This window comes from Muscardinus avellanarius, assembly GCF_963383645.1.
Source record: "Muscardinus avellanarius genome assembly, chromosome: 4".
Taxonomy (NCBI): domain Eukaryota; kingdom Metazoa; phylum Chordata; class Mammalia; order Rodentia; family Gliridae; genus Muscardinus; species Muscardinus avellanarius.
Genome location: NC_137789.1, coordinates 152,640,482 through 152,782,990, shown reverse-complemented (window position 1 = coordinate 152,782,990; position 142,509 = coordinate 152,640,482). Strand labels below are relative to the sequence as shown.

At 48.8% G+C, this 142,509-nt stretch overlaps 1 protein-coding gene across 5 annotated transcripts; it reads left to right on the top strand.

The window, feature by feature from the left end:
• Window positions 1-27,280: 27,280 nt before the first annotated feature.
• FGFR2 (fibroblast growth factor receptor 2) lies at window positions 27,281-132,744 on the top strand (the record flags this gene model as incomplete). Of its 5 annotated transcripts, none has more annotated exons than XM_080695412.1 (17): window positions 27,281-27,455; window positions 49,467-49,733; window positions 50,963-51,037; window positions 64,020-64,189; window positions 75,938-76,061; window positions 92,629-92,819; window positions 95,448-95,592; window positions 97,603-97,799; window positions 108,451-108,602; window positions 111,422-111,543; window positions 113,882-113,992; window positions 115,640-115,830; window positions 125,212-125,334; window positions 125,876-125,946; window positions 127,873-128,010; window positions 129,448-129,553; window positions 132,580-132,744. In XM_080695412.1, the coding sequence occupies 17 exons, from the start codon at window positions 27,281-27,283 to the stop codon at window positions 132,742-132,744; spliced, it is 2,523 nt and encodes an 840-aa protein (XP_080551538.1). The 5 variants fall into 5 exon arrangements, with proteins under 5 accessions (XP_080551538.1, XP_080551537.1, XP_080551540.1 ...); XM_080695411.1 differs by lacking the exon at window positions 95,448-95,592 and adding an exon at window positions 94,112-94,259; XM_080695413.1 differs by lacking the exon at window positions 49,467-49,733 and having other exon boundaries at window positions 27,338-27,455.
• Between the last annotated feature and the right edge of the window lie 9,765 nt (window positions 132,745-142,509).

Sequence of the window (142,509 nt, the reverse complement as noted above, 5' to 3'; positions counted from 1 at the left end):
AGCACTGGTGTTCAGACTCTTTCTGGGAGTCTTCGTATCTTGACAGGGAGAATGTCTGTTCTTGTTGGATCCTCTGCGATGTGACAGATGCTGCTCCATTTATGCTTGGCCACTTTTATCTGTGAGATTTAGAGAAAACCTTTTACTGGGCCAGGCGTAGTATCTCCCTCTAAAAGACACAGTCTCCAGCCGGAAATAGTGGTGCACGCCTATAATCCCAGGACTGGGGAGGCTGAGGCGGGAGGATTGCAGTTTCGAAGACAGCCTTAACAATGTAGTAAGACTCTCAGCAACCTAGTGAGACCCTGTTTCAAAATAAAAAGGGCTGGGGATAGAGTTCAGTATGCCCCTGAGTTCAATCCCCAGTAAACACACACACACACACACACACACACACACACACACACACACACGCCTCAGTCTCCAGAAGCAGGCATTATACTATGTAATTCTACTATGTCAGTAACACGTACTGGGAATATGAATTCTGAGTCAAATGTTGGCATCATGTACCAAGAACCAGGAGGAACCAACACACTCTGGAACCAACACGCTGAGCAAGGGGACCGTGAACCCAAATAATTCAGTTGTTGGTGCCACCAGCACGAGGAGGAAGCCGCCCGCCATAAGCATAAGCAGCCAGACGGTGACATCTCAGTGCAAGGTGCCCAGGCCTAAAGGAGAGGCACTGCTCTCGCAATTCCACTGACTGCCTCCGGCAAATCTTTTACCTTCTCTGAAGTTCATAATCCTCTTCTGTGAATTAGGATCTAGCAGAACCTCGGTGAAGGTGACAGCCCACCTTCTTGCAGATCCTCTGGCCACGTTCCTGGAGACAGCATCTGGGAACTTAGCACCCCAGGGGCGAGCCTGAGCCTGGGTCAGAAGCAGCATGACCCGCACCTCAAATCCACGGGTAGATGGTGGGCCTTTGGGCTGCTCTTCACCTGGCCAGGGCTCGCTGGCTTCATTTGTCAGGTGAATAGGTTGGATCTGATGATGTCCAAGGATGTCTTCCAGGAGAGAGCAATGGCAAGGGTGGCCACATGCCTGGCTCGCCAGCAGTGCTGGGTCTATCAGCGGCTCCAGTAGGATGGTTCTAGCGCCCTCTTCACTCTCCAAGGTGTCCCTGTGGGCGGTGGCGTGTGTCAACTCCGACAGCTAGCATTTTTGTTTGCTTCTTCCTTGCCAATTGGTGTGCTCTGTAAACATGAGTTCATGTAGTCTCATCAGCTTACGAGGGCGTATTTACACATACACACCCAGATCCCCTGCCAGGGCTGACACTCAGACCTGATCCTAGTGCCCTGAAGCCAGCTTCTTACCCCCAGCCACTAAGCTCCAGCACCTCCGCAAATATTTATAGAGTGTCTGCTCTTCAGTCCCGTGGTTCAGAAGAGGTTTCCAAAAACAAGTTCAAAACAGCTCGGCATATGAAGTTGGTTATTCTAATGATCTAGAAGTATCCTTAGGTCGTAGCACAATGGCACACACTGGAAGGTGTGTGTGTGTGTGTGTGTGTGTGTGTGTGTGCGCGCGCACGCCAAGGAGGCACTTCAGGCATCATGGAATACTTACAGGAAATGGGCCTCGCCTCCACCTTGCCTTCTGGGGAGGCTAGAACAGTCCGGAACAGCAGCTTAAGAAAAGCGCTACTTTAGTTGGTGTGCTGGGCGCAAGACATGTTTCAGCTTGATATCTGCTCTTTATCCTGTGCAGATGTGGGTCAGATTCCGAAGATGCCCAACCCTGATGCCAAAGAAAACTAGAGAGACCCACGAGGGGCTTAAAGAGACAGAGCTGCTTTTCTGGACTTTAAAGTGGAGTCAAAACAAAGGTCCCTTAGAGGGGGCACAGGTGGGAAAAAGGTGGGGTGGGGGGAGGTGCCGACATGTGAGGAGAGCCCTGTGTGTGCTAAACCCTGTTCCAGGCGCCAGCGCTGGGTGGTGCTCACACAAGCCTGCTTCCTCTGTGATCCTCATCAGGGCCCTTCCCTCTCCCTACTGCAGCTTTGCTGATGCTGTGCCCAAGCCCGAGGACAACAGGACTCTTAGTCAGCACCCTGCAAACTTGCAACCAAGGGTCCTGGCTCATGTATTTTGAGGCTGGGACACCTCCTCCAGGCTTCTAGGTCTGACTCTACTAACAGTGCCTTCGCCTCTTCTCTGGATATCGCATGGGAAGCAGGATGGGTGCTGCTGCAGGATGGGAAGCAGGATGGGTGATTGAGAGGGAGAGAGCTATGGCTTGTACTCTGGGGAGCTGAGGGCTGAGTGCAGCTCCCGGGGACTCAGGAATCAGGAGGTGTGTAAAAGGGCTGGAGGCAGAGACACATCTTGAGGCTTTGGGTCAAGGCTGTCTCATATCCAGCTTCCATGGGTCATAGAACCGTTCTGTCTCTGCCATACCATATACCCAGCTGGAAAAGATCTTTATTTAATGGCAGAGGCAGATTTGTTTAAGTTTCTTGGCATCCCTGGCAGCTGGTCAAGATACCTCTGAGCTCTCCTGCAGCTCCTGTGCTAGGGGGGCTGCTGAAGCTGCTTGGCTTAGAGGTGCTAAGCTGCCTATCAGCCTGGGCTTGCTTCTGCAATCCTGGGCACATCTGTGGGGCTTGGCAGGTCCCCTCTTCAGCTCCCCTCAGAAGCCATCCCTGGGGAGAGGGCCTATCATCTGAGCTCAGCAAGGAGCATTTCCTGTTCTGTAGATCCTTGTTACACAGAGCGTGGTCCCTGCACCAGCAGTAGCAGCACTTGGGAGCTGGACAGAGATGCAGAATCTCAGAACCCACAACCAGAACCACTGAGCCAGCACCTATATTCCTACGCAGTTCCCAGGCGCCCTGGGTACACTCTCAGGTGTGAGTGGACGCCTGCCTGAGGTCATGGCTGTCCACCTGCAGAAGGTTAGAATCAAGGTCAAAAAGGATGAAGCCCCTGTGGGTTCTCACCATCTCTTGCCTTACTTTCTTTTTTGCCCTTGTTGTCTGGTCTATCTCCAGGCATTATATTCTGGGTCTGGATCCCCCAGAATGTAAATTTTATGGGGACAAAGACATTATTTTATACGGTGCTGAATCGCTAGTGTTCCCATGTCCCCCAAGAACACTGTACAAGATAAGTGCTAAAAAAAATACCTGAATAGGTGTCTGATGGATAAATATTGATGAAGAAGTGGGGTAGGGGAAGGGTGTCTCAGTCAGGATTCTCACCGCTATAATCCAAGACAACTGACCCTACGGTGTAAGAAAGTTTATTTGCTCACAGTTTTTTGGGGATTCTGGGTTCAGTCTATGTGAAGCCAGCATCTTAGAATCTCAGAACAATGGTGGCAGGAAGCAAAGAGAGCAAAAGGGCTCTGCTCTCACCCGGTGGAGGCCAGAGAGCACGCAAAGGTATTCAGAGACACAGCACAGCCCCCGAGGCCACACCTCAGCAACCCACCTTCTCCAGCCACATCCCACCTGCCTAGGTGACCACCCAGTACATCCATCAAAATGGACTCATCTCCTGACGAGATTATAACCCTCAAGGCTTTATCGCACCAACTCTGAACACGAATGCCTGAGCTCTGCAGGGAACATTCTGTATCTATGAGCCGGCTGACAAGCTAGCCATTCTCTTCATGAGCCTCTTACAGGTGGCTCTTCTCTCTCGCTCCCCCTGCAAACTCCTTGTCCCAGGCCCAAGGCTGCCATTAGTGGAAATGTGCTTGGAGGGGCGTAGTTTGTGGGAGGAGTGCCCAGCACTGTGGTTGTCACATGTTGCTTAGCAGGGAAGCACTTTTGTATCTGGAGCATGATACAGTGACATGTTCAACAGGGTGTTTATCGCCCTAGGTTCTAGATCAGGGGACACTGACATGCCCAGCTCAGGGGCAGGACCTTCCTCCTGTGCCACTCTAGGAACCCGACCTGGGCGTCCCTTGGCCTTTATTCCTTTTGTTCCGACTCTGGCCTTCCTTAGGACACATGCTTAAATGTCCTTCTGCTTCTGCTCATTTGTGGTGGGGGTCAACGGCTCATCAGAGTGATCCCAGAGCCACCCATGCCCCTCTGACAAGGCTGGCCTTACAGCAGTGGGGAAGCAGCTCTGGAGTCTGGCAGCCCTGCCCAACCCACACAAGGTGAGCTTGTGATCCTGCTCAGCAGACAACAGCAGGAGAGTCCCTAGAAGAAACTGCTGTGTGGCTGGCACACCACAACCTGCTTCCCGGGAGGGCTCTGTATTTTCACTAAAAAAAAAAAAAAAAAAAAAAAAAAAAAAAAATGCTAGCCAGGCACAGTGGTGTGCATCTGAAATCCCAGTACTTGGAAGGTAAGACAGGAGAATCGCAAGTTCGAATCTAGTCTCAGCAACTTTGTGAGGCCCTCAGCAACTTAGATCCTGTTTCAAAATAAAAAATACAAAGCGCTGGAGGTGTAGCTCAGAGGTAGAATGCCCCTGGGTTCAACCCCTATACTAAACAACAAACAAAAATCAAACCCAAGTATATTGTTTTTTCCATAGGGCTTTGTTTACAGCTACAAAATAAAAATTGTTGGGATTTTATGGACACCAGGAAGGACATCACTGTTCACTTTTGCAGTAAGAAGCTGGTTCTCCTGGCGCATCAGGCCCTTCTCTTCCACACCCCTCAAACTGCGTTCACACCTGACCACACACTCCCAGGTGTCAGGGTGCACCTTGCTTGCTCCTGTGTGCCTCTGTCCCAGGTTGTTCTGGCATACCAGCTGCTCCATAAGTGTCGGTTGAATGAATAAATAAACAAGTCTACAACTCAGTAGGACTTGTCTGGAATTCCGTGATTATTCATTGCAGGTTCGTTTACTCAGTGTTTATTTATCAAGATCTCCCCGATGTGCCTGGGAATGGATACCGACCTTCTCTTTTGTTTCATTCTATTTGATTTCAAATTTTCTTTGAGGAAACCTTGCACGAGGAAGTAGAGACGTGTGTGGTAGCACCTGGCGGGCTCAGGTGGGGACAGGACCCACGTGAGCGCTGGCCGTCGCAGGCTGCTGAGCCGCAGGCAAGGCTTCCCAGTCACACACTGGGGATCACCTTGGGGTGAGAAACTGCTTTCTGGAAATCCAGTGTGGTTTTCACATAACTCAGTGTGGATGTACTTGGAGGTATTCTGACACCTCCCCACCCCTCGGTTGCCCAGATATGGACAGAACTGGCTTTTGGGGTTTGCAAGGAGTCTCCAGGCCCAGCTCAGAGATCCTTGCTGGGCTGGAGATGTGACATCTGCAATGTGCACACTGGGAGGCAGACGGGAATAGGTGAAATGAGTTAAAAAACAGAAGCATGCATGGTCTTCTCGAAATTTCCTGTGTGCGCTCAGGCTGTAACTTAGCACACACGCGTCGAGCCCCAGGATTAAGATCCACTTCATTTAGTCTGCAGTAACGTCACTTGTGGAAAACAGGTGTCGGAGTGTGTTTGGAGTTTGGAATTGAAAGGTGCAGAGAGGAAGCGGGATTCCTAGACTGATTTCACCAGCAGACCTCAAGTAGGGCTTTGCAATCAACGGAGGTTTCCTGTTTGCCTCAGGAAATTCAAAAAGAGAGAGGAAAAGCTGGTGTGGCGGTGTACGCCTGGAATGCCTGTACTTGGGAGACAGGAGGATCATGCGTTCGAGGCCAGTCTCAGCAACATAGGGAGGCCCTCAGCAACTTAGTGAGACTTAGTTTCAAGATAAAAAAAAGAAAGCTCAGAGGTAGAATGTCCCTGGGTTCAACTGCCAGTACTATAAAATGCAAGAGAGAGAGAGAGAGAAGAAAAGGTGGCTAGACCAGGTGGGAACCCAGCCAACATGCCCCACCTCGCACGTTGAATGGTGGAGATGTTCTGGGTTTCAATGAATACACACCTCTGCTGGTGGCTGACAGGTCCTTGTACACAGCCTGTTGTGAGCACAGACTGGGGTCTTTAGCACCATAGCAACACAGATCACGTGGAGAGAACGTTGCGCCATCCCACATCCGGGACCACCTGTGGGGGATGAAGGCTGCTCTCTACCATGACTTCGCCTCTCCTCAACTTGCTCTGCTCAGTCAAATACCACAAGGATGGAACTTCCTAGGCCAGACCTTAAGGGATCCGGAGCTTCTCACTGGCTTGGAAACACTCCTGCTGGGGACCCAGAGCCGTGCTGAGGGAGCCCAATCCTGCTGGAGATTCCAGCGGAGGGAAACTGAGCACGTCTGTTGACAACCAGCACGCACTGCCGGCCACGTGCATGAACCCAGAGGGATCACTTCTGGAGGTGCGCAGCCTCAGAGGCCACAGCCAAGGCATAGAGGAGACACCCCAGTGAGCCCAGTGAACCCACAAAATTGTGTGACGGTGGAAGGTCGCCGTTCTGGCCACAACATTTTAGATCATTTGTTATGCAACAGTGGATAACTGAGAAATCTTCAGATGGGTTTGCTAGCAAGAATTCTGAAGGCAGAGGACGTATTTCCCTCAGTTCTTCTGAACTGTGGTGGATGGCTAGGATGTGACTTTCCGGTGGAGAGTAGACCTGGTTGGTGACTTCTTCAATGTTAGCGCCAAAGGAGCCCTTGAAGAGTACCCTACGCACCTTTCACTTCACAGGAGGTAGGTGACCTACTTGTCACCAGGCCAAGAGTCACCAGGCCCGCTCTCTCCTCACTCTGGCCTCAAGAAGTTATTTCCTTGCGTTCTCAAGCAATTTTAGCAATTTTTCTAATATGGATTGCAAGGCCGGGGGTACAGCTTAGTAGAAGAGACTTTGCCTGGCATGTGCAAAGTCTTGAGTTCCATCCCCAACATTGAAGGGGAAAAAAAGTTTCACTGGGCGCAGTAGTGCACACTTATAATCTCAGTGCCTGAGAGACTGAGAGAGAAGGATCGTAGGTTCGAGGCTAGCATAAGCAATTTCACAAGATGCTGTTTCAAAGTAAACAATAAAAAGGGGTTGTAAGTGTAGCTCAGAGGCAGAATGCCTCTGGATTCAATCCCCAGTACAAAAACATAAAACAACAAAAAACTCCACGTTCCCCATGGATTGCAGGCTATCTGTGCATTTTCCCAACACTCACCACAGCCTACCACTATCAGCTGGATGCTCTTTAAGTTAATCCTGGCCCCAAGTCCACAAAGTTCTCCAAACTGTCATTCACCTTTGACAGAAAGGAGAGCCCGGGTACCAAGCCCCAGTGCTGCCTCCTGCTGCTGCTCGGAGCCTCTCATCCGGAGCACTATTTTAGTGATGTTGCAGATGTCTCCCCCAATTCTAGAGATGCCATGGCATTCTCCGGACTCAGTGTGGATGTTCATTTTATTTTGAACAAGCCTCGGGGCAGGTGGGGAGGCCCTAAGGGAAGAATAAGAAGCCCCGTGTGAGGCGGTGGGGGCACAGGAATCCCCGTCTATCATCCATCGCTGCTCCCAGCTGAGTCGCTCAGCAGCCTGCAGCTGGTTCCTGATAGCATCGAGGCAGGCCCGCAGCCTTTAGAAGGCCTCCCTCCCTCCCCTCTCCTTCTCTTCCTCCCCTCTCCTCTTCCTTCCCTCTCCCAGCATCAAACTCTGGCCTGTAAGCTAATGTGGGGCAGGATGCAACCCGCTGAATGGCAGAGACCCTCCATGTAGGACCCAGGCCCAGACTCTGGGTCGCTTTCTTCTGTTACCTACTATGTGAGGCCTCGGCCACACCTCCAAGATGTGTGTGTCTGGGTCTCTGGCAGCCTGGCCTTCTTGGGGCTGGACAAGAAGCTTCCAGCACGAAGCCACAGTCTTGCTCCCCCCTGCTCCAACACTGGGCACCAAGATGGGGCCCACTACCATGTGGATTCTCTGTGAATGAATGAATGGATGGATGGATTAGTGGCTACCTTACAGGGCTCCCAGTGGCCCCCAAAGAAAGCACCTTCTGGCAGGTGCCGCAGGAATGATGCCAAGGAAGTGGTAGGTTGTCCGGCACCTCCTTCCAGAAAGGCGAACTCCACAAACAAATCTCCTTCCTCTTCATCCTGCGTGTGCCCCACAAGGGAACAGAGGCGTGGGAGATGGCAGGGGCCCCTCGGAGGTGCCTCAGAGACCATAAAGTGGCCGTTCCAAAGGCTGGGCGTGGTGGTACACTCCTGTAATCCCAGGACTTTTGAGGCTGAGACAGGAGGATTGCAGGTTTAAGACCAGCCTCGGCAATTTAGCAAGACTCCCAGCAACCTAACAAGACTCTCAGCAACGTAGCAAGACCCTGCTTCAAAAAACAAAACAAGTGGCCGGGCGTGGTGGCGCACACTTGCAATCCCCGGGCTTGGGAGGGGGAGACAGGAGGATCGCGCAGGTTCGAAGCTAGCCGTGCTGGCTTAAGAGACCCTGTTTCCAAATAAAAAAGTATAATAATAGGTCTGGGAGTGGAGCCCGGAGGTAGAAGGGTTTCCAGGAACCCCAGTACCACCAAACAAACAAACAAACAAAAAGTTAAAAAGGGCAGTCCTGACAGATGTAGTGGCACCCACCTGTGATCCCAGTACTTGAGAGATGGAAACAGCAGGATCTCAGGTTCAAGGCCAATTTCAGCAACTTAGCAGACCCTCAGCAAATTAGTGAGACTCTGTATCAAAATAAAAAATTAAAAGGGCTGAGGGTGTAGCCTGCAGGTAAAATGTATCTGGGTTCAACCCCACTACCAAAAATGAGAAGGAAGGGAAAGAGGGAGGGAGGGAGGAAGGAAGGGGCAGTCCTGTTCCTCTTGAGAGGCTGAGCCACCTCCTGGATCCCTTAAAGGTCACCTGCCTGTATTTCGGGCCTGCCTGGACTCCGTGGCCCCCTGTACTAGAAGGACCTGTGCTCTCCCTCCCCCACAGCCCAACAGGGAGCATTTCCTCAGAACGGAACTTCCACACACTGGCCCTAGGAGGGAACCCATAAACGCGGTTTATTAGCCAGCTGAAAGGCAAGGAGCCCAGGACCAGGCCTGTGGTGCTAGGAAGATTCAGTCAAACATCACCCCATTTGTTTATTTTTTTTTTACGTTTCTGAGTGAATGTATATTTCTGCATGTTTAGAGATTGGCAGCCCTGGAAGATGAAGTTTATTTATCCACCAGAGACACATCACATAAACAGCTGCGCGGCTCCGCGCCCGTGTGACTGCAGCTCTCAGCGCTGATCCGCTGCAGCTGAGGGGCTGTGTTGTGTTGCACCCCCTGGCTTGGCCAGGCCTCGGGGTGAGCCTGTGGGTGGTGAACAGCCGGCTTCTGGCACTGGGTGGAGTGGAGACCAAGCCTCTCTCTGCGCTGGGGACAGCTTCCAGAATCCTCATGTCATTGATTTGTCCATTCAACAAACCATGGTTGAGTGAGATTCTGCGAGGATGCTCGGATGCTCGGATGATCAGCCTGGCCCTGGAGACCCTCTTCTCCCAGGGGGCAGCCCGGAGGAGCAGTGCGCTCCGGGGCCTGTCTGCCGTTTCCCAGCAGCCACAGCTGCCCCTCGTCATCCTCCAGCTCTGTTCCCCTGTGTGCCTGGTGAGTGAGCTTAAGGACTCTTCCGGAAATGAGGAGAGGTCAGGATGCGAAAGTGTTTGGAAGTCATTCTTCGCTCTCTGCTAGACCGCGGAGGCTGGGGACCGCTCTGCTTCTGCACGTGTTATAATTGATTAAATGCGGATGTCCTAAAAAAAAAATGCAGAGCCAGATCCCTGGGCTGCCAACGGGACGTATCAGACCTTTCCTCCTCTGTGTTCAAGGTGGACAGGGGAACAGAGAACGAACCAGGTGGGATCAGCCCCCACCCAGCATCTCACATGCAGATCCTAAAGACCTATGGCCCTGGAAGGCTAACTCGAGTGTTGGCCTTGAGTTAATGCTTAAGAGTGTCCTGTCCCAATGTTACTGTTTTTCTCTCCAGGAAAAGCACTGCAAGATGGGTGGTTGTGGGACCAGGCGAGGCAGAGGACGTAATTTCTTACCTGGAAATGACTCTTCTTCTGAACCTTGGAGCCTGACTCAGCGCCGTCCTTTATCTTCCTCCCCCCGGCATAGCCATGTCTCTGTTCTGTTTCCAATGGACAGGCTCTTTTTCCAGAATTCCAAGGACACATCAGCTCCCCTTCTTCTGTCTTTAATCTGTCTCCCCTGCCAGGGGGATGCAGTGCCCAGGGACAGGGCCATCCTCCCCCCAGAGTACAAGGACTTAAAGAACAGCCAAGACTTGCATTTGGATAGCCCAGGGGTGGGGAGAGCGTGAGGAGAGCTGGAGAAGCTGGGCTCAAGATGGGCAGGGATCAGCCAGGAAGGAAGCCATAGCAGACACCATCTCTGCAGCTCTGGTCACACACTCATTGGCTGTCCAGGTCTGTGCCCATGGTGACCCAGAGATGCTCCTGTGCATTAAGCCAGCCTGAGGTCGGGCCCCGCGCTAAGTGCTGATGCAGCATTGTCTGTATTTGGGTTGAATTGTGACCCTCAAAGATTGAGGTTGGAATCCTGTCCCTCAGTATCTAGGAATGTGACTCTATTTGCAAATAGGATCTTTGCAGCTAGAGTTTGTTAGGGCCAGTCCTAGTTCAGCGACTGTTGTTTCAGAGGAGTCAAGCTGGCTGTGTAGTCCCAGGAAGAGCACCCCGTGATGATGGATGGGGTGGCTTACTGCAGCAAGATCAGGAATGCCAAGGGTGGCCCAGGGTGGCTCAGGGTGGCTGGCAACCACAGAAGCCACAAGAGGAGAGACAGGAGACACAGATTCGGGGTTCCTGGTGCCCAGAGCTGTGTGCGGGACAATAAGTCCCCCTCCCTGTGGTTTCAAGCCACCTGGCTGTGTCACTAGGAAACAAATGTCCCTTGTTTCCCCTGCAACATCACCCCATTTGTGGTAGGCAGAACAGTGGTCTCCAAAGGCATCTCTGACTTAACCTCCAGAATTTGGCAAGGGAATTAGCATTCCCTTAAAATAGGGAGATGCTTTGGGTAGGTCGGAGACAGGGACACCATAGGAAAAAGGCACAGATGCTCTTCCGGGCCTTGGCTCGTGGTCTGACCACAGACCCCAGGAGGTTTGGTGTGAGCTACCCCCGGCCAGCGTCAGCCGTGCATCATGGAGGGCAGGGTGCCCTGCCTGTGTTCTTGGAACAGCTGGAGTGACTTACCTTCAGCACAGGGCAAAGGCTTGGGTTGAGTGCCCCTAAAGCCAACTGGGGTTCCCACCCCTGCAAGTATAAGAAAACTTCCTTTGCTTGGGGAGTGAGCCTGACATCTTCTTGTGGGAGCCATGAATCCCTAACATGAAGCCCCAGCAAAAGAACCTCCCTGCGCGTTCACTTGCCTGACTCCATTTCATTAACATTGTTACCTGGTCAAAAGATCCCTGTGTCTGGCACCAGCCTCATCAAATCACCTGAGCTCTTCGGAGCAGAGAGAGAGAGAACTTTCTCCTGCTAGAACAGAAGGCGCGAGGCAGAGCCATCAGATACCTGGCTTGCGAGAGGGACTCATGTGTCGTTGTTGGCTTTGAATGTTTTACCCCTCAGCTCCCCAAAGAATGGCAGAGGGGGTGAAGGAGACGCTTCTGCCTGGAGGGCTGCCGTCCCAGTCTCTGCCTTCAATCCTCTTAGGTCCCCACGCTAGCCCTGGCCAGGAAGGCAGAGACCAGTGCAAATGACGATACATCGTTCCTTGGGCACATGGTGTCTGGGCTCTGAGGATGCGCAGTTGCCAACCTTCCCTGAGAAAGCAGGTTCCAGAGAGCAGCTGCCAGGGACCTGCCGTGGGGACAGCTCTGCCTGCTTCCTGGTGACACCAGTGCCCTGAAGGGTTGGCGCTTCGTGGAGACCATTGTGGCAAGACCTCACCATAGCTGGGCACAACTTACAGGCACAATTGCCCAACAAACATCCCGTCCCCCCAAAAGAGTGCGGGCTCGGCGCTGGGGCTCAGCACTTTGTGAGCAAATGTAGGGTTTTAGCAGATGACTGTCTCTCACCAAATAGCCAAAGAGCTCTGTCAATAATGTAAATCAGTGACTCAGAAACAGGCCCAAGCTGCCAAACAGAGGTCCCCAAAGATGACCCCGAGAAAACACTGCAGAATGTCTGCTCGTGGCCTTCCCCTTCCCATCCAGACTTAAGGGGTGTCTGGCACTGGTTCAGGAGGCAGGTGAGGATGCTTAGTTCTCAGAGGTGGCTGGGAAGCAGGTCAGCCTCCCTTGGGCTTGGCCGGCACGGCTCCTCCCCAGCACAGGGACATTCAGCCTGAACGTCAGATATAGGCTGAATCGTGTTCTCATGTATGTATGGCCCAGATAATATTGCTCATGTAGTATTGGGGACATGTCTGTTCTAAAAACAATAATTCATTGTTTATCTAAAATTCAAATTTAACTGAGTGTCCTGTATTTTTACCAATTAAGTTTGGCAAGCACACCCTCAGGGTTCTGTGGTGTCTTATAGGGAGGAGAAGAAGCTAACAATTGTCTTTAGTCCTGTCTTGAAGCACAAAGGATTTTGGGAGTGGGGTATTGAACTCCAGAATTATACCCCTAGCCCTTCTTATTTTGCAGCAGAGTCTTGCTAAGTTGCTAAGGGTCTTGCTAAGTTGCTGAACCTGCAATCCTTCTGTCTCAGCCCACTTTTTAAAATTTTTGTTTCTTTGGTACTGGGGATTGAATCCAGGGTGCTGTAATGCTGAGCTACACTGTCAGTCAGTTTTATTTTACTTATTTTATTATTTTATGGTACTGGAGATTGAACCTAGGCACGTTCTATGTCCTAGTGACACCCCCAGCTCTATTTTATTTTATTTTTATTTTGAAACAAGTTCCCCTTGATGGGAGGGAGGCTGACCTCAAACTTGCAATCCTCCTGTCTCGGCTTCTCATGTACTGGGATTACAGGCCTGTACTGCTGTGCCTGGCTTACAAAGAGGATCTTTGCAAAGAAATTAAATGAATTCTTTCCTCACCCACAGGAAATTGGATAAATGCAAATTTAAGGGAAATGATACCTTAGTTAGATAAAATGAAGAGTCTGTTGACCATCAAGATGAGCTGACACCGGAATGACTTTCTGTGTGATGTCGAGGGACCTTTAGAAGAAATAACAACCACTCTGCCCTGGACAGCCTGGCTGCTACTGGAACCGCTGTGTTAAAAAGGTACACACATGCGTGTGTGTATACACATGCATTTTTTGGTGCGTAATGATTAGATATACTAGTGGGTTTCGCTCTTATATATTTTTACATGGACGCGCATCATTTGGTCAGTCCTGTTTCCTGGTACTTCCTCTTTCCTTCTCCTCCCTCCCTCTGTTCTGGTTCCATTCTAATTCCTTAAGATCCCACCCCCTTCTTCCCTTCCCTCCTCTCTGGCTTCCACAGAGGAGAGAAAACACATGACCCTTGGCTTTCCGAGTCTGGCGTATTTCTCTTAATATGATGCTCTCCAGTTCCCTCCATTTCCCTGCAAATGACATAATTTCATTTGTTATGGCTGAATAAAACTTCAGTGTGTATTTATACCACATTTTATTTATTCATTCATCTGTCAATGGGGACCTGGGCTTGTTCCATAATTTGGCTGTTGTGAATTGTGCTGCTATAGATATGGGTGTGCATGTATCCCTATAGCACGCTCACTTGAGTTCTTTTGAATAAACATTGAAGAATGGTACAGCTGGGCCATTTCGTGGTTCCATTCCTAGTCTTTCCAAAGTGTTTGCACTAATTTACAGTCCCACTAACAGTGTATAAAGGTTCCTTTTCCCCACATCCTCCACAGTATTTGTTATTATTTATATTCTCAGTGATTGCCATTCTAACGCATGAGATGAAATCTCAGTGCTGCTGTTTTGATTTGCGTCTCCCTGATGGGTAAAGATGTTGAGCATTTTTTCCCACATATTTGTTAGCCATTTGTATTTATTCTTTTGAGAAGTGTCTGTTTAATTTGTTTGTTGATAGGGTTTTGGTGTTAGGTTTTTTTTTTTAGTTCTTTATATATTCTGGATATTAATCTCTCTTAGAAAGAGTAACTGGCAAAAATTTTGTCTTATTCTGTAGGGTCTTTCTTCATGCTTTTAATTGTTTGCTTTAGTGTGCAGAAGCTATTTAATCCCAAACGCTTGATACTATTTCCTGAGCTCTAGGAGTCCCTATTGAGGAAGCGATCGCCTGTGCCTTTATGTTGGAGTGTTTGTTGACCTTACATTTTCTTCTACCAGTTGTGAAGTTTATTGTCTAATCTGGGTCTTTGGTCCATTTTGAGTTGACTTTTGTGCCAGGTGAGAGACAGGGCCTTAGTTTCACTCTTCTACATAGAGAGATACAATTTTCCCAGCACCATTTGTTGAAGAGCCTACCTTTTCTCCAGTGTATGTTTTTGGCAGCATTGTCACAGATCAGATGACTATGTGGGTTTGTCTCTGTATCTTCCATCCCATTTTTCTGTGTGTCTGTTTTTATGCCACTACCATGCTGTTTTTGTTATCATAGCCCTGTAGTGTGATTTAAAATTGGGTATCGTGATGCCTCCAGCATGGATTTTTTTTCTTTGTCTTCGTAAAATTGCTTTGGCTGTTCTGGGTCTTTTATTCTTCCAGATGAATTTTAGAACCGTGTTTTCTCTAGTTCTATGAAGAATGTCATTGATATTTCAAAGGGGACTGCACTGAATCTATAGATTGGTAGGGTGTCTTCTTCAATTTCATTACTCGGTGTTCTATAACTTACATTTGTAGAAGCCTTTCACCCCCTTGGTTAGATTTATTACTAGCTTTTTTGGGGGTTTTGTTTGAGTTATTGTGAATGAAATTGCTTCCCTGATTTCATTTTCAGTAGATTCATTATTGGTGAGTTGAAAAAATACATATATACATATAATGTGTGTGCATATGCACATATCTAAAAAGATACGTATGAAAAGCCAGGCACGGCGGTACACACTCAGAACCCCAGCATTTGGATTACAGAGTCATAGCATCTGCAAATAATGTTAACTTGACTCCTTTTCCCATTCATGTATTTTGGTGGCACTGGGATTGAACCCAGGGGTGCTCTGTCTCTGAGCTACACCACCGGCCTTTTTAATATTTTATTTCGAGACAGAGTCTCATTAAGTTGCCGAGGCTGGCCTCGAACTTGTGATCCTCCTTCTTCAGCTTCCAGGGTTGCTAGGATTATGGGTGTGCACCATGGTGCCCCTGTTGAGATAAATCTCGAAGATGGTTACATCTAATATTTGCAATCCCCAAATAAGAGAACACAGAGGCTCTGAAGGGCCAGACAGGTTGCCCAAGGTCACACAGCAGAGAAAAGTAGCTGAAAGTAAGGTCAAGCATAGGAGAGGGCTCCAACCAGGAAGGTCCGGGTGCCTCCAGTCTAATAACTTATATTAGACATCAATCACGAATCCAGAACATTCCTTGAAGTAGTCCATTCAGTCTGCCCAGACCCTATTAAATAGGCATTAATATTGCAGTCATCCCTTGGGATCTGTGAATGACTGGTTCTATATCAAAATCTGAGGATGCTCCATCAAGACCCTTATATAAAAATGACATAATATCTGCCTCCCATACACGGTAAATTATCTCCGGATTATTTATAATCCCTAATGCAAAGTAAACACGATGGCAAGAGTGGTTTTCCTGTATCGTTTAGGACGACTGACCCTGAGTGAGTGGTCTGCGTGGGAGGGGAGCTGCAGTCCCCCAGCCGGCCAGAACCGAGGCTGTTTTAAAGGGAAGCTGCAGAGGTCCTCCTCGCCCTGTTGATCCAGGTGAAAAGATGCTGGAGATAAGGCGTGGCCTCCCTGAGGGTGGGCTACTCTGTGGACCTACAGGAAGCCCGAGGCAGGCAGGGACAGGTCACTTCGAGGTCACCCATAGCCCCACAAGACCCTGAGGCCCAGCCATCAGAGCAGATATCCCTGTCGCAGCTATGCTTGGGTAAGCACAGGCAGGGATTCCTTCTGCAGACACTCCCGGGCATCCATCCCTCACCACCTGCACATCCCAGACCAGTGTGAGGCTGGTGGGGTCGCGGTGCTGAAGACCTGGGAGCCCCTCCTTTATCACGCCCCCACCTCGAGGCGTGGCACCCGGGCAAGGCCCTTCGCTCACACGGACACCGGCGGCCACACGGGGGCGCTGGCGCCCGACGCTCGCCTCCTGCTCAGAACCCCAAGAACAAAAGGACTGGGGGGCCTGGCCTGGCTCACCTGGAGCCACCTGCTTCCTGGGCCGCGGGGCCCAGCGCCAAGCCGGCATCCGGCCCCGCGAAGGAGTTCATTTTTGCTCAATTCTGCTCTTAGAAATCTGTTAAAGAAATCTCTCCTCCCCAACCCCGTGGCCTTTCTCCGCAGCCTGGGGACAAAATATAAGCGCTCCGGGACTCTAAAGGTTACTGGGCTTGTGCTTTTACGACGTGTCCTGCTCTGCGTTCTCCTCTCCTTCCCGAATTGACCAGGATCCTGGCTGCATCGCGTCTCTCCCTCTGGTTTATTAAAGTGAACTTCTTTTCGCGTTTGGACAAAGTAGACCTACACCCTGGGGGTATGAGTGTAATAAAAACATAGAAATCAACAGAAGAGAGGGAGGACTTTACCCGGTCCTTGCACGTGTGGCAAACCACCCCACATATCTTCACTGGCTTTGTATTAAAGCGCTTCTTACTCCCCAAACTCTAAATAGGCACCGTGGACTATGTGTAAAATCCTGCGCAAGCGTGCTTCCCGGGTGCCTCGGTTAGGAAACCAAGACAGGCTTTAGGGTGCAGTCCTCCCCAATCAACAAGGATCTCTGGAGGACCTGCCAGGTACCATCGCAGCTCACTCAACTGCTCCAACTGGCCCGGCAGGGCCAGGCCCTGGGAGCCCTCGATGGGAGAGGCAGGCGCAGCCTTTCTCCGTGTGATAATTTAGCTGTCCCCAACGGGCCCCTTCCCCCCAATTGTCCTCCAAGGTCAGCTTCTACTGGTCCTTTCCCAAGGGCATGTCCGTCTTACTTCCGCGGGCCTTTCTTGCTCAGGGATCCTTGCTGTGAGTTTCTGAGAATTTGAGGACACAGCCTTCTTGCCAGAGAGAAATTTCAGGTGTGTCAGATGTCCCTCTGGGACCAGGGACTGTGTCAAGGGGTCCCAGGGTTAGGAGCGGATGCTTGAGCCAATCATTTCTATTTGATCAAGAGGAAGCATCACGTTTATTGAGCAGAGTCCTGTCCTGTGGTCAATCCCAGAGTATTCTCATTCTGAGAAGCAGGGTCCTTGTCCTTAAACCCCGCTGGCCATGCACTGTGCCCATGCCCAAGCCCTGGGAGCAGCCGGGGTGGTGAGCATGGAGCCCTGCGGGAGGAGGTTGGGGCCATCATGACTTCTTGGAGGAAGCATGGGGAGCAGGGCGTGTCCCAGCCCTGGTGGGAATCTCCTCTCATGACTGCCCTGTCCAACACGGCTGCCCTCCTCCACACAGTAGCGGGGAACTTCAAGTGTGGCTCTTGCTATGGAGGAGCTCGTTTACATTTTACTTAATTCTAATTAATTTAACCAATCACACTGGCTGGCTCCTGTACTGGAAAGCGCAGCTCCAGTGATGTAGCTGGCAGAGGAGGGCCCCAGCCTAAATGGTCCCACACTAGCTAAGCCCATGTTGTAGTTTCCCTCCAGTCCGCTGGGGGGCGCTGCTGTGGTGAGAGATGTGGTCCTGATACGCGGAGGGTGTGGGTAATGGAAGGGCATGGGGTTCTGCAGCCAATAAGTGACATGCCATAAACTGTTCCTAATTGGCAATGGGTCCGGATTAGAGGATTTTTTCCGGTAGATACTACTGTTACCAGTAGGCAGGGGTCAACAGCAGTATTCCTAGACTGTGGTTTCAAAATACTTTTTTTTTTTTTTTTAAGTGCTGGGGATTGAACGCATGCTTGTGACTTTCCCAGGATCGCGTAGTTAGCCCTTCTGACAACATTGGGATGAAAACCCAGGTCTCCTGTGCCCTGGCCCAGTGCCGACTCTACCGTACGATGCTGCTTACGGAATGCCCTGAAGATTGGGGGCACTGGAGACATGGAGACAGAACATCTGGCTGGTTTGGCCAAGCAGTTAATTGGTCTGTTTTTCTTTAAATATTCAGGTTGGCAGATGCCAGGAGAGACTTGCCTTGGCTGCAGGGGGCACTGGCATGAGAGGGCAGCAGGAAGCCGGAGCCCATAATATCCCCCCCTGGCGTTTCCCCCGGTGTTTATGGTGAAATTATTCAGGCACTTGGAGAAGTTGAAAGGACATGGCGAGCCCTGTCTGCTGGACAGTGCGAGCTGCCATTTTGTCAGATCTGCTTCATCTCTGTGCTTGTGCCCTTTCTTCCTGAGCTGCTTGAAAGCACACTGCAGATGCCAAGACATTTAATCCTTATGCTTTGGCATGGATCCCCCAAGAACACAGATATTTTCCAACACCTCAAGCTGCCATAATCCTGAGTGTGTGTGTGTGTGTGTGTGTGTGTGTGTGTGTGGATACTGGGGTTTGAACCCAGGGGCATTCTATCCCTGAGCTACACCCCCAGCCCTATTTTGTATTCTTTATTTTGAAACAAGGTCTCCTTGAGTTGCAAAGAGCCTCACTATGTAGCTGAGGCTGGCCGAGCCACGATCCTCCTGTCTCAGCCTCCTAAATGCTGGGATTACAAGCAGGTGCCGCCAAGCCTGGCTTGCCATAATCTTGAGTAAATTCTCTGAATGATCCCATCTATCAGCAGTGACGTAGAAGCCATTATTTTTTCTCATTTTGCAGCAGAGAAGATCGAAGAACCAGAGAATTCACCAGGACTCTGTACCCAGGGAAGTGTTATCTTAGAGAACCAGGCCCAGTGCTAAGTTTAACACTTAAAATACTGATATTTTAATACCGATAATACTGATAATACACAGTAGGATCAATGATTTTGCTTCAGTTCCACAACTCCCAGAAGAGGGCGGAGCTGCCCAGGATGCGGCCCCTCCCTCAAGCCCAGGAGTAAATAGTGTTATCATCCTTCTGGACCGCTGGCTCTGTGTCCCTCCTCCTCTCTGTTGCTTCTTTTCTGCTGTGGACATTATTGAGATGTGGCTTATAGAATGAAATTCATGGTGTCCTGGGCATCGCAGACCCACCCTGGCCAGGCTCAGGAGCCCTTAAATGTCACCACCGCCTTTGTGGATCTAGCTTTTCACTAGGGTGAAGGAATCGCTACCCGTTACAAAACAAATTACTGAAAGGAAAATCCCAAGTCTCGGACAGGAGCGAGGGCCCCGTCCCTCCTGAACACCAGCGACCAGCAGTGCAGTCCCTTCCTTTGATGGGCGTCTGAGTTCAACTCTGCGCCTTTTTCTTCTTCCCCATTGATGGATCATTAGTAGAGTGAAAAAAAGAAGAAGAAGAAGAAGGAGAAGGGCGTCTCAAGAGCTTTTGAAAAAAAAAACAGGGGGTGACTACGCAAGACATTTTGTAAAGGGGGGAAAATTGGGAAGAAAAGGGGCCCCAGCGGGGGGTGCAGGGTGGTGAATGTGCGCTTCTGTGCAGCCGCTTTCAGCTGAGACCCGGTGCTGGTTTGTGGTTCAGTTCAAACTGTCACCTTTAGTTCTCCCTGGCTTTTTCTGCTCTCGCCCCAGAACCTCAGCAGATTGGGGCTTATTTACCTATTCACACTGGGCCTTGGAAGCTCATTAATAGGCTTATTAGCAACACCATTCACAGGAGGCTATTGACAAAAGGGGTTCCAGCCACTTGGGGAGGAGACAGAAAAAAAAAATGCACAGAGATTATTTTCTCATTCAGAAGCCTCGCTGGTGTGAAAGCTTTCCTGGACGGCCAAGGTCACTTGAAGTCTAAATATGATGCCAGGATCGTTAAAAAATTTTTTTAAAAAAATTCCAAGCATGCTTTTACACTTCTCCAAACCGAAGAGTTTGCTGATGTGGTCTTGTGGGTTTTGTGCACTTGAGAATGAGCGCTGTTAAGGACATCGGGGGCTATTGAGGGCTTGCTGTCTTTTTATCTCTATAAAGAATAAATCTGCACACTGCGTCTGGACATTAAAGTAGGTGTTCTTGTCATTTTCTGTGGAAGGCTTCCTTTCCATGCAGTGGAGAGAAAGCATTGATGTACGGAGACAGGGACGGCGGCTTCCTGCACCATTAATTTATGTGAGAACATGTCAGCAGTACTTCCAGTGGCTGGCGGAGCTCTCGCAGGATGGGAAAGTACCCTGTCCCCAGACACTTGTGCTCCCCATTGGTGGGAACTATAAAGATGTAAGTGCCAGCTCAGGCAGGCAGGCAGGCAGGCATTCAGCCACTTCCTTTGTGATTCCAGGTCTGAGAACTCGAAGCTGCTTTGGTATGATCAGAACACCCCGGAGGTGGTCAATGGCTTCTTGTCATCTACAAGAGGTGTCTGTCCCTTCATTAACAGCTTCAGGGACTGACCCAGGTTCGAGGACTCTAAACACACCCTTCCTGCGAAATACATCAGAAATTGACAATTTTGCTTGATAATCAGATTATTATTGTAGTTATTAGTATTTTGTGGTACTAAGGATTGAACCCATGGGCATTCTACCTCTGATCTACACCCGCAGCCTAATTTTATCTTTTATTTGGAAAGAGGGTCTCACGAAGTTGCTGATAGCCTTGCTAAACTGCTCAGGGTAGCTTCGAAGTTGGGGTCCTCCTGTCTCGGCCTCCCAGTTACTGAGAGTACAGGCAGGTACCCTCATACCCAGTTTAGACCATTACTTTTGTTGTCAAATTTTCAACTTCTAATTTCCTGGCTGTTTGCTTGAGGCATTTAAATAGATTTGTCCCTCTCAGCTTTCAAGTAACTTGCATAAAAGTTTTCCAGGTTGTATTGTAAATAAAAATGGGTTGTAAATCATGTGGAGAAAATACTCCTGTACATGCGGTAAAAAGCAGAATGCTGGAGACCCGGGTGGCAGCCCCAGTGGCAGAGGTGGGAAAGCTGATGTCCCAGCTTGGGTCTGTCCTCTGGTGTCTGTGTATCCTCAGGCCTCGGGAGGATTCTGAACCACTTCTGGGGCTCGTGATCCCCCCCTTTTCCTTGTGGTGCTGGTATTGAATCCAGGGGTGTTCTACCACAGGGCTACACCCCAACCCTATTTTATTTTCTATTTGGAAAAAGGTTCTCACCAAGTTGCTGAGGGCCTCTTTAAATTGCTGAGGCTAGCTTCAAATTTGGGGGTCCTCCTGTCTCAGCCTTCCAAGTAGTGGGATTACAGGTATGAGCCACAACACCTGGCTGTGACCTTTTTTAGAGAAAAGTAATTGTGGTTTTTATCTGTATGGTCTTTTTTTTGGGGGGGGTGGTACTGAGGAGCATACTACCTCCAAGCTACACCCTCATCCCGATTTTAGGTTGCAAAGGCTGGCCGTGAACCTGCAGTTCTCCTGTCTCAGCCTCCTCAGTACTGGTATTATAAGTGTGCGCCACCATGCCCAGCTGTATCTGTATGGCATTGATTAATCACTCCTGCTCAGGAGCTGAAGGCCTGAGGAGGGAGACTAAGTTTGGTTGTTTATTTATTATGGTACTGAGAATTGAACCAAGGAGCATTCTACCTCTGAGCCCTTTATATTTTTTATTTTGAAAAAAGTTTCCCTCAATTGCTGAGGCTGGCCTGGAACCTGTGATCCTCCTGTCTCAGCCTCCCAAGTACTGGGTTCACAGGCATGTCTACCAGACTGGCTAAGAATGTATATTTTAAGAAACAAATTATCTGGAAGATACAGCCTAGTGAAAAAGGCAAATGGAAAATAGGATCATGAGTCTGCTACAAGCCAGGTGTTTAATTGAAGAATCAGATTTTGCAGTGGGAGAATCTGAGGCTTAGAGAAGAACTGATTGGCTGGAGGTCATGCAGATGTTTATGGCACAGTTGGGTCTTTAGACCTCCTGTCCTTTCCTGTGGCTCCAACCCAGGACTTCACCCAACCCAGGTAAGCTCTAAAACACTTAACCACATCCCCAGCTCCTCTTCAGCCTTCCGGATTTCTTTCTTTCTCTCTTTCTTTCTTCCTTCCTTCCTATCTATCTATCTATCTATCTATCTATCTATCATCTATCTACCTATAATTACTAAACATCACGCTTCCTTTCTTTGAGGTACTGGGGATCAAACCCAGAGGCATTCTACACCCCCAGCACTATTTTATTTTGAAACGAGGTCTCATCACGTCGCGAGGGCCTCACAATTTTCTGAGGCTGGCTGGGAACTCGCGATCCTCAGGCCTCGGGAGGATTCTGAACCACTTCTGGGGCTCGTGATCCCCCCTCCTTTTACTTGTGGTGCTGGGACTGAATCCAGGGGTGTTCTACCTCAGAGCTACACCTCCAACCCTATTTTATTTTCTCTTTGGAAAAAGGTTCTCACCAAGTTGCCGAGGGCCTCTTTAAATTGCTGAGGCTAGCTTCAAATTTGGGGTCCTCCTGTCTCAGCCTCCACGTACTGGGATTACAACATCACACTTCTTTTTTGTTACAGACTATTTTACACAAAATCCGTTGATTCTGGCTTTTCCTAAGAGAGCCACATTCAAGCAGTATTCAGTTGTGTGCCCCGGGGCGAATTATATCACGTCTCTGGTCCTCTATCTGGATCAGAAACCCGAAGATCACCCCGCCTCTAACCGAGCAGAGTAAGTAGAACCAGCTATCCACCGAGCCCTCCCCGTGGAAGAGCCTTCAGAAGTCATCGTTTCCCTCTCACTTCTGCGGTTCAGGCGGACTGAAAAATGAACACCGTCCTGCCGACGCGCCGGGCGGCTTCCTCCCCTCGGAGGGGCTGCAGTCGCCGGGGCTGTCCCCCGCCAGGGCCCCGTAGAGGACCTGAGGTCTAGCCCTTGGCCCGGGAGCATCCTCTCCAGCATCTCCCACCTGGACCCCTAACCGCGGCGCTCGGCGGGCGGCCCGGCCGGGGCCCCGGCTCTTTGGGGGATGCTGGGCACCCCCGCGCCGCCCGGGGGCCGGGCGCGGGCCTCCCCGCGGGGTCCCGGGCGGCGCGGGCGCTGATTGGCGGGGCGGGCGCGGCGGTCCAGGAAGCGGCTCGGGTTTCAGCGGGGCGTGCCCGCGGGCCGGGGCGGACGGGCGCGGAGCGGCGAGCCAGAGGCGGCGCGGCGGCGGGCGAGCGCGGCCGCACGGAGCTCGGCCGCGGTGCCTGCGCTACCTGGCCGGCGCGGCGCCCCTCTGCGGGCTGGCGCGGGCGGCGAGCCCCGGGGCCCGAGGCCGCAGCCCCCCGCGCGCTCCGAGCGCTCGCAACTTGCGAGCCAAGTTTGGGGCGGGCGACCCCGAGCCCGAGCCCTTTCTTCCTCTCGCTGCCCGAGCCCGAGGGCGGCCGCGGCGACATGCCCGCGCCCCTCCGCAGCCTGGGCTGCGCCTGAGCCGGAGCCGCGCCGCCCGGACCCCGGGGTCGCCCTCCGGCCGGAGTTGCCCGGAGCTGGCCGCTGGCTGCAGCCCGACCCGCGCCGGGCTCCGCGGAGCGTTGCCATTCAAGGTAATCGGCGAGCCCGACGCCTCCCTCCGGGAGCCGCGCCAGCGGGACCGCGGGCGCCGGGGCTCGGGGGGCTCGGGGGGCCGGGGGGCCGGGAGGCGGGTGCGTGCGGGCGGCGGGCGCGGCGGATGCTGACATCTGCCTCCGCGGACACCCCCCGGGTCGCACCCTGCGCCCAGCCCGGGGCGCCCCGCGGGCTGCTGGCGATGGCACATCTTTGGGGAGCGCCTGCCCGGTCTTCTCAAGGCCTCCCTTCCCTCCAGGAGGGACCCTGTCCCGGGAGGGAGCTGGGGTGGGGCCGGCGCCGTCCCCCAGCGCCGGGATGGCCAGGCGCGGCGCTTTCCAGGAGGCGGCGGCCGGGGTCCGGGATTTCGTGCCCCCGGTGTGCAGCCGCCGCCGGCGCCGGAGGGAGCGCAGCGCGCCCGGGGCTAGGGGGCGAGCTGGACCGACTTTTTCTAGTTCGCCCGCCTGCTCCGCCCGCGGCTGCTGGGGAGATGTGGAAAGCGCAGGCGAGTCGGAACTTGCGCGCTCATTCCTTCGGCGCCGGGGAAGCCGCCGAGCCCCTGCGCGGCGCGGCCTCCATCCCGGGTCCCGGCGGCTGGAGGCCCGCGCTGGAGGCTGGCCGGGACGCGCCTCCGCCGCTCCGCCGAGCCCTTCTCCCTTCCCCTTCCCAGCTCAGTAAACCCCACCCTTCCAGGCAAACCTGCCCTCAGACTCAGGGCACCCATTAGTGTTTGGTGTGAAACGCTATCAACACTTAAAACTCCATTGTCCCTTTAGCCCCAAATCCCTGTAAACCTTCCACCAGCCTGGACTCATTTTCATTTGAAAGGAACTGTTTAGTTTGAATAGAAAAGCTATCAAGCATCTCTCTCTCTCTCTCTCTCTCTCTCTCTCTCTCTCTCTCTCGCTGGAATGTCAATTAAAATGCAGATTTCTCCGAGCTCTTTAGCGCCCCGTCAAGGAGGAGAAAATGGGATATTCCTGGCAGAGAAATGAAAGAAACCTTACATTGAAGGGGTGCCGGTGCGGCGGGGCTCACCCCGGGCTGCCGAGATGCTCCTTGGTGGCAGCTGGGGAAGGCTGTGGGCCTGGTCCGCGGGGACAGCTTGAGATGTCAGTTGTGTTGAGGAATTGTCCCTCCCTGGCCCTCCTTAGGAGGCCCTGAGCCCCGCGCCGCTGTGTGGGGACCCCTCCTCAGCGGGCTCTTTCGGCCTGCCCCCTTACCTGTCTTTGGGGGCAGGCTTGAGGTAGAAATAACTGGAGGGGCCGGTGGCCAAGAGCGGGAGGGTGACGACCCCTCCCTCCACAGGCAGTGCAGAGTTTCCTTTCAGGGGGGAAAATAACCACGCTGGGGTTTTCAGTGGGGCGCAGACTCCAGGGAGGATTATGGTATTGAAGGCAGGAAGCCGGGATTGTGGCCGCCAGCAGCATGCTGGGCATGTGTTCCCAACACCGGCCCTGGGGCCCTCATTATCCTGCCTAGGAGGCCCCACTACACTTTTGTCCACTCTGCTGAGGAGCTGTGCGGACCTGCCGCCTCTGTCTCCGCCTTTCAGAGGTTTGAGGAAGGGGCTGTTGGGGGGGGGGTCGGCTTGCACAAGGCTGAAATTCAAGTTTCCAGTGCGAGCTGGCAGGGCGAATGAATGGCTTGAAATTCAGTCCAGGGCACGGTCTACCTTTCTCTGCCCAGAGCAGAGACCAGGGACTCGGGACCTGGGTGAAGTGGCGGGTGAGCAGCCTGAGGCCAGACCTTCTGCGGGGCTCTGAGCCTGCTCTAGAAGTTACTAGAGACAAAAAATCCCCCCACCTTGTAGAAATGCTTAGTGAATGAATGAGGACGTTTGTATACTTACTCCCACAAGTATGTAGAAATAGATACAGTTATCTTTTGAGGCTCTTGACTTCAAGAGAAAGAGGAGTTCAAGGGAAAGAAAATTCTTCAAGCAGCCTGAAAACAGGGTGCGTGCAGACACACTTTTGCAGTCTGAAAAGAACAGTTTTTCCTATGTTTTGTTTCTTTTTTCTTCCTTTTTTTGTGTGTGGTTCTGGGAACTAAGGGACATTCTACCCCCAGCTACACTCCTGTCCCTGTTAGTTTGTTTATTTATTTATTTGGTTTTGAAACAGAACCTTGCTAGGTTTATGTGGTTAAGGCTGTCCTCGAACCTGCGATCCTCCTGTTCACACTCCTGAGGACTGGGATTCCGGGCATGCGCTACCATGTCCGGCCGCCTATGCTTGCTTTGAAGCGGAAGTTTCTATTATTTCTCCCTTGGAGATGGTGCATCCACTTTGCCTCCATTCAATTTAACCCTCAGTTAAGGCTAAAAGGAACAGTTTTTTTTTTTTGTTTTTTTTTTTAGCATGAAGTTTTTGGGAGGCCCTGGCAGTGCTGAAATCCTGTATCATGACTTGAAACATCGCGTTTGTGTGCAAGAAAGCTTGGATTTAGAGATTTTTGTTATAGGTTTCATGCCCCTCTCCCCAGTCTTATAAAATGTGGTTCACTTGTGTGGCTTACAGACTTGTGTGGCCGAGGTTGGTGTACTTTTTCTTGGGATTGCTTTATCTAAATTCTCCAAAGTTTGTGCGTTTTAACTCAATGCTTAGTGATGAATTTAAAGTTTTTCGGGCCATTTTAAGCTTTCTTGGAAAATTCTCTTTGCCTTGGATCGAGTGGGTGGACAGAATAGTAACTGAGTGCCCCCTTGTAACTGCTATTTGGAATCTGAGCCAACAGGGTAGCGTATTAAAAGTTACCGGGCCAATCACATACCGTGAAAACCGGCATGTCATCATTACTGATAACTCCTGCATTATTCATTGAGGTTTGCATCTGCTGTCTCTAAACCCCCTCGACACAGGTTGAAGATATTTAGGAGGCCCGCGCTACCCTGTAGTCAGGGGAAGGGAATCCGGGCTTTGAATGTCTTTGTGGATCAGCTGCTTTGAGCGTATTGCAGTTCTGTTCATGCTTTGTAAGTGGCTGTTTGGCGAAAGATTGAAATACACGTCTGCATTTGAAAATGAATCCTGACAAGTGTAAACGGGTGGGAATTTTTCGTAGCCTTCCTGAGATTCCTTTGATTTCGCCGGGCTCCTTTCTCCCAAGAGCTGCAGAGGGCGGACTCACCGCCCAGCTTCAGCCCAGCTGAAACCCAGGTCCACAAGCAGACGCCGCCACCGGCCAGCTTCCTAAAGCCTGGCTGAACTAAGAGACGTTAACGAGGCTGGTTCTGCCAACCAGAGCCTTTTTAACGTCTGTAGTTGCCCTTGAAACCAAGGGCACGGTGCTTCTATTTTGTGGGGGCCGTGGAGGTGGTGGTGCATCGGCAGGACGGCACACTTTACCTAACCAGAGTGACTGCACTTGTGGGTCTGGGTCTGTACAGCGGTTTTCTCTCTGTGTTTCTTTAAAGTATGCTTTAAAAAAAAAAAAAAAAGATTAGCTTAACGCGGCTTGGGGACCAATCTGGTTGAAGCACTGGGAATCCCAGGTGAGGAAGCCAGGCTTTGGAGATAATGAAAAAGAGCTTTGTTTGCACACACTGGAGAGGCTGAGAAACGGTCTTATCCCATTTGGGGTTAAGGGACCTGCGCTGGGAACGACAGCACTGATTCGCGGAATCTCTGACTTTCAGTGGGCAGTGGCCGTAGCAGCAGCAGCGGGTCCAGTAGCAGCCAGCCCAGCCGCAGCAGCAGCGCCCCGGTTCCTGAGCCCCCCGCGGGCTGAAGGCGTTGCAGGCAGTCCATGCTCCCGGAGGAAGTGTGCAGATGGGATTAACGTCCACATGGAGATATGGAAGAGGACCGGGGATTGGCACCGTGACCATGGTCAGCTGGGGGCGTTTCATCTTCATCGTCCTGGTCCTGGTCACCATGGCAACCTTGTCCCTGGCCCGGCCCTCCTTCAATTTAGTTGAGGATACCACCACGTTAGAGCCCGAAGGTAAGCTATCTCATTTCAGTTTCAGGGTACCAAGTTTGTTTGGGGGGGGTGGTCTGGGGAAAGTGGCACTTCATGGAAGGCCGGATTCAGAATCCCCCACCCCCTTTTTTTGGCTGCCAGGTAGTAGGTAGAATGGTAGAGTTTGGTGCTTTCTGCGTGCATCTGTCTGTGCCGGGCCAGGGAGGTCGCAGCAGCAACGCCCGGGGAAGTTGACTGTCATCTATAGCCTTGTGCAGTAGCTTTCTCGCTGGAGGGAGCTTTCTCCCTTGCAATGTACAGAGTTGCTATTTCTGGACAAAAGGCACCACGAAGGGGAATCACCAACATCTGAAATGCTGACGATTTCTTTTCATTGTTGAAGGAGAAAAGAAGCTTCTGAAGTTCAGCCCAGAGAGGCTCTGCATTGTGACTTTTACCGCCCTGGTAGTTCAGAATACTTCCATGGTGCGCCACAGAGTGGCCGATTCTGTTTTCGGGGGACTGGGAAGTGAGTCTACCACGGGGTCCCCGACCTCTGTGACGACTCAGTTTTCACGGGGCACCCTGAGGGTTTTCCTTTCTGGAGACTTAACTGCAGGGCCGGACGGGCAGCGGTGAGGGCCACGCCGGCTGAGCTGTCCAGCTGGGCAGATCTGGACCCTTTCTCCCCTCGCCGAGCCTCCGCTTGGTGCAGCGTTTTGGGATCTGTCATCAGGAGGGAATATTGGTAGCCGAGGTATTTTTCAGGCAGTAATCCGAGAGTAAAACGGCAGATTCCAGCACTCATCGCCACTTAATGAACCTGTTTGCTGAGAGCCCACCTGGAGCCTGGTTGGCTTGGGGAGCCCACCGGGTCCCCACTGGTGTCTGGAGTCAGCTGAGCTGTTGAGGAATGCAGAGACGCTTGGGGCAAATGAGCTGTACATCAGCCCGAGGGGCGGCGGGAGAGGCAGCGAGTCTGGCCTACGTAGCCCAAACAGGACTAGGCTGCCATTCCAGCTGAGACGGGTTCCCATAAGACCCCCTGCATAAAAGAGTAAGGACTGGGGCATCCGTGGCCTGAAGCCGAGGCTGGGAACCTCGGGTGACACAGAGGCGTGGTGGCTTTCTAATTACCAGGTGTGGTGACGTGTCTCCGGAACGGGAATCCGGTAGGAGTTCTGTCTGAGGCTCGCAGGCTCGGGAGGGAGCCGCCCCTTCGTGACTTGTGCGGTGACATCAGGGTGAACGTGGTTTGCAGCGCTTGTGTGTATTGAAGGCGCCACACGTGAGGGGAAAAGATCCTGGGTTCCGAGAGTCACGCCTGTGCTTCTTTAATTTTGCTAATAATTAAAGTGGATGTTTCCCCGACTGCCACTGTTCTCCCGAGGACGGTGCTGGCCACTCCTGCAGCCGCGCTGGGATTTCCTACAGCTCAGGCTGCAGGAGCGGCCCAGGGTAGGAAGAACTGTCATTTTCCATTTGGATTTTCAGGGCGCTGTTATTGTGCGTTTATTTCAACATAAAGTGTAAAATGGTCCTGGAGGATTTCGTGGGCCGCATTTAATTACTGTAGGAAGTTTCCAGTGCGTGCGTGTGTGTGTGGGGGGGACAGGTGAGGCAGAGGCGGGGAGCAGTGGGAAGGGTTGGAGCCTCCCGAATGGTTCTTTGTGTAAGAGTTTATATCCAACAATGTGAGCATTGTTGGGAGCAGCTCTTCCCGACCAGGGACCCGTGGAAGTGCGGAGGGTCACAGAGGGGGCCGCGAAGCCCCTGCAAACACTGACATGCTTTACCCGTGTCTTTCTGTGCATTTCTCTGGGTTCATACTTCTTAGGAGGTTTTCACCCAGAGTAGTGAGATTTACACTCGCCCACTCCCACGCCCCCAGAGGGCGCTTGGGAAAAGCCTAGAACCTCGGACCCATGTTACCTTCTCTGCCATCTGAAAGTCTAACGTTCAGTGAAGTTTTATTATTATTATTATTTTTAGGTGCTGGGGATTCAACTTGGGGGCATTCCAGCTCTGAGCTATACACACCCAGCCCTTTTGGTTTTGAAATAGGGTCTGGCTAAGTTGCTGAGGCTGACCTCAAACCTGTGATCCCCCTGTCCCAGCCTCCCCCAGGACTGGGATTACAGGCCTGTGCCACCGTGTCCCGCCCTCAGAAAGCATTGGCGAGTTTTAATTTGATTGGACATGAAGCACAGCTAGCACAGGGCCGGGCATCTCAGAAGCCCCTGGCGCGTGTCACTCTTGTTCCTGACTGTTGTTCCCAGCCAACTGGGAATGAAGGCCTTCCCAGCCGCCATGGCCGAGCCAGGGGCCAGTGTCATGAAGCAGACACGTGAGAAGGAACTTGCTTTTGATGGAGAAGGTAGCTGTGCGCACTCTGGAAGGTCTGTAAGATCCACAAGAAGTCCCTTGGCCCAATATTGTCATCTGATGAGAGAGAGAGAGAGAGAGAGAGAGAGAGTGTGTGTGTGTGTGTGTGTGTGTGTGTGTGTGTGTGTGTGTTACTGGAGATTGAACCCAGAGACATTCTGCTTCTGATCTACATACCCAGCCTTTTTATTTATTTATTTTTACTTACTTACTTAACTTAATTTTTTGTAGTGCTGGGGATGGAACCCAGGGGCATTCTACCTCCGAGCTACACCCCCAGCTCAATTTTTTATTCTTTATTTTGAAACAGGCTCTTGCTAAGTTGCAGAGGGCCTCACTAAATAGCTGAGGCTGGTCTCCAACTTGTCATCCTTCTGTCTCAGCCTCCCAAGCACTGGGATTACGAGTGTGCACCACCACACCTGGCTCCCCTTTTTATTTTTTACTTGGAAACCGTCTCACTAAGTTGCTGGGGCTGGTCTTGAACCTGCAATCCTCTTGTCTTAGCCCCCCAAGTACAGGGATTACAGGTGTGTGCCTGGCTTCTGTAGTGTTTTACTTTGGTGTTGGAGGTCATTAGAAGGTCCTTGGCCCCGCAGCTCCTGATTAGGCTCTGATGCTGCCAAATTGGAGTGAGCCAGTGTGTGTGTGCACACGCGTGTCCCTGTCTGCCCGCCATCTTTAGTGTAACTACAGCTTTGGTTAATAGCAGGCTCAGCTTTGACCTTCTAAGGTCTTATTTCCAAAACATTTTTGGTTTGCTAATTTGGAAGCTTGGTTTAGGCCATGTCTATTGGACCAGAGAAAAACGTGGCTAAGAGGTTCCTGAAGGAGCCTGGACGCCAGCACCACAGAACCTTTGTCTTTGGCCCCTTCAAGGGGAGCCCATGTCCTGCCATCCCAGCTTCATACACTATCATATCATGTCATATCATAGATGTTATCATATGTCATGCCCTGTCATGTATCTGTCTTCTGGTTCTGGACACTTTCGCAAGTGGTGATAGTGGGATCGGGCCCACTTTATTGATTTAAGAAGAAAATCTCGAGAAGATTTTTGTGGTTAATATTGCAGATGAAAAATGACTATTGGTTCATTGTTACAGGGGACAGCTGGATGGTGTGAATGCAGCTATTGATTCGAAGGGAGTGGTGGTTTGCAGGGCCAAGGACCGCTCTGTTGATTAATAGCCTGAATGTTTAGAGCCTGGTTATAGATTACAGAGAGGAGGGAACTCTTACTTTCAAATTCCTCCTGACATTGTCACCTACTCGGGTTAATTAAGTCATTGTTGACATTAAGGGAATCTTTGTTTATACCAGCCCAGCAGGAGCTAGAATACAAGGGCTTTTCCAGCCCCAAAGCCTTAATTACATTCCCACCCTCCGCGAAGCGTGATTCTGAAAAGCGCCAACCTGGGGGAAAAGTCATTCGCATGCTTTTTTTTTCCATACCAAGTTTTTGTCATTATGCTGTCCTGGACCAATTCGAGTTGGTCCAGAGTTCAGTAGCAGAGACAGTGGGTGTGGGATGAATGTGGCGACTCCCCCTAGTCAGATTTTTCCAGTGTGGCTTAAGGCTTTTGTCAGAAGTATTTAAATGCCAGGCTATCGGCCTTACGCATTTAATTGCAAGATAAAAGAAGAGAGAGAGAGAGAAAAAGAATATATCCGCATACCAAGAATGAATTATTTAAAATAATCTTCTGTTTTGTATTATCTGCACCTTTTTTTCCCTCAATATGAGTGTTAATATTTAAGAGTTGACTGTAACTTGATAGTTAGCTCAGGAACAAGGGTTTATTCTTGGTCAATTAAGGCAAATGCAGGCTTATGCAGTTAAACACACAATGAAGTACACATTCTTTATTAGTATATAAAGTATTTCACAATTCATAGACAAAGGACTGTGTTTAATATTACTTCTAGAGCAAAAATCTGGCAAGCCAGAGAATTGGTATTTGTATACATTTCTATTCTGGCTCCCTCTGATTCGAATTTGGAGAGAGAGAGAGAGAGAGAGAGAGAGAGAGAGAGAGAGAGGGAGAGAAGGAGAGAGAGAGCAAGCGAGAGGAGAGAGGAAGAATGAGTGTGTGTTTTACCTGTTTATTTTAACCAGTTAAAAGAATGAACATGAGCCCGTGTGATGGCGCACACTTGTAATCCCAGCATTTGGGAGGCTGAGATGGGAGGATCACGGTTTTTGGACAGCCTTTGCAACTCAGTGAGACCCTGTTTCAAAACAAAGAATAAAAAAAAATAGGGCTGGGGGTGTAGCTCAGAGGTAGAACGGCTCTGGGTACCATCCCCAGTACTGCAAAAAAAAAAAAAAAAACATTTACTTATGCAAAAAGCCTCCCCCCTCCCCCAGCTGTATCTGAAGACTTTTCAAGTCTTTCTGGCCAGTCCAGGGTGAGAATTCACATAACACGAGCGAGTGGGGATGAGATGCTGCTCATCTCAGACCTCATGAATAACGGCACGTGTATGAGGTAACGGGTGGTGTTTACGTGGGAAGAGCTGGCTGCGCGTTCCTATTCTGTGAAACGTGGCGCAGCGGCGCCTGTTTGGCTGTTTATTTAGCCAGGGTGATCTGAGGCCACCAACACCCCTACCTTCTTTCCCATCTCCACTTAACCTAACTGTGCCTTTGCAGGGAGACCTGGGGGGTGGGTGTGGGTGCAGGGGTCACCGGAGGCGGGAGCCCAGCTGGGTGGAGCTCCTGTGGCAAGGCTGGCTTCTTCGCAGAGAGAAGGGAAGTGGAGGAATGGCGTGGGGCGGTGGGGTTTGCAGGCTCCTCCTCACACATTAGGATCTGTTGGGAGGTGTGCAGCTGTGCAGAAATGTCTGCAGTCTTTATTTATTTATACTTTTCCTGGAGGGACGACTTTAGCCTGGCATTTTGGGTCTCTCTTATCTTTTTGCCGTATCCCAAGTGAGAGTTTGACAGGGTGCTACTTTTTGAGTGGTGCGAGCTCTCAGATGCGTGGTGGTGCGGAGCACACCACATCCTCACTGCATGGGGTTGCGCCATGGAGGTTACTCCCTGGGTTTGCTGTTTTTTTTTTTTTTGGTACTTAAGTTTGAACCCAGGGGCCCTCTACCTCCAAGCTTACACCCCAAGCGTCCCCCCACTCCCCTTTTTAGTTTGAAACAGAGTCTGCTCAATTGCTCAGGGTCTCGCCAAGTTGCTGAAGCTGGCCTTGAAACTGCGATCCTCCTGCCTCAGCCTCCTAAGTGCTGTGATTACCTGTGTGCACCTCTGCATGGGCCTCGGGGCTTGCCTTCTTAGTGTACTTTTCTTTAGCTGGTGTGGCCAGGTGTGGCTGCCTGGTGGGCCTCCTGTAAGGCCTGCAGCTCAGCCTTGTGCAGAGGTGGGCTTCTACGCAGCTGCGCGTCAGCTTCGTGAGGTCACGCTTTCCTTTGGAAATGAATGAAGGCCATAATTCTGACACGTGTTTTTCTCTCTTCCTCTGATTGTATACTATTTCTTTTTAGGGTTTGATAGAAAATCCAAGATGGCCACCCATCAGTGGTTGTCAGAGGCTATTTGTGGCTTCCATTTATGTAATTTCATAATTTTTACTTTTTGATATTTCTACAAAACTGTCCTTTACTCATTGGGACACGCCTTGATCATACTTGAAGATTGCATGTTAAGGTAGGCCGGCTTTAGAGCCTCATTCATCTTGGTTTTGGAAAACTTGTACCACGTGGAGTTTTGAAGAGTTGGGTATGCCAGGTCTGGTGGTGCAGGCCTGTAATCCCAGTACTTAGAAGGCTAAGATAGGAGGATTGCATATTTGCAGCCAGCCTCAGCAGCTTAGCAAGGCCCTCAGCAACTTAGTGACACTGTCTCAAAATAAAAAATAAAAATGATCTGGGGGAGGGGTGTAGCTCAGAGGTAGAATGCCCCTAGGTTCAATCCCCAGTAACACACACACACACACACACACACACACACACACACACACACACACGATGTTAGATATTTCATATTTCTTGAAGATACTAGATATTTCATTGGTTCTACTTTGGGTGTAATTACGCCCTATTGTAGAATTTTGCCACATCGTGCCAGGAAAATAAAATTCTGATTCTTTTCAACTGGACTGAATTGAGGAGCTAAGCGGTGGCCATTCTTTTCTTGAACCCCTTGTCCAACTAAAGAATTATAAATTCTGAAGCCAGGGCCTGGTGGGGCACACTTGTAATCCTTGTATTTGGGAGGCTGAGACAGGAAGATCGCAGGTTAGAGACCAGCCTCAGCAATTTAGCAAGGCCTTCTGAAACTTACTGAGAACCTATTTCAAACTAAAACATAAAATAGGGCTGAGGGTGTGGATCAGAGGCAGAATGCCCCTGGGTTCAATCCCCTCAGTACCATGAAAAACAAAAACAAAAACAAAAACAATTGTAACCGCCAGGTCAGTTCTGAGTGGTACACGTACATATGGGATTTCAGGTCATGGTGAACATGTTTTATGAGGAGGTTAAAAAGAGCTCATAAAGACGATGCTAATGGATTCAGGAATGACAACAGGCCGTATTTATTTGGATGATTTATGTAGCGCCTTTCCTTGGAACAACTCAATTCTCTGGCTCTCCGGTTAATAAGCTATGTAAACCGTCAGGATTATTTTCTAACCTTAGAACTCCTGGATTACCATATGTGACCTACTTTGACACATAACAATGGACTATTAATATTTTCCCACATGTGACCAACTGTAATGTTTAAAAGTATCCAGACATTGAAAATAGGCCGGCTGTGTGTGTGGGGGGTTGGTGGGGGGTGTTGGGTGTCATAAATTGAATCTTTGCGGAGGGAAAGTTTAGAGTTTAAATTCCTTTAGTGCCCCTCAAGTTTGGACTGTAAGTTACCCGTAGGATAGCCTTGGGCCACAGCTGCCTTCAAGGGGCCTCCTTCCTGACCTGCTAAGCCCCCTGGATTCCCACGAAGACCTGCTCGTATTCCCACCAAGCTGTAGTGGGCACACTATTGGACCTGCATCTAGGTGTTATTAACGTTTCAAGTTTTAAACTACTCATATCTTTATTTATTTATTTATTTATTTTATTTATTTTTTTGGTGGTACTGGGGTTCCTGGAAGCCCTTCTACCTCCGGGCTATACTCCCAGACCTATTGTTTACATTTTCATTTTGGAAACAGGGTCTCCTAAACCAGTGCGCGGCTGGCTTCGAACCTGCGCGATCCTCCTGTCTTTGCCTCCCAAGCGCGGGGATTTCAAGTGTGCACCACCATGCCCGGCTAAACTACTCATATCTTTAAAAGACCAAAACTCAGGTGTGGCTCAGAAGTAGAATGCACCTGGGTTTGATCCCCAGGACCACCAAACAAAAACAAAACAAAACAAAAAAAACTCTATACAATAAATGGCTGTGATGACTTTTTTTTTTTTTTAAGAGAAAGGAATTAGGTTGTTTTGAATGGTACATGATGTGCTTTCTGTAAGCACATTTATGGAGGGACTTGGCCTTGGGGGCTGGGATTGAATGCTTACACTATCTACTCATGTCTTGACCTTGGATAAGTTAGATAACCTCTGTGGGCTTCAAAGATAATATCTCTCTGCTGCTCAGAGCGTGCAGATTAAATGCAAATGGATGTAAAGTCCCGCAATGTTTGGCCCAGGTTAGATGCTAAGTAGCAGATGGTTTCCTCCCTACTCCACCCACTTCCTTGCCCAAGTAAACTTAAAACCAATATTTCATAGACTGATAAGATGTTTACCCTACCTTGTACAATGATAAGTTTTCTGGTGAGGGGAAGCTACATTAATTGAAATGGAAAAGGAGCTCCAGGTCTTGGGTTGGTCTCATCCTTTTTATTATCGTGGGCTTTTGCAAGCCCCGGGGGTTTTAGAAACACGACCCTCTTGCTGCTTGAAGTCCAAATGGTTCAGGGTTGACATTTTTTTTTTTTCTTCTCTTGCTGGAAAAAGTCAGCGACTGCTTTGCAGTGAAAAGTGGGCCACGTACACAAGATGCACAACATATTTTGAAAAAAGAAAAAGAGTTTCTGACTGAGGTTTCCAAAGAGTTGACCTAAGGCCCTGTGAAGAACAACAGAGAGGAGGTTGTGGGGCCGGTGGGGTGGGGGTGGCGCGCTGTGCTTTCAGCCAGGCCCCTGAGCGCAGCTCCCAGCACATCGCCGTCACGCTTGCCTCCTGGCTTCCTGCACGACTGCTGGGCGCTCCTGCATGCACAGGTTGGCTGGGCTTTCAGTCTGCAGGAATGGGAGCTCAGGAAGGTCCGTCTCTTAGGAGGGATGGTACTGGATAGGACCCGGCAGGGGATGGTGGTGTCCTGCATCTTCAGCCTGTTCTTGGGAGATGATGATTATCACGTGGGTGGATGAGGTCAGGCTCTTTAGCCCTTTTCCTAGAGATGATGATGATGATGAGGAGGAGGAGGAGGAGAATGGTCATGGTGGCATGGTGATGGTATACTTTGAGGTATTATCTCTGATTTTAATAATCTGGCAGATCCCCGGTACTCCTCTTCACATTTTATGGATAAGTTGAGACTCTTGGAGACAAGTGACTTCTCCGTGATGTCACAGACACTGAAATACGCCTAGGCCTTTGAGTGCATTTAGTGATGCAAGATAGATTTCACAGGTAACTCCTTTCTGAACAGGAGGGTTTTTTTTTTTTTGGTGGTACTGGGGATTGAACCCAAAGGCATTCTACCTCCAAGCCACACCCCCAAGCTCTATTTTATTTTTTATTTTGATTTTGAAATAGGGTTTTGCTAGGTTGATGGAAGCCTCACTACTTGCTGAAGTTGTCCTTGAATCTGCAGTCCTCCTGTCTCGGCCTCCCGAGTACTAGGATTACAGGTGGGCACCACTCTGCCCGGCCGAGGAGGATATTTTGTGGCACACTGCTGTGGCCATCTCAGTTTTTCCTAAATATTAAACTTGTCAGGGCATTTGAGGGTCGATTCTGTCTCTTCTTCACAGACCCACACCTACCCCAAAGTAACCTGAAGAAAAATCTCAGGTAGTAAAAAGATCTCAGCGGTTATCACTTTGGGATTCTTCTCGAATGACCCCTTAGTGGTAAGAAGCCAGTCCTGTCTGCCGCTCAGGGCCATCGGCGACAGGCTGCACTGGCCCCAGGGCTGAGCCAGGCCGAGGCCCATGGCAGGAGTTCCGGATAAGAAGGCCCGCTTGCTAGTGTCCACGGGCACATCGGTGCCTCAGTGAGCAGTCCACACCCATGCGCCTTCCCTGGCCCAGAGACCTCAGTGGTTTGTCCTGGCCCTCAGTACATTAGTCTTTTTGGTTACTACTTTGATATCATGTCAAGATTTTTTTCTCCTGCATTTCCAGTTTGCAACAGGAAGTCAAAACCACCTGTGCCTGGAACTCCTTACGACTTGTAGTTAAGGAAATGACAAGGACCAAGGACTTACTTGGTCTTTCCAATGTCACTTCCCTGCAGAAAAACATCTCCTCCTCCTGCACCAACCAACACCCTCCTCCTTCTCCTCTAAAAAAAAAAAAATCCAAGAGTGAAACACATACAGTTACCTCTTGCTTCTTCAGCCCTGCCCAGGAAGGGTGTCCCTAGGGGGAAAAATGACCAAGGAATAGAGCCTGTTTTATTTTTATTTTTTAATATTTTGCAGTACGAGGAATAGAACCCAAGGGGCATTCTACCTCAGAGCTACACCCCCAGCCCTGTTTTTTATTCTTTATTTTGAAACAGGGTCTCACTGAGTTGCAGAGGGCCTCACTAAGTAGCTGAGGCTGTCCACGAACCGCGATCTTCCAGGTCTCAGCCTCCCCAATGCTGGGATTACAAGCGTGCGCCACCACGCCCGGCTATGGGCCCATTTTTAAAGCAGGCAGAGCGTTCACTCTCATAGTCAAACACCACCAACAACAAAGCAAGTGGACTCTGATTGGCTCCGGTGGATGTGGAGTGGGTAGCGCTGCTTTAGCGGGCTGAACTCCGCGCCACTCCGTTGTGCAGTGGTTACGGATGCCCAGGGTCCCCGCGCTCAGAGAGAGGGCTGCGAGCTGGAGGGCAGGTGGGCTTCTTGGCAGAAGGAGCCAGGGCTCCCCTCTGAACCGGGCCGCCTGGGGGCTGCGCGTCCCAGAGCTTGGCAGAGACTCTTCCAGGCGCTGGGTCCTTGCTGTGGCTTGAGTTTGTTCATTCATCTGTTCCCCAGAGTATCTTTTGAGACCCTACTATGTGCTGGGTTCTGAGGGGATAGAATGACAAGCAGATACTAGACATGTGTGTGCGCACGTGCAGGCTTCTGTCAAATGAGGGGCTCGTGCTAACCCACAGTAAAGATGCTGTGAAGGACAAGCAGGTGTGCCCCAAAGGGATTCTGGGAGCGGCAAGAGCTCAGCATGCTGCCGTGGGATGGGGTCAGCAGGTCTGTGTAGCTGGTTTAGGATTGTGTGGGGGCTTGGACGCTGCAGCTTCTGTGGCAGATCTGCACCTTCAGGGGGTCGCCACCGGCTGGCTCTACTCACACAGCCATCTTGCCTGCAAGGTCGCCCTGTGCCGGCCAGGGAGTGCCCAGGCCTGGCCTCTCTGCTGTCTAGGGCTGGGGGAGGCTGAGTTGCTGTCTGAAGAAGGCATGCAGCTGGGCTCAGAGGCTGCGCTGCCTCCATTAAGGCAAGGTGGGGCTGGCCTTGGTGCTGGGGCTGGTGGGAGGCCGGGCGGCGTTTGAGCTGATCATTTCAGCCTGCTCCTTGACAGTCTCTTTTCTGGCTCCGCCTCCCTGCTTCCCTCTGATCAGAAGAGTTTCCTGCAAGACTGTTGTGGAGGAAGGGAGCCGGCGATGCCTGGGCGGGCAGGAGAGCCACCCGGGCCTGGGCAACCTGGGACGCCCTGTGCATTGGAATCTTGGTGTTGGGGTGACCAGCCCTTTGAGCATCCAGCGCTTTGAGGGTTTTAAAAAGGTTTCTGCAGAGAGGTAGGATGCTTTAGATTTGTTTTCTTACAGCTCTTACCTCTATGCAAATCTGCGGTATAGGGCAGGGGAGAAAAGTGAACCACGGTGGCGCCATCTTAATTTGGAATTTCCTGAACTAATAGGGCTTTTGGTCTTCCCCTCTGGGACAGCATCCCCAGAGGGGAAGTTTTGCTTTTCTCTACAAAACATCAGAGCAAAAGTGATCCTGTGGCTGGGACCTGCCTCTCCCGGGGTCTGTGGTGCAAAACCAGCTGGGACTGTGCTGTGCCCACCTTCGAGGCCCCTCCCTCCCAGGAATAACTTTGGGGAACCCCTCTGTGAGGTCAGTCATTCCTGTCCAGCTGCCTGCTGAGGACTACCGGGATAGAGCCGCTCTTCCAGCCACCACTCTGGCCAGGCCTGAGCTCGCTGAGGCCGAGGAGCCCAGGAGCGGTGTCCAGCCCATTCTAATGAGCGGGGCCATCTGTTTCCCAGTCTCCAGCTGCTGCCTCTTCACTTGTAGATGGCTGGGATGCTGCAGGGGGACCAGTCCAGGACACAGCTGCAGCCTCTGAACGGGTGTTGGAACTGGGGTCCCGCTGAGAGAAGAAAGGGCGAGCCCTTTAAGTAAACTTGCTGGGCAATATCCCCAAAGGTCCCCAGGTTGAAAAGCAGGAGGCCGCCCTGCCCGCCCAGAATAACTCATAACCTTCCTTCTCTTTCCTTTTGTAGCCAGGCCACTTAAAAAGCATTCTTTATTCAGAAAGTACTGAGAGAGAGAGAGAGAGAGAGAGAGAGAGAGAGAGAGAGAGAGAGAAAGAGAGAGAAAGAGAGAGAGCGGGCCTGTCCTGTGCCTGGGGAAAACGGCACATAGGATTTGGCCATCGATCTGTCGCTTAAGGGACTTTGAGGGCGCATGCCTCTCTGAGCACACATTGTTTTTGTTTACTGCAGTGTCAGAGAGGAGTGGTTTCCCCTCCAGAGCCACAGGTGACACTGAGCGTGGGAAGGTGACTATTCCTGAAAACTTGCTTGTGGCGTGCAGCGGGCTGCGGGCTGGGGTGGCTTTCTGGAGTGCGGGGCTGTGCAAGGCTGGTGGGAGGGCGGTGATACGCTTCTCAGCCCCGGAGCCTGCCTAGTCTCCGTGAGATGTTCCTGGGCCTCACGTATAACTCTCAGGTCCCCTCCGATCTGTTGGGTGGCTGAGCAGTGAGTGGTATTTTAATGAGCCGGAGGCCGCTTCCCTCAGTAAACCAATCAAGCAGGTCTCCTAGACGGGCATCCAGAACGACAGTCTCCCAAGGTCTCCAGATGTTTGTCCCCACCCAGGTAATGGGCAGAGATATACACTGATAGATTTGTTCACTTGAAAGGAAATCCTGTTTTGAAGTGAGAGGGATGCAAACTGAGGCTAGAGAAAGACATCTGCTGACCTGTTAGTATAGTCCTGACCTCTAAGAAGACGCAGGACTAAGATGGATCCCGGGATGGCCTCGGTCGTCCTTCTGCTGATGTTGGCCGGCAGCAGCCGACTTGGAGTGGCCCCTGTCCTGTCCCGCGAACTGTGACTAAGGATGGCTCCGCTATTGCTGCTGCAGGCCCTGCCCAGGTATCTTCTCTCATTTCTTATGGTTTCCAGTTCGCTGGGGAGAAAAAATGAAGGATTAGAAAAGCCAAGGGTCACGGGATTTTAAGTGGCAGAACCGGGATTCTCTCTGTTCAGAGTCTGCATTTTCAACATCCCTACCTGCATCCTGGCCTTCTCCAAAGGGATGGCAGCGAAGGACCAAGGAGAGGTGGAGCTGTGAAGCTGGTGCCACCCGGGGCGGGGGTCTGGCTGTGGAGCACAGCTGGTTATTACTACTTTGCAAGGTGCTGGGGCTACCTGGGCCGCCTGGCTCCAGTGCTGTCTTTGGGACTCAGGAACAAAGGTGTTGTTTGAAGTTTAGATTTCAGATCTGAAAATGCCAGGCATTTATCTTCCAGGGCGACAACTCTACAAGGCCACCCTGGCCCTTAAGATCATGCCACTCAAGGTTGGACACATCTGTCCACTCCTTTCCCTCCTGGGGACCCCGCGTCCCCTTCCTGCTGTTAGAGTGCCGAGCGCAGCCCTGGTCCTGCTCCCGAGCGAGGGCTGCAGGTGGCTACAGTCTGCAGGGCCAGCTTTTGGTGACAGTGTCCTGAGAAGCCCTGCAGACGGGAGGAGTGCCCGCTCACTCTGTGTGTTTTCAGGAGGAGGAGGTGGCTCAGGGCCGGCTGGCTGGGCGGCCATGGACAGAGTGCTCATTGTACGTTGGAGCTGGGGAGCGCAGGGCTGGCCATAACTTGTAATGCAAGTTTCTACTTCCTGGGCGCTATAGGGTCTCACGGCCCATCTCTTTGGGATGTGCTTTCTGAACAGAAAGCTCAGTTTTGCAGTTCTTGCTCAAGCAAAGCAGCCAATAGCTAGGGATTCCATGCGGAAGGTACCGACCTGGTACTGATTCTGTACACGTGTCTTGATGGCCCAATGGGCGTTTTGCTCTCGTGAATGTAAAAGCGGAATGCATGTATCACGGTGGGGAGCAGTTGGGGGGGTCTCTTTGCACCTCTCTTCCCATTTTGCGAACACTATCACTGGAAGCCTGAAACGTCAGGATGGGAGAGAGGAGATGCCAACGTTTCCACTTGGGTCCAAGTGTCAGGGGTCCGGTGGCCCCCTCCTCACCAAGCGCCTTCTTAGGCTTGTTGCTCCTCTGCATTTTTATTGTCTCATGGGCGCCAACATAATTTCTTTCAAATGTAGAGAGCTGTTCACCCTGTCTCTCATAGACCTAAATTGCGGGAGGGGTGTGCCTAAATATATCGTTTTTAATGGTTACCATATTGGAAACATTAGCCACTTTCCATCTGAGGAAGCAGGGAGTGAGCCAGCCCAGAGTTTCTAGAGCCGTCAAGCTACTGCTGCAGATGTAGGTATTAGTGGTTGTGGTGGTACCGGCGACACCGACGGAGGGCATTTCAAGGTCTGGCATGGGCCTTTAGGTTGTCGTGACAGTTGTTGGGAAAGAGGAAGGCTCACAGGGTTCGTAGCCTCCTCTCTTACCCACTGTTCACCGCGGTGACTTCTTTCTGAGCCCCGTTTCTGTGTGGGCAGTGTATCTTTTCGGTACTGGGGACTAAACACAGGGGCGTTCTACCTCTGAGCTACACCCCTGGCCCTCTTTTATTTTTTATTTTAAAATGGGGTCTTACTGCGTTGCTAAGGGTCTTGCTAAGTTCCGGAGGCCGGCTTTGAACTTGCAGTTTTCTGTCTCAGCCTCCCCAAGTACTGGGATTGCAGGCGTGCACCACCACGCCGGGCTGGCAGGGCTTCCTGAGGTTGAGCGCTTACATCTTTATGCCGCACAGAACAGCATTCCCTCTTCCCTCCCTTTACAAACAAGTAGTACCTACCTGTGCCTAGAAGGGCTCTTTTTGATGTCAGGATTTTTGTCTTCCTACAAGTTGGCTCTTGCAAAGGGAAGCTTTGAGGGGCCTGAGCTGGGGCAGCCAGCTCTGTGGACGCCGACTTGGTGTCTGTACCGAGTCCCCGTCATTAGAGGCAGTTCTTCCGACACCATCGCTGGACCCCTCCACCTCACTGCCACTCTGCCAAGTTCCTGTGCCCTTTGCACAGAGTATGTTATGGCAAACTGGGCACTGTGCTCTTCCAAAGGCCGGGTCTTGCTAAGCGTCACGGGTTTCCAAAAAGCCAGGCTGGATGCGCCAGGTGCCTTCCGACCAGTTTGCGCGCCCCAGCTCAGGGGTTGTAAATATGCGAGGTGTTCTGCACTCTCTTCCAGGAGGACAGCTCAAGCATCTTGCCGGGATCCCGGAGTGCCACTCCAGGACGTTCTAAAGGCCAGGAGGCGGGGAGAGCTCAAGGGCGGGTGCCTCCGCTGCCCTCACCTGCCAGGCACTCCCTGTGGGTGGCTTTGCAGTGACATTTGCAGCTTGATCCGCGTGTTTCTCTGTCAAGACTTTTGGCAGTCCCACATTTGTAATAAAAATACAAATGTTTATTTGTATTGTACTAGGTGGCAGAATGTCTGGGAGGAGAAACCCAGGCCATTTTATTATGCTTGCCCCAGATGCTCCCAGCTCGGTTCTGTGGGCCAAGCTGTGCCCTGGGGCAGCAGTGGGGGGGCTGGCAGCAGGGGGTGGGGGAGGTGGGTTTAGCTCCCAGCCTAGGCCTCCTCCCTCTGTCTCCTCCTCTTCCTCCTCTCCCTCCTCCTCCTCCTCCTCCTCCTCCTCCTCCTCCTCCTCCTCCCTTCCTATCTTTTCCCTCCCTGCCCCCTTTATTCTCTCTCCATTTTCCTTCTCTACTTTCTCGCCTCTCCCATCATTTTCCTCCTTTTCTTCCAGAGGAATCTGTTCACAGATTTTTTCCTTGGTCCTCTTTTAAGAGGATTGTGTTTAGAGTTTGAATACCCCTGGCTTTCTGAGAGGGAGAACCCTCAGGGGTATGTGTTCTGGGGCGACCCCGCTGCACCCTTGAAACTGGGACCATCTAGATTTTTGGAAAGGCAGCGTCCTGGGGACGCCCCAGAAGCCCCTTTCTCTGTGAAGGTGAAATGTGGCGTGGCTGGCTGTGCCATCGGCATTTTCCTTCCAGAAGGTTCGAGTCTGTCATGTATTCCCCTGGAGACGATTGGCCAGGGCGTGACTCGGGTTCCCATCTGCTCTCTGTTTGCATTTGGGCGCCATTTCAGAAACCACACGGGAAAGTTTATAGGCAAACATGATACAAAGTGACAGTCTGAAGTGCTGCTATCTTGGTTTGGCAACAAGAAGTGTTACCTGAAGTAGCTCACTGTTTCCAGACTCTAACTGTGCCCATCCAGACAGCCCTCCGATGGCGCTGGCGCTGGGGGAGGATTCAGCGGGCGTGCACCGGGGAGCCAGAGTCCCGGGTACTGACCAGCATGGGATTCTCTCTCCGAGGGCGGCAGGTGCAGAGCGGAGGATCCACCCCCTTCCTCCACTTGCAGGGAAGCAGACTCTTGTGGCTTGTCCAGGATGTCAAACCCATCTCCTGGGTGATGCCACACCCAGGGTTCACGACCTCTCCCTGGATCTGCTGAGGGACTTGAAGGGTCAGATCTTCCGGCCTCAGTTTCCCTCTCCCGGTTGCAGTCTCTTCTGTTCTGAATTTCCGTCTGCTCCAAGAGATACTGGCGGGAGGGAGTTCTGGGGAGCGAGTGGCTCGGTCAGGCAGGGGTCCCCCAGGCTGCAGTGGGTGACCCTGTGTTCTCACCGTTTACTTTATGACTAGCTGAAGGCGTGCCCCCTCTTTCATTTTCCCGAAAGGCAGAGGAGTCAGCTTACCGAGAAGCTGCCTCACGCACGCGAGCTGCCAGCACTTGTCTGTGTTGGAAGCTTTGGCGGGAGGCGCCAAGGCTGGCGCCGTGGGGCGCAGCAGGTGGACGCCAGCCCTCCCAGAAAGTAAACCCGTCACCTTGTTTGCTCAGCAGGCTTAGGCGACACGACAGACCGTCCAGCATGGGCGCCTTTGTTCCAACTTGCTGGCTTCTTCTCCAACTCCATTTTCTATTCTGAAAAATATGTGGGGACCTGCTTTCAGTGAGTGGAAACTTCTGGAAGAGCGTTTGGTGAGAGCAGAGTGTGTTTTAGCAGGAACGGGACCTGTGGGCTGTGTGCCCCGTGGAAAGGTGTACTGTAGCACCAGAAGCATCCAATCCAGGACCTGCGAATACGGCTATAAAAGGCATTGTTGAGATTTCCCAGGGAATTCCGTGCCCTGTGTCAACTGTCATATTTTACAGAGCAGGCCGCGCAGCTGGGTGGAGTCGGGGAGGGAGCACCCGTGTCGGCGGCGGCGGGAGGCTGTCCAAGCTGGGGGTGTGGGCGAGGTGGGTGGACGCAGCATCCCCGGCAGCAGATCGTCTTTGGCCAACCTCAGAACAGTGCGGGGCGAGTTTGGCTGGGAGATGTTCACCAAGGACTGTGAGAGCTGTGTTTGCAGGGCACAGACTCCCAGGTGACCCGGAGTATTCAATCGCCGGAGAGAAGCCAAAGTCCCTGAGAAAGCAAAGGGCGTGAACAGTGTCCGCGTGGCTAACACTGGGCCAGCTCGGGGGCTCTGGGCACGCTGGCCCAGAGCTGCCTGCGTTCAGTGACCTTTGAGCTGGGTCGTGGCGATGCTGGGTAACCTGGGAAGGGCTGGTGTGGCACTGTCCCTCGCACTGTGATCCCAGCCCCCTTCTGCCTCTCTGAATATCCCTTTCTTATTGACCCCGCCTTATTGTTTCAGCCTCTTCCTTCCCTTTTTTCTGCTTTTCTTCATCCACTGCCCTTTCTCCCCAGCATGTGCTTGAAGTCTTCCTAGGGCGCCTTGGGATGTGGCTGCATTGATCGCCACAGATACCACTGACCTGAGGGACCTTTTGTGAAACTGGCAGAGGAGGGAGGGAGGGCGGGCCAGGCTCTCTGGACCTATCAGGGCAGCAGTTACTGGACCGAGGCTTGGAAGTTGGGGTGGCTTGGTTTTCTGAATGAAGTCATTTATCTTCTGATCTATTTGGGGGAGATTTTTTTTTTTTTTTACCATCCTTGAGGCTTGTCATCTCAAGAGTGAACCGAGCGACAGTTTTGACCTGGTTTTACTGGAAACAGGTTCCATTTTTAGTCCGTCAAGACATCTTAACTGCCCATCGAGGTGGGAGCCCATCAGGAACATCGGTCGGTGTCTTGAGATGCAATGCAGATGTTCCCCGATCGTCCTCTGGACACGGAGGCACCCAGTCGTGGTGGGCATCTTCGCTTTGGGGAGCTGAGTGACAGTGGCTATCACTGGCTTCTTGGGTTGTAGCTGGACGATGAAATTCACATTCGGCAGCTCATTGGAGCCCCGCAGATAAAGGCAGGATATTTGGGAGTCCCTGCTCCTCCACAGTGGGGAGCCTGCGGCTGAGGTGTCAGGCGGGGTAGGAACCGCCGGAGCTCAGGGTGTCTAATTCATATCCAGGACAGCGCCCTCGTACCAAGCACCTCCGCGGTCTAGGCGCTAACCAGACTTGATCCCGCCCAGGAGCCGCCGCAGTCCCTGGCTCTTCTTTGTGCACTGACAGGCGTGTTTTGGTAACATTGCCCCAGCGACTCAGACACCCCAGGTTTCAGCAAGACTTGGTGGTTCACTGATTTCTTGTGAAGGAAGGGATTCTCAGTAAAAACACTTCTTTTAGAAACAGAGAAATCTGCCTTGTCAGGAGAGAGGCCTGCAGCCTTGTCACAGATGCCTTCTCCCCTTCGTCCCCGGGAGCCTGAGAGCCTGATGCGGGCAGGACAGGAGCCTGAGCTCCTGTGCCGGGCAGGACGGAAGCACATGGGCTCCGAGGGCCCCAGTCGCCTTCCCTTTCAGGGAGGGAAGTGTTGGAGCTTTGGTCAGCTGCTTCCCTATGTAGGAATGCTTGATGACAAATTCTGGCTCAGAGAAAAGCAGATTCCAGAACATTCTCCTCCTCCTCGTCCTCCTCCCAGACAGAGTTTCACTAAGTTATCCGGGCTGGCCTTGAATTTGTAATCCTCCCACCTCAGCCTCCCGGCATAGCTGGGATTACAGGTGTGCACCGCCGTACTGGGGCCCAGAACATTCGTGATGACGGGCTGGTCACACGATGTGGTCATAATCAGTACTGATTATTTTGTACCTCGGCTTATTCCATGTAATGCATTCTAATATTGGAATGGATTGGGGGTGCTGTTTCAGTAACTGTTGAAAACGTAGGGCCTAAATGACATTGAATCTTTGCTTCTAGCAGCTGGAAAAGGGGCTGGGCAGGGTAACCTTCGGGCACCATCACCTGTCATGAGGGTGGAGCCGGTCCGTGACTCCGGGGGTGCAGCAGCCGGTGGTCTGAGATGTGGGGCCACCCTGAGGCCCCTCCTTCGTGTGTTTCTCCTCTCCCTCTTCTGTCCAGGATGCTAGCTGTTCTCTCTTGGCCACTCGGTTCACTAGCCCAGGGCCCTGGTCTGAGAACCTTCCAGCCAAGTTCCTCTCATCTTTCCAACTTCCTTCCATCTTTTGCAGCTCAGCCCAAATGGCTGCTCTTGGGAGGCGCCTTCTCTGACCATCTCATATGGCCGGAGCCGGGACACTCCCTGTAAAGGCAAGGCCGTGATGAATGCTGGAGGCCTTGCTGGCCACAGGGTCTCTGTTGCAACCACTCCTCTCTGCCCCAGACAGCACAGCGACCAGGCAAGACAGCGGTGCCAAGGAAACTTTGTTTACAAAAGCCTGCCGGGGCTGGGCTGGCCCCTGGGCCATGTCTGGCCAGTTCCTGCTGGGATCCAACCTCGCCCCTGACTTCCTCGTAGCTGCTATCTCACGCTGCTCCTTTCTGCACACTTGAGACCACTGCTCACGATTATATTTGATGTAGATAGATTGTAGATAGATAGGTCCGTTGCCTCTGCGGGGGAAGCATCGCAAGGGCAGGTTGTCGTGTCTGTGTTCCTTTTGAGCGTCTAGACAAAGCTTGGCCTCTCTGGAGGATGTTCGGTAGATAGTTGTTGAGAGGTGGATTTGAAACATAACCTGCCTGCCACTTGGGGCTCTTCTGTTCTTGTTTTGGGGTGGGCTTGTCCATGTTCAGTTCTACCCCTTTCCTTTCTTTTGTGTGGTTATCTCTGTTCATGTCTGTTTAGCAGCTGGGCCCCCGTTGGCCTGTGTGGCTTACGATGGGCCCGGTCTGGAAGGCCTGGGACCTGTGTTGGCTGGTGGTGGTGGGATTTCCTGGACCCGATGCTCCTTGAATAGTGGGGTTACAGCGTTGAGTGGACTTGATTTCAATCACGTGCGAGATCTGTCATTTTGAGTGTGCTCTGGGCAGAGCATCTGTCTCGTGATGTGGCACAGCTCCACTGTGGTTCTTGAGCCTGGTGGGAAGGAAGTGATGCTTTTTTCTGGGCCAGGGACTCTGTGTACCATTCATAGCTCTCACTGTGGGGGTGAAAGCTTGCTTCACAGGTCCTTGTGGTTCTCCTTAAAGGCCAATGACTTGCTCCCAGGTGGAAGGAGAACTTTGGAGAAGTTGCGTGAGTAGATCCTCTTGGGTCCCAGCCTGCCCTGCATATTTGGGGACTGATGATATTTAGTGTGATGGTATTTCCCTGTGCATGCCAAATGTGCCCTGTGGTAGAGGTGGGAGGCCGTGAAGACCCATGAGCCCTGAACCCTGTCTCTGGGAGCCGGGTGCCTCTTGGGGGAGGCAGGACACCCTGATAGGGAATTGTGGGAGCTGGAGAAGCGGGTGGGTCTGTGATGGAGGCAAGAGGCTCGCTTCACGTCTGGGTGGGAGACTGATGCAGGCTGCTTGTCATGGAAGGAGCTTGGCGGTGCAGAATTTGGGCCTGGAAGGATAAGTTAGGTTGAGTGGGGAAGAGGAGAGAAAGGCACAGAGAGGAGAAAGGCACAGGACGTGGGGGAGGCGGAGGGCCTGGATGAACGTGATGGGGTTGGTAGGCTGGGAGGATCCAGCTTTGGAAGGAGGACTGGGGTGGGGGCAGATAGGGCTCAGCAGGGTCATGATTAGGAAGCACCTCTTGGCTCTGCAGCTAGTTTGCTCCTTTTGGTTTTAGTCTTTTTATTTATTTATCTTTCGGTACTGGAAATTGAACCCAGAGGCATTCTACCTTCAAGCTACACCTCCAGCCTGATTTTATTTTATTTTGAAGCAGGGTTTTGCTAAGTTCTGGAGGCTGGCCTTGAGCTTGCAATTCTCCTGCCTTAAGTAGTGGGATTACAGGTGTGCACCCTCATGCCTGATTTATTTTTGGTCAAAAGGTCTCTGGGCTTTTAATATCTGGAGAAAAACAGCATGTCCCAGCTGGGCCCAGCACAGAATTAAGCCTCCTGACCAGCAACGTCTGACTTGCATCTGAGAGCACACGGACGTCCTGTACGGCCGACTGTTTCGTAGAGGGGTCCATCAGTTTCTCTTGATTTTGAGGCATATCATTTTAAGAAACTTGGTTCTAGCTGGACATGGCTGTGTACAGCTGTAACCCCAGTGAGCTCGGGACACTGAGGCAGCAGGGTCACAAGTTTGAGGCCAGCCTCACCACCTTAGCCAGACCCTGTCTCAGAATTAAAAAAAATTTAAAAACAGGGGGCCTTGGGGGTATAGACCAGTGGTATGGCACTTCCGGGTTCCATCTCGAGTACCTAAAGAAAAAAACAACAAGCAAGCAAGAAACAAAGGAAAGAAACCTGGCTTTGTAACAGCCGGCCGACTGCATCACAAACGCATAAGTGAGCATGGTATGTGTGTGAAAGACACAGTCATGTGCAACAAACACATTTGTAAAAGCCAATGTTCTTACAATAAAAAGTAGTACCACAACCACACAATGCAGGCGCTGGATTGGTCCTTGACTTTCTGGAACGTTGTTCCACGCTGGGTTTTGGTTTGATTTTCGAGCCCTTCAGGATGTGGACACTGAAGCAGGACAGCTCTTCCTGGGTGCTTCCTCTGGTGGCGGTTTCCGATGCTCAGTCGGGTTCCCCAAGGGCCAGAGCGCTTTCCTGGGTTGCGGGGAGAGGGCGCCTCCTGGGGCCATTTGCAAAAGAAGAGCAGCTTCTCCTGGGTGTGAACGGGCCTCCACTGACCTTTGTTGGACATTGTCTCCTCTCTCTCCTTCCCATCTGTCTCTGTCTTCTTTCTCCCGCCTTTCTGCAGAGCCACCAACCAAATACCAAATCTCCCAACCAGAAGTTTACATGGCCGCGCCAGGGGAGTCGCTAGAGTTGCGATGCCTGTTGAAAGATGCCACCATGATCAGTTGGACTAAGGATGGGGTGCACTTGGGGCCCAACAATAGGACAGTACTTATTGGGGAATACTTGCAGATAAAAGGCGCCACGCCTAAAGATTCCGGCCTCTATGCTTGTACTGCCGCTAGGACTGTAGACAGTGAAACTTGGCACTTCCTGGTGAATATCACAGGTGAGTTGGACGGCGAGTGCTACGCTCTTTCTTCCCTGTAGCTGTTTTCTGGTTAGATTTTTTGGGGGGCCAAGTGAAATCCGAGTGAGATCTGCTAGTGGGCTGGCTGCTGGGCCCATAGCTTCAGAATGGGTTATTGATCTCTTTTGAAAATTGATGGCACACGCTTGTAATTCCAGTGCTTGGGAGGTTGAGACAGGAGAATCACGGGTTCAAAGGCAGCCTCAGCTGCTTAGTGAGACACTCTGCAACTTAGTGAGACGCTGTTTCAAAGTAAAGAGTAAAAAAATCGGGCTGGGGATGTAGCTCGGAGGTAGAATGCCTCTGGGTTCAATCCCCAGTACTGTAAAAGAAAAGAAAATCGATTTATTTACTTTTTAAGATGGGGTCTTGCTGTGTTGCCCAGGCTGGCTTTGAACTCCTGGGCTCCAGTCCTCCTGCCTCGGCCTCCTGAGTAGCTGGGACGTTAGGTGCACGCCGCCTCACCCAGCAGATCTGTCTTTGAAATTCTTCCATGGGACCCGGTGCCCCAGAGAGGTGGTCATTACGAATGACAGACATCTCTTGTGCCAAGTAAGGTTTTCTTCCTAAGGCAGCACACTCCCTATGTAAAAATTAGTTTTTGCCTTCATGCCACCGGCAACTTTGTCATTTAGAATATAGGACTGAAATTGGGAAGCTCCCGATTTCTGGTTCCTGTATTAAAATCTGAGTTTCTCCCCTTGACTTCCCTTCCAGGCCGTGAAGGGGACTGAACAGGACCCCTGCGCGGCCATGCTTAAAAGTTCTGCTCTCAGAATGTTAATGACCAGAAGGGCCGCACGAGGGGATGTTTTCTTAGAGGATACTTCCTTTCTTATGGTATAAAGTTTTGTGGGGAAGCAACAACAACAACAACAACAACAACAACTTGGGATATGACACAATCAGTATATTTGCTGGGGACTTGAATACCTTTTGCAGCTGAACACCCAGACCCAGTATCTCCATATCCGGTTTTATAGCATGTTTGAAGAGCGTCACAGCAGAAGACATGGAGAATCATAACAGAGACTAACTGTCTTCCTGGAGAGACAGTTTAAGCCATTAAAACCATCTTAACTAAACACGGCCTCGGCCTCTCCCGGCGGGCCCCCGGGTTGTTGAATTCTACCTAGAAACAGGCTCTAGCTAATCGCGGCCTTTGGCTTCACAGAAACACATGCTTGGATATGTTCTTTTGCATACAGATGGCATCTCATCCGGAGATGACGAGGACGACTCCGACGGCTCCGAAGACTTTGTCAGTGAGAACAGTAACAAGAGTAAGTAGCCGCCGTGTCCGAGGCCGAGAGAGGAGCGCGAGGGAGCCTGGCCGCCGCCTGTCTTCTTGACTCTCCTTGACTGCCTCGGCGCCCTGCCATGTTCTGTGGCCCCCTCTGTCCTCCTCGGTGTCTGCTGCCCCGACTTTCAAACCTGCGAATAAACCACTGTTGCCCTCCACCTGCGCATGACTCGTGCCTGTCCTTCCTCCTGTATCAGCAACTCTCCTTCGGAAGCAGCTCCTCCTCTCTTTCTCTCGGGTTCTCCTCTCTCTCTGGTGTCTCCTGTCCAAGCCACGAGCCCAGCAGCACCGTGTACTGCGTTGGTTTTCTTCACACCATGGATAGCGCTGGGCTCAAGCCCGTGATTCCTGGCCGGGAGTGCCGGGTCGCCTGTCCCCGCTCCCCCGGGACATTTGGTAATGTCCAGGAGTGGCAGTGGGGGACACGGTACTAGTGGTATCTCACGGCAGAGGCGGGGTGCCGCGGTAGGCATCTTACGGTGCGCCAATGAACCCCCATCACAGTTATCTGGACCCAGTTGTCAGGATGTGAAACGCGGCCGCGTGCGGAGCGGAGGGAGGGGCACACGCCTTACCTTTTAATGCGGTAGGAACCGGGGCCACGTGCCCATTGCTTTTCTGGAGGGGAGGACACTGGGGATTGAACCCAGGGGCATTCCACCTCCAAGCCACACCCCACGCCCTGTCTTATTTTTTATTTTGAAACAGGGTTTCACTGAGTTGCTGGGCGCCTCCCTCAGTTGCAGTCTGGCCACGCACCTGCTCAGCCTTTCAAGTGGTGGGGATTACAACCGTGTGTGCCACCCCGCCCGGCTTTGTTGTTTGCTTATTTTAAGGCAGTTAAAGTAAATCGCTGAGAAGTCGTTTACTTGGTGGACACGGATGCAGCTGGCCTCGGGGCTGGGCAGCCTGGAGTCCAGATTCCTTGCTTCTCAGTTGCTTGTTTAACATCTGCGCCTCAGTTTCTCCCACTGTGAAATGGGAATAATAATAATAATATGTTCTGGGTTGTTATGAGGCTTAAATAAGTTAGTTAGGTATACAGCACTCAGAAGAATGAGTGTTTAGGAATATTCATTTTCTGGAGAAAATAATATACAGCTTCAGTTGCATTCTACAATGACTGGCCGGCCCCCACAATGATGGTCATATATAGAATGTATATTCTATATCTATCTATCTATCTATCTATCTATCTTCTATATTTTCTCAAAAAGATTTTCATCAGTTAGGTCAATTTAAAAAGACCAGCAATAAAGGCAATTAGTTAATATAACAGACCTAACATTGAAAAAAAAAACAGACTTTTTTTTTTTAAGAGCAGTTTTAGGTTCATAGCAAAATCAAGAAAAGGGTGCAAGGATTCCCCATCTCATTCCTACCCTCAGGCAGGTGCAGCCTCTCCCGCTGCCAGCAGCCCACAGAGCAGAGCCTGGTACATTTGTTCCTGGCACCGAGGAGCCTGCATCACAATCCCCCAGAGTCCATCGTTTACATTAGGATCCGCTTTCAGTGTTGTGCATCTGGTCCAATGTATGATGATGTGTATCCGCTATCGGAGTGTCGTGCAGAGGAGTTTCGTTGTCCTAAACATCTCCTGTGCTCTGCTTCCTCCTCCCCTCTCCCTGACTCTCCTCTGGCGATCACTGGTCTTTTTACTGTCTCCATAGGCTATCCTCGGGTTGCAGCCATCCATGGTGTATAGCCTTCACAGGCTGGCTTCTTCTGCCTAGGAATATATATTTCAGTTTCTTCCTCGTCTTTCGCATGGTGATAGATAGCTCATTTCTTCTTGGCACTGAAGAGTGTTTTGTAGTTGATATGTGCCTCACTTTATCTTACCTCCCCAAGGGCATCTTGGTTGCTTCCAGGTTTGGGCAATTATGAATAAAGCTGGTACTAACATCTGTGTGCAGATTTTGTTTAGATGTAAGTTTTCAACTCTTTGGGGTAAATACCGGAGTGTGCTTCTTAGCTGCTTTGGTGAGAGTGTGTTTGCATTCATAGGAAGCCACCACACTGCCTTCCAAAGTGGCCGCCCCATTTTTCATTCCTGCCAGCCATGCTCCAGAGTTCCAGTTGCTCCACATCCTCGCCAGCATTTGACGTTGTCAGTTGATTTTGGCTTTTCCGGTAGGCGTGTGGGAGTGTCTCACGATTTGAATTTGCATTTCCCTCATGGCGCATGATGTAAAGCATCTCTTCTTATACGCTCAGTTGCCATCTGTGTACCTTTGGTGAGGTATCTGCTGAGGCCTTTGGCTCATTTTTTTAACAGGGTTGTTTGTTTTCTTGTTGTTGTGTTTTAAGAGTTCTTTGTGTTTTGGATAACAGTCTATTGTTCTTTGCGAATACTTTATCCCGTCTGTGTCTTGCCTCTACATTCTTTGACAGTGTTTTTCACAGAAAAAAGTTTAATTTGCATGAAATCCAGCGTATGGATTTCTTCGTGGATTATATTGTTAGCGTTGCATCTAAAGTCGCCAGTAGCGGGATCTGTAGCATGTGCCTGTAATCCTAGTACTTGGGAGACTGAGGCACGAGGATTGCGAGTTCGAGGCCAGCAGCTTGTGGTAACTTAGCTAGACCCTGTTTCAAGATAAAAAGTAAAAATGGCTGGGGGTATAGCTCAAAGGTAGAATGCCCCTGGGTTCAGGTCCCATTTACCCCCCCCCCACACACACAAAAGTCATTAGTAAATCCAAGGTCAGCACGAGGGATTTTATAGTTTCATGTTTTACATTTGGGTGACAATTAATTGTGATCTATTTTTAGGTTAATTTTATAGGGTCTGTGTTTAATTTCTTTGCCCATGTATGTTCAGTTGTTCCTTTATCATTTGTTGAAGGAAGAAGAGAAAGTAGATGTTGTTAGGTACCTGAGCTACACATGTTACTTAGGTGAAGCTTTGGATTTGTCCGGGTCTCCCAGTTCCATGGTCAAAAGGAGAAATATTTTGGTTTATGTAGTTTTTACTTTGGGGCAAGAGAAAAGTTAGGGTGGTGGTTCTTTGTTTTTTTTTTTTTCAGTACTCAGTATGGAACTCAAGGGCATTCTACCTCTGAGCTACACCCCCAGCTCAATTTCTTTATTCTTTATTTTGAAACAGGGTCTCACTGAGTTGCAGGGGGCCTCACTAAGTAGCTGAGGCTATCCGCGAACCGCCATCCTCCGGACTCAGCCTCCTGAACACAGTGGTGGTTTTTAAAGTCTTTGAGCCAGTGGCCTCGCCCTGGGGGAGCTTCTTAGAAATGCAGATTCTCAGGTACCGGCTCAGACTCCCTGGCGTAGACACTCGGGGTGTTTCTGTATGCACATTGAATTATGAGAACTTAGCGATCCACACAAGGATGAACAGCCTTGAACAAGAGTTTACCGTTCGCCACTTTGTTCTTAAAGCTGGGTAATAAGGGAGTGAGAACATCACCTGCTGTGATTTAGACCAGCCTTTACAGGAGCTAGTGTTATCATTTAATAGTAAAGCCCTGATACAGCGCAGCACATCACCTGCTTCTTCAGTTCTTTGGCTCTGGCGCAGAGCTGGAGGCAGAGAGTCGAGGGCCTGCTCTGGCAGGCTCCAGGCCGGCGCGGGCTCGGTCCACACCACCAGTCACCCGGTAAGATGGAGAGAGCCGTTATTCTTGCCTTAGTGATCTGAAGCTTGTGGGTCCGTGAGCAGAGGGCAGCGGCAGGCCTGTGGGCTGTGAGCACACCTGGGTCACTGACCGGGCGTGCGGTGGTCACAGCTCAGGAGTGAGACTGCGGGAAGGTGTCATTGCTATCGACCGGGACAGCAGATTCCATCGGCCTGGTTTTCCCGTCAAACCGTGTTACCCCAGGGGTCAAGTACCCTGCCGAATACAGGTCACCGTGAAGCCACGTGAAGTCATAAAATGCAGGCCTGGGGAGAGATTATGCAACTGCCAGGTTGGTTGGATGGCACCCAGGACCTCTGGGTTTTCATTGTGACCACCGGCCTGACTGCCGGGGTCCATGCAGAGGGACCAGGCCGTGGAACACTATTTAGTGAGTGGCAGCTAAGAGAGTGTTGGCCATGGGTTCACCCTGCAGCCAGGGGTTTCTGTAAGGAGCTCTCGAATGGCACCACTAGGCCCCTGCAGTGGGTGTTCGGCAGCGATTAGGGCAAGCGTTAGTTGTACCAGGGGAGATGCTGCTGCCAGAGGAGCCCATGAAACACGAGATGCTATTTAAAGTGATAGCAGTTCTTAGCTGGAGACTTGGCCTCTGTCATCTGTTTGTGTGATTAGGCTGGACTGATTCACAGGTGCAGCCTGGGGCAGCTGAGATTAAGCAGCTGTGGCCCGTGTGGACAGAGGAATGCAGTGGCCAGGGTAACTGGCAAGGCGGGAAAGGGGATGTTGCCATTAAAACAATTTTTTTGCCACCTCAAGTGTCAAATGCCTGACCTGATTAATGGGGAAAATTGCAGAAGCACCAGATTCTTTGCATTTTCAGCCACCTGGAAACACCCACGTGTCCACACCAATTCCTTCAGTGCCTTGTGACTGTCTGGAAATGCCACCGGGGTGGCTTGAAGGTTCCTCTTCAGGAAAGTGGACAGACGGTGCCCAGTGACCCTGTGCTAACAGAAACGTTTTAGGGCTTTCTCTATTTTTTAATTTTTGTTTTTGTTTTTATGGAACTGGAGATCAAACCCAGGGGCATTCTACCTTCGAGCTGTACTCTAGCTCAAATTTTTAGTTTTTATTCTGAAACAGGGTCTCACTACCTCACTACGTCATAGAGGGCCTCTTTAAGTCACTGAGGCTGGCTTAGAACCCGTGATCCTCCTGTCACAGCCTCCCAAGTACTGGGATTACAAGTGTATGCCACCACGCTCGTCTATATGTTTTATTCTTTTTAATTTAATTTTTTTGTGGTGCTGAGGATTGAGCCCAGTGGCATTCTAACTCTAGGCCTATTTTATTTTTCATTTTGAAACAGAGTCTCACTGAGTAGCTGACCCTTGCTAAATTGCTGAGGCTGGCTTCGAACTGGGATTATTACAGACGTGTACTACCATACCCGACCTCTTTTTAGATTAAAGCATTGCGTGTATTTAGTTCTCTATCTTCAAGATTGAAAAATAGGCTGTGAATTATTCCTTCTGCTGGTACTGTTCATTACTGTTTATCCAATTTTGGTGGTTAGATATAAGAAGACAAACTTATCTGCCTGGCAGAGGTCTTCTGGCAGATTTGCACAAAGCATGGTAGCCAAATACGTGTCAAAAAATAGCATTTAAATTAAGGCAAGACCCTGAGTTTGATCTTAGCACTGGAAAAAAAAACACAAAAGAAACTTAAAGTAAAATAATAAAAAGGAATTAAGGCAGGATTGCTGAATTTTGGCCACGAAACTGGTATCCATTATCATCAAAGCGATGTTTGATTTTAATAGAAATGTTCTGTTGAATTCAGGTTGCTTTTAACTTTTAACTTTATCCGACCCAGCCCAATGGTGGGCTTCTCTGTGGAGGATTTCCTGCTGATATCTGCAGGATAAGTGTCTTTTCTTGAGCATTCCTATGTTTTATTATTGTGGGTTTGTGTGTGTGTGTGTGTGTGTGTTACTGAAGATTGAACCCCGGGGCCTTCTACCTCCAAGCACACCCCTGGCCTTATTTATTTATTTATTTATTTATTTATTTATTTATTTAAATTTGCTCCTTTGAAACAATATCTTGTTATATTACCACACGCCGGCCTTGAACCTGTGAGCCTCCTGCCTTAGCCTCCCAAGTGCTAGGATTCCAGGCCTGCGCCTCTGCGCCTGGCTTATCTTACGGCACCGTGTGCGGTGTGGCCTGGCCTCCAAAGCCCACCGCAGACGGTTTGCCTCTTGAGGGCAGGAACCATCTTGGATGTTGAATGGGTATTTTGCGGGATTACAGGTCTCATGTGCATCTTTAGTGAATCACATTAAAAACAGAGCAATGTTTAGGCCTGAACTCTGCCCTAAGAAGGTAAGCCGGTGTTTCTCAATGCACGATCCTTGCAGCGCTGATTTTGAACCGCTCTCTGCCAGGAGTGAGCTGCATCTGGGAAGCACCGCGTGCTGTGGTGCCTTATGGAGGCGTCGTGTCCAGCAGCATACTACAAGCTCTGCAGTAAAACGTGACTTTCAGCTTCCAGGTTTTCCCAAGCTTGTTGACTAAAATATCTTAAAAAACAAAACAAAAAAACCCCCAAACCAATAACAGCATCTACTGGCTGGCTGTAGACTGCACACACATTGGAAAAACCGCAGGGGCTGATTTGGTGGGCCTGACCCCCTCCCCACGTCAAGTCCTCCCGCCACAGACGTGAAGCGCATTCTGCAGGCATATTCGAGCCTCCGAGTCATGACCTCATGCCTGGCCAGCTGGGTTTCCCGTGCAGCGCGGTCCCGTGACGTCATTAGGCGCTCGGCTGCCAGGAACGACTGCGGCCCTACATGCCCTCCGGTGAGCGCGTTTTCTCTGGACAGAAAGTTACAGCTTCCAGTGCTTGCTTTTGAAATTCATCCAGTCTGAGAGGTTCCGAATTTATGCTGGAGCATAGGAAAGTGTAACTTAACCAGTCCTTGCCTTCCCCAGGTCTGAGGTGTCTTAATGGTCTCTCTGGCAGCAAATAAGTCGGCATGTTGGCCTGTTTGTTCAGGGGATTTTCATGACCTCCAGCCTGTGTGTGAGTGATTAATGTTTCTGAAGAGCTTGAGGCTGGGCTCTTGGAAGCTCGTGATTGACAGCAGGTCGGGCTTGTTGCTTAAGTACAGGGATTTGGTGGCAAGATGGCGGGATGAGGCCCCCGCTCTAAAGTGATTCTTTCTATGGAGTGGAGAGGCAAGGTAATTTTCTATTTTGGTTTCACTCCTGTTGAGACCTGCAGATGCCCGTACCGCATGTCAGAGAGAAAGGTGATTTTTTCTTTCTTTCTTATTTTCTGGAAGTAATGAGGGGGGAAAAAAAGTAATGTGGCCCAAGATTCCAAACTCCCTTCGCTGATTAACCTGTGGAGAACGGTTCTGAGCCACCTTTGTTCTAATTGGGTTTTTTTGTTTTAACTTGGGAGAGATGGTATCTAAGTTGGTGAATGCAGCGCTCATGCCCCCCCCCCCCCCCCCGCGAGTTTCTGGCAATTCTTCATGATGAAAAACTCATTGGTAAGTGGCTTGGACTGGGTGTGGTGGCGCACACCCGTCATCCCAGTACTTGGGAGGCTGGGGCAAGAGGATCGCAGGTTCGAGGGCAGCCTCAGCAGTGTAGCAAGACTTTCAACAACTTAGTAAGACCCTGTCTCAAAATTAAAAGCTAAAATACAGTAAGGCTGGACGTGTAGTTTGAAGGCAGAAGGCCTCTGGGTTCAGACCCCAGTAACTAACACGCACACAGTTTGGACATTTTCCCCCCCGAAGCTAACGAGGTGTCCACAGAAGGGCGTCTCACGTCTGCCACAGGTTGTGCCTCGCAGGCTAGATGGCTCTGCTGTGAAGGCAGATCCTGGGAATTCTTGTAGGGTTACCGGCTTCCAGGGGACAGAGGTTTCGCTTGTGGTATTTTGCCTTGTTTTAAAAAAAATTCTGATCAAGTGCTCATTGTCTGGATGTGATCTGTCAAATGAAGCCACAGATCACACCCCCGCTCCATCTCCAAACTAGTTGGATTCAGTTTCTCTTAGTTTATGTCAAACTGAAAACAGATGAACCACAGTCTATTGCGAGGGTAGGAACATTTTTTTTTTTTCCCTCTTGTTAGGGGTCAAGGCATTCAAATGTCCTGATTAGTGATATTTTTAAAAGCCCTAATTATAGACTTAAGGCAGAGGCCTTACTGAGGCTTTAGGGAGTTTGTGATTTAATCTAGGAGCTGAAACAGGCTGTGTTTTTATCTTTTTTTTATTTTTACATCAATAAAAATACAGTTGGCAGCCCTCAGCATCCATGGCTCCCATAAATCTTGAACTTTTGACTTAATTGCCATGGGAGAGTTCACAGGGCAGTCTGGAGTGGGTGAAGGAGCACCGCTCCGGGAGCTGGGGACTCGGGGCTGGGCTCCGCGCAGCCTCCGGCTGTGTGACCTTGACCACATCACTTAACCTTTCTGGGTGACATGGATCACATCAGCCATCAGCCAGATGGTCACCGAGGTCTCTTTCAGCATAGCGTTGTAATATGACTCCGTGTTTTTCCTTTTAAACATTGGGCTGTGCTCTCTTTGGGGTTGTGGAGGGAGGGCAGATCATAAACCTCTGATGTCAGTATTGGGGTGTGTATGGGGCTTTGCAAGCAGGCTGGGCAGCCTATGATTTCTCATTAAGTTTAAATTGCATGGTCAATAAAACCCCTACCACCACCCCACTATTTGTTGACAGAATCAATATCTGCCTAGCATGTAGATGTCTGGAAAGAATGTCAGGCCTGGGAGGGACCTTATCAGAGCAACTCCCTCATTTTATAGCTAAGCTTACAACAGGCATCTGCTCGGCTGTCTGCTCGTCCATGCATCCATCCATCCATGCATCCATCCATCCATCCATGTATCCATCCATGCATCCATGCTTGAGTGACTATGCTATAGGCTGGGGATGCATGCAGGCCAGGCCTCCCTTTGGTGCTCCGCCCTGGTGGACACATCACAAGGATGCTGTGAAGGCACAGTAACGGAGAAGCGCCCAGGGAAGGGTGCGCCTCGACTGTGAAGTCGCACGGGTGCGGAAAGGCAGCTTCGAAGCACTTTGAGGGAAGTCTCTGTGGGGCTGTGAATCCACCTGGAACCAGCCGCATCTTAGGAGACTTCTACGGCATTCAAGTCAAATTCCACTTACTCAACATTTTCAGTATCCGGCAATGACTGTTTCAGGGCAGAAGCCGGTAATGAGTAGATACGCCATGCCTTAATGATGGAATTTTATTTATTCTTTGAGGCTGGGTCTTAGTGTTCTTTTACTTTCTTAGTTGTCATTATTTATTGATTGAGAGAACACTGTTCCTTTTTTTACAGGCTGGGTTGTCATTTTTTTTTTGTGTGTGTGTGTGTGTGGTACTGGGGATGGAACCCAGGGGCCTTCTACCTCCGGGCTATCCTCCCAGACCTGTTTTATATTTTATTTGGAAACAGGGTCTCACTGAGTTGCTGAGAGCCCAAGTAGCTGAGGCTGGTTTCACACCTGCGCGATCCTCCTGTCTCAGCCTCCCAAGCGCGAGGATTACAAGCGTGCGCCATCAGCCCGGCTTCATATTTTTCGAATATACTTTTATTGGTGCATTGTGGTCTCACATTATAATGAAGCTTAGCGGGATAGGAAGATCCGCACACGGCATTCCCTCTGGCTGCATGTGACATCACAAGGTCTCAGTGCTGAAGGGGCCACACCCACGGTCGAGGTCTGCTCCCTCTTTTCCCAGTGATTTAGTGCCATGTGTCTGGTATGCCTTTGGAGACTGTGGCCACAATTCTCCCTCGTTCCTTGACTTTACACCCACTCTTCATGCAGATCTGAACTTATGTCCAGGGTGGGTCTACACAGCAGATTCTCCGATGCTCGATATTATGATGTGTCCTAGGTTTGCAGAATCATCTAAGGTTGGTGGCCGAGTGTCTGGGCCGCCTACTGTGTCCCGGGGTCCTGACGTTGTTATGCCAGGGCCTCCAGATGAAGTTGTTAGAGCCCAGCCTGGTGTGGAAGAGGCCCTTGGCTTTGGGTCGGCCGGGGTGCCTGGCCCGCCGTGTTTTTCAGTACTGATGTTGTTTTGTGGGATGCAGGCGTGTCCTTGGGGTAGAAACACAGGAGCTGTTGAAGGGGAGAAGAGTGTGTGCAGGAAACGAGGCAGCCACAGCTGAGCAGTTCATGCGGCGGGCTCTCATTTCAATACTGGTCTTTTTTGAGTTTTTCCACGGCCATTGTAAAATAAAAACAATAAAATTATCTTTTTTTTTTTTTGTAATGGAGATTGAACCCAGGGGCATTCTACCTTCACCCCCTTCCCGGCTCTATTTTAATTTTTATTTGGAAACAGGGTCTCACTAAGTTGCTGAGGCTGACCTTGAATCTAGGATCCTCCTGTCTCAGCCTCTCAAGTACTAGGATTACAAGTGTGTTCCACTATGCCCAGCTAAAATAGTTTCTTTCAGGTGGTACATGCTTGTAATCCCAATACTTGGGAGGCTCAGATAGGAGGATCACAGGTTTGAGAGCAACCTCAGCAACTTAGTAAGACCCTGTTTTAAACTAAAAAGTAAGAAGGTCTGGGGACACAACTTGGAGGTTCAATCCCCAGTACAAAAAAAAAAAATATTTATAGGTATAGTTTTGATGATTGAAATTTCACCCCAGGGAAGTGGCTACCTGCCAGAAATTTCAGTAAGAGTTTTTTCAACCTAACCTTAAATCATTCCTTAGGCACCAGGAGAAAGGTCCTGGTTGCATTTTGCTGTGGCCAGGTTGGGGCTGTACAATGCACGTGGTCGGGGCCATCACAGCGCTGGGTGCAGCCCCGTGCATGGCTTAGCCCAGAGAGAGTGGAAAAGATCAACATTCCTCATTCTTTAAGCCCAAGCCCACTTTCTGACATTTTTAGGGGACATAAAAATCATGCCCAGTGGCATGTAAGCGTGTATCTGGTGCTTTCTTTTATGTAAGAAAGGCAGGCATTCCGAAGGCTCGGCTCAGCCGTAATTGATGCTAGCTACATTAATATTTAGCTAATTCCTGTGAATAGGCCATTGTGTTTACTTAAACAAATGGCATGAGCGCATTCACCTGACAGCGTGAGGGATGCTTTTCATTTAGGTCAGATTTGTGAAAGCCTTTGTGGAGCGACAAAGCTCATTATGTATTCTGTGCTCTCAATGGGCTCTTTTCAGTGGTGGTGGTTGTGGACGGATTTCCCCCCCCTAAGTAGAAGCTTTTAAAATGAAAGATGATTGAAATTGTTTCAGTGTCTGCCTGGCCCCATGGGTCTTGTGATAAACAGGGATCAAGAACTCCCTGGTAAACTCTCAAAAGAGTAGGCGCGCTTAGTGGCACCGGGTACCCAAAGCTAACTGGCTAGCCAGCTGCTTGCTCACTACGAACGCAGCTGGATCCTGCAGCCCGTCTCTTCTCCCTGGGCTCCCTACCTCTCCCTCGTCTTCCCTCTCTGTCTTCTCTCTGCCCTACATGGTGACCAACTAGAGCTTCTCTCTCTTTACGCTCTCTTGACATCACAGAGGTGCCACCCAAACCCCTCCACCTTGACTCTTGAGTGTGCACAAGGATGAGACGCTAGGTAGGCTGCCCCTGTTAAGACATCTCAGTCCCACCTTTACAGCAGGTTTCTAGAGCCAGCGTGTGGCAGATATAAGGTTTGGTGTCTTGGATGCGGGCATTTCTGTTCCTAAGTGTAATGTAGAAGGCAGCACAGTTACGAAACATCTTTCTAGAATGTTGAGGGTCCTGTTGATGGATCCTTTTTGGGGAAGGGAGCACAGGGATTTTGGTGACAGTTTGCTAAGGTGTACCTGTGAAAAGTTAAATTGCTGAGATTCCAGTGAAAGTTCTAGACTGTAGTAAAAGAAACCAGGCTGGCTGTCCTGGACTCTAGTCTTTTCTTGTTTTTTTTTTTTTTTTTTTTTTGTACTGGGGATTAAACCCAGGGACACTCTACCTCTGAGCTACACCCCCAGCCCTTTTTATTGTTTCTGTTTTTGAAACAGGTTCTCACTAGGTTGCTGAGGCTGTCCTTGAACGTCTGGTCTTTGTGTCTCAGCCTCCCAAGTACTGGGGTTACAGGCCTGCGCCACGCCCAGCTCAGACTCCAGTCTTAAATATCATACTGGTCAAAGACATGGATTCTAACCCTCCAGGGAAGCCAGTTCTTGTTAGCCACAGAGAATAGGCTGAAGACAGTGGGTTCTGGCACCACGCTGGTTTGGCTCAAGTCCTGGCCTACTTCTGAAAGCTTTGTGACTTTTGGCAGATTACTGAATGGCTCAGGGACTCAGTTTCCCTGTGGACAGGGATACAGTGGTGTCTGTCTCACTGGACTGTGGTGAGGGTCAATAACGTTAAACGTGTAAAAGCTCTTCAAGCAGTTCTAGGCAAATAAGAAGCCTTCTGTCAATAGCGGTTAGTGACCATAATTAACAGGCATGAAAAATATATAGTCTGTTCTGATATATGCTGTTTATGCAGTGTTACATCACTTGATGGCTGAAAAGTTTATCTTCTTTCTTGAGTTAAAAAAATTGCTTATATCTATGGCCGTGAGGACCATTAAGAGGGCATGACTCTCCATAACATTTATTAGTAGCTTTGTATTAAGTGATCGGCTTATGTGTGGCGGTAGGGTTACAGTGTTTATAAATGCCATTGGGGAAACAATTTTATTTAAAAAAATCAAAATATATTTTGGGAGGTGACATTTTGTTATGTTGTATACAGTGCTAGGAAGTTAATGAGTCTTCCCAGATTATTTTCCCATACTTGGATGATAATTTATGCTATGAATCCCCCTTTAAAGTAAAGCTGCCATGGATACGCTGACGGGGCTCTTGAGCTAGCTTTTCCCATTGTGTATGTATACTCATTTAATAGGCCCAAGATGATGTATTTTTGGAGGACTGATCTCGTGTTATTGCCTGTGTTGTTACTGTAAGTATAAAGTAGCATTTTCAAATAGGATTTGACATGAAATTATTTTCTGGCACCAAGAAAGAAAAAGAGAGAGAAGGTACCTCACATGTTCCCCTCCCACCCCCGATAATAGACATAAACCAATAAGCAGTCCCTCTAGGGGCCTTCTGCTAGGCCAGCTGGAAAAGACTTCTGAAAATATTGTCCTACCGTAAATATCATCCGAAGATTTAAAACATCAGACCTTTCTCGAGTGAAGCAAAATGAGCTTACCTATTTGGAATTTAACGTGGAGATGCAGCCGTCCCCTCTACATAGGTTGTAATAGGACGTTGTTTTCTAAATCAGGAGCCCCGTACTGGACCAACACGGAGAAGATGGAGAAGCGGCTTCACGCCGTCCCCGCAGCCAACACCGTCAAGTTCCGTTGTCCAGCTGGGGGGAATCCAACCCCGACCATGAGGTGGCTGAAGAACGGGAAGGAATTTAAGCAGGAGCACCGCATCGGAGGCTATAAGGTAGAATTAAACTTTCCAAATATTGCATTTCTTACATGTCTGTTTATTTTTCAAAGTCTTCTGAAGTTAGCAAGAGCTAGAGGGACTATTTTTGAGAAAAGTCAGTCATTATCATAATTGATCGTGTCAGTGTTTGATATTTTTAGCAAATCGCCCTGGACTTGCACGTATTTTTAAGCTACAATCCCCATTTGCATTGTTCTTTATATGAGGAGAATTTAATAACCGAAGGGTCGAAAGTTGAGGGTCTGTTTTCTATACACTTTATGATCTGTAAAACTTAAGCTGGTGCAGAATTTGAGAAGTTTCAGCACAGTTGCCTTGAGTGAGCTGGGCTGCATTAACAGTGAGTGGACCTGGAGTATAGACTCAGAGCGTGAAGAAATTCATTAGCAGAGAATGTTGGGAGGTACAGCCCAGCCTTCATCTTCAAGGATTCCCCAGAGCCCATCGCAGAATGACCTGGAATTTAGTCTTGAAGCTGGGGTGTGTAAATCAGATGGCATCTCTCCGGAGGTGCCTGTGAATGCTCTTCCTGGTCTTTGTTCCTCCATTCAGAAAATGTTGATTGAGTACCCCTGTGCTGGACACTGTCCTAGTCCCTGGGAAAACCCAAGAGACCAGGGCATGGCCCCATCTCAGAGGGGCCTGGTCAAGCAAGGCAGCAGCCATGAGAGCCAGCAGTGGGATGAGGGGAAGTCTGCTCAGAGGATGAAACCGCCAGAGTGTGGTTGTCAAGGAAGGGCGGTGCTAGCTCGTTGGGCAAATAAGAATAAGGAGATTAAGGAAGGGTTGGAGCTGCATTGGAAGTAAGGGTGTCTTGAGAAGAGAGAGATGGACTTTGTAAATTATCTGCCATGGAAATAGAGAGCTTTAAGAATTTAATAAATAAAGAGGACGTAAGGAAGCTTAACTATGAAATTCTTTGCATTTGCAACATGAGTGGGTGTACTGGTTACCTAGTGCTGTGTAACAAATTACCCCAAGGTGCAAAGGCTTTAAACAGCAGTTGTCATAAATCAGGGAACTAGGCCAGGCGTGGTGGCGCACACTTGTAATCCCCACGCTTGGGAGGCGGAGACAGGAGGATCTTGCAGGTTCGAAGCCAGCTGCGCTGGTTTAAGAGACCCTGTTTCCAAATAAAAATATAAAATAGGTCTGGGAGTGTAGCCCGGAGGTAGAAGAGCTTCCAGGAACCCCAGTACCACCACCCCCCAAAAAAAACTCCCCAAAAAACCAACAACAAAAACCAAACAAATCAGGGAGCTAGGTGCAGCCCAGTGGGTTCCTTGATCCCTAGGTCTCTCCCAGGACTGTAGTCAAGGTCTAGTTAGGACTGGGTCTCACCTGAAGGATTAACAGGGGAAGGAACAGGCATGTGGTTGTTGTCAGGATTCACCTGTAAGCGGGTTGGCTGCTGGCCGCCCATAGTTCCTTGCTACATACGTCTTTCTAGGGCAGCTGCCATGTTGTCTTCAGGGCAATCAAACAGGATTCAGAGAGAGGGAGAGGAGGAACCCAGATGCTACTGCCTTTCGCAACCCAATCATGGAAGTACCACCATTGGACTTGCGCTGTTTTCTATTATTAACAAGTTACCTGGGAGGAGATGGCCCCAGGGCATGAATGCCTGGATTGAGGGGGATCACAGGGCCCCTCTGAGAAACCCACACTCTGGGCAACATAGAAGATGCTCCCTCTCACACCCCACATCCTTAAAAGCCAGATGGGAGAGGCATTGGGAGAGGAGTTCTTGGTGGCAGTAGTGGATGTGTAGTTGTGTTTGACATTGCTAAATGGCACGCTGCCCCCCCCCCACATCACCCCTGCAGCGACCCGAGCCTCCTCCCACCAGAAGCACCCCAGAGGCCTTTTCTGAAAATTTGTATGCAGGTGTTCATCCTTGAAGGATTATTTCCTTCTGCAAAAGAGTGTATTTTCTTTCATTTTCTTTTCTTTTCTTTTTTTTTTTTTTTTGGTGGTACTGGGGTTCCTGGAAGCTTTTCTACCTCCAGGCTACACTCCCAGACCTATTTTATATTTTTATTTGGAAACAGGGTCTCTTAAGCCAGCGCAGCTGACTTCAAACCAGGGTGATCCTCCTGTCTCTGCCAAGCACAGGGGTTATAAGCGTGCTCCACCACGCCTGGCAAGAGTGTCCTTTTTGTTTCAACATTTTAAACTGACATCTAGAGCATCTAGAGACCAGAACCCAAAGGAAACACGGGGAAAGAAAGCCTCTCAGACCTTAAGAGCAGGGCAGGGGGCAGTTTTAGTGTGCGCGAAGTAGACGCGGAGCTGCTGGATGGCGTGTGCCTCAGAAGCTTGGATGCTGAAATACTGCGGTCCCTCGCTCTAAGACCCCCCCGCGGTGGAAGCAGGAGGATCGGCAAGTTTGTCCTTTTGATCTTAGTTCAGTCCATAGACCAAGTACAGTGAGCTTGGAAGGTTGGCCCCTTAAAACACACACACGCACATGCACACGCCCACACGCGTGCGCACACATGCGCACACGCCCACATGCATGCGCACACACGCAGCTACAACGCATTCGCATGCATGCTACTAACAAATACACGAAGATTGCATTTGGTGGTCTGCATTAAAAAGAAAGAGTTAAGCCACTGAAGAAATTGTGGCCCCTGGGATTGTTTTAACCACCAAGTGCTCACTGAAAAGTTACATAATTGATATATAGCTCCAATTTTATTTAGGTATAATTTTAAGCATAAGAATGGTGGTTAAAATCCTGGTGGTGAACGAATTCAGTCAATTAAACAGCTGCATAAATAAGTACAAAGAGAGCGTACAAGCCTCCAGAGATTCCTAGTCTCAAAATAAATAGGACCAGCATCGTTACGATGGGTGAGAAGCTTTTTTTTTTTAAAATCTGAATTAGTGATTACAGATAATGCTGAAGACGACAGGTTCTTAATTAGGAAATGCCGCTTGATTTTTTTTTAACAGGTGCAGTTCAGTTTTAATTACTTATGATCACGTTCTGCTGAGTGAAGTGTGCCTGAGTTCTAAAAGCAGAATGAGGAGACCTCTGCCCAGTGTCTCTCGCCTCCGGGGACACACGGGGCCGGGGTTTATTTGTTTTATATCTGAGCTGTTTCTACAGGGAAGGAGACATGAAATTCAGGTATTCAGGGACAGTAATCTCAGGTAGAGTGCGGGGTCTGTGGTGACCAGGACCAGTGTCTCGTCCTTCTGGACTCCTCTGGTGGAGAAAGAGGCTATGACACGGGTCAGGGTGGCCTGGGAGGTGAGCTGGTCCAATGCAAATGATTGTGTAAGAGGCTTGCACAACCGGATGTTCGTTCTGGGAATACTGAAAATTCAGAAATTCTGTCATGTCCCAGGCTGCTAGACCGGGCAAGGAAGACCAAGGCGCTCTCGCCTGCCCGGCTAGCACTTAACTAAGGTGGAATCTTTGCTCAGCATGTGTTAAGCAGCGCCAGGTGCTTAGGTCCCAGCATCCTGCATGGTCTCCCAGGTCAGTACCCACCTGTAGGCTGGGCCACCCTCCATGCAGGTCGGTCCTCCAGCTTGGCTGGCTCGGGCCTGCGTCTGGCTCACGGCCCTCACGGGGCCTCTGCAGGCAGTGTGTGGGGAACTTGGTCCCAGTGTGGGCTTTTCCCTCTGATATTTCCTTCATCGCCTACATAAACTTTTAAAGAAATGCGTGTCTGAAGATTTGACCTGCGGGAGCTATATTGTACAAGGTGCAGTGTTCATTCTTCAGTATTTCTTCAAAAGGAGAGATCCAGTCAAAATTCTGGAGGGCCTAATGCCAGTGTCCCACCCATCCATTTTGCTTGCTTGTGTGTGTGTGCGCATGTGCGTGTGAACCTATGGACATTCTACCTCTGAGTTACACACACACCCAGCCCTTTTTATCTTTTATTTTGAAATAGGGTTTAACTAGGTTGCCGAGAGTCTTGTTACACTGCTGAGGCTGTCCTTAAAACTGTGATCCTCCTGCCTCGGCCTCCCAAGAGCTAGGATTACAGATGTGCACCACCGTGCTCGGCTTTGCCACCTTACTTGATGGAGAAGCTGAGTGTCAAGCTTTCCAAAGTAGATTTTTCCAGAAAGCAAGGACCTGCAAGTTTCTGCAAACAAACATTTGCTATTTCTGTGCCTTTTCCCTTTCCTCCATAAATCTGCCCAACCCGCAAGCCCAGGACGGGCATAGGCGGCCCGGTGGCCCCTCCGCGGCCCTGCTACTCCACCATGGCCTCTTGTGGCGTGGTGTGCCCATGTGGCCGCAAAGGGAGATTAGAAAACAAAAACGCAAAAGAAAATCAAAGAGACTCGTGAGTTGGGACAGAAAGCTCATTTTAATAAAAGAGACCAGTAGAGCTCCCGGGTCTTCTGAGGCTCCTTGTGGCGTGTCAGAGACTCCCGCTGAGCCGTCTCCAGTGAGTAAGAGTCAAATGATTATTTTTTCTATGATGTGTGCAGAGGCCAGTTGAATGTTGTTAATGTGTAATTAATACAACAATGAAGCTTTGGCCCAAAGCATGACTCTTTCTCCCTAATTGTGCGTATTCCTGGGCTTTCTGTCAGTCTCCATCAGGGGGCAGTTGTTTGAGCTCTCTGTGCCCCACAGCCCCACCTTAAAACGAGAAGACTGAGTAGCGGGCATGTCTCTTCTCCCTCTAAGAACTATGAGTTAGTGCTGAACTGTGATGCGGAATCAGACATTATTTCATCTTAGATAAGGACACAGATTTTTTTTTCATAAAGATGTTGCTTTCATGGCTAGATATTTCACGGTGTCTTGAACAGTTATTGCAATGAAGATAAACCAAGATAATTAATGGGCCACCACAATCCTCACCTCACTCTTGCTAATGACTTAGCCAGACTATTTCAAAATAGAAAATAAAAGAGGGCTGGGGGCTGTAGTTCAGGGGAAGGAGAAGAGGAAGAGGAGGAAGAAGAGGAGGAGCATCCTATATGGCTTCCTTCAAATGTGGCCCCAGCTTTTATAAAATCACTGTTACTGCTAAATGAGAATCACAGCGGTGGAGGAACTGCTCCCCGAGAGCATGTCAGTACCATTAGCCCAGGGGATGCTGTTGAGAGCAAAGTTGGAGGTGGTGGCGATGCTGTTCTTCCAACTTCCATGACCCCTTTGGTAGTTAGGAGATTTTAATAAAAGATGGTGAAATGGTCCATAAATGAAAGTTACCATTTAAGATCATTTTAAAGTCCAGGAGGCATTAGTTACATTCATAGAGTTTATAATCATTACTATTTCCAGATCTCATCACCCAAATAGAATCTCTCTACTCATTAAACAGTAAACCCACTCACCCTCATTTCTACTTTTTGTCTGTGAATTACCTATTTATTCTAGGTACCTCGTATAAGTGGAATTATAGGATATTTGTCTCTTGGTGCCTGGCTTATTTTACTTAATATATAATGTGTCCAAGAGTCACCCAAGCTGTAGCATGACTCAAAACTTTCATTTTTATGGCTCTATAAGATTATTGGATAGATAGCCTGCATTTCATTTAAGCATTCATCTGTTGATGGACACTCAAGATTTCATATCTTTCTTTGATTATGAATAATGTTACAGTTACATAAGTATATGAGCCCTCCAGTTCCTTTGAGCGTGTACCTAGGAGTGGGATTGCTAGATCATATGGCAGTTCTCTGTTTAGGTTTTCGGGGAAGGTCATGAAACTTTTCAAGAGTTAAGTTTGAAAAGTGGTGGATGTTCTGCTGTCACCTGCACTGTGACGCCTTCCAGCAAAGGCATCTAAGAGAACAGCCTTGCGGTTTGTAACTCACTTCCCACCTCCTCTGGAGAGAGCCAGCGAGTAGAGGGAAGAGATCCCACTGCTGAACCTCGAGAGTCTGATGGCCGGCATCGATCTCCGGCCACCTCTGGGAAAGCAAACTTCTGCGATGCACAGTTTAAGCATTAACAGGTGTTTGCCTTCACATCTGTGCGATAAGCAGATGCAAGTGCCACAACCCTTGACATTTGTGAGATCAGTTTGTGCAGATACATTTGAAAGGGATGGTTTGGAAGTCGCCAGGGGCCTGCCAAAAATGAAATAGGATGGATGTGCGTGCGTGCACGTGAGGCACTAGGGATTAAACCCAGGAACATTCTACCCCTAAGCTACACCACCAGCCCTATATTATTTTATTTCATTTTGCTACTGGAATTTAAACCCAGGGGCCTTCTACCTCTTAGTGACAACCTAGCCCTCTTTATTTATTTTTTTTATTTTGAAGCAGGATCTATTTTGTGTGTGTGTGTGTGTGTGTGTGTGTGTGTGCTACTGGGGGTGGAACCCAGAGGTAGAAAACCTCTGAGAGTTATACTCCCAGACCTATTTTCTATTTTATTTGGAAACAGGGTCTCACTAAGTTGCTGAGAGCCTCACTAAGTAGCTGAGGCTGGCTTCAAACCTCTGCGATCCTCCTGTCTCAGCCTCCTAAGCGCGGCGATTACAAGCGTGCGCCACCACGCCCGGCGAAGCAGGGTCTAAGTTAACTTCTCTGAACTTGGCCCTGTGATCCTCCTGTCTCAGCCTCCCAAGTGCTAGGATTCTAGGGATTTATCGTGCCACCGTGCCCAGTGATTTTATGTATCTCAATAACCGTAGATGATGGGGAGGATTCCTAAGGAGCAGGTCACAGAGATTGCTGTCTTCCAGGGTGGATGAGACCCGGTTCCGATGAAGGGAAGTCATGGGAGTGTTTGCCATCACACGGGCATGACTTTGGGCCTGGCACACAGGACAGCTGTTGGATGTTTATTCTAGTGTTATCAAACCTCTGGGTATTTGGAAATGTTGATATTATTTTGCAATGTGGAAGCCACACATCCAGGTGGCCGGTAGGGTCTTTGACCTTTCACCTAACCATGTTGGTGTTATTCAAACTAAATCTACATTCCCAGTTGCCACCTGAAGGTAACTGGGGATTTACCAGGCACCTTAAGAGATTTGGGTAACAGGAGATTTCTGAAAAAACCTGTCTGGGCCACCTTCTGTCTTCGCCTTGACGCGGGTGTGGAATGTTTGTGGAATCCGCTTTTTGTTCTATAAGCAAGAGAATCCAGGTCCTTGGAGTCAGTCTGCTTTGTTTCAATATTGAAATGTTATTTTAAAGAGACTTTAGTGAACATAGTTTTGAAGCCCCGTGCTGCTGTCTAATTCTGTTACTTGGCAGATGGAAAAGAAAGATGAATTCCAAAAAATTTTGGCCATGGGCAGGAATGAAGGAAGTGTGTGTGTATGTGTCAGTGTGTGTATGTGCGTGCGTGCGTGCGTGTGTGTTGGTTGGCCCAGCATTTCTCTTCTCCCTGGCTTTTGTGTTTGGTTGGCCAGAGAATTGGAGATTCAGGACTTCTACCGTGTAGGATCCAGTCCCAAGTGGATGGTGCAGGAGCTGTTCTGTTTCGCATGTTGTTACATGGGAGAGATTTCTGTTGAAGTCTTAAAAGCGAAAAAAGTAAACAGCATTCATAATCTAACCACTTAATTCTATCAAGTGTATTGCTAACAACTTGGCATATTTTCTTTCTGATTTCAGCCATGTTTATAGAGTCATAGTGTCAGGTCTCTCTCCATGCCTCATGTTTGTATTTCTTTTCAAATTAAATCATGAATATAGTTTCTTATATTCAGCATCCTCTTTTCATTTATCAATTACTATATAATGCTATGTTCCCAAGTCTGAACATTAAAATATCCGTTCTTTGCTGGGTGTGGTGGCACATGCGTATAATCCTAGTACTTGGGAGGCTGAGATGGGAGGACCGCAGGCTTGAGGACTGTCTCAGCAACTAGCGACAGTCTCATCAATCTAGTGAGACCCTGTTTCCAAATAAAAATAAAATGGCTGAGGGTGTAGCTCAGAGGTAGAATGTCCCTGGATTCAGTCCCCAGTGCCACTGAGTATATCGATTCCTTTAGGGACTATGCACTTTTCTGTTGGAATGGACCTCTGTTAGTTCATGTAGTATGAACTATATATTATTAAGGACTCTTCTTGATGGATTCCAAATTTTGTTGCTATGGTGCTAAAAAAATGCACCTTGTGACAGGTTTGTTCATCTACCTTGAAGTAATCATGTAGTTTCTATGGATGAAATTCCTAGAAGGGTAGTTAACTAGGTAAAAAGAAAAAATGCATTGCTAATTTGAATAGCCACCACCAAATTATTTTACGAAATAGTTTTTTTCTAATTTATGTTCCCTTTCTTGACTTGAATCTGTTTCCCCCCAGGCTCACCAAGTACTGACTGACATGGATCTTTCTAATTGTTGTTAATCAGCTGGTGAATAACACTGCCTCGTAATTGTCTCAATTTGCATATCCCTGATTGTTAATGAGGTTAGACAGTTTTTCATGCTTATGGGGTATTTACAGTCTCTGCTCTGTGAAAGCAAAGATGGTGTGTGTTCACTTGGTCTACCTGGCAGGATGATCGTAGCGTTGACAATCCGAGGGGTTTAAAAAGATGCTGAGGGGCATTTCCTCCGTTTTTGTCGGAGGGGTGGCCTCTGTAGGTTTACACTGAAGCGCTGCATAAAAACGTAGCGATTTAGCAAAGCCCCAAACTGTGTGCCTTTGTTTCTGTTTCCACAGAGTTACTCTTGCAACTCTATTAAGCAAGCAGCCACTAATTGGCTGTGGGATATCCCCCACTGAAGTGTCAAAAGTGTCAGAAGTCCCACTGTTGGGACTTTCTAAGGGCAGCCATTTGGAAAATGCCACAGCTCATAAAATTTGGGATTGGAGGTATGTCAAGGAACCAAATACTGGATTTGTGGTACAAAAAAGTAAATATTAACAGCACCGCATGGGGCAATATTGATCTAGTCCCAAGGTTCTGGCCGGGTGGGAACATCCTGCTTGTTAAATGGTACTTATCTTGAGAGAATTCTAGTATTAACTTATTAATGTTTGTAGTGTATCCCCGGGAAGTAAATACTCAGGGAACCTGCTCCCTTGAAGAGGGATCTTGCATGGAATGCCAGGGCCCCATAAGAGACTTGAGCTGACCGTATGCCTTAGGGTTTAAAAAGAAAAAGTAGGCAGCTACCATGCAGAGCCCCGCATGCCAGGCTTTCACGCCTTGGGCTGGGGAGGCGGACGGACATGTCTCCTCCCCGCTCCATTCAGGTTCAGTTCCATTTGGAATACCCTATGGGCCAAATCTAGATCCAGGCACAAGAAAGACATTGACAGTTTGAATGGGGTCCAGAGACAGGCGCTGCTGTGATTAAGGGCTCATGGGCATGACATTTGAGCGGGGGCTCAAAGAACTGAATATTTACAGCAGGGCTAAATGCCGGATTACAAGGCTCGGTGGCGTAGGGGCCTGTGGCTCCATCCCTAGCTCACCTGCCAAGTGCCTGGTTCCTCAAGCAAGGAGAGTCATATCTATACCTCTGAGAGCTTGGGGTGAGGGAGGGTCTCTTTATGGGGCCACCTGCCTCAAGATAAGACGAGAGGTTCTGTCTCCGCTGCGCTCTTGGCCATACATCTCCACGTAGCACTCAGGTGCCGGGGGGTTGGGGTAGAGTTCATAGAACTGGAGTATCTACCATCCACGTTTCCTGCAGAACACCCGTCCACGTGGGGACCCTTCTCTCCTAAGGGAGACCTTACCCCTTGGTTTGGTTCTATGACAAGTTACAGCCAAGGCAAGAGCTCAAAGCTTGCCTTCCCCACGTCGGGAGCAGCCTTTTCCTCGTGTAGATGAGATGCATTGGTTCATTTTACGGCCAGATGCATCCCTGTGACAGGGAGGATCAGTTTCCCACCACCAGCGCCAGGATGCTGGGCTCTGAGATGCCTCCATGGAATTGGGTGAGCAGCAAGGTGACTGCCCGGGGCTCGTTCTTTATTCGCCTCTGCTGGAACAGCTGCATGGGGCCAGGGGATGGCGCGCAACGGTGGTCTCCTACCTGGGCTGTCGTGCCGCGCACTGGCTCGGTTAGCCACAGCGGACGGCTGTTCTGCCCTCCTGATTTTTATAACCGGGGTAGTTACAGGATGATTTTCTCTGTTCTCTGATTTAGTTCCTTAAATCACTTATGTGCCTGCAAAGGCTCTGCCCGTATTATGGGTTTTTATGTGATTAAGGCTGAAAACATTTGTGATGCCCAAGGCATCATTCAGAAGGTCAGTCAACGTTTCTGAAACCACCGTCAAGATTAGTAGGCACTGGCTTTTATTTTTTCTTTCCATTTCTCTGGAGGGCCTTGTTCTAAATCCTCAAGAGTGATTTGGATAGAAATATTAAAGCCTTATCTGAGAAGGGTGGCGCGTGCCTGTAATCCCAGTACTTGGGAGGCTGAGACAGGAGGATCACAGACCTGAGGACAGCCATAATAACTTAGCAAGTCCCTGTTTCAAAATTTAAAAAAAATAATAAACTAGGGTATAGCTCAGAGGTAGAACAATTCTGGGTTCAATCCCTAGTACCACTACCCCAAAGAAAGAACAGAGAGAGAAAAGAAATATTAATGCTTTGAACACTACAGACAGATTTGCATGTTGTCCTATTAAAGAAAACTCAATGCTTGTTTAAAATCGTCAGTCTATTGCAGTGTTTTAAAGCCAGGTAGAACATTAGAATCCCATCTACGTGTTGACAAAACCGTGGGGAGGAGTCGCCGAGGCTCATTTTCCCACACGTTTCTTAACTTTGCAGAGTCCCAAGGAGTTTGTAAACAGGTGGTTGTCTAACTTCTGTGTCGTACAGAGTCACTGCTCCCATATTTAGAATTCTGGGTATATCTTTCAGGGACACATAACATCTATTCAGACACCAGCGGTGAAGGGAAACACAGGCCCGCGTGCCCAGCTGAAACCTCTTGAAGCTTCTAGACAGTGTCTGAGGGCCATGGAGAAAGAAAAATGGGGCCACAGCCTAAAAGCTATAGGAACAATAATAGTGCCTGCCTGATGGCTTCTTAGAAAAATCGAATATGGTAGAAAGGAAGGCTGTGGTACACAGACAGTGCCCACCGGGACCGGCTCTAGATGGTTCTTTGGTGCTACAGGACTGAGGATCCCCGGGATGGGTGGCCCAGGAGCCCACCACCCGGGGCCCTGGATACCGTGTGGGCTGTGTGCGTGTTCGTGGGCCACTCGGGTTTTCCTGGAGGAACCTTCAAATCCACAACAGTGGCAGACCCGCTCTGCACTCCTGGAAGTCTCTGAGTCTCTGAATGTGTCTGTACCCACCTATTGGCGTTCGTGTGGTGATGAGAATTGTTTTCATTTGTTAGCATTCTGAGGCCACTTTGTAAGTTAGGTGATTCTTCTATCTTCCCTTCCTTTCCAACTAATTCCTTTTTTGGGGGGGGGGCAGGGTGCTTCTTGGAATTGAACCTAAGGACTTATACATGCTAAATACATGCTTTGCTATATATCTTCATTCTCAACCAATTTGATTTTATTCTTTGTGTGTATGGTACCGGTTATTGAGCCCAGGGGCATTCCACATCTGAGCGATACCCCCCCACACACAGCCCTTTTAATTGTTTTAAATTTTGAAACAGGATCTTGCTGAGTTGCTAAAGGTCTTGCTAAGTTGCCAAGGCCGGCCTCGAACCTGTGCTCCTCAAGTATTGGGATTATAGCCGTGGGCCACCACGTCTGGCACCAACTTCATTTTGAATTAAGAAAGCACAGTAACTGGTGTTCTGCATTAAGATGATTAAATAACCACCTTTACTCTGGTCTTTTCAGGTCCGAAACCAGCACTGGAGCCTTATTATGGAAAGCGTGGTCCCATCTGACAAAGGGAACTATACCTGCGTGGTGGAGAATGAGTACGGGGCCATCAACCACACGTACCACCTGGACGTTGTCGGTGAGTGTGCGCTCCCTCCAGGGGCAGCCGTACGCTGGCCTGTCCTAGTGTAACTCATTTGAAACCAGAGTTGCTTTTGTTTTCTTTTTCATTCTTTCCATATACAAGCTATCATTTGGGAAGGGTTCTTCTGTCTTTTGACAGTGTTCTGTTCCCCGATGAGCCAGGTTTGTTGGCTTGTACGGGATCTTCTTAGCTCCCCAGCCTCATCTTCTGCGAGGTGGGCATGTGGCGTGCAATGCCTAACCTTCTGGAAGCTGAGATTACTTTGAAAACTATTTGTGTGTGCAGGACAGAGGGCTCCGGTGTGCTGTGGGAGACCTCTGCCTTCACAAGAGAGGCACAGTGACCGTGGGAGGGCGACTGTGTCATGGCCTGAGGAGTAAAGGGAAAGAGCACAGTGACTGAGCTGGGAAGTGCTGTACGTCGAGGTGCCCTTCAGCTCCCATCAGAAACAAGTCATGGTAGTAGTAGGAGTAATAGTAGTAGTAGTCGTCGTACTAGGTATTGAACCCAGGGGCCTTCTACCTCTGAGGTGCACCCTCAGCCCTATTTAATTTTTATATTGAAACTTAGGGCCTCACTAAGTTTCTCAGGGCCTTCTTAATTGCTGAGGCTAGACTCCAACATGAGATCTTCCTGTGTCAGCCTTCCAAGTGCTGGGATTACAGGCATGTGCCATCATGCCCAGCTTACATTAACTCTTGGAAGAGAGAGAGAGTCCACAGATATTTGAATTGCCCAAAGGGTCATTAAACCACTCCCCCTTTATTTTGATATTGGAGATTGAACCCAGGGGTTCTCTACCACCGAGTTACACCCTCCCTCCCCCAGCCCTGCCCCTACCTCAGCCCTTTTTATTTTGAGACAGGGTCTTGCTGAATTGCTTTTGCTGTCCTCAAACTTGTGATCTGCTTGTAGTCAGCCTCCCAAGTGCTGGGATTACAGGCACATGCCGCTGCTCCTGGCTAAAAAACTTTTTAAAAACCGGTTTAACCATAGATTTAGTTAACTGAAGGTTTAGGTTAACTGAAAATTAAGCAGAAAGTCATTCTGATTTTCTGTCAAGTTAAGCGGCATTTAATTCCCAAGATGTCTGGTGTGTTCGAAAGCATGATACGGTCTTTACTTCCATTTGCATGTAGGTATTCAGTGATTCAGTGAAAAGGATATTAATTTGAACATTTAAGTTATTCAGAAGCATTAATGCGAATTGATTATTCATAAAAGATTGACTCTTAAAACCCCCCTTTCTCATAGTGATATTCGTGGTATGTTTTATAGTGAGAATTACTGTGTTCAGATATTTTACAAAACAAACCCAAAGAGAAGTGACACTTAAATGCGAGAGCAAACGGTTATCATCCATGTTTGCATCGACGCGCTGCAAATCCATTGATCAGAGAGCACGTGGCCTGGAGTTTACCTTGGGCTTCGTGTACACTGAATTCGACATGCACTGTTTTTATTTAAGGAAGGTTAGATTTTGGGTTAAAAGTTCTAAATGCCTAATTTCGTAATTAAGTAATTTATTGTGGGAAAAAATAATTGTGCTCCAGCGGTCTTCGGGGATTAGAGCTTTGCCTAGGTCTACAGATTGTTCCTTAAGATGGTTGGGGCTGTTCCAAGAACTGTGGTGTCCTGTTCGAGCCGCCCTGTCCCTGGCTCTTGCCTCCAGCCGGTCTTACATTGAGTTGTTATGTAAAACATTCTGGAACCCCCTCGCCCCACCTCCCCTTTCAGCTTTCTGGCAGCTCAGCCCTGAGAAGGCCTGAAATCTCTCTTAGAGTGTAGGGTTGGGATTTGAATTGGGCTGCTGAATAATGGAATTGTGCTGTCTAATGTTAATCCTCTGGCAATCAGTCTTTTTGAAAAGAGCGTATGATTCAGTGGTGTGATGTAGAGGGAGCGCGGGGTGTACGGGGCAATGCAGAGAGAGGCTTGATTATGTCACGGACTTGAGAGCTTGCCCAGCTCAACACAGGCCAGTAATGACACAATGCTGGTTGGGAATATCCATTAAAGCTCAACTCCAGTAATTTCCCAAGCCTTGAACCTCCTTTATAAATAGAAGCCAAAAGTCAGTGGAGTATAAGACATTTTCAGTAAAGATGGAGGTGTGAAATACTCTCATCTCTGCTCGAAACCCCAGTAATTGCTTTGAGAAGCACTAATAAAATAAGAATTGAGTCAGCTAAAGCGTCTCATGTAGACTTACGGGCCTGGCAGTTACTCTGAACATCTCCGTAAGTGGAAACAAAAAGATCGGGCCTGCGCAACAAATTTCTGGTGGCCCACAGGCCCAAATTTAATATACTGCTACATGCTAACAGGCTCTCGGCCACCTCTCTGTTTCGCAGTAAATCAGAAACCCTTTCCCAGTGAAGAGGAAGTCCTGTGCTCGTTCACATTCTCCCAGGTTCTATTTTTGTTGCTATGATACATAGCTCTGTGGTTCAGATATTTATTAGCCAGCATCAAAATGGGCGAGATCTTTTTATTGAAATTCTTCCTTGGAAAGGCATCCCCATAAGCACGCTAATGTAAAAGCCGTGTAATTTAAGTGACGTTTTTGTGTTCTGGAATTAAACAGCAAGCCATTGTTGTGAGCGCGGGAAATGCTTGCGTTTATGGGAGCCCTTTTTGGGGCCTCGCTTGATCCTCTGATCCTCATTAAAATCGACACCATTACTTTTCAGCCACTGACTGCAAGGGAAAATTAGTGCGAAGCTCCACGTCTCAGTAATTGTGGCAATAGTAAAAACAGGCCGCCCTCAAATAGCTGGCTGCAGGAGGTGCTACAGCTTTGCTGCGGCTCATGAGTGGGTGGTGTGGAAGCTCTGGATCTGGTGGGGGCCCTGCCCCCAGGAAGCTACACGCAGGAGAAGTCATTAGTTTTTTCTACTTCCCTGTGTTTGACAGTAAAGAAGTTCAGACTGACGTGTGTTAGAAAGCGCCAGGTATTGGGACAAGAGTAGGAAGGGTCCATCAGAGGACATACCTGGGTACCAGGTGACTTGGAACAGTTCCTTAGCTCTTCTGAGATTCCTTCAGTTTTCTGGTCAGTAAATTTGGAACGATGATCCCATACCTCATTTCTCTGATGGTTGTATTAGTTTCCAGGAGCTGCTATAACAAGTGACCCGAGGCTGATTGGCTTGACACAGCAGGTGTGAATTTGCTTATCAATTCTGGAGCCTGTGAGTATAGAGTCAGGGTGTTGATTGGTTTCATGCCTCTGTCACTGCTTCCCGTGGCTCTCAGCAATCCCTTGCATTCCTTGGCTGAGACTATCACTCCAGCCTCTGCCTCCACCTTCCCATAAGCCTTCTCTGTGTATCTCAAATCTGTCTTTCTGAGGACACCTGCCATTGGATTCAGAGCCCACCCTAAATCTGGGATGGTCTAATTTCTATATCCTTAACTTTCTGTTTGTAAAGACCTTCTTTCTCAATAAGGTCACATCCATAGGTTTCAGGGGGGTAAGGTATGGACATTTCTTCCTGGGGTTTAAGCTACAACAGTTTAAGCTACAACGCTGGTTTGCAGGACATTGGGTGGGATAACAGGTGACTGCGCTACATTGGCACGTAGGTGGCCAGCCACCAATACTGGTTTCCTCCTTTCAAAGCTGGGTTTTCTTGAGGGTTAGAAGGGATCTTTAGGAGGATTTATTTGCCTCAGTGAGAAGTCTTATTCAACAAACCAAATGCCATTTTGGGACCAACAGAGCTGGCCAGCAGCTGACATTCTCTTTTTCTAGTTCTACCTTTGATGAAAGCTGTCATCAGGGACGTCCCAGGTCTGCTTTGGTTGTTGGACTTGCAGAACAAGATCATAGAGTTCAGGTGCTTGCAGTTTATTGAGTTGACCTCTTGACCCCCTCCTCCACTCCTCACCCCATTTCACAGAGAGGCGATCCAGTGCAGAGGGTAAGGGGTTCCTGCAAGCACTTAGAAGGCACCGGAGCAGGTTGGGTGTGGTGATACATGCCTGTAATCCTAGTACTTGGGAGGCTGAGACAGAAGGATTGCAGGGTTGAGGGCAATCTCAGAAATTTAGGAGGCCCTCACAACTTAGCAAGATTCTATTTCAAAAAATTTAAAAAGTAGGGCTGGGGGTATACCTCAAAGGTAGAATGGCCCTGGATTCAGTCCCCATTAAAAAAAAAAAAAAAAAAAAAAAAAAAAAGCCATCAGAGTCAGGTCTTAGTTGGGTGTTCCAGACTCCTAGGCCAGTCTCCTGTACCCACACGCCGACTCCTTTGCATCATGGTCACTGTGGCGTAGGCCAACAGGAACCTGAGAGGGAGCTGCTGCTACCACACCCAGCATTCAACTCTTTGCTGAAAAAAAAGAAAGAAAGAAAAAGAAAAAGAAAAAAAAGGAAAAAGAACGTGAGAGAAAGAGGTGAAAGGATTCCAAAGCCTGGCTGCTCTTCCTCACGAAGCCCCTTTGGCTTGGAATTAGGACCCTTTTCCTCCTGCGGGGCCTTCCAGTCCTGCATTCCCCAAGACCCCACCAGATGACTGCGAGTTGGCACCTGGTTTTGGTGTTTTGGGGGACCAGAGCACAGTGGAGGTGGAATCGGTGCCTTTGGCTCTGCAGAGGCCAGCCATGTCTTCACCTCCCTGGACAGAGTAAGACTTTAACTTTCCAGAGACTCACACCCCTGCCGAGAGCGGAGGCTGTGAGCAGCAGCCCTGCGTGGCGATGGCTGGCATCCCCCGGGGCTGCACCTCACTCTGGCTGGGTGGGGATCACTCTGGTTTCAGTGCCGGCCCCAACTTGCCCGGTGGCAGAGCAGAATGGCACCGTCGACTCTCTCTCCGTACCCTGTAGCCCAGCCTCAGACGTGATGGGACACAGCCCCAAAGCATGCAGGAATCCATCCTGGCCGACGCTCCCTCAGGTGTGCTCAGGAGCACTGGTCTGATAAGCTGAGCGGTGGAGTTGACACCTGGCTTCGAGCTTTTGGCAGCAGGTCCCCAGTGGGAGAAGGAGAAGTTGCACAAATTGTTGACGGCCCCGGGCATCCTCTGTCCCAGGAAGACAAAGGTGCCGGTGTGATGACCACACCACCATGCAGAGGCAAAGGGGCAGAAGACTGGGAGGCCTGGAACCACTTTGGGAGAGTGAATTTGGGACCCGCTTTGTGAATTTGAAACTGAGTAGTATAAGTCAGTGACGAAAGGGTGGCTTAATTAATTAAGTAACCGGAGATGTTATTACCGAAGCCGTCCATGATAGGATGGTCCCTGCCCACTTCCTCTGAGGAAGGCCACATCTCAGCCCTATTTACATCATGCCGTGACCTCTGGGAAGGATTTTTTTCTTCTTCCATGTGATGAGGACCAGCCCGGTGGAAGCATCAAAGCTACCCAGTACTGTGACCTGAATTTTTTTGTGTGTGGTGGCACTGGGGATGCAACCCAGGGGCATTCTACCTCCGAGCTACACCCCCAGCCCGATTTTTTATTCTTTATTTTGAAACAGCATCTCACTGAGTTGCAAAGAGCCTCACTATGATCTGAAATTTTCAATGCGTGGAGCACCTGACCTTCATGCTAAACTGTGCTGTGTGTGTTTGTTTTGTGCTCTGCCAGGTCTCAGCCCTCTGGAGCCCCATGGGCATCTGACCAGGAGCCTCCCCCTCTCCCTGCCCCAGCCAGGCCTCAGTTGATTGTTCTGTATTTGTGATCGTGCCACCAACAGACTATTTGCGCTCTCTTGCTAGGTTAAGACTTGGCATTTTCTGCACGCCAGCGCTGGAGCTGTGAAACCTAGCCAGAGGGTGGCAGAAAGCCCCTCCTCTGAAATCCGATAGCGGGCTGCCTTGTGCTAGGCGAGCGAATGGCCAGAGGGCCCACGGAGTCATGGCACCAGAGCCAGGACTGGGGAGCAGGTACCAGCTGCTGCTGCTTCTGTGGCTCCACGGCCATCTCTGCCCTCTCTCCAAACCATGGTTGCCACAGTCAGCACACCGGGCTCTCCTTGGCAAGTGGCGCCTTTGACGGTTCGGATGGAAATCCCACTTCTGTCCTTCTCTGGTTTTATGACTGTACACAGTCATGGCACCTCACCTCTGAGACTCGGTTCCCCCAGCTGTACAGTGGCGGGCGATTAACACTTTTCCATATAGCACCATGGAAGGATGGGGGTATTAAGGACATTGCTATAAATAACAGCACTGGGAGACTGTTTCTCGTGTTAGTCAGTCCTAAACCCCTTCTCCATACTGCCAGTCTCTAGGTCACAGCACACTGCTGACCCTGATTGAAGGAGTCTTTGCCCCTCATCCAGGACAGAGAGGCCAAAACTCTGTGGTCAGCAGTTCAGTGACTGTTTGATCGCAACAGAGCAGCTCCTGTCGTTTCCGGTTTCACAGCAGGGATGCTGCAGCAAAGGCCGGTGGTCAGAAGGCACCTACTGGCAGAGAAGCACTTTCCCAGCAAGCAGGGGCCCTTTCCAAGAAGCTCCCGAGCGGGCGGTGGTGGGTGGGTGCTGCGTGGATGGGGTGTGTCAGCCCTGGGCCATATCAGCATTTTTGATGTGCTCTTTGCAGGCATCGGGTGCCCTTTGGCCCCCAGTTGAGGAAAGGAAGCTTTATTGATTGCTTCGATTCTGGCAGGAGGCCCGGCTGAGGTGGCTGGAGCGAGGGCTAATAATTGGTCTCATCTTTGGCATTGAGGGTATGGTGTGGGCAAAGAGGATGTAGAAGTGTACAGTCAGGTTAATGTCTTACAGTTTTATGGAAGTGGAGGGTCTCTCTGCCATCTCTGGAGATGCAGATGAGGATGGGGCAGAGAGCTGCTGTCTCAGAGCGCAGTATGAGCATGTACACTGCCCATGGCAGCCCCGTGTGCAGTAGTGTGTAGAACCTAGCAAGGCTTCTGTGTGCCCAATTGAAGTCCACACTGAGCACCCCTAAACTGACAATCCCGAATCCACAGTCCAAAACTTTCTGAAAGTCATAGAATTCACTCATTTGAATCAAGATGAAAGATTTTCATATTGGTAGTCTTTTAAAAGTTTCAGAATATTTCGAATTTTAAATTTTTTAGATTAGGGATACTCAACTTGGTAAGGCCTGTGCAAATATTTTGACATCCGAGAAAGTCCAAAATCCGAAACATTTCTGGTTCCAAGCATTGCAGATAAGGTGTACTCAATGGAAAACCAGTTTTAAGAAAGTTTTTTTTTTTATTCTACAGTTCTTAATGTATTTCAGTTTCTGACACAGGAAGTCTGCAGTTCTTCTCTAAGCACACTATTCATACAGCTTAGGCAGCTGCTGCCTTTATAAACTGAAAGGCCCCCATTGGAAAGTTCTAGGCCAACTTGCATCAGGATGTGAATGTCTGCTGGTGTGCTCTTCCCTTCTTACGAAATATACCCACTGGACTGGTGTGGTCTCATGGATTCTCTTCCTTAGGTCGCCCACAGGCACGTTCTCCTTTTTCCTGTTTGGTTTATGTTTGCATTCATGGAGAAAGGAGGGTGTGACAAGAACGTGCCCCCAACTTAGAGAGAAGGCTTGGTTTGGAAGACTGGCCCCGCTAGGGGGTTCCCTAGCGGTCAAGTGCAGGATGGGCTTGGGGAGTGATGGCTGAGGACGTGGATGTTGCTGTGAGGAGCTCGGTCTCTTTCTTCTTCTGGGAAGAGAGAGAAGAAGCAGGGAGAATGTCATTCTCTTGGTTTGGAGGGAGGAAGTCGACCAGAACCTTCTAGCTGGGGTTATCATCTGCCTTTATTGTAATGAGGGATCCTCTCTATGGAGTACACAATGACTGTACTGAGCCTACAGGTCACAGTCCCTGGAATGAGTCACTGGGATGAGACACAGACCTTGGACTTTTCGAGTTCTTATTTCACAAGACAGAAGACTCACATTGTCACGGGGAGGTGGTCAGTGGACATGGAGATTCCTAAATGTTGATGGATTCCAACTATTTCTCTTAAACCAGGCCTACAGGAAATTTGTCCATCTCAATACAGATCAGACTGTGCCCCAGCCATGTTCCCTAGCATAACACGGAGATGGTGGTCTTTGGAAAGACAGGCACTGGCTTTTACTCTGGAAGGATCAGGGTCTCTTGAAAGCTAGGCTTCATTTGGAAAAGGAAGTTCTTATTTTACTTGTCTGGTATATATTCTGGACTGTGAATGAGTGGTGAAAGACGTGGTCCTTTCAAGTTCATATTTTGGTCAAAAGAAATAAAACCTGTATGTGAGATCATCACTGAGTGTTCATGAGAGGCAGGGCTGGGGACTGACTGAGGCATCCCACCTGACTTGAACAGAGGGGCAGAGCTTGGATCTGAGCCTTTTGTGATCCAGGGGACAATTTTAAAGCCTCGCTTCAGGTGATGCCGTACTAAGGAGTCTCTAGAACCACAGTTATTTTCCATGTCCGAGTTTTGACTCCAAGAAAAGAAACAGGGTTTATTGTTCAACCTCTAGTGTGGTTCATGCCAAAGGAAGGCATTTCTTGTTTATTCAGATGGGCTGAAAGCTTTTCCTTCTGCTTGATCCACCCCAGGGAGCAAAACAAGGCATCCAAGAGATTAGCAGAGATGTTTCTGAACTTCCTCCAGAAGAAAGGCTCATTAGATGGTGAAAGTTGACGAAAGTGACCAACATTTGTACCCTGGACATCCCCGTGTGGATCAGCCTCGTTCTTAGAGGCCGGGATGTTAGTCCATCATGACTCTAAGAGAACACACTTAATTACATTCAGGTTGTGTGCATCGTTTGTTTTCCAGATACAAAAAGTGTTACAGCGTTAGGCTTTGGCCACACCTATTTGTTGGGTACTTTTTGTGAATATTTTTATGGGGCAGATAGTAAAAGGTGGGCTAATTGGGTTCTTTCTAATAGATATTTGCAAAACATTTTAAACCCCAAGATTTTCATTTTGACTTGACTGGGTTTTCTCTGACAGTTTCGGGGGTTTTGTTTTGTTTTATTTTGTTTGTTTTTGTTCTTTTTTTGCTTCTTTGCAAATCATTTGGGGGAATCTACTCTAATTTGGAGTTCAGCCTTTCTAACAAGAGGGTCCATTTAATTCCGGAACAATTAAAAAAACACAACTTTCCCAGCATGCTCTTCCCATGAAAGGAACCCAGCTATGCAGACACCAGCTGATAATCCCGCATTCCTGGAAGATGTTGCTCCCAGTAAGCAAGTGTTGGGGCTCTGTGATGTCCCGCCCAGCAGGGTCGCTCTCAGCTGTGTTTACCCCAGCTCCTCGAGAGGGAGCCTGCAGAGGCCTGACGTCTGAGCTTACATCAGTGTCCTCCCCAAGTATGTGTGAGTTTACTAAATTGTGTTACTCCAATTTAGTAAAGTGGACATAATAAATACACGTAGGTATCTACTAACGTAGGTTTCTGGTGACCCTAGAACTTTATCTTATTCACGCCTTCCAGTGGTCACCTTTGCCGCATCTCCCTTTTTGAAATTGTGGCAAGGGACGCAAGACATAAAATTTCCCATTTTAACAATTTCTGAATTTACGATTCAGTGACAGCCAGTGCATTCGGATTATTATACAACCATCGCTCCCCAGAACTTCCTCATTATCCCAAAGCCATTTCTCCTTTCGACAAAAGGAGAAGCTTTTTCAAACCTAAATTTGATACAACTTTGTGGTCACCAAAGAGTTGTCAGTTCTAGCTCAACTTTTTGAAGGCGTAGGGTATTTGGACATTTGGGGTATAAATGACACAGGTTCTTCCTCCAAAAAGATCCAGATCAACACCCTGCAGGTAGAAGCCATTCATTCCATGGCCAGATCATGCAGTCTGTGACATTAACCAGGGAAGGCCCTTCGACTCCGCCTGCTGGGGTCTCCCAGGCAGAGCCCCAGCCCCAGCCCCTGCCAGCACTTCCCTGTGCCTCTCCACACGGTTCAGTAGGTTGAGCAAGCACAATGGAATTAGTGGTGTTTTTGCTTCTAGCGTTTCACTCGGTGCAGCCTCCAAAGTCACTTTGTGACTTTAGCGCTGGAGGGTAGACACTTCATCTTTCCCCAAACAAGCTTATCCCGCCAACTGCTGTCTCTGCAAAAAAGGTGTGTGCGTGCGTGCATGCATGCATGCGTGTGTGTGTGTGTGTGTGTGTGTGTGTGCATGCGTGCGTGTGCATGCGTGTGTGTGTGTTTGAGAGGCCCCTGGATCCCCAGCTCCATTCTTGACCACTTCCCAGAGGCAGGCATCCCGGCAGAAGGCATGGGCAGTTGAGTGACCAGACAGCAAAGGGGAGAGAGGAAAATTGGAAGACGGAAGGGCAGCAGACCAGTTTCCCGGAAAATGTGATTTATCTCTCTCTCTCTTTTTTTAAAAAATGTCATTCAGGGTACCCAGCATCTCAGGCGTCTCGTCTGTGCAGAAGACGAGGAGCTGAAGCGCTGGCCATGGGCAGTACCGCTCCTTCCCAAAGTGTCCTCCTCCCCCGCCCCAGCGTCACCTTCTTCTGCTGATCATTTTTAAATCCCAGGGGAAAACAAAACACAACTCAGAGCCCAGCTGGATTTAGCCTGTCTGGCTCGGGCGCGCTGGGCAGTCTTGACGAGGCGGTGGACTCATTCCACTAATTGTAATGAGCACGAGGCTTCAGCATGTTCCTGGGCTCCTTGGACTTCAGAGGGTTCTGATTGGCCCCGTCCTCCTAATAACTGTGCCCTACCTAACTGGTTTAGTGCATTTTTATGCAACAAAAGCAACCACTGCCTATTCTTTAGGGGTGGGGGAAGCTAGGCTTGGCTTCAGAAAAAAATACTCAGTTGTTTTCACTCCTAAGTAGCAGAATGTTCTCTCCCTATTCAGCCCCCTGCAGTTGCTGAGAAACTGCCATTTTGGAGGAAGGGTAATTAATTTTGATTTTAATTTAAAGACAGAGCAGGCGAGGTTTTCCATGTTCCTTCAGTGAATGGGCGCTGGGGAGCAGAAGACTGGCCGCTTCCGGATGGATCAGCACTGGGAACGCTGGGTGATTCAAGTCTCCTGGTGTTTTGCTGCCAAAGAAAGTAACTTTGAACTGGTTCTTTGTGGCAAGTGCTGCCCAACTTTTTGGGGAGAAATGAGGAGACTGGTGGGTGCTGGGAAAGCAGTGGCTCTGGGCATGATTAATTTATAGGTGTAATTTAAGAGCCTGGTTCTCCTTCCGATCCCTGCCTGTATGTTTACCGAGCCCATAGACATGAGGCCTCTCAGCCCCGTGGATGTATTTTATGGACCTTGCTGTGTCAGAGTAAAAGTTGTAGATCTCTTATGAGCAGACCTGTTATTATGTCCCGAGGAGGGCTGGCATGTTATAAAGTTTCAATGGTCAATTAACAAAGATTTATTCTTCGTCAATCAGGTATTTTCTTTCTCTTTCTCCCTCTCTCTCTCCGTAATTACCTCTTGGAATGAAGCAGGCTGTGTTTCCCTCCGGCCTCTCTAGTTGGGTTATGGCTCCCGGCTCCAGAGCGGGCCTGAGAGAGCCAGTCTGGGTATTCAACCTCTCAGCAGCTACACTCTCTGCTTTAGCAAAGTGGACACTTGAAAAAAGGAGCTGGGCAAGTGTGAGGGAGAGGGAAAAGGCGGGAGAGAATGCATTCTTAAAAGCCCTTCAGTCTGTGTTTACTACACATTTACTTGGTGGAACCTCATTCCAGCAGACCAGCCAGCTGTCCCATGGGCAAGAGCTGCGCCCTGTGGGCCGCTTTCTGGCGCATCTTAATTTGGAATTCATACAGGGACCTCCGCGGCACTATTTTAAAGGCCCTCTCATCCTGAGTCAGGTCCAGGTCTTGTCTGTTTGCAGCTTGCCTGCCGAGCTCAGACTCAACCTACGTTAAAACTGCAGTCAGGAATCCGAGGCGAGCTGTCCGGCAGGCAGCCTTTGGGTTTTCCGTGGATTTATTTCACTGCCCCTCGCGAAGGGTGAAATCTGTTTTCTATAATATCTGCAGGTTAAACATGCTGTAGGAGAACAGTGCCGCACATTGTAAACCCTCCCCGGTGGGGAAGATGTGATTCTGTTATCGCATGGAAGAAGAGCTCAGGCAACTCCGGTCTTCCGTCTCTCGTCCAGAAATAATTCATGGGCTAATCCTTTTGATTTCAGCTTGCTGCAGAAAGTTGCAAACTCAAGGGGTTTGGTTTGCCCGGGGCCTGAGAGATCCTGGGGAGTAAGTTGGCTGTTGGAGGGCCACCGTGTCTCTGCCCCTTAGCCTGTTCCCACGTGCCCACGGGGCCGGCCACGCGGGGTGGCCCACTGCCTGGGCTGCTTCATCGTGGCCATCTGGGCTCAGTCTGCACCCCAGCCTTTGAGGCGTTAGGTCAGGAGTCCAGGCGCTGCTGTCCACTTTGCGGTCACTGCTCTCCTGGGCCTGTGTCTGGTGGGCATCGGGAGGGAGTGGCCTGGCGCCCGGCAGAAGCTGGCATCTCAGGAACTTTTCCAAGGTGTTTCGGGCCTCGTCCTCCAACTTGTTTAAGGGCAGAGAATAAGGTTGCAAAGGAAATCAAGCCCGATGTGCAGGGACGGAGCATGAGGCCTACTGACTTTTTAAAAACATTTTAAATAACATTCTCTGAGGTTTCATTTTATACTGAAAGCAGCTGTAATAAGTTTTGGAAGGCGGCGTAAGGTTTCTATTACAGAGCGATCCGCTTGCAGTTTTTGTACCCAAAGTGAGAAAGGGCCGGGGTGGTGGGGGCGGGGGGAGGCGGTATGGTTAAGAGGCTGTTTCATAGAAGGTGAGAAAATTTGCAAAGATGAATTCAAGACTGCCAGCGGTAACACTTGGGATGCTGTAATTTGCAAATGCAATAACATTAAACCATTGCAAGCGGTTTCTTTTTTCTTTTAGTGAAAATAGTCCAGATAGCAACGGGATAACTTAATAACTGGAGCTCAGCAGTGCTCTCACCGCAGTCAGGCTACCCTGCAGCTCTGTAGTGGCCCCGCCACTGTTGCTCAGTGACTGGGTCGGTGTCGAGGCTGGCGCAGGATGGGCCGGAGGTGCCGCGCTCTGAAAGCACCCCTTGTTCCTGGGGCAGTGCTGTTTGGTATTACGTGCGCTGTGTTTGCTTGTGAAACAATTTAGTAGAAACAAGTATGTTCCAGAAAGACGACTTAGTTTGAAATTCAGTAGGTCTGGCTTATAACATGAAAGATTTTATAGTACCTTTGTTTCTAAGAAAAGGCATTTTGGGCCCACTGTCAATATTTATGCTTTACACACACACACACACACACACACACACACACACACACACACCACGTATAGGAGTGCAAAGCTGGAACACTGAGCCAGGGAAATTGATACCTAAAGTTTGCTTTTCGAGGGGAAGGAATAAACTTTCTTGATATTTGACAGGTACAGAGAAGCATATTTTGTGAACTTGGCTGGCTGGCAGTCTCCAGTCCAAGACAGCTTTCCTCATGCTGTTATTCTCCCGGTAGGAGGCCTGGTGAGGAGGGAGGAGAAGAGGGGCATGCATTAGGAGACTTAGCTCTGTTTCTCTTGTGGATGGGGCCAGTTGCAGCTGAAGCAGGCCTCGGTCACTGTCAGTGGCACCAGGGCCCTGTGCTCCATCCCCAAGACATCCTAGCAGCCAGCGAGGGAGGCTTCCATGGGATGATGTTTGAAGAAGCCAATCTGAGATTTTCTGCCCACAAAAACTAGAAGCCTGGACTTCTGGGCTCATCACTTAGCCTACATGGGTAATACTGGGACAGATGGATGACTTGTTTGGAAGTCTGACCTCCTCATCTTTATAATGTGGAGATGGAGGTGTCTATGAAGTGAGGGGAGATTCCAGGATGAAAGGTGCTCAGGGTAACCACTAGCACTTTTTCTTTTTAAAAAGTGTATAAGGGCCAGCAACAGGCTTACGCGGTAAAATCAATTTGCACATGGTCTGGCTCTTGTCCAACACATTCCACTATATGATATTTTAACCTGGAAGGCTCAAATATAGGAAGGCGTAGGTATCTATCGGCCAAGTTTGCCATTCCTGGCACGGTTTGTGTGACCTCCCGGGTGCAGCGTGGAGACCTCGTGTTGTGTTGGGGTGCCTGGGTGCCCTTGCTTCTCTGGACTGTTGTTTAAGTTGGAGGTTAAAAGCAGTGGTACCCACACTTGGGGGAGGAGCAGGGGTGAGGGCTGGGATATGCAAGCATGGGAGGATAGGTTTGTATTTATGAATGGACCAGTGGCTGGGTATTGTGTGATCATGATCGATGAGGAAGCATCTTTTCATATACCTGTTGAAGCTGCTAGGTAGGAAGGATCCAGGAAGTTTGTAATTTATAGTGCTTTTGTGGATAAGATCACCCAGGATTCTGGTCTGTTAATTTAATTCTTTTTCCTTTTTTGAACCCAAAGGTGTTTTACCTCTCAGCCACATCCAGTCCTTTTTTTGTTGTTGTTTTGTTGTTTTGAAACAGAGTCTCACTAGATTACTGCGAGCCTTGCTAAATTGCTGAGGGTGATCTTGTACCTGTGATCCTCCTATCTCAGCCTCCCAAGCATGTGGGATTAGAGGCATGTGCCACTACACCCAGCTTACTTCTTTTTTAATCTCTGTAAGAACATTTGAGGTGAGGTCTGCTGTCCTCACCCATCTCTCGGTGTACATGATGTTATCGTTGGGTAGAGGTGCAGTGCTGTTCTGCACATCTCTCTCTGCCATTCCTTCACCTTGCTTGACTGAAAGTTTATGCCCCTCGATGAACAACTCCCTATTTCCCCCTCTGCTCCACTCTCTGAATAAATGAAGTTAATCAAGTTATATACCTGACATCAGTAGAATGACGCGGTATTTGTCTTTCCATGACTGTCTGGGTTCACCTCACGCAGTGCCCTTCAGGTTCTTCCATGCTGTGGTACATTGCAAAAGTTCCTTCTTTGCAAAAACTGGACCGTGGTTGGGTATGGTGGCGCATGCCTGTCTTCCCAGCACTAGGGAGCCTGAGACAGGAGGATTGCAGGTTTGAGAAACTTAGTGAGCCCCTCAGCAACCTGGTGAGAACCTGCCTCACAAAATAAATTATGACGGCTGGGGTTTTGCTCAGAGGTAGAATGTCCCTGGTTCACTCCCCAGTATCGCCAAAAGAAGATGAAGAAGAAGAAGAAAAAAGTCACCACCACCAACAAAAAAGCTGTGTAGTTTTCTGTTGTATATGAAGACCGCATTTAAAAAACGATCCATTCATCTGTTGATGAATATTTAGTCTGTGGCTAAATTGGTATATTTGCCATTGGCAATGGGCTGAATTGAGCCCAGGACGGCCCAGGTCTCAGATCCCAGTTTCAGTTCTTTTGCATAATTACCAGCAGTGGGATTGCAGGATCCGGTGGTTTTTCTGAGTTTACTCTTTTATGGAACCTCCGAGGAGTTGTTTTTCACGGTGGCAGTACCGTTTTGCACAGCTGGTGCAGCGAGTGCAAGAGGGCTCTGCGTCCTCACAGACACTCTCTCTTTTTTTCTACAGTAACCATACTCACAGGTGTGAGGTGATAACTCATTGGGGTTTTGATTTCTATTTTCCTGACACTTAGGGAGGAACATCTTTTCATATACCAGTTGGCCATTTGCATATCTTCTTTGGAGAACTGTCTTCAGGTCCTTAGTCCATTTTCTCAGTTGGGTATCGCTTAATTCTTGAGGGGCCTTGTGTGTAAATACCAGCATACCTTGACTTGGTTACCTCTAGAGGATCGCTGCAGAGACTACCTCTCCACTGGGAGGTGCCTGCCCAGGCACAGGACTAGAAGGGGCAAACTTTACCGAGAACTTTCTCTCTGGAGAGATCGGCAAGGCAAGTGAGGGCTGAGAAGCTCTGGCGGGCCTCTGTGCCCTGGGGGCTCCTCCGCGGCAGTCTACAACCTAGTCCAGATTTGAAAACTGGCACCTCCTGATGTTTCTTTCAGTGCCACTTCTGAATAAGCGAAGGGCAGTCTGCTTGTTTATTGAGTTCCGGGCACATGACACTGCTTTGCAGTCATCAAAATAAGTGGTACAGACTGAGTTTCACCACTGAGATGGACCCAGCCATTTGCTTAGTCTGTTCATAATTAGGAGCCTCAATTTCTAATTTCTTCTTTAAGGTAAGGGATACCTGTCTTCTTCGGGCACCTTAGAAATGTGTGGGGAGAGACCATGAGTATAGGAACCATTTGGGTGTTCAAGGTAACCTTAAAATCTGTCCTGTCATTTGCAGTGATGTTAAGTTTATGGTCCAGGTGAGTTTGTAGAGCATCTTAAGCTGAAGATATCAAGAGGTAGCTTCCATAGATGTAGATGGCTGCAGGTAACTAATAACTTGGGGTCTAACCAGTTCTTTTCTGGACTTTCTAAATAAGTGTCCTTTTTATAAGGGTTGTGCTCCCGCGGTCAGCTTTGAAGTTGCTTTTTTCGTGCATGGGGCCTCCGTGTTATTCCAAAGGAGTCGGCCAGCAGCCGGGAGGCCTCTTTGGCTTGAGTTCCCTGACAGTCTTCTGGACAACACAGCTTATTTATTGGTCTCTCTCCTCCCCTCCCTGCATCTCCTTTCTTTTCTCTTTCCATCAGAGCGATCGCCGCACCGGCCCATCCTCCAGGCTGGCCTGCCGGCCAATGTCTCCACGGTGGTCGGAGGGGATGTGGAGTTTGTCTGTAAAGTTTACAGCGATGCCCAGCCCCACATCCAGTGGATCAAGCATGTTGAGAAGAACGGCAGTAAATATGGGCCTGACGGGCTGCCCTACCTCAAGGTTCTGAAGGTGAGGACTCTCTGGATCCCAAGGCGGCCGCGGCTGGGGGCTTCTCTGTGGGGTTGGCCAGGTTCTTTGATTTCCCCTTGGATTGAAGAGAAGATGATTCTATTTTTAGGATAGCCACTAGAGAGTGTGCTAAGGAATTAGCAGATTATTAGATAAGCTTATAACATTCTGAAGTGAGCTGTGTGGGGCAGGGGAAGAACTACTAAACTCGGAGCCAGAATAGTTCAGCTGTTTATCAGCCTTGGGATCGTAGACAAGGCATTGAGGCCTAGCTGCATGTTTATAAAAGTGTGGAGGGTCAAGATTCTGTCTCCCTTGCAGGGTGGTTATGCGGAGTAAATGGGATGGAACGCTCTGGCACTGTACTAATATTTTTATTCTGATGTTTTCTATTAATATGGTAGGAACAAGTTTCAGTAGCCACCTTTTAGAAATAATTTAGGTTTTCTTTTCCTTTTTTATGGTATTAGGGATTGAGCCCAGGGGTCTTCTACCTCTGAGCTATACCCTCTGCCCTCCTTTACTTTTTATTTTGAAACAGGGTCTCACTAAGTTGCTGAGGACCTCACTAGGTTACTAAGGCTGGCCTTGCATCTTCAGTCTTCCTATCTCAGCCTCCCAAGTACTGGGGTTAAAATCGTGTCCCACCACACCCAGCGAGATTATCCTTTTTAACCCTTTGTCCTTGGGAATCTGTTCACTATATGATTTAGACAGTGAGCTTTGGGACCCATTTCTCTGCCCATGAAATGTCAAACAAGGAAAAATCTCCCCCCTCTTGTATTTCTCATTTGGTTTTTTGTAAGCTGCCATGGTCATAGCATCGGCGTCATATGTTTTAGATGTAACTTACACGTTAGCTTGGGGAGAGCGTGTGGCAGCTGAGTCTACATACTGTGAACTCTGAGCCACTGCCTGCCGGTTCCATGTTTAGTTGGTCACAGAGAATGTCTGGAGTAAGAACAGTCATCGGGTAGAACCATAGATGGCCAAGAACTCTCAACCAATGAAGTGTTCTCTCCAGATAACAATACCCAGGATCCAAAAAGCTGGAGAAAGAGATGACCAGCCTGGGGGAACACTCGCCCATGCCACCGGCTTCCCTCGCACCCTTCTCCACCAGGCATCTCCTGTTGTCCAACACTGGGAGGATTGTTTTGTTCTTTCTCAGCCCGCAGTTCTCTAAACATGATGAAGATGTTTTTCTTGTGGTGTTTTGGTGGCGGGACCATAGATAGAGCCCTCTGTCCTTCCCGTTTGGCCATTATATTGTTCTCCTATGTCTGTTCTAGCACTCGGGGATAAATAGTTCCAATGCAGAAGTGCTGGCTCTGTTCAATGTGACTGAGGCGGATGCTGGGGAATATATCTGTAAGGTCTCCAATTATATAGGGCAGGCCAACCAGTCTGCCTGGCTCACTGTCCTGCCCAAACAGAAAGGTAACAACGTTTTTGTTTTTGTTTTTTAAAAAGAAAGCTGGATATAGAAGCTGAAAAGACTCGGTGCTTTGGGAGACTGCAGGCAGCTTCTAGGATAATTCCTGTGGCCTTGGTATATTTATAATAATCTCTCTTCGGTGATGCAGCTGGCATGATGCCCACAGCCATGGAAAAATGCCCACGATGTTCAAAGCGCTTGCTCTAATTTCTTCCAAAGATTACCTTCCACCCCCACCCAGTTTTTAAGTCGTTCCTTCTGGTTTATCTTGTTTGGGCTGCACATTTCTCAAGATGATTGCACATTAGCTTCGTTAGAAACACAGACTTGTATGCCTACTGAACGCATAGCATTTGAATATCAGCAGGCTCATGTTTCCTTCTGCCCCAAATTTTCAGAGGAATATTGGCATGATATAATTTGGCCAACCAAGTATCATTTCTTTGGTTCCAGAGTTCATCCGATCCCAGACTTGAAGGTAGTTCATCTTACCTAATTAATGTTCTCCTGGAGCTGTTGAAGGCAGAAGGTTGACTTTCTTAGTTTGTCATGACTCATATTCAAATGTTTATATTTTAGAAGGAAGAAAAGAAAAGGCCTAGTTTTTCTGTTGCCAAGATCATGTTTTCTTCCATTGCTGTATGTGAGGCAAGATGGTTCCACCAAAGTGAAATCAATCAGTGCCTGATAACCAAGACAACCTTCTACCCTGGTTGGTTTCTATGGCGCCAGGGAGACCTGAGAAGTGTCCACCTGGGTTAAGCTGCAATGTTTTGTTTTAGTGCACAGCAATTTTGACAGAACCATGCTTTTCTCAAGACGGGAATCTGCAGCCAAGAGGACCAGAAACCATATTAGCCTTTGGGGCACCGTCCCCTTGGGAGACCACCCCTAAATCGAAACCAAAGCAAAAGGCCATGAGAATGGACCTCTTGTGGGTTGATTTTTCCATGCGTTCGATTGCATGCATGTCTAGGTGGTGAAGCCGGTGTGGTGACGGGCCTGCAGAGGTGAGCTGGCCAGTGTCGCTCAGTGTCGCTCGGTTGTGGGCTTTGTGGATGGGCTGCAGTCGGGATCTCCTGGTGGCCCGCTTTCCCGGGAGCCGCCGGTGCGAGGCCTCCTGGTTCCGTGGCCCCGTCCACGCCATTCCTGTGTCGTCTAGCCCTTCTCTCGCTTCCTTTGTTTTTTAGGCTGCCGGTGTTAACACCACGGACAAAGAGATTGAGGTTCTCTATATTCGGAATGTAACTTTTGAGGATGCTGGGGAATATACGTGCTTGGCGGGTAATTCTATTGGGATATCCTTTCACTCTGCATGGTTGACAGTTCTGCCAGGTATATACTGCTCTTATCTTTCCATGGGTTTTTCCCTTTTCTTGGTTGATTGCTACAAATTTAACACAGCTTCTGTTCTCAGAAATGGTCCCTTTTATCCTCCCATAAAGACTTAAAAAATATGCAAAATGATCCCCCAGGAATAAGAAAGTTGCCTTGGAATTCACTTACAAGGAGATCCCACACTCAACCTTTATGATCAAGTAAAATTTCGCCCTTAAAACCCAAAGGGATCTTATATTTTTAGTGAGTCATCGAGCCAATGTATAAATGAACCCATCCCCCTTTCTCATAAGGAGGAAGCTGAAATTACTCTGTACAATCCAAAGTGATTTGTACATTCCGTGGTGCTGGAATCCCAGATGTGGCTTTTATCTGCCAAAGTCTGTATTCGTAATGAGCTTACCCAGATGGGTGTGTTGGGGTGCCTGGGGGAGGCACTCTGAGCGTAGGGGCGCAGAAGCAGTGTGTTACCTACCTTGGGAATCGGTGGCTTGTTGCATGTTGCGATGGAATGGACTCTCCATTTGCCTTTTCTGCAGAGCATGCTCGTAACATCTTGGGCTTGATGTTATTTCTGCCTAACAGAGAAATAACCATCAGTAGAGCCCTGTTGCCTAAACGTTGCCGCTGTCTATACCTTTAACTGACATCTCTCTTCTAGTTACACTTTCTTGATGTATATTGTGCTCTCTGAGGCCGCTGCCTCTTTGTTATGTCCTTTGTGAGACTGCATAGACTGTGGTTTGCCTGCTCACGATGGTCCGCTTAGGTTTTTAATTCCTCATTTTGTAGAGTATGATGCCTACCTGCATGCTTGTATTTTATACCTAGTAAAAAACGAATTGGTCATTGCATTTTATGCTGTGCCGCTGAGAGTTTCGACTGTCTTACAAGTGTTTTTCTGATTAAGATGTATAAGCTTTAAATAATACCATTGCATCCATTATTTTCTCTTTTGTTGTGCATCTGCTGTATGAATATTTGCTTTAAACAGCGAGATGCCTCTCCTGTTGAGCTTGCTTCTACTTGGTACTGCATTCTGCAAGTGCCTAGCTAGCACTTTTTAACCAACTACTTGCCTGATAATACTAGCCCATTAACTAAGAATGCAGTTTGAAAAAAAAAGAAAGAAAGAAAACTGTTTGGAAATACACTGCTTGTAAATTGACCATGGGAGACTAAAGAGTGAGTAGGTATTCTTTTAAGGTTGATATAAGAAGGCGCTAAGTAAATTCTGTTTATACTCACATGCAATACTATTTATATTTTTTCTTTAGTGTCCTGTTTGTATAACCAGATACACAGGAATGTTGTGGGTTATTAAGGAATATTATAAAATTTACATACTATGATTTTGTATCATAATTCAGTCTTTATAATAAACGCATAGGTATGTTAGGTTGACTGACATTCTGGATTATACTCTAAGGAACTCAGCAAAACTTTTTTGGACCAGTCTACTAGATGAATACTCCTTTCAGTCGGGGCTGTGTCTGTCTGGGGCAAATGGCCCCCCTTCCTTTGGAAGAGCCTACCCCAGGAAGACTGAGTCCCCTGAGAAACAAAAGTGGGCGTGTTCAAGGGTTTAGTTTGCTTTGCAGCCAGGGCCCTTATGGAAGACACTTCTGTTTCTGTCGTGGGAGCACCTGGTGATCCTAGTCGGCCCAGATGCCTAACAGATGTGGCCTTGCAGCCTGTCCTTTGAAACCTGGTCTCAGCCACTCGCTGATGGCAGATGCCAACTCAGGCTGGAGACAGTGGCCGGTGGGCCCTGGTGGCAAAGCAAGGAACCCTTGGTAACTCACTTGCCTCTGAGAGAGGCACAGGCAAGAGGCACTTGGCAGGCTGGTGGCCCGCCATCCTGCAGCCTTGAGGCATGAGAAAGCCCACCTTGCCTGGGGAATGATGGTCGCCTTTGATTCCCTTGGCTGTGTTGTGCTGTGCTTCACTCCCGTGCCCTAACTCTGTGGCCTGCTTATCTCTTCCTCCCCGTGACCTGCAATCTAGCTCCTGTAAAAGAAAAGGAGATTACAGCTTCCCCAGATTACCTGGAGATATCCATTTACTGCATAGGGGGCTTCTTAATTATCTGCATGGTGGTGACAGTTTTCCTGTGCCGGATGAAGACCACGACCAAGAAGCCAGACTTCAGCAGCCAGCCGGCCGTGCACAAGCTGACCAAGCGCATCCCCCTGCGGAGACAGGTAACAGAAAGTAGATAAAGAGTTTAAAGAAATTTACTCCCCCCATGACCCAGCCAGCCCTTGGATCATTTCCTCTGCTCTGGTACCATCTTCTTCGCTGAGCCTCCCTGTACAGAGAGCCCCGACGGGTCACTGGCGGTTGTCCAATTAGCGTTTTGGAGTCTGGAGAGTCGAGTCGGAGTGCTTTGCTGGGGTCAGGGCAGGGTCCAGTTCCCAGGGCAAGAAATGACAATAGTGTGAGAATCAGAGAGCTAATCTGCAGGTCTGCAAAGAACAGAAGCAGCTCTCTGATTGTGCGTTTAGAGAGATGCGGGGTGAACATCTCTTCCAAGCATGGGCTACATTTGACTCCTATGATCTTTCTTTCTTCTTTCTTTCTTTCTTTCTTTCTTTCTTTCTTTCTTTCTTTCTTTCTTTCTTTCTTTCTGAGATAGGCATTAAGCTTATACCACTAGAAGGAAAGAAACTGTAGTTCTCTTTGATTTGTTTAAGTTAGATTGGAAACCTGTGGTCTGGGGTGTATTTGAACTACTGCTTGCTCTAAACCTGCCCCATGATTTCTTTCTAGTGAATTACTTGCCATGAATCTTGACTGACTCCCTCTGATTCTTTTAAAATAGCATTGTATACACATAGTATATTTTTTTCAATAGGTCACAGGTATGGCCGTGGCTTTGGCAGTAGAATGATTTTTATGTAGGACTGTCAAAGGAGTTTTTTGTTTGTTTTGATACTGGAGATTGAAGCCAGGGGCATTCTATCTCCAAGCTACACCCCCAGGACTACTATATTTATTTTTTATTTTTTATTTATTTTATTTTATTTTATTTTTTGTGGGTCTGGGGATGGAACCCAGGGGCATTCGACCTCCAAGCTACACCCCCTGCCCTATTTTTTATTCTTTATTTTGAAACAGGGTCTCTCTAAGTTGCAGCGGGCCTCACTAAGTAGCTGAGGCTGTCCACGAACCAGGATCCTCCGGTCTCAGCCTCTCGAATGCTGGGATTACAAGCGTGCACCACCATGCCCGGCTTATTTATTTTTTAATTTTGAAACAGGATCTCGCTAAATTGCTGAGGCTGGTCTTAAACCTTTGATCCTCCTGTCTCAGCCTCCTGAGTACTGGGATTACAAGTATGAGCCACTGTGCCCAGCTTCAATGATTGCTTTTAGCCTCAAGCTTGGTCTTAGGTGGCTCCTTTTCTTGTAGTGACCTCTCAGTTGGTTTAGTTTTGCTTTGAGGACACAGAGCAAGCGAGAGCCTCCACTCTGCCACAAACCAAGCCCTGCCGAGCTGGATGGGACAGGAGATGCTCTGAGCCTTGTCTGCTTATTCATGAAGATGTAAGAGGAAGGTACACACAAATGCAAAGTCTTTATGACCGTGTTTGGAACGTGGTCCTGATAAAGGTATTATTACTATTATTAGTTATTTGTTTTATGAAATAGCAAGTGCACCTTACTGGCTTTATTTCAGCATTTGCAAGGTACTTGTTAACATAGCAGATCCCTTAGTCTTAGCCCCAGCTCAGTAGATCTAGGGTAGTGCCAGGAATTTGCATTTTAAACAAGTCCCTGGGTGATGCTAAGCCACGCTTTGAGTTCAGCCCCCACCTGCCACGCTGGGATGGCATCTTCTGGATAGGCATTGGGAAGGGTTAGGAACAAGTGGTCGGCCGCAGCTTTGGCGTGGACCTGGCTGTTCTCCACCCAGCTCCAAACTCCTGGCTGAATGGGTCCTTTAACTTTCCCAGAGCCACATCTCCCGCAGGTTTCCCTCTGTGGAGGCTGAGGGTAGAATGTGGAGTGTGTATCGAATGTAGGAGAATGACCAGATGGTGCTAAAAGGGACCCATTGGATCACTTCTGCAACCAAGTGTGATGTTTTTAGTTGGAGTGACACCGCTGTCATTATTGGGGCCAGAGAAGCCATTTCGTGGCCAGGTCCAGTCGCCCGGCCAGTTTCTGGGACAGTCAAGTCCTAGGATGACCTGGCTGGACAGTGCTGTGGTAGCCACCCCTCCTGCCCCTCCCTCCTTCCCAGGTAGTTACCTTTGGGCTGGGACGGTCCCAGTCTCACGGCGTTGAGATCTGCTTTGCGGGGAGTTGAGAAAAGGGAGTAGTAGTCCTGACTCTATTATTATTTTTTTCCTTTTTTCCTTTTTTTTTTTTTTTTTTGGTGGTACTGGGGTTCCTGGAAGCCCTTCTACCTGTAGGCTACACTCCCAAACCTATTTTATATTTTTTAAATTTGGAAACAAGGTCTCTTAAGCCAGCGAGGCTGGCTCCGAACCAGCGCGATCCTCCTGTCTCTGCCTCCCACGTGTGGGGATTACAAACCTGCGCCACCATGCCCGGCTTATTATTTTTTTAAATAGAGAAAACCTGTAATGTAGTGCAATGAGGCCATTGTCCTGTAAATATTTCATTTTTTTGCAGGTATTACAATGCTGTTTCTTTTTAGCCTCATAGGAGAGAAGAAGATACCCTTAAAATCCTTTTCACAGAGCCCCTAGTGCTGGTTTTCCTCTCTCCAGCAGCGGGCTTTTCCGCACCGTCCGTCTCCTCCTACGTGGGTCGATTTCTCGTCCCCTCTATATAACCCGGGGCTGGGGGGAGATTCGAGTTCCTGGTTCTCCCACCTCTTTTCTTTCATTCACTGTAATTTGGTGATCTAACTCCGGGTCCAGGTAAAACACAGCCTGCCGCTTTGGCTATTGCTCCAAGGTATTTGGGGGACTTTTTTGAAATGGAATTGCCGTGAATTTTAGTAGGGTCAAGTGGTAGAAGAAGAAAGTGGGCGCATGCCAGTGCCCCAAAACAACAGACATCAGAGACATGACCCTCTGAGGGGAGCATTAACACCTCAGGGCTTCAGAGAAGTCAAGAGGGGGTGCCCTGTTGGTTCTTCACAAAGAACATTTCTTCGGTAGGCAGGGACCCTTTGGTGCGGGAAATGTGTATCAGGTATCTGGATAGAAGAGGGTTACGGTACTGGAGCTGGAAGAAGCAGCCCTACAAGGGCCTGTAGATGCAGGATGACAGAGCACATAGCACTGGAATGTCATGCATGCCTTTCCCTGGGACAGGGGAGCTGTAATCAGTGTCCCCAGGGGCGGGCAGGCAGGAGCCCACTTTTCACTCTACTTTGGCCCGACCTCCAGTATGACCAGGTAGCGCTTGGTGTCTGCGTGGTGGGGCCCATGTTTGATCTTCCTGGCTCTAACCCTCTCCCCTTCCCCAGCACCGGTGTACACAGCCCCTCTCTTCACTCCCTCGGTCCCTTATGGTTCTCTTTTCCTAACAAAACAACTTTTTTTTTTTTTAATCTTGTTACAAAATTTTTCCCTCTTGACTAATCAACACCAAGCTTATTGGCTATAAGACAGATATTTGAGTTGTGTTATTTTTTTGAGACAAAAAGACCCCCCCCCACTACCACCTCCTCCACGCCCCTGAATACCAAAGAAGAAATTCCTCATGATGAATTTTCAGGAACTGTGAGGTTTTGGAGACTTTTTTATGCACTTTGATGCTCGGGGAGAGACAGGCCTTTCCGATGGGGAGAGGCAGGTGGCCTGTGGCTTTCCCTGCCTGGGGGGCCTGGCAGGGACACTGTGGGCCCTGCTCACCAGCCCCTTCACCTTGGGCACTCAGTGTAGATCCAGAGAGCGGGGTCTTTGTTATCCTCTTGGCTTCTGGGCAGCTGGTGGCCATCGGGACGCAGCCCATGCAGATCTGTGGATAGATAGGAAAGCTTCCCTCCCAGTGGCTCCCATAGGTCACTCGGGGGTGGGGTGCAGAAGGGGTGCAAGGGACATGCTGGGTTCCAGGCAGTTTTTCAGTGAGCCATCGGCACCCTTCTCTGGAGCCAGAAGCATCCACAGGGCAGGATGGAGATTTAACCATCTTAGGGTTGGCTCTGTTCAGAGGAATCATGTCCACTACAGCTCTGTCTGTCTCTCTCGCTGCCACTAGCAACTCAGGAAAGGCATAGGGTATCTTTTTCTCAGGTTTGAGTTCACCCTCTCAGTGGGTGATACAGATGGAGTGAAAACCAGGGGCAAAAAATTAAGGGCATCTTGGGTAGTGAGCCCTTTGAGGCAAATGCATGCTCGGGGGATATTAGGAGAGGGACACAGAGCTCCAGCCTCTTCTCAGGCTCCTACCTAACTCCCTGAAGGGCAGTTCTTCTAGAAAGCTCCTTTACTATCTGGGAGCTGTGATCTTGGAATGCTCTCTGCAGTGAGGTCAGTCAAGCGGTCTCCTAAAGCCTCACTGGTTCCAGAAAACATTTAGGGTAATTAGAGCGGTCATGGATGACCTCACTGGGATCTGCCCTTTTAATGTGGGCGCCCCCTCCCGCTGCCCCCGCTTGGCTGTGCTCGGCTCTCGCCCCACAAGGCATGCTGGTTTGACTAAGATCTGACCTGGACTTTATAGCTGATGAGATCTTCTAAGTAGAACCAGGCTGCCCGGGACTGGTGCGTCATCGCAGACAGGTTACCCAAGAGTCTGGGGGAGGCAGAGGCTTGTAAGGGAGAAGCTTGAATGTCTGATAAATTTTCTTGCTCTGTTACCTAAAATTTATTATGGAGGAGGGAAAAATCCAAGCTCAAAAACTTCTTGAAGCTTTATCTAGCCCCTCTGGCATGATGGGGAAAAGTGTTCTGTGATGGTTTGGGAAGTTGGGGCCATAGCTCGAGAGTCAGGGGGCTTCTTTTGTGGGCTGTGGTCCAAGGCTGTTTTTTAGCTCTCAGGAGTAAACATACAAATAGGACTCTCATCCCCGCCCTTTCTTCTGCCCGCTCAGTTCTTTATGAGGTCCCCTAGGTGTTCCATTTAGTAGAAAAAGATAACACTATTTCTTGGTGGCCCTTTAAAAAGAAAAGGAAAAAAAAAAAAAACCTCTACTTCCTTGTTTAATCTCCCATATGTACTGTGGAAATATATGAAAGGCACATTTAGTTAAAAGCTTGATTTATGGCACATGGTAAAGACAGATTCCGGAAAGTAAGGCAGCTGAATTGGAGACTGTAAAATACATACTTTAAAAAAAAAAAATGCCTGTCAAAAGCTGAGTGGGAACAGTGTACTGGTGTCTTAGCATTGATTGTTTATAAGTGACGTACTTCTCACGAACAATGGGATATTTTTAAATTGAAAAGGAAACTGCAGAATTGAAGTTTCTAGGTAGGAGTTGAAGACTATCTACTAGGGAAAATTAAGACTTTGTGGAAAAGGAGAAAAACAGTCATAATCTAATTGGGCTGAAGAAGGACTTCCAGGCAGGTGGCCAGGACAGAATTCAGAGGAAAGGTGACCCCCAATCATAGTGTCCCTCGGGGAGGGGACCACCTGCCAGGGATTGCACCAAGCCCGCTAGACAGCTTCACCTGGAGAGGAGCAGAGAGCAAGGGAAAGCCTGTCATATTTTACGGCCCCAGAGGAGATTTTAAAAGCATGGTAGAAATGCGTGGAGGTAAAATTAAGATGGACCTCAGTAGACCGATTTTACTTTGGGTATTTTCTTACATTCTGCCCCCCCTTGTGTTTTTAAAATATTTTCCAGATTCAAACTTTTAATCTATCTTTTTATACTTTATCTGAACAAAATTCCCATAAGTAAACACAACTTTATATTTTAATAGTAATAAGAACCATTTCATTTTATTATTATTATTATTTTTTTCATTTTATTATTTTTTTTTTCAGTACTGGGGATTGAACCCAGGGGCATTCTACCTCTGAGTTACCCCTAGTTACCTAGTCCTATTTTTTTTTTTTTATTCTTAATTTTCACTAAGTTGCGGAGGTCTTCACTAAACAGCTGAGGCTGGCCACAAAACTGCGATCCTCTTGTCTCAGCCTCCCAAGTACTGGGATTACAAGTGTTCACCACCATACCTGGCTCATTTTAGGTTTTTATTTTTATTTTTATTTTTTTAGGTTTTTAATCTTAAAAGCTTTCACACTGAAAGCTCGTGGCGATGCTATGTTTGGGGAAGGTCTGTATGTGGTGAACATTTGCCATGGGCTTGTGCTTAAGATACCCTTTGGGCCAGGGGTTCACTGTAGAACAGTTAATGTCAGGCTAAATGCTAGGGTTCTCTGGTCCTCAGCCCTGTTTGTCAGTAGGACTTTGTTACCCTCTAGCGTTCCTCCCCCTGGCCCTTGGGACTGTTGCCTGGCTCCTAGATTCTTAACTTCTCATTCGCTGGAGCCCTGGCCCATCCTGGCAGGGCGTGGTGGGCCTCATCTCCCAAATCAGAAGTGCCGTTTGGTCACCTCGTTCTGCAGGCAGTGGGTTTTCTTTGTTGCCACTGAACAGTATCTGACACACCGAACAAACCAAAGCTCCCGGTGTTTCCAGTTATCCCAGGAGCCTTCCTATATTTACTGGGATTTGGGCACAAATGATTCTTAAGAAAATATTGCCGCATTGGTGGCAGCTGTAACTAAGCTCTTTGTGAGAGCCCAGCTCCAGCAAGCACCTTTCTGGTTTTTTCCTCATTTTATGTTTATGTTAGTTCCATGAGTTTGGAACTGTGCCTGTCTCCTAGTTAACAGATGAGGAAACTTGGGCGTTGTCAGGTTAAGTGGCTTCCCAAAGCTCACAAGGTCAGCGCCCATTGGAACTGGGATGTGGGCCCTGAAGGATGGACCACACAGCCTTTGTTGGTGCAGATGGTGGATGCAGCCTGCCCCAGGCAGGGCAGCGACCAGGGTTACCTGGCTACAGACAGTCACTGGGGTACCCACATTGAAGGGTGCAGAGATGCTGCAGAACTGAGCTGTGGCAGGAGGAAGGAAGGAAGGCCGCAGTCTTGCATTTCTAACTCATTCAGAGTCAGCATACACATGCCCACCATTTTCTTTTCTGTTTGATTGTGCCTCGGTTCCGCTCCTTATTATTCAGAAAGTAATATTTCTATTAAAGGAATTTCTTCTTCTAAAATATAAAAAAAATGTACATACATGGCAATAAAATCCAAATGGCCAGCTAGGCATGGTGGCCTATACATGTAATCCCAGTACTTTGGAGGCTGAGACAGGAGGGTCGCAAGTTCAAGGCCAGCTTTATCAACTCAGTGAGACCCTGTTTCAAAATAAAAAAAATAAAACCAGGTGTGGTGGCACACGCTTATAATCCTAGCACTTGGGAGGCTGAGACAGGAGGATTGCTGGTTCAAAGCCAGCCTCCGCAATTTAGGCTCTCGACAACCTAGTGAGACCCTGTTTAAAATAAGAAATAAAATCAGTCTAGGGGGTGTAGTCTGGAGATAGAATGCCTCTGGGTTCAATCCTTAGTACCAAAAGTAAAAAAAAAAAAAAAGCCTCTGGGTTCAAAATAATAATAATAATAATAATAATAATAATAATAATAATAGTTTTGAAATAAGATCTATTCCTCATCCTCCATCCCCTAGCCTCTGAGCTCTCCCCTAATGGTGACCACTGTGAAGTCCTTCCGCTAGCCTTCTAGAACCACAGTAGATGCCCGTGTGCTTGCCCTCCATGGGAAGCCTACGCTGCCTGCGTCCTATTCCATAGCCTCCCTTGGAGAGCGGTGATCTGGGGGACAACGCACAGGCACGCAGATGTGCCTCTGCTTTCTGGACTTCAATGTCTCCCAGCACTTGGCCTCCTGTGATTTCCCAATCGGGTTCCCATCCTCCATTGATGGTATACACCGTGCACACCGATGGTGAGAGTCAAGAGACTCTGATGTCCAGTGCTCAGGGGCTACGATGGTGGTCCCGCCGAGCATCCTGGCTGCAGAGTCTGCTGGCCCCTGGCCATCCGGGGCCTGTGTTGCTTCATTCCCGGGCTGACTTTTACTAGTTTGGCAGGAACATCTTGCCTGTGATCTCCTACCACAAGTGTCCACTGCAGCAAGAAGTGATTTTTGCCTGTTCATGTGGAAGAACTTTCCAGAAGATAGATTTATTTATTTATTTATTTATTTATTTATTTATTTATTTATTTATTTAAGAAAACCAGGCATTGAGCATGATGACACAGAATATGTTCAGTGAATGAAAAGATTTGAGAAGTGTCATTGGCCAAACCCATCCCGAGCGCCTTCTCTGGATGAAGCCTAAGATGGTTATGTGGTCAGTGGAATTTGGAAATTTGATGTTCTCTCAAAGTTCTTGGTTTCTGATGCATCCTGTCCATGAGGTCAGCTCACTGCAGCAGGGTTGGACACCACGTGGACCGTGGAAGCCACCACCTGCCGCGCTCAGAGCAGGGCTCCCACCTTTCGCAGGAGTGCATACATTTACTTTCTCATCTTTCCCTGTCTATTTCTGCCATTTGCCTGTACAACTTGGACACTTGGATACGAGGGTCTCACCTAACAAATTTATCAATTCTTTGATTCCTTCTTGATATTTTATATACATTTATTTTTTTATTTTTTTATTTTTATTTTTTAGTTTTTGGTGGTACGGGGGTTCCTGGAAGCCCTTCTACCTCCGGGCTACACTCCTAGACCTATTTTTTGCATTTTTATTTGGAAACAGGGTCTCCTAAGCCAGCGCGCGCGGCTGGCTTCGAACCTGCGCGATCCTCCTGCCTCAGCCTCCCAAGCGCGGGGATTACAGCGTGCCCACCACGCCGGCCACATTTATTTGTTTTTAAAGGAGGGAAGGCTTTCTTTGGCTCAGAGTTTCAAAGGTCTTAGTCTAAGGTTGGCTGGTCCCTTGTTTGGGGCTTTAGTGAAGTAGAGACTTGTGGCTGAAAGAGGTGGTAGAAGAAGGATGCCCAGCTCTTGGCAGCCAGGAAGCAGAGAGGGGGCTGAGAGGGAAAGGGAGAAGGAGAAAGAGAAAGGGAGGGAGGGAGGGGGAAGAGAAGAGAGAGAGAGAGAGAGAGAGAGAGAGAGAGAGAGAGAGAGAGAGAGAGCGCGAGCTGGTTCCTCTTTTTAAAAATGTTTCTTAAAATCAAGTTTTGATATGGCATAGTGAATAAAACATTGCTCATTCTGTCTACACAGTAAAGTTTAGGAATAGCACCCCCTGCCCTAAGACTGCTCAGGAGACTCAGAATGTATATATATCTATATATTTTTTTTACTTGTTTATATATATATGTGTGTGTGTGTGTGTATATGTATGTGTATATATATATATATATATATATATATTTTTTTTTTTTTTTTGGTGGTGGTACTGGGTTTCTGGAAGCCCTTCTACCGCCGGGCTACACTCCCAGACCTATTTTATATTTTTATTTGGAAACAGGGTCTCCTAAGCCAGCACGCATAGCTGGCTTCGAACCCGCGCGATCCTCCTGTCTCCACCTCCCAAGCGCGGGGATGACAAGCTTGCGCCACCACGCCCGGCTACTTGTTTATATTTTAAACTCTAATAGAAGTTCCATTGTAATCCTGGCCTAACCCACTGAGTTTGCAAAGGAGAGATCAGGGCATTCCAAGTGGAGGGGCGCTGGGGAGTACAGGTCCTCTGGTTCCCAGTGAGAAGAATCCAGGGTTCACCTTGTGGAAGTTTGTCCCAACTCAGTGTGTTCATCTGGACTCAGTTTTGTGCTAGCTCGATTGAAAAGGTGTCGTAGGTGTGGCTGAGGATATCATCAACCCACATAGGAGACAGAGGCCGAGGAGGATTGGTGGGCTGCTTGGCTGGCTCCTGTGTCGCCTGTTTTCCAGCTCTCTTGGGCCCAAGTCCTGCTCCCGGCTTAGGGTAAGGCAGTGTTTGCCTAGTCCGTGATCAGCCCAAGACGGTGTGCAGTACTCAGAGGTGGTCTTCAGGTGGGCTCTGCGTGGGTTTTCCTCCACAGATACCAGCCAGAGGGAAGTGATGTATTTAAGAAATAATTACTGTACCAGACAGACTGAAATGGATTAGGGTAAATGAGAAAGTAACTTGGTGAAGCTCCACACGCTGCTGCTGGGTGAGAAGCGCTTGTGTGATCATAAATTAAGGTGTGTTTTTCTTTCCCATGGTTCTTAGTCTCGCGTGTTCAGTGCACTGGCTTCTGAAGCTGAAGTTGACAAGAACCAGCCATTCCCATCAAATGGCCTGGGCTGCGACACATTCCTGGAAGGATGGGGGGGAGAAACGGAAAGGCCCCCAGGGCCTGAGTCTTGAGCTACCTTGAATAGAGGCCTAGAGCTTCTGGAATGCCTGTCACATTGAAGACTTAGAGCTTTTCCCATGAGATATTCTGCTTTTCACGCCCAGAGATAGGGGGAGCATGGAAGAACTCATCTCCTACAAGGCACTGGTCCCTGATCCAGGCAGGTCTAAAGAGGAGGTTGATTATCTAGGTCAAGTACGAGTGCAGGCAGAAAGGCAGTAATGAAGCCACTAAGGTCCACGTCCTTGAGTGGCCACCTTAAAGAATTGGGCTAGAGAGAAGAGTCACAGTTTAAGTGTTAAGATCAGATATATACGGAAAAACTTTGTTTTGTAAACCTGACCTTGGGGACATACAGTTTAAGTGAAGCTTAGTTCCGCACGTGGGAGTATGAGGAATTTGAATCTAGTGCCCTTTCATTTTGGTTCATGACTTGGTCTACCCGCCCTCTTTCTTTCTAAGAACTGATCCTCTGGCTGGGCTCCGGCTGACGTCCAGCCTTCCCAGGCGGAGCTAGGATTACATCTGTGTCTCTGCATTTTGTATCCAGGTTTCGGCCGAGTCCAGCTCCTCCATGAACTCCAACACCCCACTGGTGAGGATAACGACACGTCTGTCCTCTACCGCCGACACCCCAATGCTAGCAGGGGTCTCTGAGTATGAACTTCCGGAGGATCCCAAATGGGAGTTCCCCAGAGATAAGTGAGTACCTCTGCTGGACATGGCCCTGAATGGAAACTTCGATATAAATGGGAATATTGGATTGACATTTGCTCTTTATGACCTTTAACTGCAAAGGTCTTGCTCAGATGATATCAATAGGAGTGAGATTGTGTTTCTAAATAACAGCTCGTGGAAAAGACAAGAATGGATTTTTTTTTAAATACCTCACTTAAAATAGAACTACAAAGTCCTGGCTTATTTCCAAACAAGATGGCATCTGGTTATCATTTTTAAAATTTCTAGGCAGCTCAAACCCAGTCAAATGGAATAATAGTGGAATGATCCAGTCTCTAAAGTAGATCTGACATTCCGACTTCTGGTTACTAGAAAATGGCTGCTCTGTAGGTTATTCTTTGGAGAGGTTAGATGTACGGTGTAAATTGCCTTAAGGGTCTTCACCTGGTGTTGCTGTTTTTAATGATTATTAATGTAATATCAGGCTGAACAGCGGCAGTGATAGTACCTATATCTGACTTCTTGGGACCAAGATGTTGTCCTTGTTGGATGGTAGAGAGCCGTTCCAATCACATGCTCAGCAAAGGCTCGTCCCCTGGGTTTCGCTGAAGGCGCCGCTGGGAGCAGCGTGTCTCTTGGTCTGGCTTGAACAAGTCCATGTACTTTGGGCTCTTTGGGGCCTGATTTGAATCCTGGCTCTGCCAGTCAGTGCTGGGCAACGTTGGGCAAGTCACCTGGCTCTCTGAACTCCATTCCTAAAAAACGAGGGTCCTGGCACCCACCTCTCAGGACTGAGTGTGGTTCTGGGCCTTGGGAGTCTCTTTCATTTCTACTCATGTATTGGTAACCTGGGTCCTGTGAACTGCAAACCTGAGCAAGGTGGTAGTGCTGGCCACAGATCCGGTGGGGCAGGCCGTGGGCTTCCGGTCTGTTCTCTAAGCAGGCTCCTCAGCCCCACCTTCTGAAGTGCAGCTCCTTGGAAGGCTGGGGGCTTGCTCTGGGGTGCTTCTAGTTCAGATCAGAACCTGAACAGTCCAAGACTGGCGGAAGGCATATTCTTATTTCTGCGTCAAATGCACTGGAATAAGCTCTTGGCTTGCTTATCAACAGCTAGCTCATTTTTTCCTTGATATTTGTAGCAACCCACTGAGATCACATTAAAGATGTCTTTAATATACTCTTCACATATATACACTTAAACAAATTTGGAAAAAGACAGATAAGCTTTGCCAGGAGAGGAGAAGTAGCTTATGTGTCACTTGTGATTTCAAATTTCACAACTTCATGTCACTCATATTTCCCGACCGTCAACTGACAGATACCAATGTGTATCATAAGCTGGAATTAAACGATTGTCTAGGCACCCTTCAATCCATGCATTGCCGGAAGTAATTTCCAATTTATTTATGTTCTGTCATGAAAAGACCATTCATTAATTCAAGGCACATTTATTGGACGTTGACTGGTGAGGCACCAGAGAAAACACAAAGAATGGTTTCTTTACCTGCAGAATGTGAAGGGAGGAAAGGGTGTTTCTCGTGAACCTTGCCAGCCCCCTAGCTGTGTGCGATTATATATAAATAGGCGGGTTCATGCGTGCATTCCTATGTATATATGACTGAATTGGGGACTTGTGATCGTATGTTAAGAGCTTGCAGCCTTCAGGTTTCGCCTGGAGTTTTTGCCACCTGTGACACTGTGGTCAACAGTGGGCGTCTGTATGTGCTGAACTGTTAGCTCCCACCCGGGGGGACCCCGAGTGTGGAAAATCTGAGCGCTGTGCATTTCCAAGCAGTGCTTAGCACAAACGTAGGTGGAGTAGATTTCCAATGAATGAAGGCTATTTAGAAGCAGTTTATTAGATCGGAGGCAGAAGTTACACAAAGAGAGGATTGTTATGCTTGTAGTGGTAGGGCCGTGGAACGTAAATTAGCCATTTTTTCTAACGCAAATGTTTATTTTCTGCCAAGATGTTAAATTTAATTTTAGTTCTGGATAGAAATGGGATGACCTCAGCATAGCATATGCTGCCCTTGGTTTTTTTTTTTTTTACTCGACTTTTGCAGACCATTGTGTTCTTACCATAAATACTGTTTACTAATGGCAGCTCAGTACTTTGCTGTTTTGCTTAAGTTACAAAGCCACATTCAGAAGCATCCCGAGGACAGTACATGGCTACTCCTGTGTCGTGTGTAGAACTTCCAACTTAGGAATATAACTTGTGATGTTCATGGTTTTTTTTATAATTTCATAACATAGTCATAAAGATCTTTAAATATATGTCCGATATGTAAAAAAGGTATTCTTCCCATTTCCAGAATATTTTTTGCCTTTAGTGAAAAGTTGATGATTACTTGAGATGTGTTTCAGATTCATATCCTATAGCTTGACAAAGACTGATCCTAAAATCCACTGGCATTTGAATAACAGCGATTTTCAAGGCACCACTTCACAGGAGAGGGGGGAAAAAAAAGAACAGCCATACCATGTTTTCCTTGAGATGTTCTAAATTACAAATACTTAATTGGCTCAAGATCAAAAGCACCTCACTGTTGGCACTCGGGGAGGCTGACCACCTCGCTCGCGAGGATGCCTTCCATAAAGAAAATAAATGGAGAATACAAATGTGAAATTTAATAGCCATTCCACCAGTAATTGACATTCCCTAAAACGTCACTATGAAAACACCCCAGCGCGTGTGTACCCTAAGTCTCATTAGTTCCATATGATAAATACGCCATGCTTTTGCAAGCCGCTGAAAGATTTTTGTATTTAGTTCTGGAATTTCCCTCGCTGCGCCCCTCTGCCAGATGCTGCGCACTAATCCCTCTTTACACGTTTAGGCTGACGCTGGGCAAGCCCCTGGGGGAAGGCTGCTTTGGGCAAGTGGTCATGGCGGAAGCAGTGGGAATCGACAAAGACAGGCCCAAGGAGGCGGTCACCGTGGCAGTGAAGATGTTGAAAGGTGAGTCGAGGGGGCTGGCGGGGAGCAGAGAGGCTTATCAAGAACGTTCCTTTTGTGGCATGTGAACTGGGTCATGGCAGAGGGTCAGAGAGCACATAGTTGACCTGGACATTGAAGAGTTTTCGGGATAAATCAGCATCTTAGACAGACTATTTATCTTGAACCTTGTGTATGTGCATAAAAGAAAAGCCAGTGTTGTTAGCAAGGGGCAGGTGAAGTTATTCCTGGGATTCTTCACTCCCTCTGTATTTTTTTATGGGTAGAGGAAGAATCCACTGGCTTAGTCGATGGCTTTAGATGGTGCCATGTTGGTTTCTGTATATTTGTGGGGGAGAAAGTCCCCACTGGCTTAGTTAATAGAATTAGATGGAGACGCTATGTTGGTTTCAGGACCTAAACTTGAGCTCACAAACAAAGAGAAGTTGGCCTACTGGGAAGGAGCAAGTGGCCCAGGGAGTAGGACACCTTCTTTGTCACAGGAGTGGAGCAGGGATGACATGGGTCTGGGGGAATCACTTAGAAGCTAAAAAGGAACTAACAGGATGGAGACCCAGAGATGTGTGAACAGTAAGCGCCAGCCCAAGACATTCTCATTGGACATGTGCTCATTAGAGCCCGAACAGTCCTGCTGGAACCCTCCAATCCTGCTTCATGGCCAAAGAACTCTTAACCATTAACTTAGCCTCCTGAAGGCCTCTTTTATGAGATGGGTTACAGGGAGTAGCCACATTATAAATTCTCTTGTGGGGATCTTCAAAAAGAGATGCTACACGGAGTGTTCCTGTAGCTTCCGGGCAGAGAGGTCTTTTTTGCGTGTGGGGTTGGGGTGCTACCCATGCTCAGGAATCAGGCTGTTTCTTTCTTTGAGATATGTTTAAGATTCTCCCAAGATACACACCACATCTGTCCCTCGGGGGAAGAAGCGGGCTAGGAAGAGTCAAAAAGCTGTTTGCAGTTCCTTTAAGCTGTTGATTGGGAGCATCCAAGAACATCTGGAAGTTTTAAAATGTGCCCTGCTGTGGGGTTGGATGTCAGGGAGGAGACACCAGGTATCTGGGCAGCAGCAACAGAGGCAGCCTTGGCATCTCTTGGCAGGACTTCTGATTTTGCCACGGGCTCCGTCCCATGGGTTAGGGATTTTGTATCATTTTGCGTCATTACAGACTTTCTCCAGAGTGAGAATTCCTAACCATCAGCACTTTCAAAGACAGAACTGGGGAGTACCCCATAACTGCATGAAAGTGTACGCGCTCATGCGCGGGGCTGTGGGGTATAGGGACATAGATGGGGATGTAGCAGGTAGGATTTCTGGGAGTTGATTCTCGTTAGGTCAAGACCGGCACCTTCCCTTTCAGCATGCACTTGGGCATTAGTCTAGACCTTGTGACACTTTTGCTACACAGAGTAGATGGCTGTGGTCCAGGAGGGAGGGGACACCAGAGCCATGTGTCCGCAGGCGTTCCTTCTCCTCTCCTCCCCATATGTCGGGGTGGGCTTTGCACACAGTCAATTGTATTGTTCTTCTTTTGGTGATGCTGAGAATTTGTTCTAGCATGGCTCCCATCCATGCCCCTATTTCATTAGTTCTTAGCCCAGATTTTCCCATACTGAATTAGGTTGAAGGGGGCACATGGAGAAGAGGCCTGCTCTGACTCAGAGCTCACGGTGAGCTTGTGTATGGAGGCCCTGCACCATTCTTGCTTGAGATTGTAGAACAAAGCTAATGCCAGTCTTTTAGGATGAGGATTGAAGCCTCCTTTGAGGAGGAGGCGTGGCTGTTGGTCTGCTCAACCCGCGCACGCATGCGCACATGCACGCACATACTTCTGTTATGGGGTGCTTCCCAATCCTGTAATTGAAAGTGCTGAGGGCTGATGGGGTTGGGTTAGGAATTCCCACTCTGGACAAAGCTTGTAATGATTCTAACGGTTCCTGCTGTGATTTCCCCTCTGTCCTCCTTGGAGTCACTTTGGGGTATCATGAAGTCCAATATGATGTGTTTTCTAAGGCTCTTTAGATATGGCAGAGGATGGGGCTCTCACAGTAGAAGGAAACACTTTCCTATCGGTGAGGTTTGCTACCTAAGACTTGGCTTTAGCGTTGCAAGTCTGTGTTCTAGCCCTGACTGTTGACCCAGTGACCCCCAGTGAGCTCTTTGACATGGAACAGGGCACTCTGCTATCTGGGCCTTTATCCTTTACTGATAAAACAAGAGAGATGACTGGGAAAGGAAAATTGAGTTCCATGCATATTCCGCCAAGATTTTAGCCACTCACTGTGACATCCCCCGAGTTAGAGGAAAGCAGCTGATTTGTGATTCCCCTGATTGGTGTTCTAGATGATGCCACAGAGAAAGACCTTTCTGACCTGGTGTCAGAGATGGAGATGATGAAGATGATTGGAAAACACAAAAACATCATCAACCTCCTTGGCGCTTGCACGCAGGATGGTGAGTTGAGGGGAGCGCTTCCGTCTGCACGCCAGGCACCGTGTAGGAAGCAGTGGGTCTCTGCATCCTGCTCCCAGGACGCCTCAAGTACATCTCTGAAGCTCTGTTTAAAATGTCCTTAGGAAGCTGTTGCACAGAGAGGGATGTGTCTATGTCTGGGGGAGTGGGGAGAGGTGGGTGTCAGGTCCTGCTGTTTTTGAGTTTTAACATGAAGACCTTTTTGGGAAAGGAATCTCGTTATGTTTTTGTTTTGTACGTGCAAAGAGAGATTTCTCAGAATCAGACCCAGCGTTGGGGTTGGAAGCCCTTCCCTTCAAATAAGGATTGAAGGAATGCCGTCCCGCTTTGGGCAGCCAATGGCTAGCCTCTCAGGAGAGGGGAGAGTCTGGGAAGGAGCATGTCTTCCTCAGGGAGCGATTCCTAGCTGTGTTTGCTGAATACTTGCTGGCACACTGGGAATCAGTTGACAGTAATTAATAAACTCGAAGCTGGGCATGGTGGCACAGGCCTGTAATCCTCTAGTACTTGAGAGACTGAGACAGGAAGATCACAGATTTGAGGCCAGCCTCAGCAACTTAGTGAGGCCCTCCACAACTTGGTGAGATCCTGGTTGGGGGCACAGCTCAGAAGCAGAATGCCCCCTGGGTTCTGTCCCTAGCACCGCAAACAAATACTCAAAAACACCTGTGTTTGACTTAGCAATTTCTCCTTTAGGTCTCTACAGGAATCAATAACCTTGTTCTGTAAAGGGCCACGATAGAGCTTTTAGAGGTTTTTTTTTTGTACAATAATAACTTTATTAAAACACTCAGAGAATATACTAGCACATGGTCAAATAAGATCTTTTAGAGTTTTGTGGACCTTATTTATGATCTTTGTTGAAACCTCTCCCCACTGCCATTGCACTGAGAAAGCAGCCTTAGCCAGGACAGAAATGAGTGGACCTGACTCTGGCCCAGTAAAATTTAATGGCCCAGAGAGGCAGCGGGCAAGATTGGGCCCGCAGATTGTGGTCTGCCAGCCCTCCAGCCTGTATGATGGAGAAATTGTGACACATATGTCTAAGGAGACAAGTACAGCGAGTTCCCTGCCCACTCTACGATCTCGGGAACCTGGAAGCAACTAAATGCCCTGAACGTAGAAAAACAGAGAGGGGTGTGTTTATATGAGAGAAGCTATGTAGCTTTAGAAAGGAATGCAGCCGGGCATGGTGGGCACGCTTGTAATCCCCGCGCTTGGGAGGCGGAGACAGGAGGATCGCGCAGGTTCGAAGCCAGCCGTGCTGGCTTAAGAGACCCTGTTTCCAAATAAAAATATAAAAATAGGTCTGGGAGTGTAGCCTGGAGGTAGAAAGGCTTCCAGGAACCCCAGTACCACCAAAAAAAAAAAAAGAAAGAAAGAAAGGAATGCAAGTGTTCCATTTTTATGTGTGCTTTTCCAAATGTTAAAACTTTCTGAAAACCCAGGGCTGGGGCTGTAGCTTGGTTGTAGAACCCTTGCCTGCCATGCCTAAGGCCCTGGGTTCTAGCCCCAGGATCTCAGAAACACTACCATCACTAGGTTGCGGTGACTAAAGCCCTTTGCTGAGTTGCGGAAGGGCAGATCCTGGGCTTGCTGCCTCAGGGAGCTTCTTCTCTCTGTCAACAGGGCCGCTCTATGTCATAGTGGAGTACGCGTCCAAGGGCAACCTCCGGGAGTACCTGCGCGCCCGGAGGCCGCCGGGCATGGAGTACTCCTACGACATTAACCGCGTTCCCGAGGAGCAGATGACCTTCAAGGACTTGGTGTCCTGCACCTACCAGCTGGCCAGAGGCATGGAGTATTTGGCTTCCCAAAAAGTGAGTCCTTTGCACTCTCCTCGGCTGGGTGGGAGCCAATTAAAAGCGTCTTTGAAGGAGCCAGGCAGCTTGGACATGCTCACTTGCAAGATCAGGCCTTTGCCCATCTTGTACAACCTGGAAAATATTTTTGGCCTTATTCACATTCGAGTTTAATGAACTCTTTAAAGGGCGAAGCGGCCTTTTAAACTCACAGCGACACTGCAGAGACAAGCTGGAGAATGTCTCTTCCTGGGGATTCGGCTTTCCAGGTGGAGAGCAGCTGGGTCAGGAGGCGTTCCCTTTAATTCTGATTTTCTTTTTCTTTTCTTTTTTTCCCCCTCTCTTTTGGCTTCATTTGTTTTGTGGTTGCTGAGTTTGGGGACGTAGACTTTACATGTTGTGTTTAGGATTTGGAGCTTGATACGGCATTAAATATTCCAAGAATAAAGACCAAACAAAGGAGTATTTTAGTAACAGTGAGCCCTAGATATCTGCGTTTGTTTTGTCTCCTTTGGCAAGTGACCCTCTGTGGTCAGAAGTTGGCCAGGTCCCCTGAGGTGAATCGCTGGCATTCCAAGCATGCCCGTACACACGGCGGAACTCAAAACATTCGAGGTATCTGAAAGCTGTTAGGCAGGTGCCCAGATGTCCTCGGGGGCCTTTGGGGGGCCCAAGACACCCTGCCCTAGCTCACAATCTGGGAGGGGCGCAGCAGAACCTCCTTGGGCAGAGGTTGGCTCAGCTCCTCTCTGCCTGGAAGCCTAACTCAATCTGGGATTTCTTGGGTCCCCAGAGGGGCGCGGTCCCCTCATAGGCATGGGCCTCGTCACCTGAGGCCTGGGCCGCTTGGTGGAGAGCACGGATCCCCACAGTGGCTTTAGAGTCTCATGAGTGGGTGAGGTGGCCCCTACCTGATCCAGCAGTCTGGACCCCAGGAGCCGTACCGCAGCCCTGCTCTCTGTCACACAGGGACACTGCCCAGAGCTACCATGCTTGTCTTCCTTTTAATTTTTTTCCCAGAGATTATAGAATTTAGGGCTTTTTCAACTTTTTTTCCCCTCCTAAGGCCTCCCGCTGTATAGGTTTGAGGAAAGTAATTAAAAAGGGTTTGAGTTTGAATGTGTGCGTGAACGCGTACACGCACCTGTCTCCAGGGGAGTTTGCCAATCAGAATGTCTTTGGCGTCAGGAAATAGCCAGACAGACCCAGAATGTGGGGCATTTGACAAGACATTGATTCCACATGTCATCACAGACAAAAAAAAAAATAAAAAGAGCCAGGGAGATCATTCCAGATCAAAGGAAGCAAAAGAGACAACTCCCAAACGTGAGAGTGTGATCCTGGGCTGGAACCCTGGCGTGGGGTGGGGGGGCAGCTTTTACCAAGGACACCGTCAACGGTTCAAACTTGGATGCGAGCCAGGCATGGTGGCTCATGCTTGTAATCTCAGTACCTAGGAGGCTGAGACGGGAGGATTGCAGATTTGTAGCCAGCCTCAGCAACTTAGTGAGGCCCGCTGCAACTTAGTGAGACCTTGTTTTATTAATTTTTTTGGTGCTACTGGGGGTGGAACCAAGAGGCTTTCTACCTCTGGGCTATATTCCCAGACCTTTTTTATATTTTATTTGGAAACAGGGTCTCGCTAAGTTGCTGAAAGCCTCACTAAGTAGCTGAGGCTGGCTTTGAACCCATGCGATCCTCCTTGTCTCTGCCTCCCAAGCACGGGGATTACAAGCGTGCGCCACCACGCCGGGTGAGACCTTGTTTTTAAATAAAAAATAAAATGGCTAAGGGTGTAGTTCAGAGGTAGAAGACCCCTGGGTTCAATCCCCAGTACCACAAAATAAACAAAAACTTGGATATGGACTATAGCTGAGAGGACCTTGCCATATGAGCATTAAATTTGGAGGGGGCTGATGGTACCAGAATGTTTGAGACCAGAAGCATTTCTGACTTTTTTTTTTTTTCAGATTTTAGGATATTTGCATAAGTATAATGAGATACCTCAAGGATGAGACCCACATAGAAACACAGACTTCATCTATGCTTTATATCCACCTAATACACGTAGCCTTAAGTTACCTTTATACAATAATTTTAACTAATTTTATGCATGAAATGAAGTTTTACGGCATGGAATTTTCCACTCGTGACATTGTGTCAGCACCCCACATGTTTTAGATTTGGATTTTGCAGATTACGAGTGTTCGGCCGGTAAATGCCGAGAAATTTAGATGTGAAATATTGATGATATCTGCAAGTCACCTTTAACGATTTCAGCCATAAAAAGTGTGTCTGGTGTCGTCTGCACATGCGTGTGGGGGTGTGGAGAGGCCAAGTGTTCAATGAGCCAGTACGTAGTAGGCAGTTGGGAGGCCATGGAGAAAAGTGTGATTTCAGGTTCTGGTGACTAGCACGTTATCTGGAGAGCAGTCTAGAAGGAGAAGCTGGGAGCCCTGGGGAAACTCTCAAATCCTAAGTTTGGAAGCCAGGTGTGGTGGCGCACGCTTGTAATTCCCACACTTGGGAGGCGGAGACAGGAGGATCGAGCAGGTTCGAAGCCAGCCACGCTGGCTTAAGAGACCCTTTTTCCAAATAAAAATATGTATAAAAAAATAGGTCTGGGAGTGTAGCCCAGAGGTAGAAGGGCTTCCTGAAACCCTAGTACCAACAAATTTGAAGTTTGGAGAAAAACACAAGAAACAGAGAGGAGGCTAAGATTTAGGGGGGGCCCAGGCGCTGTCCACAGAGACCCAAAGGAGGGTTTCAGGGAGCCAGAGGTCTGCCGTGCTTCCCTGCGAGGAGAGAAGCACTCGTGTTGGGTCTGGTCCCAGAGCCAGTGTTGGTTCCATTCTGCCTCAGCCCTGCACACTCTGAGGCCCTTCTTGGTTTGGAGCTGCTAAATTAGATGGAAGGAGAACGAAGAGTCAGGTGGATTTTGTAAAATGTAGGAGCATATACATCCTAGATAACAGATCAGGAGGATACAGGCACCTTAGGAAGAGGGTACATCCTAGATAACAGATCAGGAGGATACAGGCACCTTAGGAAGAGGGTGGTGATAACAGCGTTTGTAAATCCTGCAAATATAAGTAGCCACTGTTTCATTTCACCTTTCCTGAAACATTTGAAATATCTCAGATAGAACCCTGGGGAGGGGCGTCTGTCCATGGGCAACCATCTGACTGGGCTTGGTCACGCCTAGCCCTAAGCACTCGACTGGGCTTGGTTGCTCCTAAGGCTAACCATTTCACTGGGCTTGGTCACTCCTAACCGTAATTATCTGACTGGGCTTGGTTGTCCCTAACTCTTCCTGGGTAGGAGGTTGGGGAGGTAATTTTTTGCACCTAGCAAGGTGCTGCTGCTAATCCAAAATGGCAGGCTGGCTGGCCTCATCACGATCCAGGGATTCAACAAGTGTTCTGCAGGGCTCCCCAGATGCCTCCTGCCTTAGGTCAGGCTCTCCTCTAGGGTGGCCGGAGCACACATAGTTGTGGACTCCTTGGAACAGGACCTATGAGTGTAACAGTAGGAGAGATTGCCAATAAATGGGGGAATAATAAGTTATGTGGCACATGTCTATAATCATGGTACTTGGGAGGCTGAGACGGGAGGATGGCAAGTTTGAGGCCAGCCTTGGCAATTACATGTGAAAATAAAAAAATGAAATAGGGCTGGCAATGTAACTCCAAGGTAGAACAGCCTGGGTTAATCCTGAGTATCACAGAGAGAGAGAGAGAGAGAGAGAGAGAGAGAGAGAGAGAGAGAGAGAGAGAGAGACTCACACAGACACACCCCCAGCATCACAAATTAGAAGCATTGAATCTCTGTGGAAGACAATGATGGTTTGGATCACAGTTGATCAGGCCTAAAGACACTGAAAGAAGTTGTTAAGTTTGACTGTAGGCACGTCGGGCTGCCAGGCTAGTTAGTGAGTTAGTAAGGAACAGGGGAGAGAAGGGCTGAACAAGGAGGCCTCCGGGTTTCCAGCCCGAGACACTGGGTGGTGGTGCAGCGTCCCAAGATGAGAAGACTTGGGAGTGGAGAGACAGGGCCAGGCCAGACTTCAGTGGAAAACCCAGAGCTCTTGCTGAAATGCCTGAGAGCCATTCAAGGGGAAATGTCAACCAACAAGCCACTGGCTGACAATCAGCTCCCGGGGTGGGGCAGACAGTTGGGAGGCCACAGAAAAAGGTATGATTTCCAGCTCTGGTGATCAACAAGTTATCTGGAGAGCAATCTAGAAGGAGGAGCTTGCAGCCCTGGGGAAACTTTCAAAGCCCAAGCTTGGGGAAAAACACAGAAAATAGAGTAGAGGCTGAGATTTAGGAGAGAAGCCGTGTGCTGGTCACAGAGACCCAAGGGAGGGTTTCCGGAAGCAGGGGTCTGCTGTGCTTCCCTGCGAGGAGAGAAGCACTTAAGTTGGGTCTGGTCCCAGAGCCAGCGTTGGTCCCGTCCTGCCTCAGTCCCATACACTCTGAGACCCATCTTGGTTTGGAGCTGATAACAGATCAAGAGGATAGGCGTGCCCTTAGGAAGAGGGTTGTGATAATAGTGGATGTTGTTATTACTAACCAGTGGCCACCTTTTGGGAGCATGTGGTTGGCCAGGAATGGTGGCAGGCACCAGACATTCCGTGTCCTACGTAAACCTCGGGACAATTCTGCAGCAGGTGGGAGTAGTGCCCCCATTTTATGAGTAAAAATGCAGAGGACTGTTAGGGGTGATGGGAAATATTTAAATACATGTGTGGGGGAACTGCTGCCCTCATTTCTGAAATGAGGGCCGCAGAATGAAGAGGCTGGCCCGGGACTTAGGTCCTCTGGGCCTCTGCCCAGCTGTGCCCTGCACTCCGGATCCCCACCTCTCTCTCTGGATCCAGGCAGGACCAGTCAGAGTTCCTGTGCTGGAGCGTTGGTGAGGGACCTAGTTAGTGTGGCTTACTCCTTTACTTTGCACAAGAATGCAAGCAAAAGGTAATGTTTCTGTAGGGCATTGCATGGCTGTAAAGCCCCTCACCCAAGGCTACCTGCAATTAAGGTCTTAAAATAGATTGGAAGGGTTAGGGCAGATGTAGATCTTAAGAATGCTCCCCTTGGGAGGTGTCTGCTTCCACTAATGGAAGGCTCCTTCCTGAAGGTAGAGAATGAGGAAGACAGGGAAGGACAGGCGTGCCAGTGGACAGCCACCCCTCACAGTGGGGAGTGATGGCTTGTGAGAGGGAGCGGGTCTCCAAGGGGATCTGCTGTTAGTGTCCTGTGATTCTGAGAGCAGCCCAGTAGACAGCTCCCCGGCCAGGTTCTGAGCTCAGTGCTGGGCCTGCCTCAGGCAGCTGTCCGTTGTGCTCAAGGGGGATGCAGGCGTGTCGGACAGCTTTTGTCATGGTGGCAAGTACCTGAGAAATACAACCTGGGAGAAGAGTTGATTTGGGCTCATGGTTAGTGGTTCAGTCCAGGGTTGGCTGGCTCCATTGATCTGGGCCTGAAGTAGAGCATCATGATGGAGGAGAGCCGCTCAGCTGCAGGCAGCCTGGAAGCAGAGGGAGAGAGACACAGACAGACAGACAGACAGACAGACAGACAGACACAGAGAGACAAAGATCGAGTCCCCAAGGGCACTCTCCCAGTGACCTCCTTTCTCCAACCACAACCCATCCACCACCACTTCCCAGCAGTCTGTTCAAATTATTATTATTATTATTTTTTTTATTTTTTATTTATTTATTTATTTTTTTGGTGGTACTGGGGGTGGAACCCAGAGGCTTTCTACCTCCGGGCTATACTTCCAGACCTATTTTATACTTTATTTAGAATCAGGTCTCACTAAGTTGCTGAGAGCCTCACTAAGTAGCTGAGGCCGGCTTTGAACGTGCACAATCCTCCCAAGTGCGGGGATTACAAGCGTGTGCCACCACGCCTGGCTATGTTCAAATTATTAATCTACCGAATGGATTTATCCACCGAGGAGGTTAGAATCCTCTTTCGCCAATCATTTCCCAATAATTCCTCTGCACATTGCTGCATTGCCTTCCACACAGGAGATTTTGGAGGGACATTTCAAATCTAAACCATGAACAGTGCGGGGTGTGGTGTGGGTACGGAGTTGACCAGGTAAAGAAACACCATGTTACATATGTTAATACAGTTTGTAATAGTAGTATAATTTACAAAACCCTTGCTGTTTTTAGTTCAAAGCACACTAATTTTTCTTTTTTAACCAAATTTCAAACCTTGGAAGGTGTTAAACCTGAGCAGATTGGCTTTTTCTCCTAAAAAAAAAAAAAAAAACCCTGTCATAGATGGGTATGCCGATACCCCTCTGATAGCTTTCCTTGGGAATTAGATACTGTCAGCCATGACTCAGCACATCGTGTCCCCAGGGTACGAGCTTTCTGTCCCTTACCAACCCTTCTCCTATAGAAAAAGGGAATACTGAACTGTCCAGGCCCTAATGATACAAGTAGCAGCTCTTTGGGTTGGAGAACAACTCAGAGTCCTGTGAATTTGGTTTGCTTTGAGTTTGTTTTTGTTTTGGGGGGCACTGGTTATAAGTCTTCTGTTTACCCCAGAGGGGGCGTTAGGTGACTGCCAGCTTTCTCATGAGGTGTGTCTGCACAGGACAAGATGGTGGCAGTGCCTTCCAGCAGCAGTGTCTGGTCCCACCCAGGCAAGCCCTGATGTGTAGTCTGAGCTCGGTACAGGGAAAGCCAGATTCTTCCAACCACTCAACTCTCCAGACACACAGAGCTCATGTCTGTGGGAGCACACCACCGGGCAAGTTTGGCCTGGGGCTTGGAAGTTCAATTTGAAGAGGCCTCCAAACCAGGAGCAGGGCTCCAGCCCAGACGGATCTGCGGTGGCCCTGGGAGCGCTCACATTTCCTGCTCCCTGTCTGGCCAGGGGCGTGCAGACTTGGGTAGTTTTCCCGCTTCCTCGAGTCTGAGCCCAGTCCTCCCACAGAAGTGAGAGCATGCGAGGAATGGTGGGGGCGGGGTGAAGTAAAATAATTCCTCATTTATACCTCAGAGGTGATTGGCTTGCTCTTTTTGTTTTTTTTTAACTGGCCATTTCACAGAGTGAAATCCATTTTAGCCTTGTTCAGTGGCCTAATAAGACTGTTTCATGTGATAGTCAAGCTTTGCGGCAACCTGGATAAATGCCTTTTGTGTTGTGATTTCCTGCTTCCTTCTACTTACCTCTCCCCAAAATAGAGGCTGATGATTTGGAACCGTAATTACCATGTATCATCATGAAATTATGATATGTTAAGGTTCAACTAAAGCACAATAGCTTATGAAAGCATATTATTTGTAGAAACGAAATAGAGAAGTTATGGAACCTAGACCTGTCTGAGGCTGGAGAGTTCCTATTAGGAAACACTAGCCCTAGCCTTCAGCACCATAGCCCTGGTGTAGTGTGGACGCAGCTCGCGACCCTGCGCAGGCCAGGTGCTCTGACAAATCAGGCTGAGAATATGGATAGATGGCCATTGGCCTTGAGAAAAGCCAGGAAAGGGCGTGCCTGGCTGTGTCTACACACAGGCTATGGGAAGTAGAGACAGGAAACCAGAGGCTTGGAGTACTGCTTGGCAAGCGACGTCCAGTCCATAGGGTGGGAGAGTGGACAGACCTTGGCCTGGACTGAGGGGTCAGCAGTAGGGTGACCAAGTGGAGATGCATTTTGGAGTTGGAGTCAACAGGACTTCAGTGTAAATAACGGCAGTGTGGTCAGACACACGCCTGTAGTCCCAGGACTTGGGAGGCTGAGATAGGAGGAACACAGGTTCAAGGCCAGCATCAGCAACTTAGCAAGACCTTGTTTCAAAATAAAATAAAAAAAAATTAAAAAGGACTAGGATGAAGCTCAAAGGTAAAATGTTCCCAGTTCAATCCCCATACCAATAAATAAATAAATAAATATCCCTCGTACAAATAATTACAAGAATTGCAATCTCAGCATTCAGGAAGCGGAGACAGGAGGATCACGGTTCATGGACAGTCTCAGCTACTACTTAGCGAGGCCCTTTGCAACTCAGTGAGACCCTGTTTCAAAATAAAGAATTAAAAAACGGCGCTGGGAATGTAGCTCAGAGGTAGAATAGCCCTGGGTTCTATCCTCAGTACCGCCAAAAAAAAAAGACAAAGAAGGTAAGAATGAGGGTTGTAGAAACCCTAAGTCTGAGATGGCGAGGGGACATCATTGTGCAGGTGTTCCAGAGCCAGTTGAAAATGAGAACATGGGTCTCAGGAAGGAGGCCAGGTGGGAGGCCGGGTGGAGACAGGAATTGGCGAAGGTCTTGTCTGTATCCGAGTTAACGCCGTGAGGATTGTTGGAGACAAACGAACCGAATGGGACAGTTTCTCTCCTTTTGAGGGACAGAGGAAGAGCAGAGCCAGCCACAGTCTGGGCCGCGTGGGGGGGGGGCAAGAAAGTGAGCCGAGAGGAAGGGGATGGGAAGGGATGTTTTTCAAAAACACAAAAGTCGGCAGTGTCCGGAGCTGCAGAGAGGAAGAAACGGAGGAGTCATTGGATCCGAGAGTGAAGAGGCCCTTCGTTCTCTCTGGGAGGGAAATGGGTGGAAAACAGCATTTGTAGCAGGAAAGTATAGAAGTCAAAACTGCTCCACGTACCCGAAAGCAGAGAATTACGTGAGGTCGGGGTGGAGGACGAGTGCCCAGGAGGTGGAGGAGCGGAGACAGTGGAGTCTAGCCGGTTCTCCTCCTCCTCCTCCTCCTCCTCCTCCTCCTCCTCCTCCTCCTTCTCCTTCTCCTTCTTCTTCTTCCGAGTCTGGTGATGGAATCCAGGGGCATTTGACCTCGGAGCTACATCCCCTGCCCTATTTTTATTCTTTATTTTGAAACAGGGTCTCACTGAGTTGCAGAGGGCCTCACTAAGTAGCTGAGGCTGTCCGCGAACCATGATCCTCCAGTTTCAGCCTCCCCAATGCTGGGATTTCAAGTGTGTGCCACCATGTCCGGCTTAGCGGGTCCTTCTGATAGTATGCCTGTAAGGATCAAGAGAGAGTGATTGTGGAGAGCAGAGGTGGCGGGTCATCTCATACTGGTCATCGTAGGAGCTGTAGCTAGTGTCCTGGGACAAGTGTGGATCAAAGAGGGCATGGTGACTTAGCCCATCTTTGCTCTCCAAGATGACTGGGGTCTTGGTCTGTTTATTTACTTATTTTTAATTAAAAAATAACCAGGGTCATGCGTGGGGCTCTTGGGTACCCTGGACAACCTGCTTCAACTTACAGCCATACATGGCTCCTGTGATATACCAGAACCAGTGGTTGACTTGAGATGTATGTTTTGTCTGCATTTTAGGAAAAGAATGTATTTTCTTCTGCTTCTTGAAGCATTTTTGAAGTCAATCCTTTCTCTCCCTCCTTTCTCGGTTGCAGTGTATTCATCGCGATTTAGCAGCCAGAAATGTTTTGGTAACAGAAAACAATGTGATGAAGATAGCCGACTTCGGACTGGCCAGAGATATCAACAATATAGACTATTACAAAAAGACCACAAATGTAAGTCTGTGGCGGTAAGACACTGGGCAGGGGGTGGGCGGGTGCAGGATGTTCCAGAATCGATGTTTAGAGGTGCTCAGAGCAGCAACACAGGGGGTTCCTGATCCAGCCTTTATTTCTATTTGGCCTCTTCACCGACACTCAGTAAGGCAAATTTAGGCTATATTAAAGATGATTTTAAGAAAGGCGAAACACTTATAGCCAGAATGATCAGTAGCTTCCCAGGGATTCGGAAGGCTCTTGTCAAGAACTTTCATAGCAAAGAACAGAGCCTGGAGGTTCCTGTGTTAATTTCTGTCCAGGAGTTGGTCGGGGGTGTCTGTGTGTAAGAAAGACTGGTAATGAGAGTCCAGGAGATGAGTGAGCCGAGCTCTGTGCCTCGTACACATCATGGTTCCTGGCTGGAGCTTACTCCTGTCCTAACGACCGACCGTGAAAGCCCTTACCATGTCACACCTCCAGTCGGGGACAGCCCCGCAGAGCCTGCTGCGGTCCACTTGTTCTGACCTGTGGGTTTTTACACTTTCTTGCACATGTGCAGGGGCGACTTCCCGTCAAGTGGATGGCTCCCGAAGCCCTCTTTGATAGAGTGTACACGCATCAGAGCGACGTGTAAGTGATTTCGCCTTTTCATGGGGCTGAGTTGCCGAAATCGAGCATGAGCTGCTCTCGTCTTCACTCTTGGTGACCACAGAGAACGCGGATCTGTGGTAGGCTGGTAGCCAGTGCTGTGTTACTAATCTGCCTGCCTCCCAGGAGCCCCCTGCCTGCCGCGGAAGTGCCCCTCCCTCCGGCAGCCTCGGTATGCACCTGCTGAGCTGCCAAGTCTGCCGGTTCTGCCAGACCGTTGGCAACAGCACCCTGAAACTCTCCCTCCGCAGCGGTGTGTCAGACTCCCCCGTGGGCTTTGTTTCTAAAAGGTGACTGAGACATGGTCCACTCAGATGGTGTCCACCATACTTTCTTTGATGACATTCTACAAAGATAGTAGGAATTAATATTTGTATTATGACACATCCAGTCAGGGTCAGAGCTCCAACTAACAACAAAAAAAAAAAAATATATATATATATATATATATATATATATATATATATTTTTTTTTTTTTTTTTTTTTTTTTTTTCCGGCAGTACTGGGGATGGAACCCAGGGGCATTCTACCTCTGAGATATACCCCCGCCCCTATTTTCATTCTTTTATTTTGAAACAGGGTCTCACTAAGTAGCTGAGGCTGTTCACAAGCTACAATCCTCCTGTCTCAGCCTCCCAAATGCTGGGATTGCAAGCGTGGGCCACCATGCCCGGCTTCCAACTGATACTTTAGATTTGGAAATTCATTTGAAAAATCTTGTGAGCATTGAGAGAAGCTAGGTAAGAGGTGCTACGTTTCCAGGTTTCTGTGAATCTATAATTATTCTAAAAGAAAAGATTTTTTAAAATCAGGTGAGCTATGGTTTTCTCATGTGAGCAGGAAGATTGCTGGGCTGGGCCGCACTCAGCACTAGCATGGTCGGCCCTCTCCGTAGTGCCAGGAGGAAAGGGTGACGGATCCTCTTCGTGCCATGAGCAAACCAAGGCCCAGAGGCTCTCTGCCTGTATCATACTGCTGACTTTGCAGAAAACTGGGCTAGGCGTGATGGTGTACACCTGTAATCTCATTACTTGGGAGGCTAAGACAGGAGGATCACAGGTTCGAGGCTACCCTTAGCAACTTAGACCCCATTTCAAAAATAAAAAGGGCTCAGGGTGTTGCTTAGAGGTAGAATTCCCATGGGTTCAGACCACAGTACCAGAAATATTTAAAACAAAAACTAGGCATAGTTTCATTTCTGAAACAGACCAGCATAGAATCATTAAGCATAGCTTCCAGAGCTTCAATGATACAGGTAAACTGAGATTCGCTACGTGATGGTCCCAGGGATGGAGTGCCCCCCGAACTAGGCTCAAAACCCCACCTGTGGGTCTCTGAAATGTCCTAGTGCACATGGCACCCTGTAGAGTGTTTTCAGTTTCCACTGTATGAAACTTGTCTGGGGCCCAGCATTCCTGCATCCTATCCCCAGCCTTGCGCTGATTCCCTTTGCCATCAAGTCACAGCGTGTTTGGCCCCAGCAGCCACCTAGGATGGCCATTCTCTCACAGAATTCGCTTGCTGGCCTCTTCCATCAGCTGCGCCTACAGGTGGCTCACGGTCCAGGGATCAGGCACACAGGGAGATGGAAGAGTTAGGAGCACACAGGGCTTTCGAGCCGAGGAGTCGAGATCCTCCCATCTCTAGGACCACATGTCAACACTTTGAAGGGTGAGGGTGCTCTGCCTTTTTGTCTGGTAATGGAAAATTTCACCGGAGCATCCCTGTGTCATCATCCTTGAGGGAGGCTCCTTGGAGTCAGGACAGGGCAGGCAGGATGGATTACAGGATGGCTCATTTATCTGTGACTGTGAGACTGAGTAGGTGTTTATTTTTTTAACTGGGTATGTTTAGGTTTCTGCAGTTCAAATGGGTGAGTAATGCTATATTTTCTCTCTTCTTTGCAGCTGGTCCTTCGGGGTGTTAATGTGGGAGATCTTTACTTTAGGGGGCTCGCCCTACCCAGGGATTCCCGTGGAGGAACTTTTTAAGCTGCTGAAGGAAGGACACCGGATGGATAAGCCAGCCAACTGCACCAACGAGCTGTAAGGGCTGCTGTCTCCCTGCTGGTCCTTCAGTGGACTCGCCACACCAGCCAGACTTCTCCCTGTCTAGCGTCCTTAAAGCCCTGGTTCTCTAAACATGTACTCAGAAGAAGAATTGCTGAAACAGTCTGTGCTCAGTTCCAGAACTGAGATAGATAGTGTGCTGGAAGCCATTACTTGTCCAAAAGAAAGACTGTCCTGCCGAGTTGTATGGAGTGGGCTTTAAATCACAGAGTCCAACTGCGTCCAACTGCCTGGGCGAGGGCAGAGCCAGCTGGAGTGACCTTCCTGGGTCACTGGGCTGTGCCTCAGAGTGAAAGGAAGATGCACAGGTCAGACAACAAACTAGAGCGCCCTGGACCTGCCCTTAGAGAGCACAGGTGTCCTCTGAGGGAGCCGAGGTGGCCATCACCCCCACCAGCACGGTCAGTGGAGAATAGAGCATTTTTAACCATGACCTTGTGTCTGGTTACCTACCTTCCACTCAAATTTTAGCACAGAAGATTAAAAATGTATCCTGGTGTGGTGCCATCCTTAGGGTACTCTGCCTGCCTATAAAACCATGAGCTGGTTTCTAGAAAAATCCACCTCACACTGTGAGTGGAATTATGTTGTGTTGGGGACGCGTGCCTTGTGCAATAGAACCAGCGCTTTCAAAGGGAGGCTCTGCCCCGCCCCCCGGCAAAGTAAGAAGCGCGATTGTCCCGGAGACTGCGTTCCTTTGTGTGTCGCTTCATGGGGATCTTATATCAGTAATCCCGTGAGTGCTTTTTGGTGTACAGTGGGCATCTGATGAATAGCCCCAGTTTATAGTATATTATATAAAGGCATGTATTGTGTGCTCCTTACCATTCCTCTTGCTTTTTCTAACATAGAAGGTCTGTCAAAACTCACAATCAAGATAAGGCTGGAAACCTCAGTCTATCTAAGAGTTAATCAGGAAGTTAGGGAAGCCCAGTGGGAGCGGGTCAGCTTATAAAAACCTTACCTTACCCTCATGGATTTTGAACTTTATTGTTATTTTTTAAACTGAGGAAGCTTTGTCTACTAGAATCATTGCAACAAATTCAAAGCGTAGTTCGGACAGGAGTGTTTGGGGAGGAAGACCAGCTGCAAACATATGTCTCTTCCCTTGACCTCCAGAAATGCCCCCAAAGTGTGTTAGTACCATGATGAGTCACACTGTCCCAGGGACACCATTGGAACTAAAACATCAGGGATAAAGTGATGTTTATAAGCCAAAGTGCCTTTCAGAGGAACCAAAGAGTCGATCTTTGGGGGAAATGCATAATCATTTCTCCATTTATTTGCTTGGAAAAGTTCGGCTACATTTCCACCATTTAGGATATATCTCCATATTGCCTTTTAAAACTGGCTACGACCACGTGCCTAGTACTCAACAAGGCTAATTCACCGAGGGACTCTGTTTCTCTCCAGGTATATGATGATGAGGGACTGCTGGCACGCGGTGCCCTCCCAGAGACCAACGTTCAAACAGTTGGTAGAAGACCTGGATCGAATTCTCACTCTCACAACCAACGAGGTAAGGGCCTCCTTTCAGAGGCCAGGGGACCTTGCCCGGCTTGGGAGAGAAGCTTCATTTTTTTTTTAATGCAAACTACTTCCTGTTGGAGTCTGTGATATACTTTATCATTTTTCCACAGAGGTCAGACAGAGTTAAGCTATGTGTTCCTCTCAGATTATGATTTTTCTCAGAACTGCATCTTGTACATTCTGACTCACGAGGCCAAAGACAGAGGCAGTGTTGTGGCTGCCCGCTCTGTGCAGAGGGGATGGAGAGGGAGCGGTGGGTTGCTGCACTTAGGTGTGCATGGAAAGAGCTTGAATTCACTCCGTGTGCTTGCCTGAGTCTGTGCCCTGATCGTGCGAGTGAGAGCTGCCACTGTCCCGTCGCTGATGAACTAACTTGACCCTGCTCAGTGAGGGTTTCTGATTCCTGCGACCCGGAACCTGGCTCTCGCTGTCCTCTGTGGTCCTTTCTGGCAATGGCTGTAGCTTGCGTCTCTTTCTTTGTTCATATAAACACACACACACACACACACACACACACACACACACCCCTCTTCCTATAGTGTCTTTTAGGATTTTAATTGAAAACTGGTACCTTTTTCTGAAAGTATTTATTTACTATAAAATATTTATGCCAACCAAAGAAAAACTCAGGGCCCGACTAAGCTAGGGTGTTGGCTCCTTCAGCCTGCAGATAGAGTGGCCATCAGGGTTCAGGTGAGAATATATGGTGAGCAGGAAGGATAATAAACCTCCCAAGTCCACAAAGACCCACGACGCTGAGAAATAGTTAACAAATGAAATTAGAGATACGTAACAAGGATGTCCAACAGTATTCCTTCACACATGGAAGAGAGAGAAAAGAAAAACAGAAAACCCATAATTGTTGTCACATTACCCCCCCCCAAAATTTCCAGTATTTTAGAAGGAAAATCATACACTTAATTTCTGATGTTAACAATAGTGTTAGAGTGATCTTGTAAAAAAAACAATCTTGTGTTGCGATATGAAGCCTTAACTCAGCAACTTTATCTTGTGTGTCTGACTGTGGCTTGTGCTGAATAAAGGGAGAGATTGCATTTAAATGAATACAGCTGACCTTCAGAAGTTGAAAGGAACAGTTCAAGGGGGTGGGGGGACAGCTTTCTTCTCCTGCCAAAATTGTTGTTTCTGGTATAAGTTCCTTTAACCCTAGACTTGGAATCCATGGGTATTCTATTTTTTTTTTCTTTTCACTATCAGATCTGAAAGTTTATGGCTTCATTTAGAAACTGGGAAAAGCACAAATGTTCTCTTTTAATGACCCCACATCCATGCTCAATTTTGTATCTTTACATTTAAAGAGAGGGTTCGTTCATATTGAAATTTATACTGTAGTATCCTAAATTTTTTTTTTTAAAAAAGCAGAATGCCATATTGCCTAACGGATATAAAAATCGAAGTTTCTTTCCTTCTGAAAATCATTACCATATGCTTGAGAAAAATGGTTCCATTTAGGACAAAATTTCATTTTTATCATTGTAAGCAAAAAGCTCTCTTTTGATGTGGTGGGCGTGTTTGTTTCTGCTTGTGTGGTTGATGCTGATGTTGTTAGAACCGACACATCCCCCTTCTTGGATGGGGACTCTTTCTCTTGCCAACCCGGGTGATGAATTATAGTGGGGTGTGTGTGTGTGTGTGTGTGTGTGTGTGTGTGTGTGTGTTAAAACATAGTCGCCAACATTCCGTGGGCTCTTTCTGATAACACAGAGGCTGTTTCTGCTGCCGTCTGTGCTTTTTGCACCCCCTCCCTTTGGCAAAATCACATGTCACAGAACAGTCGCTGGCTTCTGGGTGTTTGAGTAGAACCACCCCACTATGCCAGCTCCATTGAGGTGGCAAGACTGAAGAGGTACCCGGACCAAAGAGGTCCCCGGATAGAAGCCTTTTCATAGCTTCAGAGCAGGGTCAGCAAATGTTTTCTGTGAAGGACCAGAGAGTAAATATTTTGAACTTTGAGGGCCATATGGTCTCTGTCGAAACTCTGCTCTCAGAGCCTGAAAGCAGCTACAGACTCTATGTAAATAAATGAGTGTCTGTGTTCTACTGAAGCGTGATCGATCCCGAAACTGGAATTGTATATGAGTTTTATATCATTTGATGTCGTTGGAGTGCCATGAGCTATTACTCTTCGTTTGAGTTTTTCCATCCACATACAAATGTCACAAACCATCCCAAGCTTGTGGGCCACGTGACAGAAGGCCTGTCCTTCGTTGGAGGAAGTGTCCTTCCTCCTAGGTGACATAGTGGGGCCTCCACCACACCAGTGGTTTTGGGCAGCAGCAGAACGTTCTGAATTTCCAGCCTTCAAAGCTCTGAAACTTACCCTCTGTTCCCCTAAATGTTTCTTGAATGCCCTATTATGGATTTAGCATACGTGAGTGTACCCAAGCCTCTTTTGAACCTGTTTATGTTTTCTACTCTGGGGGCTTCTGAGAGTAATGAATTACATCTGTTAAATTATGTGCCGAATGAAGACACATTCCCCTTAAATTATCCTAAAAACTACAATAGTAAAACATAATTCAGAGCATAAATATTCATGGTCTCAGCTAGTTAAAGGGGTCTGGGGTCTCCACAGCCTGGTACCGTCCCTCTCTGCTGGGGCGCCATCTGGAACTGTGGGGGTATCTTGGGGCCCCGCAGGCCAAGGTGCCACCCAGCACCCTCAATTCAACAAAGCCTGCTATACTCTGCTTGTCAGCGGCTTATTTACAATGGGTTATAAGAGAAAAGTTAGGGGCAGCCTGGAGTGCGTGAAGTTGGGGTCTCAGGGAGATCTTTGTGGCAGTTGGGTGGGCCAGGCCTCTGGAAGGCTTCTAGGGGGTCCCCTGTCCTGTCCCAGCTCTGAGACCCACATCTCGGGAGCCTGTGTTTGAAATAAGACTCTTTTCTCCCCTTCTTTCAGGAGTACTTGGACCTCAGTCAGCCTCTCGAACCGTATTCACCTTGTTATCCTGACCCAAGATGAAATAAAACGTCTCTCTCCCCTTCTTTCAGGAGTACTTGGACCTCAGTCAGCCTCTCGAACAGTATTCTCCTAGTTACCCTGACACAAGGAGCTCTTGCTCTTCAGGAGACGACTCCGTGTTTTCTCCGGACCCCATGCCTTACGAACCCTGCCTGCCTCAGTTTCCACACATAAACGGCAGCATTAAAACATGAGCGGATGCGTCTTCCTGTCCCCACATGGGACCGCTCCAGGAACCTACCTACGCAGAGGCCGGGAGGCCGGCCCTCCAGGGCTTGTCGTCTCCGCTTATATATATGGACCAGAGGAGTAAATGATTGGAAAAGTCATTGGCACACGTGTAAAGATTTATACAGCTGGAAACTCGTCATCTTTGCCAAGAGAAGAATGTCTCTGTAGCACTGGACAGCTACGAGTTATCATGCCACCCCCTGACCCCCGCGGGTACTGGCTGTGCCCACCCAGTCAGACTCAAGGCGGATGCACATTCTGCCTTCCTTGTTAATTTTGTAATAATTGGAGAAGATATATGTCAGCACACACTTACAGAGCACAAATGCAGTATATAGGTGCTGGATGTATGTAAATATATTCAAATTATGTATAAATATATATTATATATTTACAAGGAATTATTTTTTGTATTGATTTTAAATGGATGTCCCAAGGCACCTACAAAATTCGTCTCTCTCTTTTCTTTTTTTTTTTTAAATAGCTATTTGCTAAATGCTGTTCTTATATAGAATTTTCACCGAGCAGAGGTGGGAAAGATACTTTTGCTTTCAGGGAAAAATGGTATAACATTAATTTATTAATGAATTGGTAATATACAAAACAATTAATCATTTATAGTATTTTTGGTAATTTAAGTGGCATTTCTATGCGGACAGCACAGTGGACTAGTTAACCTGTTGCTTGGACGTAACTAGTTATCAGATCCTTTGAGAAGAGAAATATTTACGATATATATGACTAATTTGGGGAAAGTGAAGTTGTGATTTATTTGTGTTTAAATTCTGCTGTCGGGTGATTGTGCTTAAACCACCTAAATGCTGAGATGAGAAGAACCTGCTCGTAGGAGGGACCTTTAACTTGGCACTCACTCTGTCATCGGCCAACGCAGCCTTTAACTGGACTTCCCCAAGGCAAATGGTACCAGCATTCTCATTCAAAGATGCCTTAATCCCTTCCCGGAGGACACACTTGAGTCCAAAGGATAGCAGGACGGTTCCTCTCCGGCCGCGGGCCTTCTGCGCCCCAGCTGCTCATCATCAGATTAGCCCCTGTTCTCCCCAGTGCTTCCGGGTTCTTTGACATCACAGAAGTCTTTTAGGATCTTTAAGTTCCATCCTCAGAAAATGGAAACACAGACTTGTTCTGCTGAGAGTTGGGGGGAAACTTCCATCTTCGCCAAGGATTGCTTCCCTCTGCTGCTTGACAAGACCTCACCCAAAGATCCGGCCCACTACGGACATCGGACAAAATGCTGCCACTTGGTCCTTCAGGATGAAAGTCTCATGTTGTGCTTTCGAAACACCCACTCACTTTGCTATAGCCATACAACATGAATGCAGATGACACTGATTTTATGTGTTACAGAAATTGGAGAAAGTATTTAATAAGAACCTGTTAATTTTTATACTGACAATAAAAAATGTTTCTACAGACATTAATGTTAACAAGACAAAATAAATGTCACGCAGCTTATTTTTTTAATCCTCGTGTCTTACCAAATGGTTTCCTGTGCCCAGAGGCGTTGGTAGAGTAGTGGGTGATGTGAATCACAAAAGCCAAGACTGGAAGGCTCTTTGTTTGCCACAAATAGTAGAGACTTGCTGGAGGGGCTGGCAAGGCCCAGCAGTGTGTGGGACAGGTGGATCCAGAGCTTGGGAGGGGGCGCAAGCCCTGGTAGGTCGCCTCCTGCCCCCTTAGGGGAGTGAGTCATTATTCCTTCCTGGGCCCCGGAGGAGCAGTTGAGCAGCGCAAGAGGGAGGTGGCATAAGGATGGAGAGGCACTGAAGAGGGGAGGTGCCCAGGACCCCTGGATTCCAGAGACTTGGAGCCTTTTGAGGCTGGTTTCTTTGTGATGCAAAGACACTAGAATTCATTTCAAACTTCCCGCAGAATGTGAAATCACGGGCAAGCTTTTAAATAGTTACTTTCATACCTCCCAAAAATCCGAAGAGAGATTTGGGGTTGTACTGTCAGGTAACTACTCTGTGGCTCTGTGATCTGCAGGGTTTCTTCCTCTCTTCTTGCCTGCCTTGCCCGCACCAGGAAGGGGAGGTCGGAAACAGGACACTTCTTCAGCTCGTCACCCCTGGTACTGATGGTGGGTGAGCGGCACTGTCAGCGGGGCACGGGAGCGAGGGTCTCACCAGGCATCAGCAGTGGCCTGTCACCCCATTCCGCATTTGCCAACCTTCTCTGCTTCCATTTCTGACTTACCAGAGCAGGGTCATGATTCCACCAAAAGAATGTGATCAGAAAAGAGGCGAGGAAAGTGTCACCTGACTAGCTTGGGGCCAGGGTGATGGTTCTGCAGTGCTTGGGGCCTCTTCACCCTCCTTGGCCCCGTGGAAGGCTGACCTATTGTACTTCAAGCGTAATTGCAGCCAGGGAAGGATGTCCCCCTGGGCTCTGGCAGACAAGTGGTCGTATTGCATCTTCCTGAGCCTGAAAGGACAGTTTATGGGTTTGACCATGTAGATTATAATGACGGTAAGAACCGCTGTGCTTCTTTCTTGCCCATTTCAGGGAGGTGGGTGGTCAAGAACCCTAAACCAGCTCTTGGCCAGTTTTGTTTGTTTGTTTGTTTGTTTGTTTTACAAAGAGGTATTTGTCATGAAGGGCAAGAAATAGGATGGTCCATGAAAAAGTTAGAAAATGCCTTCCTTGTTTTTGAAAACTACCTCAGACATGCAAAGACAGGACAGGCTTTGCAAACTAGATGAGCCGTGTGTGAGTCATTGAGTCATGAGATCAGTGCATCTGCGAAGACCTAAAAGATGGCAGTCAGACATGGACGGGTAGAGCCCGAGCCCTGCTCTCCCAAGCTGGGAAGGGCAGAGTGGAGAGGACGCCTCAAAGTGCAGCTGGTGTTGGCCTCTGGCAGGACAGGGTGGATGGAGAGGCAGCCCCTTGGGGAGCTCTGGATGCCCAGGGCCAAAGGACCCCTCACCCATTGCTCAGCCTCTCTCTCTCCCTCTCCTTCTCTCTCTCTCTCTCTCTCTCTCTCTCTCTCTCTCTCTCTCTCTCTCCCTCTCTCTCTCTCTCTCTCTCTCTCTCTCTCTCTCTCTCTCTCTCTCTCTCTCTCCCTCTCCTTCCCTCAGGGAGCTTCTCTCCATCCACTTTGGTGGAAAGTTCCTTAATCCTACACCTGGAAAATTATAACCTGTGTGTGCAGTCAGATGCCAGACATGAGCAGGTATGGACTGACAATGTACCCACCATTTTGAAAACTTGAAATTGGCCTGCCAGCTTGTCCCGTCTCATTAAGGCTCTACAAGGCCCGGGCCAAAGGGCTGAGCTGTGATAACAAGAACTTGAGACTGGGCTTAGGGTTTTGAGGGTGACCCAGGTGGCAAGCGGTCTAGGTAAAGGCTGAAACTTTCATAGTATAGAGAAAAGAACAGGGACAGGGAGTAGGCTTGCACTGAATCAGAGTGCCATATTTTCTTTAGAGCTGATGGTATTGGGAAAATCACAGATTGTGTCTGTACATTCAGTTCCTCCACTCTAAAACTGGCTGTCACCAGCCTCACAGACTTACCATGAAGATAACCTTCAGGAACTCAGTTCTGGCAGATGGTACTAAAAAAAAAAAAAGTTAGTTTTCCTCTTCCTGTGAATTTTAAGAATATATTCCAGTGTCTTTTTTTTTTTTTTGTATTTTTACAACACTAAATAATCACCACTACTATCTTATTCCAGAACATTTTCATCAGCCCCAAAAGAAACCCTGTACCCGTTAGCAGACACTTCCCATCTCCCCAGCCCCTGGCAGCCACCATCTTGTCTCCATCTATGGATTTGCCTATTGTAGATACTCCATGTAAATGGAATCAGGCAACCTGCAGCCTTTCTGTATCTAGTTTCCTTCAATTAACATAATGTTTTAAGGTTCACCCGCATTGTAGCAAGTCTTGGTACCTTGTTTCTTTTCTGCTTGAGTGTGGTGCTAGTGGTCGAACCCAGGCGCATTCTACTTCTGAGCTATACCCCCAGCTCTGTTTTCTTTTTAAGTTTGAAACAGGGTCTCACCAAGTTGCAGAGGGCCTAAGTTGCTGAGGCCGGCTTCGAACCTCTGGTCCTTCCTGCCTCGGCCTCCGAGTACTGGGATTGCAAGCTGTATCACAGACCTGGCTCCTCGGTCCCTTTCATTGACAAATCCAATCTCACTGTGTGGATGTGCTGTGCTCTGTTTAGCTACGCATCTACTGACGGATGTGGGAGTTTGTACTTTTTGTCTGTTATGAATAGTACTCTTGTTAACACACACATATGTTTTGGTGTGATCATATGTTTTAATTTCTCTTAAGTATATGAGGAGGAGTGGAATTGCTGAGTCACATGGCAACTCTGTGTCTAACTTTTGAGGAGCTGTCAGACTGATTCCCAAGGCACTTGCACTCTCTTGTATCTCCACTAGCAATGTATGAGGGAGCCAGTTTCTCCACGTCCTTGCCAACACTTACTACTATCCATATTTTTTTTCAGTACTGGGGATGGAACCCAGGTGCATTCCACCTCTGAGCTATACCTTATAGCTTGGAAATATAGCCCTATTTTTTATTCTTTATTTTAAAACAGGGTCTCACTGAGTTGGAAAGGGCCTCACTAAATAGCTGAGGCTATCTGCAAACCACGATTCTCCTGTCTCAGCCTCCCAAATGCTGGGATTAAAATCATGCACAATGCTGGGTGTGGTGGCGCACGCTTGTAATCCCCGTGCTTGAAGCCAGCCGCGCTGGCTTAAGAGACCCTGTTTCCAAAAATAAAGAATAGGTCTGGGAGTGTAGCCCAGAGGTAGAAGGGCTTCCAGGAACCCCAGTACCACCAAAAAAAAAAAAAAAAAAAAATCATGTGCCACCATGCCTGGCTTTGTCCATATTTTTATTATAGCAACATAGTAGGTATGAAGCATCTTCCTAAATATTGTGTTGTGTGTGTGTGTGTGTGTGTGTGTGTGTGTGTTACTAGAGATTCAACCACCCAAGGGCATTTTTCCTCCAAGCTACATCCCCAGCCCTTTTTAAATTTTTCTGTTCTGAAACAGTCTCACCAGGTTGTGAGAGTGTCATTAAGTTGCTGAGGCTGCCTTCAAACCTGCAATCCTCCCGACTGTCTCAGCCCCCCAAATACTGGGATTACGGGCATGTGCCACCACGCCCGGCTTCCTAAAGATTTAAAAGCTGGAGATACCAGATCCATGATACTTAACTGGCCTTTTCAGAAAAAGGTGCTTCAGTGAATCGGCCTCCCCACCTACCAGTCCTCCAGGCTGCTCGTGGAATGGAGAGGCTGGGAAACTGGTCATGTCCATCACTTCCCTCCTGGCCAAGGGAGGAAGGAAGCGCTGTCCTGGGAAACAAGGGGCAGCCATTCTCGCTGGCTGGAATCCTCGGGCACAGGGCTACCTCACATCCCTGCTTCCCTCCCAGTCCATGGGGACTGATTAGCGCCATTACTTATGTATGCACATGGAGTTCATCTTATCCAGCCTGCGTTTTGATGTTATTTGTTTTTTGATATTTTGAAAGATGAAAGCAAAGTTTATCTTCTCTCACATTTCATCCCCAGGAAGCCTTGAAGTCACTTGGCTGTGTATCCCAGGCAGGGACGGCAGAGGCTCCATATCTTAAGTGACATTCTGGAGTAGGGCTATTCTGGTGCCTCCGACCCCCCAGCCCCGGGGCCCCAGGGCCCGTGCTTTTGAATGGCTTGTAACCTTGTCTCAAAATTGCTTTGCAGCAGTCTTGTCTCTGAGGGCCCCTGGAGGTACTGTCAAGACAGTGGGCAGGTGGATGGTCAGGCAGTCCTGGGAGACTCTGTCCTCTCAGGACCTTTGAAATAAAAGGCAGGGGATTTGAACCAGTTCCGAAGTGGAACCCCAGGGCATGAAGTGGTTTAGTGACAGGATTTAGTCTAAAATACAGAGCGGGACAAATGATTTTCCTCCTAAAGCTCAGAATGCCGCTTCCTCGGGCCGGCCCTTCCCGGCTCCTGGTCCTCTCCTAATTCTTTTGCTGAGAGCACTTGAGTGACTCTTGCCTGCATCCCTGACAAGTCAAAGTCCATAGCATGATGTTCTTGAAAAAAGGCCACTTACGGACTGCTAGATTAAGAATAAAGGGGGCAAACTTTTCTTGGTCCATAAATGTAGGGACTAGTGATCTCTGTGTCAAATGATGTTGAGTTAAATGAGGTCTTTTTTTTTTTTTAAAACCTGGGAAGCACCGAACAGTGAGTGCTACTACGTCCAATCAAATATTAGCTGCCCCCATAGAGACACAGATATCAATGCTGGTGTTGAGACAAATATAAAGATAAAACAAACGTGTGTGTGTGAGTGTATATTTAAATTGTTGCTATTATTGCTAATGGTTGTGAATGTGACCAGGCACACACCACTCTATCACTCCAGGGCACTCTGCCTCCGAGCAAGCTCCAGCCCTATTTTTTATTCTTTATTTTGAAACAAGGTCTCATTGAGTTGCAAAGGGCCTAGGTAGTAGCTGAAGCTATCCGCGAACCCAGATCCTCCGGTAATGCTGGGATTATAATATCCCTCTAAATGCTGGGATTACAAGCGTGCACCACCACGGCCAGCTACTATTACTTTTCCTTCCTTCCTTTCCTTCCTTTCCTTCCTCTTTCTTTCTTTCTTTCTTTCTTTCTTTCTTTTCTTTTCTTTTCTTTTCTTTCTTTTTTGCAGTACTGGGGATGGAACCCAGCGGCAGTCTACCTCTGAGCTACACCACCCAGTTCCTATTTTTTTTAGCCTTTTTTATTTTTTGAAACAGGGTCTCACTGAGCTGCAAAAGGCCTCACTAAGTAACCGAGGCCATTCTCCACCTCCCGAATGCTGGGATTACTAGTGTGCACCACCACACCCGACTCCATAACTCTTTCTTAAACAAAAACATTTAATATGTTTTAAACCATCGAAAATAATGATAAATTTAAAGTCATGAAATTATGTCAACCTGTATATTCCCTTTTTAAACATTTACTCTACAAGTATAGCCAGGCAATGGGTATCTGGTCTGATCTTAAAGGGAAAATTAAGCACTTTGGGAAAGCATGGACCAAAATGGTGAGCTGTTTAAGTAACCTGGTCCAAAAGGCAGACCCTAGAGCCAGGCAGAGATTCCAGAAGGTTTTAGCAACATACATTTTTTCTGGTTCCAGGTGTGGTACTATAACAATCAAATCAAAATGGCACCTGGAAGCTGGGCGTGGCAGTGCACACTTACAATCCCAGTACTTGGGATGCTGAAACAGGAGGATCGTGTAGGTTCGAAGCCAGCCTCAGCAACTTAGTGAGACCCTGTTTCCATATAAAATATAAAATAGGTCTGGGAGTATAGCCCAGAGGTAGAAAGCCCCTGGGCTCCACCCCCAGTAACACACACACACACACACACACACACACTGGTACCAAAAGCCAGATGGAAGCCCCAGGAGGCCTGGTGTGGGGTTCTTTGGGTGGTGGAACTCACATTATCCAGGGGCCTCCCCACCAGATCTTCGGGAGCTGTGAAATTAGCGTCGGTCATCCTACAGCACTAGAGGCAGAAGCCAACTCTACCCTTGCTGTGGGGAAGCCCAGGGGTCCTGGTTGGCTCTGGCGGACCCCTGAACGGGAAGAGGAGGCCGGAGCATTTACTCAAGGCCCTTTCTCACTCTGCTGGGCCTCGCTGCCTCTTCTGGAAGGGGTTGGCTCCGTGGGTCTTGTCCGCATATCGCAGCAGGGGAGGAAATTGGAAGCCTGGCCCCTTCCTGCCGTGGGGTTTACTGCTGGAAAGACTAGCCTTTTGGTTACCTCTTGCTGGATTTAGGTTTAACCAAAATGCAGAAGTTTCTCATTCGTTGCTGGCCATCACCCAGGAGTAGCCGGAACGGTGAACAAAAAGATGCGGAGTTGAAACACGAACCCACAAAACTGCCAGGATGTCACTGGGCAGAGGGCGGTGGGTGGCCAGAGAGCTTGTCCTATCTCAGACCCCAGGGGCCTGCCAACTGTGGGCTGCACGCCAAATTGAGCCCACTGCCTGTTTGCATGCTGTCTGTGGGCTAAGAAACATTTTATAATACTCGAAAAAGACTTTTCAGAGGTCTATTTCATGGCCCATAAGAACGATACCGCTACAGTTTCTGGGTTCATAAGTAAAGTTTTATTGGGACAGATACCACTGCAGTTTCTGGGTTCATAAGTAAAGTTTTATCGGGACACACCAGTCCCCTTCGTTCGCACTGTGCCTGCCAGAGATGGTCTGCAAGGCCGAAAAGGCTCTCTCCATTATTCTTTGCAAAAAAGGTTGGTGACCCCCAACCTCGCTCGCAATGCAGCAGTTGGATGCCAGGCCCCTGCAGCTGGCTTGTGGGCAAGAGCGGCGGATGGCAAGGCCTTGAGACTGGGTGGTGCTTTCAAGCACGGGCCCCACTTGAAAGTGAGACCCGAGGGTGGGGATGAAAGTCATGAAGAAGCCCTTTGGCCAAGCAGGATGTGTTAAGGTTCTCGGAGACAGTTGGCGGCCCACGTGATGTTTAACCCAACCTTCCTGGCACCGTTTCTGCCCTGGAGCGCCAGGTAGCTGCACAGTACAGCCCTTCCAAACAAGGCTGCCACAGAGATCCACAAACCAAAGGCTAAATAAATAATGCGGTTCTTCCAGAAGGAGGGGAGGTGAGAGACTGACAGTCAGATTTGAGTGAGGCTGTTTGGCAGGAAGTAGACCTGGTCTCTCCCGGCTAACGCGCACCTTTGTACCCTCTCACTACAGGGCTCGGTGGGGCCGGGGAGCTGAGTTAGTTCATGGGGCAGGACTGTCTTGTTGGCTGCGCTGGATTGTGCACCACTCTGGTCCTCTTGTGTGCAGTAAGACTTCTGTGGGTGAGAGGACAGGCCGACGCGTCCTTCTCCAATCTGCTCTCAGAACACGAAGGCAATCCTAGGATAGACTGGTATTGGGGTCGCCCTTGTTCTCTTGGACACACAACCAGCTGTGACTTCCTTTTGCTTTCCATGAACTGAATTTAAAGAGCCTCTACAGCTCTGATTGCTGAGCCGCTTCCCCGTAAATCAGCACGCAACTCCCCCATGAAAGCAGATCCGGGGGAAATCTACATATGCAATAAATGTGTACAGGTAATGGAGACTGGTAATAAAAAAGGCTGGGATCTGGTTTCAGTTTCCCTCTTGTCTTCTAAATGAGGCTGAAAGCAAATCAAGCACTAAGCCCTTATTTTTCTGACCTGAAAGCAGGTGAATTTAGTCAAGTGCAGGAGACTTGAGATGAAGGAGAGACCCCCTAATAAAGGAGCGCCGGGTGTGTGCAGCCACTTCGGGAAGCTGAGCCTCGGGCAGATCCCCAGGGTGAAAACTTAGACTCTTTTCAAAGACTGATCAGGTAGGAGGGAGAAGGGAAGATGGAGGAGGTGGTGTTGAAGGCACGCATTGTTGGCTTGCCCCGGTTTACATGGCACCATGGACCCAGGGGGAAGCTGAGAAGGGGGGTGTGTTGCTGTGTGTATGCCCACACGTGCACTCCTGTAGACATGACTTTTACAGCTTCTCAAAACAATGAAAACAATCAGGATTCTTCTGGTGGCGCCAACGGGTAGGGATGACTGGTTATTTGGGGTCTCCCAGAAGCCCAAAAGCATCTTAGGAGAGTTCAGGTGGAGCCCACATCTCCCAGAAAAGAAGACAGCTAGTGAGAGAGGAAAGTGTG